The 127646-nt window shown below is 38.6% G+C and overlaps 1 protein-coding gene across 2 annotated transcripts; it reads left to right on the forward strand.

The window, feature by feature from the left end:
* The first annotated feature begins 27303 nt into the window (after nucleotides 1–27303).
* KIAA1958 (KIAA1958 ortholog) lies at nucleotides 27304–110837 on the forward strand. Of its 2 annotated transcripts, XM_060100893.1 has the most exons (4): nucleotides 27304–28474; nucleotides 66420–66503; nucleotides 97824–97996; nucleotides 108835–110837. In XM_060100893.1, the coding sequence occupies exons 1-4, from the start codon at nucleotides 27304–27306 to the stop codon at nucleotides 109639–109641; spliced, it is 2235 nt and encodes a 744-aa protein (XP_059956876.1). In that variant the 3' UTR covers nucleotides 109642–110837. The 2 variants fall into 2 exon arrangements, with proteins under 2 accessions (XP_059956876.1, XP_059956875.1); XM_060100892.1 differs by lacking the exon at nucleotides 66420–66503.
* Nucleotides 110838–127646: the final 16809 nt, after the last annotated feature.

Here is a 127646-nt window from a genome sequence, read left to right on the forward strand (position 1 = left end):
CTGGGTCTTGGTCCTCTGGTGAGCAAGGCCATGTCTAGGGGCATGTCTAGAGGAAGTCTTTAGGCAGCCTGTCTACTGATGGATGGGGCTGTGTCCCCACCCAGTTTGTTGTTTGGCCTGAGGCGTTCCAACACTGGAGTCTACAGGCTGTTGGGTGGGGCCAGTCTTGGTGCCAAAATGTCAGCCTCCAAGGGAGCTCACACAGATGAATGCTCCCCAGTGTATCTGCCACCAGTGTCTAAGTACCCAGGGTGGGCCACAGACGCCCCCCTAGGAGACCCTCTAAGACCAGCAGGTCGGTCTGGCCCAGGCTCCTATCAGATTACTGCTTTTGCCCTTGGTCCTTGTGCATGTGAGATTTTGTGTGCGCCCTTTAAGAATGAAGTCTCTAGTTCCCCCAATCCTGTGGAGCTCCTGCAGTCAAGCCCCACTGGCCTTCAGAGCCAGATGCTCTGGGGGCTCCTCTTCCTGGGTGCTGGACCCCCTGGGGTTGGGGGGCCTGACCGTGGGACTCAGAACTCTCACTCCTGCAGGAAAACCTCTGTAATATAATTACTCTCCAGTTTCTGGGTCGCCCACCAAGGGGGTATGAGATTTGATTATATCATGAGTCCGCCCCTCCTACCAGTGGTTTCGTCTTTATGTCTTTAGTTGTAGAGGATCTTTTCTGGTAGGTTTCAGTCTTTTTTTTTTTTGTCTGTGCCATGCAACTTGTGGGATCTTAGTTCCCCGACCAGTGATTGAACCCGTGCCTCCTGCAGTGGGAGCCCAGAGTCTTAACCACTGGACCGCCAGAGAAGTCCTGTTTTCAGTCTTTTCTAATGATGGTTCTGCAGATTGTGCTCATGAGAGGAGGTGAGCTTAGGGTCCTTCAGCTCCGCCATCTTGGCTGTTCTCCAGAATATTTTTTTTTTTGCAGTACGCGGGCCTCTCACTGTTGTGGCCTCTCCCGTTGCAGAGCACAGGCTCCGGACGCGCAGGCTCAGCAGCCATGGCTCACGAGTCCAGCTGCTCCGCGGCATGTGGGTTCTTCCCGGACCGGGGCACGAACCCGTGTCCCCTGCATCGGCAGGCGGACTCTCAACCACTGCGCCACCAGGGAAGCCCCAGAATATTTTTAATCATAAAAAAAGCATTAACTTTTGGGCACTAGTTCTGGAGGCTGGGAAGTCCAAGGTCAAGGCACTGGCAGATTCGAAGTCTGATGAGATCGCTCTTCCTCATTCATAGGCATCTTCTCATCGTGTCCTTGTATGGCAGAGCTAGGTAGCACATTTAGAACAGTTTGAATAATAATCATGAATAGACTATTTATTTGTAATTTTTGATGGCAGTCTCATCTCTTGTTCCAGTTTTAAGGTTTTATGTTTTTTGATAAATACTATTTATTAGGTTAAGGAAGTTTTCTTCTAACATTAAAATAGGTAAAACAGAGCAGTCAAATCAGAGAATTAAATGAAAAATAAATCTGATGAAAAACAATCCTAAAAAGTAGAACAGAAATGATTACTGAAGACAGAGAGTAATAATCCGCTGATGGGACTGCTAGAAGTTCTTACATTCAGGCAAAAAAAACCCTGTTAGCCCTGAATATGTTCCAAATCAATGTGTTAGAGTAGAAGAAAAGCAGAGAGATCTGAGAAATACTGGGACACCACTGGTACATGCCCAAATAGGTTTCACTGGGTAAATCCTAGGGCCAATGTACGCTTGGAGATAAAAGCCCTTCTAGAAGAAAGCATGCCAATTCACCAATAAAAACAAATACATTCTTAGCACTGTTTTAAGGGATGTTCATTTTGTCAAAGGTTAAAATTATTGGATAGGTTAGTTGCCTTGTGTATATACTCTTCTTGAATATATACAATGAATATAATTATATTCTTATGAATATATTCTTAACAACTCTATTGATATTCATTAAATTTTAAACTGAGCTCAAAATTTCACATTATGGTAAAGAGTACAGGCCATGAATATGAATATATGCTGATGAAAATATGAATATAGTCTTGGGGCTTCCCTGGTGGCACAGTGGTTGAGAATCCACCTGCCAATGCAAGGGGCACGGGTTCGAGTCCTGGTCTGGGAAGATCCCACATGCTGCAGAGCAGCTAAGCCCGTGCACCACAACTACTGAGCCTGCACTCTAGAGCCTGCAAGCCACAACTACTGAGCCCACATGCCCCAACTACTGAAGCCCGCACACCTAGAGCCTGTGCTCTGCAACAAGAAAAGCCACTGCAATGAGAAGCCTGAGCACCGCAGCAAAGAGTAGCCCCCGCTCGCCACAACTAGAGAAAGCCTGCACACAGCAACGAAGACCCAACACAGCCAAAAATAAAAATAAATAAATTTATTTAAAAAAATATGAATATAGTCTTAATGAGTATATTGATATTCATTAAATTTTAAACCAGGTTCAAAAATGCCCCAATATGGTCAAGAACATAGCTCATGAATATGAATATAAACTTATGAAAATGTTCATGAATATATTGGTATTCATTAATTTTAATGTGCATTAAAACATTTTCCCAATAGGGCAAAGAAGAATATATTCATGAGGAGGATATATTCATGAATATAATCATTATAAAGAATATATTCACATTTACTGAATATATTTGTGAAGAATATATTTATAGGAAAATTAAACCACTCTATAGCTCTTTGCTTTTTACAAATTAAATAGTTCTTAAAATACTGCTATGAAGCAAATACTAAAATTTCACTGGAATCTTCAAAGAATGAAAGTATGAACTTGGTACATTTAGTGAATTGATCTGTTTATGAATAGGCTTCTATTGAATAGTTTTTGACAAATTAATTTAGAGCCCTCTCTCTCAACATGAGATGAATCATTATTTATTACAACATGTACTCTGGGGAAACCAAGACAAGAAAGAGAGGATATTGAAAACAGCTTAGGCTATCTGAATTCTCAGAGTAGACTGATTAATGATACTAAAGAAATGATGGCACCTGTTAGAAGTAAATATGACTGCTATGCCAGGCAGTGGGTATAGCCAGACACTGTTGTTTCAAGTTCTCTTCATTCTCCTTGGGCTCACATTCATGAGACTGTGTAGTTTAGTAATAAAGAGTGGTATAGGGTTGGACTTCCTACGTTTGAAACCAAACTCCGTTCACGGCCCCTGCACCTTGAGTCCTTTTTAAAAATTAAGGTATAATTCATATATAGTAAGATGCACAAATACTACCATTAATATTCTTGTGCTTTTTGTGGGCACATAACTCATGCTCAAAGTCTTTTTTGATGAAAGGAGTATTAGTTATTGTATATTAAATACTAATCGATATTAAGCAACACATCTGTGTTTTGAGACAAATATACTGGTTAAAAGGAAGCTTTAGCAACAAAATACAAAATAATTAAATATGAATACAACTAAAAGGCCTGTCACCTAATATTTATTACTGGATTTTAGTTTAGATATGGAATGGAAAAGTTGGAATGGGGTCAGTTTAGAATGGGCTTTCCAGACCACTAAGGGATCTGGATCTTTTCTTCTTAGTCAAGTGCCAGATAACTAAATAATAGGTGCTTACCATACCTTCTCATTTGACATTCACAGCAACGTTAACAAGTGGGTGCCACTTATATTAGATTGCAAACACATCTAGGGTGTATCTGGGAGACACATCTCTTTCTTTTGCTATAGGATAATTTAACATCTTTTCAAACTTGGAGCTGATGATGCTCTAAAGTTTACTATTTTCTTTTGATGATTTGGTCGTATTTTGGGGCTGGGGAGTTTGATCCAGTTACCATCTGTAAAGCGATAGAGCTTAACTCAAATTGGAGGGAAACTGGGAAATCGCATGGCTTGCTTTGTGAGTTTCTTACTTCATCTTTGTATTTTGGTAGTTCAGAAAGGAATTCTGAGGCTTCACACAGTTTGCCTGAGATTTTATAAATCAAGCATTCTTCATGGCTTTTGTCCACCTTAAGCAGATTGAAGCTCTGGACAGCTTGAATATTGCTCATCCAGACGTGTCCTGTTAGTAACAACCCCAAATTTTCAACCCATTTATAAAAACCACACATTATAGGCACATCTTTTGGGGGGAAAAAGCCCAAATATTATTTAAATCCCTTTACATTCAATGGGTACTCAGAAATAACCATCTACTTCACATACATATCTGAGCAAAAAATTAACCATTAAATGTAAATAGATGCTGAGTGGGCCAGATCTTGTAACCACCTTGTTTATATTGATGTTCTGAATGTGATATTAAGTTTCAGAGGTTTGTATAAAGAATTCTATAAAATGCTTAACTCCTTCATTAACTTTACTGCTATACAGCAAGCTTCTTAAGGGCCATATTCATGTCTGATTTATGCTTACTATGGTATAATAGCATCTAGCACAATTTATTGTACATAGAAGATGCTTAATCTTTATATTTTTAAGGAATAAATATATGAAGTTTATCTGTCATGGAAATACTTATAATATTTATAAGAGATTTTAGCTGAACTATCAAGTCACTGGAACATAGATTTTCCTACAGTATTTACATTTCTCTATGATGTTTCTATTGCTGTCTTGCCCTTAATTAGGTAAAGGAGGTAGATGTGCACCCTTGTCGCTGTCTCTGTTGTTTTAATGAAGATGTCCTCTTTTCTTCTGTGTACCCAATCTTTGTGCACTAAAATTCTGCTTTTCACAGTTTCACAGTATATTAGGTTTGTTTCTTAGCCCTTTTCATGTCTGGGGTCTTCTTTACTATAAAATGGAGGAAAATGTCTAGCAACTTGAAAAGTTTTTAAATTTTTACATATTGTTAGGCTTGAAGTAAATGTCAGATCTGAGAGAGGATCCTGAGAGACCACTATTCAGCCCCTTTATTTTACTGATGAAGAACCCTAAGTTCTACTTCCTCACTGTAATGGACATACTGTTTTGTAATTGCTTGTTTAATTGTAGGCATTTCTAGCTAGACTTTAAACTCAGTGGGAGTAGGGATAACAGCTGTCTTATTTAATGCTGCATCTCTGGCACAGAGCACAGTGCTTGGAAGAGAATAGACGTTGAGTTATTGGTGTTGAATAAATAAATAAATGAATCAAGATTGGTGAAGGGACATGCAGCCCACAGGTGTTGAATCCCAGTTCAGCACACTAAAAGTTGGATGTTTGTAGTCTACTCTATCACTCCAGGGAGTTGAGGTTTGTGGAAATGATAGATTTCCTTAAGTCTGTGCCAAAATCTACAACTTATACATTTCCACACATTGGCTTTCAACATGCAGAGGACTGCTGTATGGAACAGCAGTTGATCAAAGAAATACTAGAGGATGTGTTGCCTCATTTTTGCTAGGGTGATATATAAACACATGCTTCATAATATATAAACTCATGAATGGTTTATGTGGAAGGGAGTGTAGTAAATATCATCTGTTTCAGTCCTCTGATTTCTCCTTCCCAGTAAGGTTCAGGCTCTTTTTTGGCCTTTGTAACTCTTCATGTCATTTCAATTTATTTTTCTTAACTTGTCCTGCTACTTTCCTTAATCTACTACATTCTCAAGCAAATGAAGATGTTTGCTGTTCTTTGTACACCCTGAACTTCCCACCTTCTTGCGTTTACTCAACATTGTTTCCTCCCTGTAGTTCCCACGTTCTGCATATCCTAATCCTATCCATTTAGTTAGTCCACAAGTATTTGCTGAGGCCTCATTATGTGCCTGGCATGGGGCTCAGAGCTGAGTGTAATGATTAATAAAACCATGCTCAAGGTGGACTAATGAAAGCTCCTCTATTAACACTCTAATAGAGGTGGACATTTAAGTGTGGTAACGTCAAGTCCCAGGGGGACAAATGAAGTGGCAACTACAGAGCCTTTGATGGGGAGGAGTTGAAGAAATGACTCTAAATCAGTGGTTCTCAAATGGAAGTGGGGTAGAAGAAAGCATTTGACAGTATCTGGAGACATTTTTGGTTGTCACAACTTGAGTCGGGGGGGCAGTTACTGGCTTCTAGTGGGTAGAGGCCAAGGATGCTGTAAAATATCCTATGCACAAAACAGTCCCCACAACAAAGAATTATCCTGCCCAAATGTCAGTATTGCCGAGGAGTGACAAGCCTTGTTCTAAATCAAGTTGCAAAGATTGAGTAGGATGATGTTCAGCTACCAACCCCGCCCCCCAAAAGACAGTATTTGTAAAGATCTGGAGTTAAGATACCATAGATTGGAGAACTAGAATGAATTAATATGGTTGGAGCTCAGGTTTTGAATGGGAAGGAATTAAGTTTGAGCAGTCAGCCTCACTGGTAGAGTCCAGATCCAGAGGCCTCAAAAAGCCATGTTTTGCAGTGTCTTCTCTTTGGCTCTTTGGAGCCTCTAACAGAGAGCGATTTTACTGTAGGCAAACCCTAAATACACACTAATGTCAATCCACTAACAGGTAAACAGTTTATATACTCTGGTGTTTTATAACTAGTAACAAATCTCAGTTTATCAGTAGATACCCATGATAAAGTACTGTGGCTGAGAACATCCATTCTAGCAAGTCTGAACTCTTGGTTACCCATCTACTAAGGATCATTGATGAAGCTATGTTATGGAGGTCCTTGTTAGCTGAGGATAACTGGCACTGAAAGGGCATTTAAAGTGAACCCACTTAAAGTAGGGATGAAAATTTTATAGTAGCTAGTGAGGGGACTTGACTGGAGCTTTGTATTGGGGGTCCTCAATACCACTCCCCAGGTTGATGACTTCCTAGAAGGACTCACAGTACTTAGAAAGCTGTTATACTCACAGTTACAGTTTATTACAGTGGAAGAATATAGATTAAAACCAGCTAAGGGAAAAAGCGGATGAGTGAAGTCCAGGAGAAACCATGCATAAGATTCTAGGTGTGCCTTCCCAGTGAAGTCACATGAAGACACAGTTAATTCTCCCAGCAAAACATGGCACATATTTGTCAACCAGGGAAGCTCCCTGAACCTTGGTGTCCAGGGTTTTTGTTGAGAGTCAGTCACATGAGCATGCAATGCTCATGTGACTGACCTTAGCTACTTAGTCTCCAGCCCCCATAGATCAGGCTGGTACAGTGTGGCCCTAAGTCTCAGGCATACAAAACAGTCTCATCAGGCAAAATATTCCATGAATTTAGGGGTCATCTCCCAGGAGCTTGTCAAGGATTAATTCTCCATTCATTGAATATTCAGGGTTTGAGCAACCCTAGCCTGCTGAATTAACCTTTTACTGCATCAGTGTTTTTTGTTTTTTTTTAAGGTTAAGGAAATTATATTTTATTCCTGCTTTATTACAAGGTTTTTTTAATTGTGGTAAAATATACATAACATAAAATTTACCATTTTAACCATTTTTAAGTGTATGGTTCAGTGTTACTGAGTATATTCACATTGCACATTGTTGTGCAATGCATCTCTAGAACATTCATCATCTGAAATTAAAATTTAAATGTACCTGTTAAACAGTTACTCTTCAGTCCAGTCTCTCCCAGCCCCAGGTTATCACTATTCAACTTTCTGTCTCTTTGAATTTGACTCTTGCAGGTAATGCTTTTTAAAAAATATTTTATTTATTTATTTATTTATTTATTTATTTATTTATTTATTTTTTTATTTTAGTTGCACCGGCTGTTAGTTGCAGCACATGGGATCTTTAGTTGCGGTGTGCAGGATCTTTAGTTACAGTGTGCGGACTTCTTAGTTGCGGCATGCATGTGGGATCTAGTTCACGGGCCAGGATCAAACCTGGGCCCCTTGCATTGGGAGCACAGTCTTACCCACTGGACCACCAGGGAAGTCCCCAAGGTAACTCTTATGGGTGGAATTATACACTATTTGTCCTTCTGTGGTTGACTTATTTCACTTAGCATAAAGTCTTCAAGGTTCATCCATGTTGTAGCATGTATTAGAATTTCATTCCTTTTTTAACACTGATACTGTATAGGCTTCAACTAAAAAAAATTATTAATAGTTTTTTAAAAATCTTGTATTTAACAAGATCTTTATAATCGAAGCTCTGTGCTAATCTTTAGAATGAACAAGAAGTGGCTTGAATGTTCATTTGGGGGGTATAGCTTTTCTGACAAAATTATATATGTAGAATACAGTGTCCTTCACCAATTTCATCTCACTTGAGCTAGGTCAGGAAAAGCAATGCTTTTGTAGGTGGAAATATCCCTTGGTTTCTTCAGTTTTCCGAAGAGAAGATTTTAATTCATTCTTTTTCGAAATATCTGTTGTATCATCTTTGAGAATTCCCCACATTTGCTGTCTGGTCTTAAGTATGCCAGACATTAATTTGTAAAAATGGCTTTGCATATGATTAAATCATTCTCCAGCATTTTTTCAGCAACTTGTTCAAATCCTGCATTTTTGGAAAAGTTTGTAGTTTCAGTTTACATTCATCCTGCTTATATATGGTCAGGTATTTGCAGCATCCAAAAATGAGAGAGTGACATAAAGAGGTTCCCAGAAGTAGACTCTAGTAGTTAGAGGGGGAGTTTGAATGGGGACTGGGCAGCTCATTAGTGAATTTTTGTGTATGACAGCTTTTGCTTCTCTTCACAGTCTCATGATTATAGGGTCATAGTTAATGTGTCTGGATAAAGAGGACTCCTGTACTTTGTGGGAGTAGTGACTGTTTGCTCAATAATTTGCTTGACAGTTTAGCTCACTAACCCATTCAGGGCCCAAAGTGAGTGAGTGCTCCTCACAGAAATCCCTGGAATGTGTTTCTTTAAGTTGTCAAGCTTTGAACTTTCAAAAGTTTAGCAGACTGACAGAGGCTTTTGCGTTTTGAGTTTTAAGCCTTTACAGTTCCCGTGTTTCTGATGCCTTGTCTGCTTACATTTTGTTCAAAGTAATCCATCCTTAGTGTTTACAGGCCTAACGTACGTGCAAGTATAAAAATAGATTGCCAATAAAAAAAAAAAAAGAAAAAAAAGAATACATTGCCAGCCTATGGGCACCAGGTCTGTGTCAGGCAGGGTCATCACAAGAAGCAATCACTCTTAGCTTGAGAAGTCTGTAAATCAGAAATCAATGGATTTTTTTCCCCCACGTCCTCATGAAACAGTGGTGCTTAATGTTCAAATATGTTATAATGTGGAGATGATTACCAAGAAAACATCAACATGGGTGAATTGGGGATTACTAATTTTAAAACAAGGAAAGTCCTCCCCCTTCCTTCTCCAGCACCTAGGGATTATGGAGAAATGGATGCAGCTGTGAAGTGAAAGGGAGGAGCTGTCATCCTTAATATTCCCAAATAACTCAGGAGCTCGAGTCAGCGTAGAGCTTGAGTCCCATTCTTTTGGAGCACTGCAGCACATCATCCCTTTCTGATGGGGCAAGGGGGTGGGGAGCACACTGAGGGTAGATACTGGGTTCAGGAACATCACCTGAGAGGTAGTATAGTGTCGTGGTTAGTAGCACTGACTTGGGCAGGCTACCTTGGTTTGAGTCCTGACTCCTTTATTTACTAGGTTTGAGACATTGGACAAGTTTCTTAAACTATCTGACTCAGTTTTCTCATTTGTACAATGGAGATAATATTAGTACCTCTTCATAAAGGCCAATGCATTAATATATCTGGTGTACTTAGAATGAAACCTGGCACATAATGAGTGCTATGTCAGCATGTGTTGTTATCGTTATCTTTATTGTTAACTTCAGTTCTCAGGGGAGCTTTCTCTGACATTTCTAAATAGGTTAAGTTTCTGCTTTATAAGATTTAATGGCATCATTTATCACAGTGATAATAATAAGTACCATTTACTAGGTTTATTTGTTTGATTATTGTATTAATGATACTTTCTACATAAGCTAGAGTAAGAACCATGTTTGTTTTTGCTCACATTGCTCACAAGACCTGATAAGTGTTCAAGAAATACTTATTGGGGGCTTCCCTGGTGGTGCAGTGGTTGGGAGTCCACCTGCCGATGCAGGGGACGTGGGTTCGTGCCCCGGTCCCAGAGGATCCCACATGCTGCGGAGCGTCTGGGCCCGTGTGCCATGGCCGCTGGGCCTGCGCATCCTGAGCCTGTGCTCCGCAACGGGAGAGGCCACAACAGTGAGAGGCCCGTGTACCACAAAAAAAAAAAAAAAAAAAGAAATACTTATTGAATAAGTATTTTTACAATTATAGAATAACTCAAAAAGATGTCATTTACATAAGATCAAAAAGATGTCATTGGGCTTCCCTGGTGGCGCAGTGGTTAAAGAATCCGCCTGCCAAAGCAGGGGACACGGGTTCGCTTCCTGGCCAGGGAAGATCCCACATGGCACGGAGCAACTAAGCCTGTGAACCACAACTACTGAGCCTGTGCTCTAGAGCCAGAGAGCCACAGTACTGAGCCCGCATGCCCCAGCTACTGAAGCCCGTGCATCTAGAGCCTGTGCTCCGCAGCAAGAGAAGCCATGACAATGAGAAGCCCGCGCACCACAACGAAGAGGAGCCCCTGCTTGCCACAACTAGAGAAAGCCCACGCGTGGCAACAAAGACCCAACACAGCCAAAAATAAAAACAAATAAATAAATTTATTATTTTTTAAAATATGTCATTTTACCTCTAAAGTTAGCAATTATTTAAAAAAACAATACTATCATACATAGGCAGAGAGGTAAGGAAATAGATGCTGTCATGTACTACAGTTGGGAGCCATCTGTGATAGACCCTATCTTGAAGGCAACTTGACCAAAAGAATTAAGTCTCTGCTTTTGGCTCTATGTCTAGGCATTTATCAGAATGACATAGAGGCATATTAAAAGGTTGATATAGAAAGATGTTCATTGTAGCACTTACATTGCATGGAATCAGAGTAAGCAAAATGTCTAAAAGTAAAGGCTTGGTTAATTATACTTTATCCATCATTAAAAAGTCATGTGGGCCTTCCCTGGTGGCGCAGTGGTTGAGAGTCCGCCTGCCGATGCAGGGGACACGAGTTCGTGCCCTGGTCCGGGAAGATCCCACATGCTGCGGAGCAGCTGGGCCCGTGAGCCATGGCTGCTGAGCCTGCGCATCCGGAGCCTGTGCTCCGCAACGGGAGAGGCCACAACAGTGAGAGGCCCGCGTACAGCAAAAAAAAAAAAAAAAAAAGTCATGTGTAGAACCGTGGTTCTCAAATGAAGATTCCTACATGATAGTCACTCAACACTGGATGCCTAAGCCCAACCTCTTGGTCAGTGAATCAGAATCAGAATCTTTAGAGTTAAGCTAAGAAACAGGCCCTGTTTTTTTCGAACAAGAACCTTAGGTGATTTCAGTGTACGGCTTGATTTGGGAATCACTGTTGCAGTGTTTCTCCAGTTGTGCATTGACTCGCAGTCAACTGAGCTAAAGGTTCTACTCATCTCTTAAAGCCAAGTGAAGTGTCATGTATTAAAATCTGTGGGAACCCTGGAAAACAAGAAAAGAGGACTTTGGTAGAACAACCAAAAACACAAAAATCTGGATGAAGGGAAGAAGATGGGATCAGACTGACTATTCAAAAAGCTAATTACTGCTGACCACCATGCACAAGCCAAGGAAAAATCTTCTCCCTGCCCCTACCCCCTGCAAAAATTAGTAGATGGATTTCCCCCAAAAGAACAGAAGATTCTTCCAAAAATTGGAGCAGCAAGGCCTGGTTTGGATGGGAGTCGGGGTTGCTGGTACTGTCTCCTGGGCACAGAGCATCTACCTTAGAGCTTACCTCCAGGCAGCATTTTGAAGGGATATTGAGAGTGAGTGAACTCATAGTTTTAGTCACCATAGATGTTCCTGAGATCCCAGGAGCAGAGGCCAGGCAAGTGAGAGAGTTAAGGAACAAACAGGCCTCAGGCATTGCAGCACACAGAATTGGTGGTCATGATGTTCACTCTCCGACTTCACTAGGTACCCCTTGGGTGCCTAGTGAAGTACAGAGTACGCCATGACCTCTCATATCTCCCTTGGTAAGCTAAACTGCCTGTCGGTTCCTGCCCCTATACTTCCAAGAGAGACCTAGCTGTTAGTTTTTCCCTACCATTTTTTTGTACCCAGAGCAACATCTGCTGCCTTCAAAGCCAGTAGCCCCCGGCTGAGTTTCTTGGAGTGGAGCGGGGCACGGTTTTACAAAGTTTACCACCTAATACTCACACTCACATATGCACATACTCTTATTTCATTCACAGGCCTGTAGTTTTACTCTTTGATTTTATTGTAAATTGGATATTATTCAACCTTCTTCACTTAAGACTTTAGTGAGCTAGGCAAAAGATTGTAGCAGGCTTTCTGGATCAGTTTTCAGTAGTGTATGATTACAATTAAAGATGATGCGTACTTGTTGAAGGAGGTGTAGCCAGTGAATATTCCACATGGGTTGTTGACAGCCCACCCTCCTTCTCTGAACTGCTTCTATGCTTCATGAAATCCTGTTTGCGAATGGGTAGGAGTAGCAACTGCTCTTGTCAGGTTGGGCAGGAGGTAGTGGGGCAGAGGAGACACAGTGCTAAAGTTTAGGTGACAGGTAGAACAGGTGGGTAGCATATTTCAAATTAAAGAATTCATGAGAACTCAGTTGAGTTCATTTAGTAGGTAATCATTCGTTATTTGTGCAATATTTATCAAATGCCTTCTGTGTGTCATGCTCGTTAAAGGTGTTGAAGACACAGTGCTGGTCAAGGTTTCTACTCTCCAATAGTCTGCATTCAGTGCTTAGGGAAGGATTACAGAGCAAGAAGATGCCTGGCTCACAACTCTTGAGCCCCTGGGCAGTGTATTTGTGTAAAGATCCTCAAATCCTAAAAAACATTTAGAAATCTAAATCTGGGATTTGGGCTTCAGCAGCTGGGAAAATGGTGATGCCATTTATTGGGGTATTAATTAGGAAAATATTGGGGAATATATATCTGCTAACCAGATTGACAGAGGTAGACGAAAACATAATCTAGTAAAACAGCACCATGAGAAGAATGCCAGAACCACTGATGAACTTAGTTTTAAAGGTGAAGAGAAGGTGAGGGGCTAGTGACAGAAACTGAGAAGTAGCAGTAGGAATGCAAGGTGGGTCAACAGTGAGAAATCTGTAAATGTAACTTATGATGTAAAAAAGAAAAAAGATCAAATGTATAGTTGAGTAAATACTTGATAAAATCCAACATTCTTTAATTAAGAAACATAGAAAACATTAAAAAAATAAATTTATTTATTTATTTTTGTTTGCATTGGGTCTTCGTTGCTGTGTGTGGGCTTCTCATTGTGGTGGCTTCTCTTGTTGCGGAGCACGGGCTGTAGGCACGCGGGCTCAGTAGTTGTGGCTCGCGGGCTCTAGAGCACAGGCTCAGTCATTGTGGCGCACGGGCTTAGTTGCTCCGCGGCATGTGGCATCCTCCTGGACCAGGGATCGAACCCGTGTCCCCTGCACTGGCAGGCAGACTCCAAACCACTGCACCACCAGGGAAGCCCAGAAAACATTTTTAACATAGTTAAGAAAATTTATTAGGAACAAATAGCTAATATCATACTTGATTCGTTAAACATTGGAAGCTTTGCCATAAAAATTAGGAATCAGAAAACAATTTTGAAAAATAAGGATAGCAAGGAGGGATTTACCTTCCCAAATATAAAAACATATTCAGCTACTGGAATTTTAAATGATGCAGTATTAATTGTAAAATAGGTAAATATGCAGTGAATCAGAATATGAACTATAGAAATATATGAAAAAGTAAGGAAATTTTTGTGCTTTTGCAAAGGGACCATAATACTCAACCAAAACCATATCAGTTTTTAAATTCCTTTGCATTTCTCAGGGAAATGGTCTCTTTCCTTCTTTGAGTATTTTCTCAAATGAATGCTATGACCTCAAATTGGAGGGTTTAGTCCTATTACCAATGCCCTGAAATTCAAGTCATCTTGATATCTGTTAAGCCCTTTTCAGAGTTTCTAAAATATTTAGCTTTGTGAACAAAAATAGATTACTCACATTCTCAATTCCTGTCACTGATTCACCATCTTATCTGGAACAATTATTACCACTTTCAGTACTCACCATCTTCATTCCTAAAAATGGAAGTCAGAATGGAGGGGCTATTAATATGATATATACAGTAGCTTCGAAATCTCATTCCCAGGAGTAAATATTTCACAATAATAAAAAAGACCTGTCCTCCCTTCCTGAGAACCAGCAAAGATATAAGAATTAATTTATGGGGCTTCCCTGGTGGCGCAGTGGTTGAGAGTCCGCCTGCCGATGCAGGGGACACGGGTTCGTGCCCCGGTCTGGGAGGATCCCACATGCCGCGGAGCGGCTGGGCCCGTGAGCCATGGCCGCTGGGCCTGCGCGTCCGGAGCCTGTGCTCCGCAACGTGAGAGGCCGCAACAGTGAGAGGCCCGCATACCGCAAAAAAAAAAAAAAAAAAAAAAAAAGAATTAATTTATGTATTATGTAGCTGTATCCCTGTATATCATGTAATTATATCCACACTTATTAACTAACTTATTACTACATTAAAAATGTTTATTTAAAGCTTATCCACTATGCATAAAGAAAATACATCTTTATCTGAATGTTTCATCTTTTATTACAAGCTTTAGAAGTGTAGCAGTAGTATAGACCAGAAGCTTTGTAAACCCTAGTATTTTAGAAACCAGTGGCCAGAGGTGAGGTCTTAGAATTGAACTAAGCCTGCAGGTTCCTCTACATAGAGATGTGAAGAACATATTGGAGTCAAAAGTGACTTGTAGGATATGGACTTCAGCAGGTGAGGAGATGGTAATGCCATTTATTGAAATATTAATTTGGATATTAATTGTCAGGGTATGTACCTGATAACCGATCTGTAGGGGTGGATGAGAGCATCACCTGGTAAGACAGTAATATGAGAAGAATTCTAGGACCACTGATAAATTACAGTTTTAAAAGTCAAAAAAAAGATGATGAACCCCAACAAAGGAAACTGAGAAAATAACAGGGCAGTGTCATGGAATCCAAGGAAAGATATAGAGTTTCGAGTAAGGCAGAGAGCAGCTCTGCAAGTCACTGAGAAGCCAAAAGAAGAGAACCGAGGAGTGTCAGATGAGGTTGTTGACATGGAGGTTATTGGTGACCTTGGTCAGAGCAGTTCCAGTGGACAGTGGAGTAGCATGTGTTTTCGCATGGTTCTCTGAAATATGGTGTCAGCCTGCCTTTAGCTCACTTAGCAAGGTGGGGCTGTATTTTCCGCATCTAGGACAGATTCTTCATTATTAGGCTCTGCAACTCCTTAAGTCCTGGAAAATTCCATCAGGAGAATGAGGCTGTGTGAATTTAAAGACAGCTAAATATGTTACCATCACTCACTTTGAGATAGAATTTCAGTTTTTCTATTTACTGTATACTTCTTTGAATGGGCTGTAAAGCATGAATCATCATATCAAATCATGTTTATTGACAGGAAAACCACTTTTAAAATGTGATTGAATAATACTGCTAGTCAACACATAGGGAATATTTTGAATGAATGGAATGCCATTGTAATTGTAATTAATTTTTTTCCCACGTTTATGCCTTTTTATTTTTATTTTTTGATGGAATAAAATGTGCTCAGCTTATCCTTTTCTATCTAATGCATTTTTAAACATCTTTATTGGTATATAATTGCTTTACAATGGTGTGTTAGTTTCTGCTTTATAACAAAGTGAATCAGCTATACAGATACATATATCCCCATATCTCCTCCCTCTTGCGTCTCCCTCCCTCCCTCCCTGTCCCACCCCTCTAGGTGGTCACAAAGCATCAAGCTGATCTCCCTGTGCTATGCGGCTGCTTCCCACTAGCTATCTGTTTTACATTTGGTAGTGTATATAATGTCCATGCCACTCTCTCACTTCGTCCCAGCTTACCCTTCCCCCTCCCCATGTCCTCAAGTCCATTCTCTACGTCTGCGTCTTTATTCCTGTCCTACTCATAGGTTCTTCATAACCACTTTTTTTTTTAGATCAGGCTATCGTTAATGTTGTTTTGTGTGTCCAGTTTTTATCCTCTATATTATGATTGTGCAAAAATGTTCATAGATGTTTTGCATCATTCCTTTTATCAATCTTTTGATACTGATCTATGTGTCTATCCAACTGTTTATTTGATACCTCCTTTTGGATGTTTGTGTTTTTTAAAATTAATTAATTTATTTATTTTTGGATGTATTGGGTGTTCGTTGCTGTGCATGGGCTTTCTCTAGTTGTGGCGAGCGGGAGCTACTCTTCGTTGTGATGTGTGGGCTTCTCATTGCGGTGGCTTCTCTTGTTGCAGAGCACAGGCTCTAGGCGCGTGGGCTTCAGTAGTTGTGGCACATGGGCTCAATACTTGTGGCTCGTGGGCTCTAGAGCGCAGGCTCAGTAGTTGTGGTGCACTGGCTTAGTTGCTTCATGGCATGTGGGATCTTCCCAGACCAGGGCTCGAACCCGTGTCCCCTGCATTGGCAGGCGGATTCTTAACCACTGTGCCACCAGAGAAGTCCTTTTGGATGTTTTAAAGGCACCTCAAAGTAACATGGCATAAACCAAACCCTTTCTCAGTGGCCAAGTCAGAATCTCTAAACTATTCCTTCCTCCCACCTCCCATGTCTAATCTTTCATCTTCTTCCTCTTAACTTGGTTTTCAAATCTATTGTCCTTTTAACACCCCTGCACTATCCAAGGCGGGTTACCAATATATCTTAGCTCAATTATTACATTCTGTCTCCTAACTGGATTCTTACTTCTGACTTAGATCTCTTCAAACTATTATCAGAATGATGATTTTTTACTTATACTTTACTTTATTTTTTACTTTTACTTTACTTTGCTTTCTTACTTAAAACCATAGAATACTTTATTATTATCTCTATAATAAAGCCCAAAGTTTTTTACACGGTCTACAAGATCTTCATGATCTGGCCCTTGCCTGCCTTTTCAGACACATCTTATGGGCCACACTCCTTATGGGCCCCTCCTTATGTTCTTCCATTCAGCCATACTGAACAACTTCCATTTTCTCAAACATAGCATGTTCTCTATTTTCTGGGCCTTCAAACGGGACAGTTTTCCTGCCTCTCACTAACTTCTATGTGTCCCTTGGTTCTCAGCTTACATAGAAGCTAGTGGGGTGAGAGGCAGCCAACTTTCCCTGACTCATCTCAGTCTAGGTGAGATGCCCCTGCCTCGTGTTCCTGTAACACCATGTTCTTTCTCTGTTGTAGCACTTACTATGTTTGATTGAAATTATTTCTTTTATTGTTTCTCTTTCCTCCTAGACTGTAAGCTCTGTGATGACACAGACTGTCTGCCTTTGTCACCCTTCTCTTTCCAGGATTCAGCCAGTGCTTCACAATGTTTAATACATGTTTGTTGAAAGTATGGATGACAGGTGACACTTTACATTTGACTCAGGGAACTAAGTTACATGAACCAGTGAATCTCTCTGAAGGCAAATATTTTATACTCTCACCCAGGAAACCTGATTAAAATGACTTTGAAAGTCTACTGAAATGATTTCCACTTTTCAAATTACCTTAAATGGTTTTGCAAAGTCATATAAGGCTTTATAGAAAGGCATACTTGTCTATAGGTTGGGAGGGTTTTATGTGTAAGTTGCATAGACTGTTCATGTTATTCCGTTAAAATCAGTGATTCCTGAGTCCATTGCTTTTTAAAGGAAATTGAACAAATCATCACTCCTAATCTATACATTTGCTCTTTCTCTTATGATATCTATCTTGATTGAGAACAAATCTATCCTGGCTTTCAAGATAGAAAGCTGGGATTTATTCTAGCCTCACTTTTCACCCTCATTCCTCAAAAGCAATTCATCACCAATTGCTGCCTGTTATCTTCTAACACATCTGCCCTCTCTTCCTCTCTTTTTTAATTCCTTAGGCCTCTGGTCTAGACTCTGGTCTAGACTCCTTTGCCCCTTGCCACCTTTTAATCTATCTGAAAAATGATCTTTATAAAATACGAGTTTGGCCCATGTCTGTTTTCTGATTTAGGCCCTTCACAAAGTAAACTCCCAAGCTCTTTGTATGCTACACAAAGACCATCGTGCTTTTGCTCCTGCATTATTCTTCAGTTTAATCTTTCTTCCATAGTTCCCGTCTTAAAGGTCACAAGCCGGTAATAACTGAACCCTTATAGTTGGCTAAAATCACCATACTGTTTCAAGTCGCTGTGCCTTTGTGTAGAATGCCTTCACCTCTTTCCGGAAGCAGATCCTACTTCCTTTGCATTCCTCACCCCAAAAGTAGAATTAATCATTATCCCCATATCTGAAACATTTACTTATATTGTATTATAGCTTATTAATTAATTGACTTACATAGTATACTATTAAACTTTAAACTGCTTGAAGTCAATAATGCCAGTTTTATTTCTCTTTTTTTTCCAGAATGCTTCACAGAATGTGTATTAGTTTCCTAGGGCTGCCTAGCAAAGTACCACAAACTGGGTGACTTAAAACAACAGAAATTTATTGTCCCACAGTTCTGGAGGCTAGAAGTCCTAAATTAAGATGTTGGCAGGACCATGTTCCTTTTGAAACCTGCAGGGAATCCTTCCTTCCTCTTACTAGCTTCTTTCTGGTGGTTTGCTGGCAATCTTTGGTGTTCCTTGGCTTGCAGCTGCATAATTCCAATCTCTGCCTTCATTGTCACATGGCTTTCTCCCTGTGTATCTGTCATCTTTTAAGGACACCAGTCGTGTTGGGTAAGGGGCCTACCCTACCTCTGTATGACCTCATCCAAACTTAACTGACTACATCTGCAATGACCCTATTTCCAAATAAGATAATTCTGAGGTAGTGGGACTTAGGACTAAAATATATCTTTTTGGAGGGATACAATTTACTCCATAACACAGTGTTTAGCATATAGCAGGTATTCAGTAGATTTTACTGAATTGAAATATAAATGAAATACATGTTATATATTCATGGTATGGAATTAAAATATTTTAGTGTGATTTTTTTAAATTATCAATACTATGGACAAAGTACCTTTAGAATTTGTCTGTTTCCAAAAATTACATAATAGTTACATGGTAGTTGTGACATTTGAAAATTAATAAATACACTGTCTTAAAGTAAAAGCAAATATTCTCTGAATTCTTTATTTGTAAGCCCATTTTTAATGTCTACTAATTTATATAATTTACATATAAATTTTTTTTGAAACAATAGATGTATTTTAAATTTTAGAAAGCACATTCTAGGCCTCAATAGCAATAAATACCCTTTCCATATCGTTTACTGTGTTTTTTTAAAGTAGTATCTCCTTTCTACACATTAATGTTGGAACTTTTTTCTTCAGACTTCTTTTTTGTTTTTGATAAAATCTCCGTTGTTTAAGTAGTTTTCCATATTTAACATACATAATAAATTGTATCCTTTAATGGGAATATGGAGAAAGTTTACATCATTCTCAATAAGAAAAAACAGAGTAACCTTATTTCTGTTTTTTTAAAATAACTGTTGCTTCCCATGTTCTGTTTTATTTTTGTTGTTGTTGTTGTTTCTAGGTTTTTAAATCACTGGTCTGTTAGTTGAGACATCATCAGTGCTTTTTAGACCATACCCAAGTTTCCTTTGCATTGAAAGTTACTCAGGGAACTCCTGAAAGAAGATAGCAATGTTGAGTGTGTTTAAGTTTAATGGATCCCTTCTCCATCCCTGCTGAAGCTAGTTATATTCCATCAGCAACTGATATGGTAAAATTTATCAGAATTTTTTATGGCTCGTGCTTTTTGCATCCTAAGGAACATTTGCCTACCCCAAGGTTACAAAGATATTCTCCTATGATTTCTTCTCAGAGTTTTCTAGTTTCAGATTTAGGTCTGTGATCCATTTTGAGTTAATTTTTATGTGTAGTGTAACTAAAGGTTGATTTTTTTTTTTTAATGGATATCCTATTGATCCAACACCGTCTGTCGGAAAGATTTTCCTTTCCTATTGAATTACCTTTACAGTTTTGTCAAAAATCAATTGACCAAATATGTGTGGGTCAGTTTTTGGATACTTCCTCTGTTCCGTTGATATATGTGTCTGTTCTTTTGTCAATACCGCACGAGCTTGATTACTGTAGCTGGAAATTATTGTAAATCTTGAAATCAGGTAGAGTAAGTCCTCCTACTTTATTCTTACTTTAGAATTTTGCTTTAGTTATTCTATACGTTCTTTATATTTCCATATAAACTTTAGAATCGACTTGTCAGTTTCTACTAAAAAAGCCTGCTAGAATTTTGATTGGAACTGCATTGAATATGTAGATCAATTTGGGAATAATACCAGCCTAACACTATGGTATATATCTCTGTTTATTTAGGTCATGTTTAATTTCTCTCAGCAGTGTTTTGTAGTTTTCAGTATAGAAGTCTTGGATTTGTTCCTAAGTATTTAATACATTTGGCACTACTATGAATATAAATTTTTAAACTTTAATTTTCTAATATTTTGTTGCTGGTATATGATTTTTAAAATATTAATCTTGTATACTATTACTTTGCTAAATTTGTTTATGAGTTCTAGCTATTGTTTTGTGAATTCTCTGGAATTTTTTACATAAACAACCATATCATCTACAAATAGACAAGTTTTACTTCTTCTGTTCTAATTTTTCTTCCTTTTCATTTATTGTATTATTTCAGTAGCTATGACATCTAGTACAATGTTGAATAAAAATGATGCAAGTGAGCATGTTCTTGTCTTATTCCTGATCTTGGGAGGAAACAATTCAGTCTTTTATATTAAGTACGATGTTGGCTGTAGACTTTTTGTAGATGTACTTTATCAGTTTGAGGAAGTTCCTACTATTATTAGTTTGCTAAGAGTTTTTATCATAAATAGATTTAAAATTTTGTCAAATACTTTGCATCTATTGAAATTGATCATATTCCCCCCCAGTGGATGGTTAATATGTTGAATTATATTGATTAGTTTTTAGTTTTTGTTTTTATTAATTTTTATTGGAGTATGATTAGTTTTTGAATAAACAGCCAACCTTGCATTCGTGGGATAAGTCTGCATCCCTGGGATTGGTCGTGATGTATTACCCATTTTATATATTGTTGGATTCAGCTTGCTAATGTTTTTAAAGGATTTTGCATCAAATTAGGAATATTGACCTATAATTTTCTTTATTGTAATATCTTTGTCTGGTTTTGGTATTAGGGGTTATGCTGGCCTCCTCAAACAAGTTGGGTAGTTCTTCCTCCTAGTTTTTGAAAATATTTACATAATTTTGGTATTATTTCTTCCTTGATGAGTGATAGAATTTACCAGTGAAATCTTTTTTTTGGAAAAGATTTTTTTATTATTAATTAATTTATTTATTTTTGGCTGTGTTGGGTCTTCGTTTCTGTGCGAGGGCTTTCTCTAGTTGCGGTGAGCAGGGGCCACTCTTCATCGCGGTGCACGGGCCTCTCACTATCGCGGCCTCTCTTGTTGCAGAGCACAGGCTCCAGATGCGCAGGCTCAGTAGTTGTGGCTCACGGGCCTTGTTGCTCCGCGGCATATGGGATCTTCCCGGACCAGGGTTCAAGCCCGTGTCCCCTGCATTGGCAGGCGGATTCTCAACCACTGCGCCACCAGGGAAGCCCAGAAAAGATTTTTTTTTTTAATTCAATTTATTTTATAGATAAATGGCTACTCAGATTTTCTGTTTCTTCTTGTGTCATTTTGTTATGCCTCAGTAATTGAGATTTAGTGGTATTAAAACAACAGCAACAGCAAATCCTTTAAAAGGTTCAGAACCTCATAAAGAGAGAGACTACAAGAACTGTGGGGCAAATTGTTGTAACTGAAGTCAGGTGAAAACCAACTAGATATTCATGGTGTTTGACTGGTAGCTCATTGTCAGGCTTTGGAAAAGCGACATAATTATTTTATACCTTTTTTTTTCTAAAAAAAATGTTTTTTTCAAACTTTTGAAAGAAAAGTATTTTCATGAACCTTCTTTATACCTAGTGCTGGCTTAAGTCATTTTCATCATAATGTTATTTAAATATGTTTATACATAAAATATATGCTTATACTTCTAATAAACCTGTAAATCAAAACTGGGCTTTCCTGATGGCACAGTGGTTGAGAGTTCGCCTGCTGATGCAGGGGACACGGGTTCATGCCCCGGTCTGGGAAGATCCCACATGCCGCGGAGCGGCTGGGCCCGTGAGCCATGGCTGCTGAGCCTGCACGTCCGGAGCCTGTGCTCCGCAATGTGAGCGTCCACAACAGTGAGAGCCCCGCATACCGAAAAGAAAAAAAAAACAACGGACATACAAATTCAACTAAAGTAAAACTACAAAACCATAAGTTCAAATTAACAACATTAATATGATAAGAGAACCAGACTTGAGACAATATCTTTCTACTATTGTAATGCTGGAGGCAGTATAGTATGTTAATTAACAGTGTGGGCTCTGGAGTTAAGACTGAAGTTCAAATTCTGGCTGTACCATTACTTTGTCCAAGTAAAATGAGGATAATAAGTTACCTAATTTATTAGGATTGTTGATATAATTAGGATTATTGATATGTCAAGTCCTAGAGTAGTACCTGGCAATCAGTAATTGTTCAGTGAATGTTAGATATAATAATAGTTTTATGTTGTTCTAAAACCTAATAATTAATGTTAGGTTTAATGGTAGAAAGTCTGATTCTATATTTAATGTTTCTGATTTTGACTTTAACAATATAAATACTAATGCATAGAATATCTGCTTGCCTAAGTTAACATACAGTGTGGTGATGGTAACTTTATAGCTTTGTTTGCTGATTTAGGATAATCAAATCTCATACTTAACCTACACTCTGCTAGGCAGGCCTCCTTGGGGTTCAATTTTTAATGACATATCCCATGATAATTCTGTAAATCTTAGTGTCTAATCCGATCATTGCCCATATAAAATATGGGAAAATCCTATCTGAAGTTATTTTTCTATTCTTGAAAATGTAGAAGAAACATTATTTTTCAGCATAGAGCTTATCATCAGACTGCTGAAGGAAATTAGTAGATCCTAGAAACTACAGTTGATTCTTGAACAACTCCAAGTTAATCCGTGTATGATTTATAGTAGGCCCTCTGTATCCAGGGTTCAACCACTGACTGTGTAGTAGTGTACTATTTACTATTTAGTACTGATATACTAAAAATATCAGTGTTTAACTACATCTGCGCAGTTCAAACCCATATTGTTCAAGGGTTAGCTGTATTTATTCTCAGTTTGAAAGTACCTTGATTGTCTTATGGTTGATTCTGTTTTGTATTAAACTTTGAATATATTGCAGTATATTGATAGCTATTCCTTGTCAGCTTAGACTCAGTCCATTTAAGTACCTTAAATATTAGCTAATTATGCTCTCATAGCTACCAGTTAACATTGGTTGCCTGGTTGAATTATATTAATAGTAATACTGGAAAAATATTTTCATTTTATGGTACTCAAGAAAAGTTTAAGAGCCTCTTCATGAGATTGCTAGTAAGTTTCATAATGTAATATAAGTGATTTATGATTACTACCTGTTGATTCTTAAAGGTTGATGATTATTATAGAATTAAGTGGATAAGCTTTTAACAAAATTTAAAGTTTTATCCGCTTTGCCTTTTATTTTAATTATAATTTTTTCTGGCTGTGGGTCTTCAGCAAAGTTACTATTTTACTACTGTATAGTAGCTTTTACCTGGACAATAAGTACTTTTGACTTCCTCAGGCTTATACAATTTTGTGTTTTGATTCTGCCACATTTTTTACAGTTTGAACTGTTACAATGACTTCATTCAAATATTGTGTCATAGTGTATATGATTTTTTCTGAGCACATATCATTTATTTCTTTTCTTGTTAGCCTACGACATTTAAAGAGGTATTTTGCTTCACCATTACATATGCCATTTTCATGATGTCAAATCATAATACTTTTCATTTGAAAATTATTAATGCAGAAAAGTAGTTTTGTATTTATATCTGCTAAAAAGAGAACAGCATGAACAAGTTTCCCAACAAATTGGAAGATGAAAACAATTATAAACATTATGCCATAAAATTATAGACCTCCCAAGATTTATTTGTGGAATCCAGTCTGAGAAACCTAGAGTATAGTGCAAAGAAAATGAAGGATTCTGCTCTAAGGTTTCAAAAACCAGAGGTGAATGTATTATTTTTTGTGTATCAGTTAGTAGTTGAGTTCAGCTGTGTGTAATCAAATACTTCAACAACAGTGGCTTAAGCAAGATCTGGAGTTTATCTTTCCCTTAAGTAACAAGGAGTCTTAGGCAAGTCAGAGCTGATGCAGTGGCTCCATGATGTCACTAAGCTCCTCTGACTATTCTCTCCCATCCTTAAGTCCTTATTTCATGCTCCTAAGATGGCCTCTGCAGGCCCAGCCATCATGTCCTTATTCCAGGCAGGAAGAAAGGGAAGGACAAAAGGGAAAAAGGCAAAAACTGGGACAAGTTTGTACTTCAAAGGGCTTTTGCAGAAGCCCCACCCAGTGACTTCCGTTTACATATTATTGGCCAGAACGGTGTCATGAGATTTCCCATTTCAAAGGAAGCTGGGAAATATGTTTTAGGTGAGCATATTGCTGCCCCAATAGATTGGGACTCTGTAATGAATAAGAGACAATGGATACTGGGTAGGCAAACAGCAATCTCTGCCATACCAACTAAACAGATATGTTAAGAAAGCTCAAAAAACAAACATCAGGGAATTCCTTGGTGGACCAGTGGTTAGGACTCTGTGCTTTCACTGCCGAGGGCTCAGGTTCGGTCGCTGGTTGGGGAACTAAGATCCCGCAAGCCGTGCGGCACAGACAACACACAAACAAACAAACAAACATCAACACACCCCCCCCAGTCTTTCTGTTTTTCTGCATTTCTACTTTAAAGTTATATGAAAGGAATATAAATGAAGTAAGTTCCTAAATTGCTAGAGTACGAAGGAAACAAAGATTATAGTCCTGTCATTTTAAGCTTAGAGATAATTAGTGGCTTGTCTGAGGCCACAGACAGGAGTTCCAGGACGAAAATTTGAAGTTCTTGACTCCCACACTAGTCCCTGTCCTTCTGATTTATTGTGCTGCTTCATAAAATCTGGTTGTTCATGTATTACTCTCCTACATACACAAGACAGCCGTGTTTTGGTTACATCACTGGGGAGAAAATCCTCTAATCCCTTGAATGATTACAATAAAAGGCATAGGAGGAAATTTCTTGTTTCTTATTTGAGGGTCTTATATATTTACTTTGTTAGTGTTGATGGTGCTGCCAGCATTTATAAATTCGTTCATTCACTCTTCATTCATTTATTCAGCACCAGCAATAGATTATAAGGTCTCAAGAGCAGGACCATATCTTATTAACTTCTGTATCCCTATGTAGGTCCTCATTGATGAATGAAACATTTTATCATAGTCCCTGTCCTCAGGTAATCCTCAGTCAAGTCTGGGAAATGGATAAGAATGTCAGTTGATAACAGTACAGCAAAGACCAAGTTTCTTGAGATAATGGAAGTACAGGAAGAAAATCTAAAATCTCTGAGACTGAAGGAGTGTCTAGAAAGACTTCAACAGGAGGTGGTCCCAAGGTCAGTCTTGAAGGGGTTTTCCAGGTGAAGAAAGAGGAAGGCTACATATCAAGCCAAAGAATGAGTTTTTAGAGGCCCAGTGGGGGTGAGAAACTGTTTAGAGAGGAGACAGGGGATATGGGAAAAGGCCATAGTAGTAGTAGAAAATGAGGTTCGGGAGGTTGACTATAGCCGTGGCCGTATCACAGAGGCCATATCACACATGTTACAAAACACGTTAAAGGATTTGAATTTACCAAACTCTACTGTTGGTGTGCCATGGAGGCAGGGCAGAGAATGGAGGCTCTTATGCGCCCTTTTGCATGGTCACGTGGCATTGCAGTTGGACCTTGGCACCTTAGTGCAGAGCCCACTTCCAGCGAGGTACCTTTTGTCACCCACAGCTGCAGATGACCAGGGAACACACATCAAGATCCTTGTTCCTCTAGAAGAATGGTACAGATGAACTGGTTTTCAGGGCAGAAATAGAGACACAGATGTAGAGAACAAATGTATGGACACCAAAGGGGGAAAGTGGTGGTGGGGGGTGGTGGTGGTGTGATGAACTGGGAGATTGGGATTGACATGTATACACCAATATGTATAAAATGGATAACTAATAACAACTGCTGTATAAAAATAAATAAATAAAATTCAAAAAAAAAAAAAGAAAGATTCTGTTCCTTCCTCCCTAGTTCTTCCCGGGATGTCCCTTTTGACAGAGCCTTATTAAACCTTTCTAATCACATGTGGACTCCACGTGCCTCTTTACTTTTTTTGCTCATCATGTTGTCCTCACTCTTACCCAGTCAAGGACCCATAACAAGTATTCCTTTTGACCTCTTCCCAATAAGGAATGATTCATTCCTCTGTGGTAGTTGATTATATACCAACTTGGGTGTATAGGAACCTCAGGTGGTAAAATACACCAGACGCATGTTTTTACCTCTAAATTGTGAGATAAAGGCAATGTCTCAGGAATTTCAGACAGCAAGGAGGTGGGAAGCCTGCTCCTAAGATTTGGTTAGGGTGCTGGCCCCCGGCCTACCCATCCTTGCTTCTGGTCTACAGCCTGCCTGTGCCCCTGACCCCAGCAGGGGCCTCTAGTGGCTCCCCTCCCAGACTGTTTTCCCATCTCTGTTAAAGACTTTTCTTCCCCACTTCCCAGATACAGCCCCTCATTCTCTTCTTGGACTCCCAGTAGTGCCATTTGTTTTCTGGTGCCCAGCAGAAAACCAGATTTCCCTTCTCTGACCTCCATCCTAGAATGGATCTAAGCCTTTGGTGGCCCTGCCTCTAGTAATGAAGTTTATGGTAGCAGAAGGTGAAGTTAGAAGTTCATCCTCCTGGTTAATACAAATAATACACGCATTTTATTATTACAGGGCTGACTGAACCTCTCTCTGTGTGACTTTGGAAGTAAAATGTAAAAAGCTCACCTCTTTTTTATTGCTTGTTTCTTTTTTTCTTTCTTTCACTTTTTTTTCTTATGTAGACATTATAACAATAGAGGAAATTAACAAAAATTTTCTCAAGTCCCACAGCCATAAACCATCGATTGTTTTTACTTTTTTTCCTGTATTCTCTTCCAGTCTCTGCCCATATGCAGTGATATTAACTGGATACAGTTTTGAAGTACATTTTTTTAATGCCACATGATCATAGTTTAAGGAAATTGAAGTGAATGAGATATGGGAATATCTTTGGTAATAATAGCTTCTTATTCTGATTATTTTCCTTTAGGAAAGACACTGCTGATCCTGTAACATGGAGGATTGCCTTCATACCTCATCTGAGAATCTATCCAAATTGGTCAGCTGGGCCCACAGCCATGGGACCATTTGCAGCCTCATTCCAAACCTGAAACATTTGCTTTCGGAAGGTTCCCATGGGAACCTGACAGCAATGTGGGGCTGTAGTGCGGGCCATGCTTATCACTGGCCACTGACAGCTACTTGCAGAGCTGGCTCCCAAGAAAGGGTCTGTTTCCAGGATAACAGAAGTTTTAACTCTGATAGTCCCAGTATAATTGGAGTGCCCTCTGAGACACAAACTAGCCCCGTTGAAAGGTACCCTGGGAGACCAGTGAAAGCAAAGCTAGACTGTAATCGGACCAGAGACTCTTGTGACTTCTCTTATTGCAGTGAGCCCTCTGAACTGGATGAAGCTGTTGAAGAGTATGAAGATGAAAACACTCTGTTTGACATGGTTTGTGAGTCTTCTGTTACAGATGAGGATAGTGACTTTGAACCCCAAACCCAAAGGCCTCAAAGCATTGCTCGAAAAAGGCCTGGAATAGTCCCATCTTCTCTTCATTCAAGCTCCCAAGCTCAGATGATTGATGAATGCAGCAGTGATGTGATCATTAAGAAAATCAAACAGGAGATTCCTGAAGATTATTATATTGTGGCGAATGCAGAGCTGACCGGAGGGGTAGATGGACCAGCCCTCTCGTTGACGCAGATGGCAAAACCTAAGCCTCAGACTCATGCTGGTCCCTCCTGTATAGGGTCTGCTAAGCTGATTCCCCATGTAACATCTGCCATCAGCACAGAGCTAGACCCACATGGTATGTCTGCATCCCCCTCTGTGATATCTAGACCAGTCGTCCAGAAGACTGGTAGGGTATCTTTGGCTTCACCAAACAGAGGACCCACTAGTGCCCATGGCACCAGCCAGCAGGTGGCCATACAGATGCCGGTGAGCACATCCCATCCTAACAAACAGATCAACATCCCTTTGTCTGCCCTGCAGCTGCCTGGTCAGGATGAGCAAGTTGCTTCTGAAGAGTTCCTGTCCCATCTGCCCAGCCAGGTCTCCTCCTGTGAGGTGGCCCTTTCTCCCTCAGTTAACACAGAGCCAGAAGTGAGCTCCAGTCAGCAGCAGCCCCCAGTTGCTCCGACCATAACCACTGAGGCCACGGCACAGTGCATACCAGGTATGGCACGTGAGGTGACAGAGTCCCTCATCCACATACATCAGAGAATTCTGCGCCGTCAGCACTCCTAAAACCACTAGCTCAATTTGCTAGAATTTGGGCCTTTATTATTCTCAGAAAGATAGAAATAATGAAATATTATACATCCAGGTGATAAAGTAAAGGAAATTCATCTGAAATAAGGCCACTTATCCAGTCGGTGTACCTCAGGGCTGAGAGGACAGCTGTAGGATTGTGCTGTTGATATTGCATGGCTGTATTTAAGGTTTGTATCTGATCTTAAGCTGAATTTTTATAAGTAAAGTTATTTTTGAAAGTTTTTTTTAATGCTCTTGGTTCTATTTTGAAGCCAAAACGTTGTTGGTTTAGGCATACGTTGAAAATAGACCTGATGTTTTTTTCAGTATTATTTATTTGAACCACTTTAGTACTTTATTCATTTTAGTTGGTGTGGCAGTTTAAAACAAGTTTTTTTAAAAAAGCAACAAATATATCTCGAAGAAGTATTTTATTTTTTCTCTCAAAATTTATAATAATCAGATAACTTGCATTTCTGGAATACATGGACCTAACTAGAATGGATTGAGAGGAGAAAGAAATAATTATATGAGGCCCCTATCTGTAATTCTAACATTCTAAATGTTCTGTAATTCTAACATTCAGTATTTATTTAATCTGGGCTATTATTAACCATCACTAGTATCTAATTTCAAAATATTTTCATCACCCCAGAAAGAAACCCCATACCCATTAGCAGTAATTCTTTTTTTCCTCCTCCCAGCCCCAGTCAACAACTAATCTACTTTCTGACTCTATGGATCTGCCTGTTGTGCACATTTCATATAAATAGACTCTTATTTTGTGGCCTTTTGTGATGGCCTTCTTGTACTTAGCATAATTTTTTTAAGGTTAATCTATGTGGTAGCATCTATCAGTGTTATTTTCCTTTCTATTTCATTGTATGGATAGACCACATTTTGTTGTTCCTTTAGAGCTGGTGGATACTTAGGTTGTTTCCATTTTTTGGCTGTGGTAAATAATGCTGCTAATATCATTTATATACAAGTTTTTGTGTGGACATATATTTTCATTTCACTTGGGCAGCTACCTAGAGGTGTAATCACTGGGTCATATGGTAACTCTATGTTTGAGGAACTGCCAAATGGTGTTTGTTCCAAAGCAGCTTCACCATTTTACAATCTCACCAACAATTTTAAAAGATTCCTATTTCACTGTATGCTTACCAACACTTGTTATTTTCCCTTGAAAAAATTATCCTGCTGGGTGTGTGAAGTAGTAACTTGTTGTAGTTTTGATTTGTATTACCCTAATGACTATATTTTTTTAATGTGCTTATTGGCCATTTGTATATCTTTCTTTTGAGAAAAATCCATTCAGATCCTTTGCCCATTTTCTAGTTATGTTGTCGTTTTATTGGTGAGTTATAAGAGTTCTTTATAGATTCTGGTTGTAAGTCTTCTATTAAATACGATTTGTAAATATTCTCTCCCATTCCCTGGGCTGTCTCTCCTTCTTCCTTCCTTCCTTTCTAGTTTTAATTCAATCACTTAATCACAACATGGTCTTTGGCCAATATTCACATCATTAGACACAATATTATCTTTATTAGGCTTGTGAAAGTCTTTGTAGTAAGACTCTAACTCTTGATACATATAGGATATAAGTAGTACCTTTTCACTTAAATAGTTGTGAATTTGGTTTATTTATTTGTCCCCCTCCCCCCCTTTTTTTTGTAAAATAGGAGACAGCCTGACAGAATTTCTACATTCTCACTTAATTTATATTTGAGGGTAGAATTCAGAAATGTATTTTACAAAGTGGTCCAGTATAGCAAAACCGCTTAGTAAAACTGTTGTTTGTATTGTATATCCTTCTAATAATTTACCCCTGCAAAAGCAAGTTGAAAGATTTCCTTGCATCTGCCTAGGGGATATTAGTCCGCTAGTATGTATATAGTAAATGAGACATTGAGGCTCAAACTAACTGTAATAGGAATTTCCTAAAGAATGATCCTGACGTTTTGATCCATTGTTCTGTGGAAGGATATTATATTGCTAAGATATTATTAGCTTTAGAGAAACACTATTTGGACTGGAAACATCAATGGACAAATAAAAATCTGATTGATACTTTTCTTTTATGAGAGATATATAAAGTTAACTTATAATTTACCTTTGTTCTGTAGAGCCCGAACTAGGCTCTGTGCTCTAAAAGTTTTATTTATTTATTTGCATATTTATTTATATTAGAATAAATTTATTTTAAACATAGGTTTTTTAAAAAAAATTAGAATCCAGCACATCCAAATGTATGTGAATGAATATGTACAAATGGACCTTAAGTACTTAATATGTAAAGCATACTTAGGACTAAGCAAAGAAGAAAGGTTCTGAAAGAACTAGCTAAAAGCAACATCAGGTACTTTTAAACTGGATGTTGTGCAACCTTAAGTCTTTATCAAATCATTGTAGAAATACTGCATATCTTTGAATAATATTTTTAAAATAAATAATTTGACAAATGACTAGTCAGACAGAAACAAAGAGAAATTGTTCCATTTTGTTTAGTTTTACTGATGTCATTTAAATTCTATTTCCTGGCAGTTCCCTGGCAGTCCAGTGGTTAGGACTTGGTGCTTTCACTGCCATGGCCCCAGGTTCAATCCCTGGTCAGGGACCTAAGATCTCGCAAGATGCGCAGTGTGGCCAAAAAAAATCTGTTTACCTATTGGAAAACTGTTCTTATTTCTGTTTAGAACTAAACTCACAAAGTTATAAAATGTTAACAATGTGTGGATAAAATTATTAATTTTCATGTCAGCCCTATTACAATGCTCAAATCTTAGCAAACAGTCATGAGTAAAGAGGACATACATTATTAGAAAAAATATTGACTATCTCGCAGTATTTTAGATTCCATTAATTTTGAGATTTTTATGTAAATTTGGAGCATTGGTCATAAATTTAAATTTTTATTGCATCATGAGTTGGGTTTCTATGTGTATATTTCTTAAATATACATACATACACACAGCTTCTTTTATGATTTTGTGCAAGAACCCCCCGTGTTTACTTGAAGTATAGTTGATTTACAATGTTGTGCTAATCTCTGCTGTACAGCAAAGTTATACACGTGTATACATTCTTTTTTTATATTGTTTTCCATCATGTTTTATCACAGGATATTGAATATAGTTCCCTGTGCTATGCATTAGGACCTTGTTGTTTATCCATTCTAAATGTAATAGTTTGCAGCTACCAAACTCCCAGTCCATCCCTTTTCCTCCCCCCTCCCCCTTGGTAACCACAAATCTGTTCTCTATGTCTGAGTCTGTTTCTGTTTTGTAGATAGGTTCATTTGTGCCATATTTTAGGTTCTACATATAAGTGATATCATATGGTATTTGTCTTTCTGACTTACTTCACTTAGTATGATAATTTCTAGTTGCATCCATGTTGCTGTGAATGGCATTTTTTTCGTTCTTTTTTATGGCTGAGTAGTATTCCATTGTATTTATGTACCACGTCTTCTTTATCCATTCATCTGTCGATGGACATTTAGGTTGTTTCCATGTTTCGGCTATTGTGAATAGTGCTGCTATGCATGTAGGGGTGCATGTATCTTTTTGAATTATAGTTTTGTCTGGATATATTACCAGAAGTGGGATTGCTAGGTCATATGGTCATTCTATTTTTAGTTTTCTGAGGAACCTCCATACTGTTTTCCATAGTGGCTGTACCAACTTACATTCCCACCAACAGTGTGGGAGAACCCCTTTTATTAGTCAGCTTTTTTTCCCAGAAGTCTTACTGTAGCAAGCAATCAACCTTTGCTTTTCACATTTGTAATATATGTGTTTTCTTTTGAAAATCTACATCTTTATCTTTTTCTAATAGATTCATATGTGTTCTTTATATATTAGAAATATTAACTCATAGTCTATCATATATATTGGAAATACGTATCCATGTATATTAGAAATACATTTTCCCACTTTACCATTAATTTTTTTATTAATTAATTTTTAATCATTATTTTTTGGCTTCATTGGATCTTTATTGCTGCGCACGGGCTTTTTCTCTAGTTGCAGCGAGCAGGGGCTACTGTTTGTTGCAGTGTGTGGGCTTCTCATTCGGTGGCTTCTCTTGTTGCAGAGCACGGGCTCTAGAGCGCAGGCTCAGTAGTTGCGGTGCACGGGCTTAGTTGCTCCGCGGCATATGGAATCTTCCCGGACCAGGGCTCGAACCTGTGTCCCCTGCGTTGGCAGGTGGATTCTTAACCACTGTGCAACCAGGGGAGTCCACCATTAATTTCTATATAATTTTGTTGATGGGATTTTTTGAGGTATGGATTTTCTTAATTTTTATGAAGGCTGCTCTTTCAACCTCTACCTACCTATCTATCTGTCTAGTTAGCTATCATCTTTTCTGCCTTTGGCATTTTGCTTAGGAATTCCTGTCTTGAATCAAATAAATATTTTCCTATATTGTCTTCTGTTTTGTTTTTTGGTTTTCTTTTCCTCTCCTCCCCTTCTGTCTCCTTTCTTTTTCTACCTTTAACTCTACAACCAGAATATATTTTAGGGCGGAACCTCACTTCATTATTTTTATAGGTAGTCAAATGTTCCAACATCACTTACTGAATAATTCCCATTGTACACTGAATTGATTTATGTATCACATTTTTGCTTATAACTGGGTCTATTTCTAGATTTTCAGTTCTAGGGTTTTTTTAATCTCTTTATCTTTTTTCTTCTAATTTTTACTAATTGATTATATTTTCTATAAAACAATGCATTCAGAGAAAAATGGATGTAGTCTAAAGCATTTAATAGAATACTTTTTGAAACCTACTCATGTAAAATTGAGTTCAGTGAGGTTTTAAAAATTAAGTTGCATATTACTTCTAGTTATTTGGTCTGTGTTGACACAAATAAACAATGGTTTCTCTTATCAGAAACAGAAGGTCTGAGTTAAAATAAATGTATAAAGACAATTAACTGCGTTATAGTCGAAGGACACATCTTCAAATGAGCTTTTTATCCAGGGTTCAAACAATGTCTATAGTTTCTCTCTTACCATGTCTCGTCTCAGCTTCCTCTGTATTAGCTTCACCTATAGATACTTGATCCCTGCTTGGTCCCCGAGGCGGTTGCCAAGTGTTGCTGGGATTCATGCCTAGCAGTGGACAGAGCCTGTGCCACTGCCTTCCCACTAACCCCCGAATTAGTCTTTGAAGCATCAAGCTCATACCCTGGGAACTGTATTGAGACCAGTCCTAAGTAGACCCCACAGCCGAGTGTTGGGGTCAGGTGGGAGTGTTCTTCCAGGGACATTCTGGATTCTAATCTTGAAAGAGGCAGCACACCAGAGACACCTACTACTATTTGTGGGGGGTGGGTCTTTGTTGCTGTTGTTTGTTTTTTTGAGCATTTAGTTTTCTTTGTGTGGGCAGATAGAGGAGTTGTTTATATGTGTCATTCAAAGACTAGGTATACTAGAACAGTGTTCTAATATAAGAGATAGAAATATGTATAAGTAAGCATATGCTTTTATGTCTGTATATATATGCATATGTATATATACATATACATGCATACATTATTTTATATATTTTCTTACCCTACAAGAAATATATGCCTCTTCTTTCAAGGTGGAACAAGAATAAATTTGCTTTCTTAGCCACACCCTTTCCTGTACCTTCCTGCAGGAAGACCTGCAACATAAATTCTGAAAGGTAAGAGAGGCAAAATTAAAATTCAGGCTCAGTTAATACCATCATTTCCCTCGTTTTCATAAAGGGGTGCTCATCTGAGGATTGATATGGCAGGCAGTGCTGGGCACTGAGATAGTAGAGCTTGAGCACTCAGAGTTTGGGATCAGACATGCCTAGGTTGATTCCCAGCCCTGCCTCCTATTGGCCTTGTGACCTTAGTTAAGTCAGTTTATTTCTCTTGAGACTCAGTTTCCTCATTTGAAAAGTAATAACATGTCTGTCTCACAGGATTGTTTGACGACCAAATGCAAAGTATAGGTGAAGCACTAAAGAGAGTACATGGGGCCTCCCTGGTGGCGCAGTGGTTGAGAGTCCACCTGCCGATGCAGGGGATACGGGTTCGTGCCCCGGTCCGGGAGGATCCCATATGCCGCGGAGCGGCTGGGCCTGTGAGCCATGGCCGCTGAGCCTGCGCATCCGGAGCCTGTGCTCCGCAACGGGAGAGGCCACAACAGTGAGAGGCCTGCGTACTAAAAAAAAAAAAAAAAAAAAAGAGAGAGAGTACATGACATGTGATAAACATTCAATAAATAATAGTTTCCACCATTATTAATATTTTCATTGTCATCATCATTGCTGCCATTATTAGACTGTGCTCAATACTCTTGAATAGTCAAGTATAATAGATTCTGATTTTATGCAGTAACATCTATTCATCTACTAAAATGGTCTATGGACCAGTCTCACCTGGGAACTTATTAGGAATGCAGATTCTCAGAATCAGACCCACAGAATCAGAATTTGCATTTTAACAAGATCTCCAGGTGATCTGTTTGCACACTGAAGCTTGAGAAGCAGGGGTTTAGGAAATGCAGGTTCCACATTAGAGGGCACATTGTTATTCCCTCTGGCCTCACTGTGACTTTGAACACTCTTCCCTCCTTTGTATATCTGCACTTCCTCATTGGAGAGGCCAGAAACTCGCTTTTCTTCCAAGTTTATACTTCAGTGAGGGCACAGTCTAGTGACCTGAAACTTTGCCAGTCAAATGCACTCACTCTAGACTCTAATCAGAAGTACCTAGGACTTCCCTGGAGATCCAGTGGTTGACTCCATGCTTCCAGTGCAGGGGGCATGAGTTCGATCCCTGGTAGGGGAACTAAGATCCCACATGCTGGGAGCTTCCGTGGTGACACAGTGGTTAGGAATCTGCCTGCCAATGCAGGGGACACGGGTTCAAGCCCTGGTCTGGGAAGATCCCACATGCCGCAGAGCAACTAAGCCCGTGTGCCACAACTACTGAGCCTGCACTCTAGAGCCTGCGTGCCACAACTTCTGAAGCCTGTGCGCCTGGAGCCTGTGCTCCGCAACAAGAGAAGCCACTGCAATGAGCAGCCTGTGCACCACAACAAAGATTAGCCCCTGCTCAGCACAACTAGAGAAAGCCCACGCATAGCCAAAAATAAATTTTAAAAAAAGAAAAAATAAAGATCTCACATGCTGTGTGTAGTGCAGCCAAAAAAAAAAAAAAAAAGAAGTACCTAGAAGAATCTGTTTTTGGTAAATACAGTCCAGTTTCTAGAGGCAGCAGGAGCAGTGTTCCACTGTTAGAATCCCAAGCTGGAGTTTGGTGGCTGATTTGTCTCCAACAGCGCAAATCTGTGGCGTGGTCACCTCTAAACCTGGTTTCCTGGTGTTGTGGGAAATTGTGTGGCCTTTATTAAATTCTTTTCTTGCCTAAACTAGCTAGACTGGGCTTTCATTGTTTTAAACAAAGAAGCTGGAGGAATATAACCTCTGAACCCAGGAAACATGTTCACCTCTCCTAGATGTGGCATGAAAAATAAAATAATTTTCTTTTTATCACTAGGTTTATATTTTTAGCTAAAATAAATATCACCTTGTTAAGTAACCACTAATACAATATGCCCTATAGTGTGTGCTATCTTGCTATACAAACTGTAAGCCACCCATAAGATGTTGAGGGATAGAGATAGCTTCTCCTCGCCCTAAACCTTCTCTCCCTTCCCAGTGGGGGTTTTTGCTGAAATATGTCCATTGTGGGGAGTTCCACTGAACTGGGAATGAGAAGGAGGTACTTAGTACCTTTGCACTCGGCTATGGGCTTTAAGAGCAGTTTTGGAAAAATGAGAGAAAACACAGTTGGAGCTTCTTAACACAATGTTGAGTATTTCTTAAAAGTTAATTTTGAATGATTAGTTTTCTCTTAGGTGTATTTTTTCTCATGTCAGTTCACATGATGCTACTATTCCCTGAAATGATCTATTTTATTTCTTTACTATTTCTCAGTTTGATCCCCTGAGACAGAGAGATTGACCTTCAAAATCACCAGGAGGTAGCCCAAATAAGGAGGATATTAGGAAATCTGCACATAGACATTTCATATTGTCTCATATATTTTATTTCTTTTCTTCCTTTTTACCCTCCATTTCTTTTTCTCTTTGCATAATTTCACCCTTGAGTTGACATCAGTAGTGGGTGGTAAAAATGTGGAAAGTTTGGTAAGATCTGGTAAAAGGGAGTGAGCTTCATTTCATTAGGCCTCTTAGAAGAAAGTAAATGGACTAGATGCTTACGTAATTTATTCGTGTACCCCTTCTCTTGTAATGCTGAGGGAGGCTTTAATGGAGCTACCAAGCACCCTTCTCTTCAGTCCCAATGCCTTGCGCATAGTATACATGCAGTCATCCTGTCAGTAAGTAGTCAATGTTGAGAATGTGTCCAGGGGGAAAGTTACGTACCTGCTCCCAGGAGTTTCCAGGACTCACTGCTTGATGTTAGCAACATCATCTAAAATCAATAACTTTGTTCCACTCAACACTCCACTCACCTAATTGCACAGGGAAGAAATCAGGTCCCTCTCTCCCATTATGATCTGGGACTGATACGATATGTCCATAGGAAGAGAGAGCAGGTCAAAACCTTGATGAAGCTATAGATCCCTAAGCGTGTTACTGAACACTGTGAACCCTTTCAGGTATTACTATCAGCACCCTTTCTAATAGGCTTTTGGAGGCACCTTCCACCCCTCTGCTGAGTATCACAGGTCTCAATTGTTTCTGTACTTGAAGATTACCAGCTGTTGACTGTCCTACTTGAGTGTCACAGGGTCTTCTCTCCCCTACCTAAGTGTCACAGAGCCCCTCCTCCCCAGGATCAAAGGGCAGTTCTCAGAGTGGTGGTTGGGGGGGATTGTCTTAGGTTTTATCATGTATAGTAGAACTCCCGTGATCAAAATGATTTTAAGGAACTGGAGATGGTAGTCTCCAGCCTCTGGCTGAGGGGAACTTCCCTCCTTCCTTCCTTCCTGTTTTGCAGTTCTCAGAAAAGACGAAGTTGTGGTTTTAAATCAGTTTTTAGGCTTGTTTTCTATACTGGGGAAGGAGTATGGGAGGGAGACATGAGATTAAGTACAGTCACTCTGTTATGAAAAGAAAAATAATTGGCTGTATCGTCATGTCTTTTCAAAGTATTTAGGTCTTCACCAACGTTTTACCAAGGCGGTAATGAAAACCCACTATACCTTATATAACATATAATTTATAACATTATTATATGTAACTTATTATAAAGCTGTAGTAATTAAAATGGAATAGTTTGGCAACAAAGATAGACACATAGAGCCATGGAACAGAATAGGGAGCCTAGAAACACTCCTGCACATATATGTGAACTGTATGTGAAATAGAGCCATCACAAATCAGTGGGAGAAGGATGGACCAGACAATGAATGATATTGCACAGTTGGTCATCCGTGTAGAACAAAATAAAATTAGATCCTTATGTCACATCAGACCTGAAAATAAAACTCATTTAAAGATCTAAATATGGAAATATAAAACTTAAAACTGCTTGAAGGAAATCTTGCAAAACGGCCTTGGTGTTGGGAACAGTTTTTTAAATGAGACACACAAAAAAGCACAAACCATAAAGGAAAAGATTGAAAATGCTGACAGCCTTTAAAATCTTACCTGAGACAGGGATATCATAAAGTTAAAAGACAAGCAGTAATCTATGAGATGATTTTAATGTGCATAACGAAAAATATTCATATACAGAATATGTAAAGAACTGCCACAAGTCAGTAGGGAACAGGTTGAATAATCCAGTAGAGAAATGAGCAAAGGAAATGAAGAGGCACTTCTAATAAGAGGAAACCCATATAGTTAATAAACATATGAAAAATGTTCAGCCTCACTGGTTATCAGGGGAATGTAAATTAAAACAACAATACGATACCATCAGAAAGGCAAAAATTATCAATTTTTACTCCAGACGTTGTTGAAAGTATGGGGAACATGCTGGTGGGAATATAAATTGGCACAACCACTTTGGAGAGCAACTTATAGTATCTAATAAAGTTAAAATGTGCATATCATATAACCTTGGCATTCAGTTTCTAGGCAGCTATCTAGAGAAATTTCCTCATATATAAAAGGAGAAATGTGGAGGGGTATACATTGCAACTTTCTTTGTGATAACAAGGAAAAAAATCAGTTAACAACCTCAGTGTCTGTCAGTAGATAAATTGTGATGTATTTTTCAATGGAATATATGCGTCAGGCAGATCTGCATTAATTAATGTAGATAAATCTTGAAAACGGAGTTGCTGAATAATATTTAGAGTACAATACCTAAAAAACAAACAGGCATTACTATGTACTGTATGTTACACTCTCACATACCACAGTAGTCAATTATGAAACATGGGCTGGACGGACCCATGATGCATCAGTACATGATAGTGGTTGCCTTTGGGAAAGAGGGGGGATGAGAATGGGTGCACAGGAAACTTGAATATCTGTGATATTTTATTTTTTTAGTTTAAAAAAAGTTTTTATTGGAGTATCATTGCTTTACAATGTTGTATTGTTTCTGCCGTACAGCAAAGTGAATCAGCTATATGTATACATATATCCCTTCTTTTTTTGGATTTCCTTCCCATTTAGGTCACCACAGAGCACTGAGTAGAGTTCCCTGTCTATACAGTAGGTTCTCATTAGTTATCTATTTTATGCATAGTAGTATATATCTGTCAGTCCCAATCTCCCAGTTTATCCCACTGACCCCTCCCCTCCTTGGTATCCACACGTGTGTCCTCTACATCTGTGTCTCTATTTCTACTTTGCAAATAAGTTCATCTGTACCATTTTTCTGTATTCCACATATAGGCAGTATTATACAGTATTTGTTTTTCTCTTTCTGACTTACTTCACTCTGTATGACAGTCTCTAGGTCCATCCATGTCTCTGTAAATGGCACAATTTAGTTCCTTTTTATGGCTGAGTCATATTCCATTGTATATATGTACCACATCTTCTTTATATGATATTTTTCTTTTAAAACCATGGAACAAATATGACATTATTAACATTTATTAAATCTGGCAGGAACATGAGTTCGTGTTACACAAGAGGCAATATAAGGACAGTGCTTAATTGTGACAATCTGGGCACACAGCTGCCGGGATGCAAATCCCAGCCCTGCCACTCATTTTCTGGGTGACTTTGGCAAGTCACTTAACTTCTCTGTGGCTTAGCTTTATCATCTGTAAAATGAAGAAAATAATGTATCTATTCTCTAGGGTTGATATAAGGATTAAAGTAATCCATACAGAGCCCTCTGGTTCATAGTAAGCATAATTTAGTATTCTGCATACTTTTCTGTGTGTTTCTAAATGTTATTACTTTTTAAACATAGATCATGAAGCATAAATAAAGTTGATTGTGGAATATTTATGAGATGAAGGCATATGACATTATTGTTTTTACTGAATATAGAGGGTTTTTTGGTAAGAGAGCAAACTTTACTACCATTATCTCCCAGTATACTTGTTTATGCACAAAGAATTTGAGAATTATTCTCACAGATTTCACCTTGGCTTTCCTCCTTATGATTATGATGTGATGTTGTCATGGGAGAATTTTTTTTTTAAGTTCTTCTGTTGGAATAAATAAAAACCACAAAAACAAAATGTCCTCTATTATCTATGGATATATAGCACTTTCATTTCCAGGATCAGCACTACTTGAGTTGCATGAAGAAGAGGTTGTTTCCTTCATTTTACTGACAGGAAATGAGTTACAAAGAAACTAGATGATTTGCTTGGAGTTCCAGGGGAAGAAGTGTGGTCTCCTGCTTGTTAACTAAGAGAGGAGGGGTTGGTGCTTTGCACGCTGGTCCCTACCTCTGCTTGTCTTGCTGTAGGAAAAGACTACACCACTAATTGCTTCCCCTTCCCTTTCTTTTATTTTTAGGTCATGACTATAACTTTTCCAAAGTTTAGGCTGCTAGAGTACATCCTAAAGTGATTATTTTTTTCTGAGAATCATTTTTAAAAAGACCTAGGGTTTAATAGAAGGATTCGCTTTATCAGAAACAGGAAACGTGTCTAAGTCTCTTTTTCTACTAAGCATCTGGACAAGTCACTTGCACTTCAGTTTATCAAACATTTATTTCAAGATCAACCATATGACAGGACTAGTGAAAATACAAAGATGAATGGCAAATTCCCTGACCCCAGTATATCATTGTGTAGAGAAGGCAGCAGACAAACCAACAACTCCAACTCCAAGTGCATAGAAGGAGGTATGTAAAATGCTGTGGAACATAAGAGGAGCAGTTGACTCAGCCTTTTGGGACACAGGAAAGAGTATTTCAAGTAGATGGAACAACATGAGCAAAGACATTAAATTAGGGCAGGAACGTATGCAGGGAAGCAAAGATTTGAGTGTGGTGTGAGCATAGATTTCAAAGCGGTTAGGAGAGTTGCTGCTGGAAAGATGGGCTGGAGTCACCTGTGAAAGGTTTTTCATGTGATGTCGCAAACTTAACGTGGGGAGCCGAGGGACACAGTTCATTATCTTAGAAGATCACACTGATAGCAGTGGGGAAGTAGAGACTGGGACTGAGAACTGTTTTATAGGCCATTAATTGCAGTAATCCAGATGGGAGATGGCAATAAATGCTCGAATGAGGCAACAATAAAGGCATTAGAGTGGAAGAAACAGAGTTAGATGATTTGGAAATTAGACTTGATGACTTCTGAGTGTTTGGCCTCTTGGGATCTCTGTTGCCACCCTCGTATTCTCTGTCCAAAGACACAGCACTGTTGTAGGTAATGCTGAAAGGTCTTCAGGACCCATATATCTATAATGTAGTCATAATTCTCTGCATATAGTATGAAACATCCGTTAAGAGTTCTGAAACATGCCGTGACCATTTATTCAACAAATATCCATTGGAAGCCTACCAAGTGCCAAGTTCAGGCTGGGTACTGCAGATAACCCAATGAACAAGGCAAAAAACATGGATCTTGCTCACATACAGCCTGCACTCTGAATGGGAGAGACACCTTAACTCTAGCCCTCTCAAAACATTCCGAATTTTTTTTAAAAAACTGTTTAAAATATTTCCTGAACGAAGATGCTGTTAAACTGTGAGTGGCTTTCTAAGACTAAATTGGTTGCCTTTAGATAACATATTTATGAACACTAGGATGATATATGGCTAAAAGTGGTTAAGTGAACAATTAAACCACTATGATAAATGAAAGGCAAGTCTTTCTTAGAGGGAAATTAAAAGTGCAGAGGCTACAGGTAACCCATTCCACAATATAATTTACTCAAGACACTTTCTACATATCTAAAAATAACATGAGCCTAGTTAAGTTAAAATTGTAATATTGCTTATTTTTGCAGACTAGTGATCTGTCTTTAAGAATTAAAAATATAATTGTTTACTAGTTTTCTGAAAGGCAAAAGTAGAAAATCAAGTTAATTGCTCTCTGTTGTACAAATGCATAATTTTCTGAGAAGTTAATTAGTTTTATCACCATTTTTTCCAGTGCTTGCACTTCCTAAGTGTCATTTGTCTTAATATTTTACAAGAAAATCTTCCTAGTTGATTTTTTATTTCTTTAAAATAGAAGCACTTTTTGTACTATACCATTGAAGTAAAAACTGTTTTTATATACTTAAAGTTCACATACATATAATTGAGACCTCCTGATATGCAGAATGCACCCAAATATAGCAGACGAGCAAATTGCTATGAACCTCAGAATATAATTCTCTTCAATGAATTTGGATTTGACTAAGACTGCTAGGAAGCTAGGCACCAGTTCAGAATTGAGGAGGCATTGACCTTGATTTTCTAGCCTTGGTATTCATTCCTTGTGATCTGAAGAGATGAAATAATGTACAACCCCTGGACAGACAAGTCAGTGTCAGAGTACCGCAGTCTTAGCTTCAGACATCATCCCTGTATCTGTTTTCCTCTGAGAAGCAGCAGATTCCTCCTGCTCCTCACAGATTGAGCTGCCTGACCATCTTGGGTCACAGCAGGGATGGGCAGTATGCAGGTGATCCACTGTAGTTTAGGCCCAGCAATACCTCTCTTTCAGTCTAGATCTCATTTATGTAACTAATGGCTTGTGTTCCCAAGGGTGTATTAGACCCAGAAGAAGTATTTATATAACATGGCAAAAATGATGAATTATGCTTCTGTGGCTACAAGGTGATTTAAGCTTTATTTTAGGTGAGAACAGTGATCAGTACAGTGATCAGAGAACAGTAAATCTGAGTTGATTGATGTATCTTAGGTGGTTTATTTTATTTATTTATATTTTTGCATGTTTTTTTTAGGTGGTTTATTGACTTCAGTTATGATACACATATCAGGCTGATTCTTCAGTACTGCCTTAAAACTATAGGATTGCTTTCTTAGAAAAAAAGCAATAATTTTATTGCCTTTTTCAATGTTCTTCATTTTTGTCAAAGTTATTCATGTACACAGCGATCCATAAAATTTGCTGAACAATAGCAGTCTCGCCTCAGCTCTCATCACCTCATAATCCCACTCTTCATAGGAAACTTCTTTTGAGCCTTTCTATTTTCAGTTCTTCCAAAATTTTAAACAAACTTTTTATACTTCTGTTTCTTGATTTTTTTCTTGATTTATCAACTTCAGAAAATATCTACAGACTCCTTGTTATAAATGATGATTTAATTCAGTTTCATTACCCTCCCATTATTTGATTGTTATGCCATTAAAACACGTTACCAATAGAAAAACTAAAGATAATGAAAGATGAAATAAATATGCTTTCTCAACCTAAGGGTGAAGATATTAGTGTCCTTATTCTACCTTCTTCTGTTCTCCCCTCCCTGCTTACCATCTTCTTAATTTCACAAGGTTGTCAATATTTTCATTCTCTTCTATGGCCATAATTAAGTCTTTTCTGCTTTATCCTTAGGTTGACTCTAAACGTTCAAAACCAATAACACCATTTATATTATTTTGACAGTGTAAATATTGTTCATAGCTATTAGTGTTCTAAGATTGAATTTCTTTTCATCCTGATGAATTTCACAACCTCTGGGACACTGAAAGGAGAATGTTCCTGAGGGTTGTTATGTGGATAAATGACTTAATCCATGTAAGGGGTTTAGAACAATGCCTGGTACAGAGAGTAAGTTCTCAATAAGTATGTCCCAGCATTATTATTATTATTATTATTATTACTACTACTACTGTATTTCATTGCATCTGAAATATCATTGATTGTAAGATGTACCATTATTTTATGTTCCACAAAGAAATAAAAAGCATGCTACCAATTAAACTATAATTCCCAGGAATTGTGAGACAAATTTCAGAGATGTTAAAATGTGAAGAAGTGCATCTCACAATCAATGAAATATGGTATTATTCTAGTTTGGAGGTTGTGTGTGTGTGTGTGTGTTCCTAAAATTTTTGATAACACTCTTTGACAAAAGAACAGTGTGCTCTTATCATATCTGTGTGGTCCCTCCAAGATTCCTATTTTGGACCTTTAGTCTTCCTACTACAGTTTGGACAAGTTGATTTAATGTAAGCCTAAGGTGACCATCCCACCCACTCTGAGTTTTCCCCTGGGTTGCAACCACTGTTCCCTAGATTTCATGTTTCCCTTTACTTTCTCCTTTTCTTTTCTGGAGTTCATAAAATAATTTCCCAAGAAGGGATAGGTGGGAGGTAAACTTTGAGTCTTTTTTTTTTTTTAATATTTATTTATTTATTTGGTTGCGCCGGGTCTTAGTTGTGTCTCACCAGCTCCTTAGTTTTGGCATGCGAACTCTTAGCTGCAGCACATGTGTGGGATCTAGTTCCCTGACCAGGGATCGAACCCGGGCCCCCTGCATTGGGAGCGCAGAGTCTTACCCACTGCGCCACCAGGGAAGTCCCAAACTTTGAGTCTTTAAATTGCTGAAAATTCCTTTCCTCTAACATGATTTTTTAAAGTTTTCCTTGGGACTTCACTTGTGGTGCAGTGGTTAAGAATCCGCCTGCCAGAACACTCTATGACATAAATCACAGCAAGATCCTTTTTGACCCACCTCCTAGAGAAATGGAAATAAAAACAAAAATTTTAAAATGGGACCTAATGAAACTTAAAAGCTTTTGCACAGCAATGGAAAACATAAACAAGACGAAAAGACAACCCCCAGAATGGAAGAAAATATTTGCAAATGAAGCAACTGACAAAGGATTAATCTCCAAAGTTTCCAAGCAGCTCATGCAGCTCAATATCAAAAAAAGCAAACAACCCCTGGGCTTCCCTGCTGGCGCAGTGGTTGAGAGTCCGCCTGCCGATGCAGAGGACACAGGCTCGTGCCCCGGTCTGGGAGAATCCCACATGCTGCGGCGTGGCTGGGCCCGTGAGCCATGGCCACTGAGCTTGCGCGTCCGGAGCCTGTGCTCCGCAACGGGAGAGGCCACAACAGTGAGAGGCCCGCGTACCGCAAAAAAAAAAAAAAACAAAAACCCAGTCCCAAAATGGGCAGAAGACCTAAATAGACATTTCTCCAAAGAAGATATACAGATTGCCAACAAACACATGAAAGGATGCTCAACATCACTAATCATTAGAGAAATGCAAATCAAAACTACAATGAGGTATCACCTCACACCAGTCAGAATGGCCATCATCAAAAAATCTACAAACAGTGAATGCTGGAGAGGGTGTGGAGAAAAGGGAACCCTCTTGCACTGTTGGTGGGAATGTGAAATGATACAGCCACTATGGGAACCGTATGGATGTTCCTTAAAAACCTAAAAATAGAACTACCATACGACCCAGCAATCCCACCACTGGGCATATACCCTGAGAAATCCATAATTCAAAAAGTCATGTACCACAGTGTCCATTGCAGCTCTATTTACAATAGCCAGGACGTGGAATCAACCTAAGTGTCCATCGACCAATGAATGGATAAAGAAGATGTGGCACATATATACAATGGAATATTACTCAGTCATAAAAAGAAACAAAATTGAGTTATTTGTAATGAGGTGGGTGGACCTAGAGTCTGTCGTACAGAGTGAAGTAAGTCCGAAAGAGAAAAATACTGTATGCTAACACATATATATATGGAATCTTAAAAAAAAAGAGTTCTGAAGAACCTAGGGGCAGGACAGGAATAAAGATGCAGACGTAGAGAATGGACTTGAGGACGCAGGGAGGGGGAAGGGTAAGCTGGGACGAAGTGAGAGAGTGGCATGGACATATATACACTACCAAATGTAAAATAGATAGCTAGTGGGAAGCAGCCACATAGCACAGAGAGATCAGCTCGGTGCTTTGTGACCACCTAGAGAGGTGGGATAGGGAGGGTGGGAGGGAGATGCAAGAGGGAGGAGATATGGGGATATATGTATATGTATAGCTGTTTCACTTTGTTATAAAGCAGAAACTAACACACCATTGTAAAGCAGTTATACTCCAATAAAGATGTTTTAAAAAAAAAAAGAATCCACCTGCCAATGCAGGGGACACAGGTTCAAGCCCTGGCCCAGGAAGATCCCACATGCCACAGAGCAGCTAAGCCCATGTGTCACAACTACTGAAACCCGAGCACCTAGAGCCTGTGCTCTGCAACAAGAGAGGCCACCACAATGAGAAGCCTGGGCACAGAAACGAAGAGTAGCCCCTGTTTGCTGCAACTAGGGAAAGCCCGTGTGCAGCAAGGAAGACCCAGTGCAGCCAATAATAAATAAATTAAAAAAAAAAAGTTTTCCTTTAGTACTTGTTCCTTTTATGAGGATTATAATTATAATAATCTATCAAATCTCTTTGAGAATTTTAATTAGGGGGTTTAAAAAAAATTATTTTGTCTTTGAATTATCTCTTCCTTCAGTTCTTATGTTTCTTTTTCTTCATCCTTCTCTTTAATGCTGCTACTTTTCTTCTGACACCTAGTCTAATTTTTTGTTCACATTTAAGAACACAGGACAAGAATCTGGTGTTGGTTTCTTCTGCAGTTGTGTAAATAAGTTTGCTTCCCCTAGGCCCTTTCCTGAGTGAAAAGTAGGTATTGCCAGGCAGGACTCTTTGTAGAGACGGCGGGTGGAGAATTGGTGGCTGGTCAGCAGGCCTCCAAAGACAAGTCTCAGATGCGAGCACCCACATTAGAGGCCTCAGCTCTCCCAACATGATGGGTTCAGTTTCCTTAGTGAAGTTTTGTCTGAGTATAGGGCCCTTTTAGCATCTCCAGTTGTGTGAACAGGAGCATTTCCTGCTGTATCCTTGGACCTGCAGGCCTGTTCCTGTGATGGGGCTGGAGCCAAGTACAGGACCCCTTCAGAATTTCCAGGGGTGCAAACGGGAGTGTCTCCTGCCAGGTCCCTGTGTCAGCCTGTTGGTGACTGTGGCTAGGATGGGCTAGAGCCCCGTTACAGGCCCTTTCAGAATCTCTAGTCTGAGTTTGGTGGACTTACCTCTGGGGCTCCACACCACAGCCAAGAGGAGCTGGAGACACTTAGGGCCCACAGCCTGAACCAAGGTGTGTATGCCTATTACTCGATGTATGGGTGGTCATGACTCCTCCTGGGTCCCTTGGCATATAGTGCTGGTGACAGAACCAAAGCCAGATGGGGCTGTAACTGAGTCCCTGGCGATATGGAACTGTTTCTGGATCTGTAGCCAGGACCATGATCAGCAAGTCAGTCACCTGGGCACAAGCCTGCCTTCTCAAAACAGCTGTCCTCAGTCTTGGGCTGTATCAGGGTTTTACAATCTCTGACCCAGTCCCAGAGCCCCCCACAAAAGCAGTTTTGTACATGGATGGATGCCAAATTATTTTGGGGGGTTGGGGTGGGGATGTCTTACTTGGCCACCTTGCTGATGTCACTCCCCTGAGAATTTTTTTTTTTTTAATAATTTAAGTATTACTTAATTTTTCACCCCTAACTCCATTCAGCAGGAAAAATAATCTTTATAATCCTAGAATGTGCTATTTCTGTGAATTTGACTTTAGGGCTTGGGTCAATAAATATAAGTACATATTCCTTAAAAATAATACCTGAAACTATATTTTATATAATATTTTTAGTCTCTAGAGTATATTAAGATTTATGTTACAGGTCACTAGCTTTTCAGCACCTTCATACTGTTATAATTACTGCTGCTAAATTATTATTTTATGTAATGGAAAACAGCTATCTCATTGTTAAGAAAAAAGCTTTATTTTCCTGGTTTGCCTGCACTTATAATGTGTAATAGAAAGCCAATCCATATAGAAAAATACTTTAATTTTTATTTTATAATGAGCTTTTCAAAAATATGTTTTGTTATTATCCACTGACACAATTAGGGAAATTAGCATCCTCCTATCCATTAGGTTATTACTTCTTGGATGGAATTTAATGAATATTAATAACCTAACTCAGAAAAGGAGGTAATTTATTAGAGTTTTGTGCATTTTTATTTTTGGGGTTATTTTTTTTCCTTTACTTATATGCCATACATCTTTTGTTTCAAGTTGATGAATAATTCCTTTGTAGTTTTTACTGTATTATGCATTTTCAGTAAAAGATGCCTTCACATTTTGATCCTTACTAATTAAGATATGCAATCCGGTAAATTGAATGTAAATTTAAAGGAAGAAATGGTTTCTAATCAAAAGTTTGTTGTAACTATTTCTATTGTGGTATAGCATTTCATCTCAAATTCATCAAATGTTTCCTCACGTATTGTGCTTAAGTTCTCACTTATTTATTTATTTATTTTTTCTTTTTGCGGTATGCGGGCCTCTCACTGTTGTGGCCTCTCCCGTTGCGGAGCACAGGCTCCGGATGCGCAGGCCCAGCGGCCATGGCTCACGGGCCCAGCCGCTCCGCGGCATATGGGATCCTCCCAGACCGGGGCACGAACCCGTATCCCCTGCATCGGCAGGCGGACTCTCAACCACTGCGCCACCAGGGAGGCCCAAGTTCTCACTTATTGAAGCCATAGAATTTTAGCAAACTCATGAAAAGTGCTTTTCAAATACTCAGTTCTGACATACTGACGAACTATTAACAAATGGTGATGACTGTTTTACTTCCAAGATGCTTTTCAGTAGGCAGGGTCATATGCTGTTAGCTCTCTGGTTACTGTATACAGAATAGCAATTATAATAGCCAATACTTACAGAATGCTTATTATCTCAATTACTTATGGTAACTCAGTTCTTACAACTCTATGAAGTTAAGACTGTAATGCACTCCATTTCTCAGATGAATAAACTAAGGCAAAGAAAGGTTGAACTTGCCCAAGGTGACACAATAAGAGGATGGGAGAGCTGGGATTCTCACCTAGGCAGTCTGGTTCCCAAGTTCATGCTCTTAACCACTAGGCTCACTGGCCATAGTGATGCTTCTCTTGCACATTTCAGCATCCATCCTCTTAGCACTTAAATGTCCTCTTTTAGGACCTGGACCAACTTTCCCCTGGTTTTCTTCATTTCTCCAAAACTTTGCCAGGACTTCTTTTGTTCATCCTTTTCTAGTCCCAGTCTCCATCTGCTTTTATTGTCTAATTGTCTCCACAACGAGGGAATGAAAATTAAAGTGTTAAACACATCTGTACAGATGTGTTTAGGCACATCTGTATATGCTTGAGGAAGCATATACAGATGTGCCTAAAACAGTGCCTGCCGTGTTGAGGTGCCAAATATATTTTTGTTGAATGTTGAAGCAAATATGCAAATACTAAAATTTCCAGAAAGAATATAAGAGGTAACTTTCATTTCCTCTGCTTTCTTTTAGGAAAACTCACTTAGGCTTCTGTATGGAGAACAGTTTGAAAGGGGGCAAGAGTGGATATAGGGAATTCTCAGTAGCTAAGAAAGGAATTCCTGTGTCACCAGTGGATAATAAATCCAATGCCAAACTCTTATTCGAGTCTTAAAATATATCATTTTAGATGATCAAAAGGAATATGTCAAAAATAGTAACTTATCGAGGCATAACTGTGTTAACAGTTTTCCTCTTAAACATAAGACAAAGCAATATTTCCAGAAAAAAATAAAATAAATCACAAGAGAAGTGTACAGTTAAGACAGAATGGATTAGTTCTTGGTTATTAAAGAGTAATATTTTTAATTAAAATTTTAAGTTGGAAAGATATATACCAAAATGTATCCAGTGGCTGTCTTTCAAGGATAAATTTATGGGCAGTTTTGCTCTCTTTGTATTTTTATTTTCTGGGGAAAATTTTTATATTAAGTGTGTTACTTTTATGATAAAATGCATAAAATGATTTTTATTTTATTAGGGGAAGTATACTTAAAATAATATTTTCCTCATTTGAATAGTTACCCATGTGAATAAAGGGCCATTAAACCATATGTTTTTTAAAGTTCAGATATTTCTAAATTAGAAGATGCTTATATATACAAAGCATATTTAAGGGTATGTAAACTCACTGAGGTGAAATGCGGTCCTGGCTGAATTCCTGAACTGTGCAAGGGCTAATTTTTACTTTTGAGAATAAGTTAAATTCATTAAAATTTTACTTAAGAGTCAGATTTTGAAAGACAATGAAAGAACATAAAGAGGTTGATGAAATAATGCCTGTTTAACAGTATTCTGTGCTATATACTAATGGAGTTGTCATAGAGTGAACTGAATAGGAGAGCCATGTGTGTAAAGCTGGGACTTTATGATTGAAACCGTGGAAAATGTAAATGTCACATCTATAATGAATCCATGTATCTTCTACGACTGCCCTAAGTCCAGAAAAGTAAGAATTCAAAAACAAGTCTTTTTGGAAATTGTGTATGATGTTTTGTATATTAAAGTCTGATAGCAGCTCACTGTATATTTTATGTATCACAGCAGCAGCAGATATTTCAGACACATCAGAAGGTACTCTTGATTCAGTGTCTCTGGCAGTATAATAAAAAACTGCACGAGAAATCTCTAGTCTCTAATAAGCAATGTATCAGTGAGTGCTGTCAGATTCTGTAGAAAATTCCACAACATGATTTATTACATTAATTACAGTCATGTGGGTTTCGTGCTGCTAAGCTTGAAAATGCAGCCACATTCTAAAGTTGATTTAAGAATATATTTTGGCCAAGACAAAAGTCTCCTTATTGTGATTAATCCAGTACAATATTTATTCTCTTGTTCTATTCTTTTCACCTTTGGATTGCTTAATTTCTTTTATGTGACTTGAAATTAAGTTTGAGATTTGAGAAGCTTCATCTGGTTTTTATTCACTCCTGTCATCTGATCTCCCTTTAGCGTCTTCTTAGTTGTCACTGAATGCCACATCTCCTCTATTTGTGAAGCCTGTTTGAATTTACTCCCTTCTAAGCAAATGTGGCTAGCATCGAGCTGTCCCTAGCTAACAGGGCTGCCCTCAAGGCTTATTAGGTCACACCTGGGATGCTGTGTCTCTTTTTGAGTGGAAGGAGCAATTGAGGAGATACCTTCATTTTCTTCATTTAGTCCAAAAGAGCAACATTCTTAGAGAATTCCATGATTATACCTTTGTTTATTACTGTACTGAATTCATACAGTCACATAATGTCTCTTCTTATAGTAACACACTAAGTGTGTCAAATCACAGGATTCTAGGTCATGGACTTCCCTGGTGGCACAGTGGTTAAGAATCCGCCTGCCAGTGCAGGGGACACAGGTTCAATCCCTGGTCTGGGAAGATCCCACATGCCGCGGAGCAACTAAGCCCCTGCACCACAGTAGCTGAGTCTGCGCTCTAGAGCCCGCGAGCCACAAATACTGAGCCCGCGTGCCACAACTACTGAAGCCCATGCTCCTAGAGCCCGTGCTCCGCAACAAGAGAAGCCACCGCAATGAGAAGCCCGCGCACCGCAACAAAGAGTAGTCCCCGCTCACCGCAACTAGAGAAAGCCCATGTGCAGCAACAAAGACCCAACGCAGTCAAAAATAAATAAATTAAATTAATTTATAAAAAATTAAAAAAGGATTCTAGGTCATGTGGAATGGAAGGTCTCCTGAGAGCTGTTTTAGTAAGAGGCGAAAGACTTACGTGTTCTGAAGAGAAACCAGAGTATCTGAGAGCTGTTTTAGATATAGATATTAACTCCAGTTGTTTCCATATGCCCATGGCAGGATATGTTCAGTTATGCACAAATGCCCAATATGGGTGGCCTTTATAGATCTATCTTGGAAGAATTAGTAAATATTTGTTGCAAATTAAAGCATCAGTAGAGGAGGACTCAGGTGAAGTAGGAAGACTTTGATTTAGTGGGTTGGAACACATTTCTCAGCAGCAATATTTATAAAGAGTTGAACTAGATGATTCATGTGTCCAACACTGAGCTAAGTGGTTTGCTTTCCTACCTTAATTCTCATAGAACTCTTAAGAAATGGGTACAATTATTATATTTATTTAACAATTGAAGAAACAGAGGCTTAAGTTTAAAAAGTTATACAGATTCACATAGATGGGATTTGAATGTAAGCATTCTTATTGGCAGAGCTGGAGCCATTAACCATTAACTACACTACCCACGTTAACTGCCCTGAAAGGGACCAGGCAAGGTTAGATTTTAAAAATGGTCTTTGGCAATTAGGGAAACAATGTTGAACTTAATAAATTCAGAGACATTATGAAAGAAAAAATCTGAATCCAGTGGGTTTCAGAGGGAAGTAATTCTTTGACTCATTCATTATTTTGTTGACTAACAATATTAGTTAGTCCAGTATGATTTTTGATAGTATTTTTCACTGAAACAGAAGCCACTTTTAAACATTTATTATTTATTCATGAAGCAACTGTTCTGCCTGGGACATAAAAACGTTCAGATCCGGAAATCTGCCATCCCAGCTCTGTGTCACCTGCTGTAACGGAGGCTTGGGCTGAGACTTATTTGAAAGAAGAGTCATTTTTTAGGCCTTCTAGGGGGAAGGAGAGATGAAGCTGTGTTTTTCAAAGCATGGCCTTAGACCAAAGCTATATTAGAACTACCCGAGAACTTGTTAAAAATGGAGACTCCTGCACCCTGTTGGCCATAAATTAATTCCTTGTTGCGAGGATCTGCAAGGTTAGTGCCTAGTCTTTACACAAGTGATATCTCACCTTACCTTCCAACAAACACAGCACCTTGGCCTGATTTAATTCATATATACAGAAAACAGTGAATATAGGTGAGGAAGAGGTTTTGCCTGCACTTTGTTTATTTAATAAATACTGGTATTTTTTGTGCCCTATTTTATTTCTAAACTTTTATCAAGGAGAGAATTCTCCAGAGGTTCTAGAGTCACATGACGTACAACCAGGAGAAATGAGCAGGTGACTAATGTTTATTTAAGTGATTCTACTTCAGTGAAAAATACTATCAAAAATCATACCGGACTAACTGGTACTATTGTGCTAAATTTTCATGCTCATGAATGTGTATTTAAGAAGTGTGCTTTACTTCCATTATTGGAGAAGATTAACTGAGCATAAAAATAATTTGCTGGTCAGACAGCTATAATAGCATACAAGTCTGGCTTCAATTAGTGATGTTAACAATCCCAGAAAATAGCCTGCGTTTTAAAGTTTTAGGAAAAAGCATTGAAATGTGCAACGATTTGAGTATTTAAAGGAGAAAGAAGACACTGACATTTTAATACTTTTTTTTTTTTTTTTTTTTTTTTTTTTTTTTGCGGTACACGGGCCTCTCACTGTTGTGGCCTCTCCCATTGCGGAGCACAGGCTCCGGGCGCACAGGCTCAGCGGCCATGGCTCACGGGCCCAGCTGTTCCGCGGCATGTGGCATTTTCCCGGACCAGGGCATGAACCGGTGTCCCCTGCATCGGCAGGCAGACTCTCAACCACTGCGCCACCAGGGAAGCCCTTTAATACATTTTATGGTAGTTATAAGGTAATCTGAATTTGTTTTCCACCTTTAAAGTAAATACACCTCACTATTTGTTGAAATAAATTTGCAGAGGTTAGGAGCTATTGCTATTTTTAAAAATGAAACATGAATGTTGGCAAATATGAGTTTTGTAACCCCTGACAAATAAAATTGAAGTAGGCCTATTCGTAAGATTACCAACCAGGGCATATTTTTTTTAATGCCAAGATCATTTTCCTTGAACATAGAGTCATAAGAAAATTTACATCCAATGAATATGTGTATAGAAGAAGTACCTAATAGCTGACACCATAATGTCAGGTTAATCTCTTTTTAAAGTGGAGGTCAGGGGACTTGCCCGCTGGTCCAGCGGTTAAGAATCCGCCTTCCAATGCAGGGGACGCGGGTTTGATCCCTGGTCAGGGAACTAAGATACCACATGCTGTGGGGCAACTAAGGCCACGCACTGCAACTACTGAGCCCAAGTGCTCTGGAGCCCATGCACCACAACTAGAGAAGCCCGCACGCCACAGCGAAAGATCACACATACCACAGCGAAGATCCCATGTGCCACAACTAAGACCCGAGGCAGCCAAATAAATTAATTTAAAAAAAAGAGAGAATCTGCCTTCCAACGCAGGGGATGCGGGTTTGATCCCTGGTCGGGGAACTAAGATCCCACATGCTGCGGGGCAACTAAGCCCGCGTGCTGCAACTACAGAGCCCTTGTGCCACAACTACAGAGTCTGTGCACTCTGAAGCCTGCACACCACAACTAGAGAGAAGCCCATGCACTGCAATGAAAGATCCCACGCGCCACAACTAGGACCCAACGCAGTCAAAAATAGTAAATAAATATTTAAAAAAATAAAGTGGAGGTCAGCATTGGAGGGAGGGAGCTGTCCCTTGATTTTATGGATATATTAATTCTGGTATGGACTTTTGTTAAAGTATTACTTGTTTTTTCCTTATCCTGATAGTTAAGATAAAGATATTGTCTTACAGCAGTTTGTGTGAGAGCTGATAGGTCCTTATTTCCTGAGAAATTAGCCCTGGGAAAAGCTTCCAGTGGCCTTATAAGTCATTTCATTATTATAGACATCCAGATCACCTGCCCTGACCACAGCTAACTCTGAAGAACCTTAATAAAGGATAAGGTGACTTTGAGATTCTGATTGTGAGACCCAAAATTTAATTTTGTGTCACTGATTTTTATTTTTAGTCCTTTCTCAATGCAGTCAGTATAGTTGGTCTAAAGTGGATTGTGTAGTTACACACACAGAGTTATCTCAGTAACTTTCCTTTCAGCTTTGTTGTTAATTCAGTCAACAAATGTTTACTGAATGTTACTACTTCTCAAGTGCTTTTTCAGACCCTGGGAATAAAGCAGCGAAGTCCTGGCTCTTAAAGAGCTCACAGCCCACTGGGTGGGCAGAGACAGATGCTAAACAAGTTATCAATTAAATATGTATTATGTCAGATGGTAATAGGAGTATGGAAGAAGAGAACAGTGTAAGGGGAGTAAAGAATGTCAGAGGTGGAGAAATGGGGTGTTGATTTATTTTTTTTTTAAGTACCTTCTTCAAATGTTTGGCATGTAGAGGTCCTTTGCACTTAGCATATTCAGTCTCCTCTTGTTGGTGTATATCTTTATAATTACTATATAAGACCCTCCATTTGTCCATCTCACTGGCCTGGCTTTATTCCCACTCTAACCCCCAGACCAGGATCGGTGTTTCACAGTCCTCATGAGCGCAAGCCTTCCCATACCTTTCCCTTTGCTCATGCAGTTTCTTCCTGGGATGCCCTACCCTCCTGTTCCACTTAACCAAACGGTACCCATCCTTTAATACCTAACCCAAGTCCCTTTTCCCCGAAACAGAGCTCTAACCCAGTTCAAACTCTTCTTTGACTTCTCTCTCTCTCTCATTTCTTTCTGAATTCCTATAGAACCTGGAGCCTGTGCCACAAATGTGGATTAAATTTTAATTCTAACTGCAGCCTCATAAATACATCTACTCACCAGATTTCTTTTGCTTTTTTTACTTTTCAAATTTAAAATATATTCTTATTTAATAAGCTCATGGACTTATTATTCATTGATTTATAAAGAGAATTTAAACATCATTTCTCTATCAAGTAGAAAGACAAAATACTCTTCTTAAATGAGTTAAAAAGAAGTTAAACATCAGGAAATGTTTCTTATTGCTTCAGATGTATTGCTTTAATAAAATCACAAAAGGGATGTGATAGCTAAGTTTATTTTTTGTTAAATTGAGTGCCACAGCAATAGAAGCAAATGGATCTAATTTAAATCTAACATAAATCTCCTCAAATTTAATGAGAACACAAGATACAGCACTAATTATGTGTTTTTCCATGCCATCTCCTAACAAGGGAGGAAATAATTGGATTAATGGGGCATGGAGACTATGTAAATAAGTACAGAAAAGCTGTCTGCATAAAAGCTTTACTCAGGCTCTCCTAAGATTCCCTGGGCTTGTGCTGAGGCTTTTCCTGGGGCCCTGCTCCAGGTCACAGATCTCTTGGAAGTCAGTAATCTAAAACTTTTCAATCTGTTGGCTACGTTTATCAAAGACCCGTTTCACTACACTAGGTTTATGGGATGGCTTCCCCTTTTGAGAAACTTCAAGTAAGTTTTAGTAATAAATATTATGGCTCTCGAGGATGGTACAGGAAGGAAATGTGACCACTTATTCAAAGAACTATGGTCACTCACATCTTCTGCATACAGAGTTTATCCAACCTCCCTACTTAAAACCAAAACCATACTAGTGATACAGTGACAGTCAGCACCACTAAAATAGTAGCCCAGCAGGCTATGGTGTGGGGAGAGGGAAGGTAGTACAAAGTGAAGGTCTGGGGAAAGGCAGACCTTTTTAGAATACATTTTTGAAAGCCATGCGTGTCCAGAAGTTCTCCCTCTTTATATCAAACTCAGATCACAGCGCGACATGTTCAGTCATTCAAAATATATGTGGAGGATTTATGGATTTAAAATTCTTTTAATAGTACATATTCAGACAGTCTTCATACTCAGTCTTCATTTGGTAGCTCTGCTGTGCGGAAACATATGCTGGGTACTCAGGATTCCCAAATGATAAATACATGAAAAAATAATGTAATTAATGGAGCATAGAGACTAAATAAGTATAGAAAAGTTGTCTGCTTTAAAACTTCATACATCTTCTAATACCTTTTCTTTTTTTTGTGGGGGAGGAGAGGAGGGGAGGTGGTGGTTGACTTGGATATTCTCTTGCTCCCTCTGGCTCTGACCTTCTGCTTCCATCAAGAAGGTTCAGATTATGGATCATTTCATTGTCTGGGAATGTTTTCCACCCGATCATCCAGATGTGAACTCAGCCCTATTTATATAAAGCAGAGTTTATTGAAGATTTTCTTAGCATGGTAGGAGGTAGGTTTATATCATAACAGAGCAATGCAAATCTGACCATGTAGTTTTCTGAACAACTAGTTTTCTTAGGACAAAATACAAAGTCATTAATAATGACTTACAGACAAGGCCCGGCGAGATCCAGCCTGTGAGTTTTCAGACCTCTCATTGTACCAGTCTCCTTTCAATCACTTCACTCTGGGCACACTGACATTCTTTCAGAATGGAAACTCAGTTTCCATTGTAGGAACTTCTCATGTGGTGTTCCTTCTTCTCTTCCTCCTATACTTTGTATGACTGGCTTCTTATTTTCAGGTCTTTAAGTGGGTCACTTATTCTTTCTCACAGTACCCTGTTACTTTTCTTCATAGCATTTGTCGTTTTGTCATGGTAAATTCCACAAAAGCACTCATCCTTTAAACCCAGTTTTTACTTAATTCCTAACATGTTTTAGTTACTCATTAAGTGCACATGAAATGAGGTGGCCCAGCAGGACTTGATGGATTAGCTGTAGAAGGGGGGAGAGCAGGTGTCAAGGATGGTGCTCAGGTTTCAGCTTGGGCAAGTAGGTAGGTGGTGGAGGCACTGACTGGGTGAAAGAGCAAGTTTGTGGAGACAGAGCTAAGTTACGTTTTAGGTCTGGGCACATACAGTGATTAGACTGTTAGGTGTATTAGGTTCACGAGAACCATAGGAAACATGATTCTAATGCCTACTCATTCACCATCTTTAAAACTTCGCTTCCAATTGTTAAATATCTGATCTGCTTAGAAAAAAAAATTGTACTTGCATATTTTGGGCTGCTACCTTGTCTTCTCCGTTCAGTTTTCTAGACTTTTGGGATTTTACCCACATTCAACTTTTAAAATTTGTTATTAATCACAACTTCCTTGATATAATAAAACCATTTAGCTCATCTCAGTGCATTTTCTTCATTAATGACAGTGACTCATTCAGTTTGTCTGCTAAACCATATACATACTTCTCTTAAGAAAATTGAAAGTGATCTTTATCATTTTTGTTTGTGTTGAAAACAATTTTTTTTTTTTTTTTTTTGCGGTATGCGGGCCTCTCACTGTTGTGGCCTCCCCCGTTGCGGAGCACAGGCTCCGGACGCGCAGGCTCCGGACGCGCAGGCTCAGCGGCCATGGCTCACGGGCCCAGCCGCTCCGCGGCATATGGGATCCTCCCAGACCGGGGCACGAACCCGTATCCCCTGCATCGGCAGGCGGACTCTCAACCACTTGCGCCACCAGGGAGGCCCTGAAAACAATTTTTGTTGCTATTTAGAATCCAAGTTCTATTTCTTACCACGTACATTCAAACAAAATTTAATGAAGTTTGACTGCTGAGTTTTTGATGAATGCCCAAATCTTCAGGAATATAACCCTTCTTCATAGAGTAGATTTCATGGATCAGAAAGCATTCAGTGAACATTTATGGAATCTCTATTAAGTGCATGGCACCAAGTTAGGGACTGGAAATTGCAGCAATCTCATTCAAATGCAAAGAGCTGGATCATAATTCTGACTTCTCTTTGAAATCGCTTCAAGACAAGAAAGAGAAACAGAAACAAACATTTTCTCAAATAAACTAAAAGTCTTCTGCTAGAACCACAGTATATAAAGAAAGGTTGCCAAACATAGCGATGAAACAGGGATTTGGATATGATACCAAGAGAACTGTGACTGTAGCTCTCAGATGAAGGTATGAGACCTCAGTTTTCTACTGCTGAGTGGCAAAATTAACAATCACTTTTGAAGAACTGGAATGGGGAGCTTGGGTTGGTGGTCAGAGCTTCCCTGGACCCTATTTGATAGCAGAGAGTAGCAGAGGAAGCAAGACTGCATAGAGGACCACATACACACTTGCCATCTTTATGGGAAGTCATCTGCCACTGCAACAAGGCAGTGGAGAAATGCTTGAATTTATGACTTGAAAGGACACACTATGTACCAGAAAAAAGATGGGTGCACAGTGATCAACACTGAAATATAGCCTAGTAAAGTTGTAGCCATTCACAGATAAAGAAATAATCATTCAGCTACCCAGCTCCCACCCGCAAAGTGCAATCAAGAGACCCCGAAGGGAGAAAGATTATGCTGACCATTGACTTCTCTACAACCACAATCACCACTGTTATTTATTGATAACAGCTAGGTGGCTATCTAGGAAAAAATATAAGTTAGTACCTACCTTAAACCAAAATTAATTCAGATGATCAAATATTTTAAATATTAAAGGGACTTCCCTGGTGGTCCAGTGGTTAAGACTCCGAGCTTCCACCACAGGGAGCACAGGTTCAATCCCTGGTGGGGGAACTAAGATCCCACATGCCACATGGCGTGGCCAAAATAAATAAATAAAATAAAAATGAAATTAAGAATGCTTTGAAGAAAACAAAAGAGAATTGTATTATGGTTTCACAGTGGGGAAAATATGTCTAACACAAAATGTAGGAAATATTTTTTTTTTTTTTTTTTTTTTTTTTTGCGGTATGCAGGCCTCTCACTGTTGTGGCCTCCCCCGTTGCGGAGCACAGGCTCCGGACGCGCAGGCTCCGGACGCGCAGGCTCAGCGGCCATGGCTCACGGGCCCAGCCGCTCCGCGGCATATGGGATCCTCCCAGACCGGGGCACAAACCCGTATCCCCTGCATCGGCAGGCGGACTCTCAACCACTTGCGCCACCAGGGAGGCCCGGAAATATTTTTAAAAACAGATAAATTCAATCCCATAAATGTAACAAAGTCACAAATACAAAAGGCAAACTAAAAAAAAAAAATACACATATACACATCTTTATATACATTACACAGGGCTAAGTATAATAATAATAAGAAAAAGAAGGCTAAATATATCTAGAGCTCCTATAAATAAATATTTTTTAAAATGGACAAAGTACAGAAGCAATCCACAGAAAGAAAATGAGAAAATACAGGGGGCTAATAAGTATTTGAAAAATGTTAAATGTCATTTATCATAAAAGAAATGAAAAATTTAAAACCACAATGTATATTTTACAAATTAAATAAGCAAAGATTAAGAAGTTTGATAATACCTTATATCTCGGAAGATATGATTAAACCAGCACTCTCATACCTTATCACAGAAGTTAATTTGGCACAGCAGATGTACAGGGGAACAGCAATATAGCGGTTCTACTTTTGGAAATTCATTCTGTATATATACTTGCTCATGTGTAGGAAATGTCATGTATACGAGGATACCCAGTGCAGCATTGTTTATAATAGGAATAGGATGGAAATAATGCAGATATCCATCAACAGGGAATCAGATAAATATAGTGTATCCATATAAAATACTTTATTTACAGCTGTTAGAAAGATTGAGGCAACTGTGTGTGTAATGATATAGAGCTATCTTTAATACATTGTTAATGGTAAAAAGCAAAGTGCGGAATAGGATGCATAGTTGCAGAATAGGATGCATAGTATATTCCTCCACCCTTTTTGAAAGGAGAGGAATAACTGTGTGTGCATAGAAAATCCCAAAATTATACCCAATAAATTGGTAACATTGGTTCCCATGTAGAGGGAAATATGGTGACAAGGAGATGGGATGAGAGGGTGACTTACTTTTACTTTCTACCCATTTGTAGCTTTTAGATACTGTACCATATGCTGTATTGCTTTTATTAAAATCAAAAGGATCAAGGTCCATGTAAAAAAATACTCTTAATTTCTATCTTAGAACATATAGATGGATGTTCTAGTAGATGGCAGATCAAAATGTAAAGACTGAAACAGTAAAGCTTTTGGAAGAAATAGATTTCTCATGATCTTGGAATAAGCAGAATTTCTTAAACAGGATGCAAAAAAGCATGAGTCATAAAGGGAAAAAATTGATAATTGGACTATATTAGGATTAAGAACTCTTGTTCTTTAAAAGACACTATTAAGAAAGTGAAAGTGCAAGCCACAGACTCAGAGAAGATATTTGTAATACATTTATCTGACAAAGACTCAAACGCAGGATATGTTAAAACCTCCTGCAAACAGTAAAGGGCAGGGACTTCACTTCGCTGGTGGTCCAGTGGGTAAGACTCCGTGCTCCCAGTGCAGGGGGCCTGGGTTTGACCTCTGGTCAGGGAACTAGATCCCACATGCCACAACTAAGACCCGGCACAGCCAAAATAAATAATAAAATAAAAATTAAAAAAACCGTTAAAGGCAGACAGTCCAGTAGAAAATAACTTTAACAGGCACTTTACAAAAGCAAATATCTGAGTGGCCAATAAACCTATGAAGAGCTGTTCAGCTTCATCAGTCATCAGAGAAATGAAAATTTAAAAGTTCAGTGCAGTAGCATTACACACCCAACAGAATAGCTAGAATAAAAAAGACTAACATTACTTAGTGTTGCTGAAGATATGGAGCAATCTGAGCTCTCACACTCATGGAGAAAGCAAGTTGGTACAACCACTTTGGAAACTTGTTTAGTATTTATTAAAGCAGGACATGTGATTTCCTATGACCTAGCAGTTCTTTTTTTTTTTTTTTTCTTTTTGCGGTATGCGGGCCTCTCACTGTTGTGGCCTCTCCCGTTGCGGAGCACAGGCTCCGGACGCGCAGGCCCAGCGGCCATGGCTCACGGGCCCAGCCGCTCCGCGGCATATGGGATCCTCCCAGACCGGGGCACGAACCCGTATCCCCTGCATCGGCAGGCGGACTCTTAACCACTGCGCCACCAGGGAGGCCCCGACCTAGCAGTTCTAATTCTAAGTATACACCCAAAAAAAATGCATCCATGTGACTTACCAAAAGACACCTACTAGAGTGTTCATAACAATTTTATTGGAAATAGCCCTAAACTGAAAACTACCCAAATGTTCAATAGAGTGGAAGAATAAATTGTGATATATTCACACAATGGAATGTTACACAGTAAAGAAGATAAATTATCTACAACTACATAACAGTACGGATGAAACTTCCAAACATAATGTTGAGCAAAAGAAGCCAGACACAAAAGAGTTCATCCTCTAAGATTTCATTCATATAAGTTATAATAATAGGCCAGACAAACGTATGCTATTTCAAGTCAGGATAGCTGTTATTCTTTGTGGGAGTGAGCAACTGGAAGAAGGGGACATGAGGAAGGTTTCGGAGGTGCTAGTGATACTCTTTTTCTTATGTTATGTTGTGTTGTGTTTTTAGCTAGCTGCGCCAGGTCTTAGTTGTGGCACGTGAGACCTTCCTTGCGGCGTGCGGGATCGTTTCGTTGCGGCATGCAGGCTCGTTTCGTTGCGGCATGCAGGCTTTTAGTTGCGTCATGCGGGATCTAGTTCCCTGACCAGGGATCAAACCCGGGCCCCCTGCATTGGGAGTGCTGAGTCTTAACCGCTGGACCACCAGGGAAGTCCCTGATACTCTTTTTCTTGATCTAGGCACGGGACTCAATTTGTGAAAGATAATTGCATGCACTTAATGACTGGTCTGCTTTCTTGTATGCATGTTATACCTAACAAAAAGTTTTTAAAAGGAAGTGGATCAGAAAAATTTCTAAAACTAGAGATAAATGCAAGATAATTAAAACCGTTCTATATTTTATTATCAGTCTTCCCCGGTTTTATTTGATTTTGTCATTAGCCAAAAAACGTATTACTATTACTTGACTTTAAAGCCATTTACTTCCCCCTATTCATGCAAAATGAATGAGGGTTTCTCTACCCTTCCAAACTCCTCTTGTGGTGAATTCCAGGCTGTTAGGAAAGGATATGATAATGTGACACTCTACTTTTTTTTTTTTTTTTTTCTTTTTGCGGTATGTGGGCCTCTCACTGTTGTGGCCTCTCCCGTTGCGGAGCACAGGCTCCGGACGCGCAGGCCCAGCGGCCATGGCTCACGGGCCCAGCCGCTCCGCGGCATATGGGATCCTCCCAGACCGGGGCACGAACCTGTATCCCCTGCATCGGCAGGCGGACTCCCAACCACTTGCGCCACCAGGGAGGCCCTGACACTCTACTTTTATCTTCCTACAGATGGAATGGCTCTACAGTTATATACCCAGTTCTGATGTTGGGCAGTAGAGGGGTTCCACACCACCAAGAAATTCTCCTGTACCAGCTGGGTGTCCTGTAATTCAGTTCACTTCTGACACTATCTACCTAGAGGTAGCATCAGATTCCACAGGTTAAGGGCTCAGTCCTATAAGACTGACCCATCATAAATAGAAGATTACAGAGACCCCCGTCCTTGGCAGGGATTAATTTGCTAGTGCAGCACACAGAACTCAGAGAAACATTTTACTTACTGGATTACCAACTTATTATAAAAGAACATAACTCAGGAATAGCCACATGAGAGAGATGCTTAAGGCAAGGTGTACCACTCTGCACATGTTCACCAGCCGGGAAGCTCTCTGAACCCTGTCCTTTTGGGGTTTCATGGAGCCTTCATTACATAAACACAGTTGATTAAATCATTGGTGTTTGAACCCAATCTCCAGCCTCTCTCCCCTCCCCAAAGGTGGAGAAGTGGGGTAGGACTGAAAGTTCCACTCCAGAAATCTGCTTGCCTCCACTGACAACCAGCCCTTACCCGTAGGTGCTTTCCAAAAGTTACCTCATGAACATTAACAAAAGACACATTGATCACCCTCATCACAGAAAATTCTAAGGCTTTTATGAGCTCTGTGCCAAGAACCCGGACGAAGACCATATATATATATATATATATATATATATATATATATATATATATATATATATATATATATATATATAGTTATAGTTATAGTTATAAATCACCATATCACAGATTCTTAACTAAGATTGAGACCAAATAGGAGAAAAAGGCTTGGAAATGAGGCTGGGCTGAGGATGTTGAAGTAGTGCTGTGGTGTTGGTCAACTGTGTGTTAGCAGGGTGCTAATAATGTGGATCTGTTTCAGTCAGTTTATTTTTGTAAAAAGGTAGAAAATATTGAATATTTTATAAAATGATGAGGATTGACTGTAACTAGAATCAGTGTTTCATATGATTTGATAATAGTTGTTAGGCATCTTGTGAACAAAAGCATGCTAAATATGAAAAAATTAAATAAAATTTTAAGCTTCTACTTTATCTGGAACATTTTGGCAGTCCTGCAGAATATTCCAGTTCCAATTGAAAGAATCAACTTCACTAACCTAAAAGCCTTTCAAAAATCCTGAATTCAGTACACCTTAATTCAAGCCAAATACCCTGTTTGCAATGACAAATTTCACCTATATCAGAATGTGTATAAGACAGAGAAGGACAACAATGTGGACAATATTTGGATTTAATCATCGATTTATAACTTATAAATTTTGTTTGGCTCCTCAAAGTCTTTAATGCCCCAGAGTATGTAACACAGTAGGTTTGGAATGGAAAACTCGGTCTTCATCTCAGAAAACTAAATTTTAGGAAAGATTCCATGTGAAAGTTGAAGAACTGGAAATTTTTTCCCTACAGTTGTCTTTGAATGTTTATTTCTTAGAAAGTCTTTGTTTAAAGTTTGAAGACTGTTGTGATAGATATTTGAACAAGTAGCCACAATAAACAGATGTGCTGACCCCTTTGGCTTTGCATGTAAACAGTCACGGAAGCTAGCATGGTAAAAGGTTACATGTGGCTTCACCTTTCTAATGGAAAGATATACATCTTTATTGTTCAACTGGAAGAAGATAGCATAGCCAAATGTTAAGTCTAATGAAGGATAAAATATACTGTTATGTATTTGAATTTTGGAAATATGATCTCAAAAAATGTGCCTATAAAAATATCTAATTAGCTAGTTTAGTGATTTTTAGTTCATTTCATTTTATCAAGTTATGAGAACTTTGGCAATTATACCTTACAACTGTCATTTTAAAATAATATGGACATTCATAAATGTGTATAGTAATACAAAAAGTAGTGTTTGTGAATAAAATTCAGTTTATTCAAAATTTTATTTTTCTTATTGTATGTGGTTATTTCAAAGACTTCCCACTGAGCAGCCTTAAAAATTAATCTAAAGTTTTCCTAAATAAGATAATTGGGATAAACAAAATAATTTTATATTATACTTTAGAATCAGAAATTACATTTTTATGTTGTTTTTAATTAACCTTAGTGTTGGCCTCTCAACATCAAATAGGATAGCCTGCTTTTTCTATTGTGTAATTTCATATTTAGAATTTCTCTTTTGAGTTCCACCCAGACCATGTCTGACGTAATTGTGGTCATTTTTGACAAAATGATTTTATTGTTAATGTTAACATCCCAAATTTAAATTACATGTTACTGAGAGAAAATCATTGAAATGATATCACTGAATTTAATCATTGTAAAGAAAAAAATCTAGTAAAACAGAGTAGGGCTTCCTTCATAAGCCATAAGCACTAGATCTTTTTTCTCAAAGTGTGTTCTCTTGAACCTCATCCTGAGCATAGAGGAATCTGATTTTGATTGAGCATCCTGAGAGATTCTGAAGCTCACTAAAATGTGAGAACCACTACTCCAGAGCAACACTACTTAATCATGGGTGATCCATAATGGAAAGAGGCACCTCCAGTCTTTGGTGGCAAAATATAAATAATAAATTAATAAAGTAAAACTATCCAAGAGACATACCCCTTCCTTACATCTTGATTATAATAGCCTTACTCAAATTTCATTGTCCTGTCTTTATAGCTGGGAAGTTTTATCCTCATTACTTTCCCAAAACACCAAATTTTTTTGTGTTGAAATATAGTTGATGTACAATATTATATTAGTTTCAAGCGTATTACATAATTATTTGACATTTGCATACATTATGAAATGATCACCACAATAAATCTAGTAACCATCTGTCCCTATACAAAGTTATTACAGTATTAATGACCATATTCCTTAAGCTGTGTATTACATCCCTGTGACTTATTTATATAATTGGAAGTTTGTACCTCTTAATCCCCTTCACCTATTTTGCCCCACCTTCCCACCCCTTTCCTGTCTGGCAGCCACCCATTTGTTCTCTGTATCTATGAGTCTGTTTTCATTTTGCAAAACACAAAATATTTTTATCACTTATTGTAAACTGCCCTGCAATTACATATAGAATATTTATAAACCACGTTTACCTGAATTGTTGTAGAATGTGTCTCGTTAACTGCTGTAAATGATCTATTTAGTAATTTTTAAATATAGATCTCTAGAGATAATGCTAAATAACAGATTCAAATATTTTTGTTTAATTCAATAAAATGGAACCAGTACAACCTCTGGTTTCACAAATGAAGTGATTTAAAATAAATATGTTGCTCTGATGGGGCCCTCGCACACTGCATTAGGGTAAATAGCACAGTTATGTCTTTTTTCCTAAAACGAAGGCTGCCTCTAATCCCACTCTTTCCACAAATCTTCGTGCACTAAACTATGTGCCAATGACATGAGAAGCTCATTTTGATTGTAGTGGGCCGTCTCTTGTCTAGTACATCATTTGTGAAACTGAAGTTGGCTATTATAATGCAACAGGTATGTAAATAACATTTATTAGTGATCTCTAAAATTGATTCCTTCTTTCTCTTTTTCATTATAAAAGAAAACTTTATTTCAGAGTAGAAAGTGCATTGTCTGAACTCATCAACACCCTCTTTATCCCTCCCCTCCCCAATTTGTTGCAGACCAGGATGAAAGAGCAGCTGAGCTCAGCAGAGAGCAGAATGAGAAAACCATCCGGAGCACGCAGACCGCGCTCCGCAATTTCCGGGAGTTCCTCATCTCCAAGTATCCTTCTGAAACAAGAGAGATTTATGTCATCCCTTGCAAAGAGTTGGATGCCTACCTGGCCTCTTTCTTTGTGGATGCCAGGCAGAAGGATGGATCCGAGTATGAACCCAACAGCTTGGCCAATTACCAGTGTGGACTTGAACGGTACCTAAAAGAACACCGGTATGGCTACAGTATCACCAGGGATAAGGAATTCAAGCGCTCCCAAGAGGCCCTGAAACAGAAGCAAATTGAACTCCGCTGCAAAGGAAAAGGAAATAAGCCACACAAGTCCATGAAGCTCACCTTTGCTGATGAGCTCATTCTGCGGAAAAGGGGACTGCTAAGCCGCTATAACCCTGAGGGTCTGCTCAACCTCGTCTGGCTCAACAACACAAAAGCTTTTGGGCACTGTACGGGCTTCCACGGGTCTACCTTAAAGTGGGGTGATATTCGGCTCCGGGTAACAGAAACGGGGCTGGAGTACTTGGAGTGGATGGGTCAAGACACTGGTGACCTAAATGCCAAAACCAAGAGGGGGGGGACAGACTCCCGTGTGTATGCCACCCAGCATGCTCCACAGACCTGCCCCGTCCAAGACTATAAGGAGTATGCCCAGCGGCGGCCTCCTGCTATGCGCTATGAGGATGCCCCTTTCTACCTGTCCATTAAGCCGGTCGTGAACTTGGCGGCTCTGCATTGGTACAACTGCCAGGCCCTCGGCAAGAACAAGCTGGCCAAGATGGTGAAGACCATGTGCGAGAAGGGGAACATCCCTGGCAGGAAAACCAACTTCAGTGTGTATCAGAGCTGCAGCACCTTGTCCGAGGCCCAGAGCAACCAGCTGGTGCTTATCTGTAACAATCTGAGCCAGCAGGCCGCCCAGTCAGTGGCCGGGCACTCCAACAGCGGCAATTTCATCGTCTCTGCCTCCTATGACTCTTCCTCAGACACTGCTTGACCAGGTGGCTTGAGCAAGACCCCAGTCTGGTTATTGAGTCCAGAGAAACTGTGATTAAACACTCGTTCCCTTTCCTCGGCCCTCAGTGTTAACTTTATAAGAATATAAATATATAATATATTTTTCTTTTTACAAATAAGCCAATGGAGATAGTTTAGTATTACTAACGTAGTATTCATAGGCTTAAAACAAATGTACTCGTGGTGATTAAATATAATTACTGTTATAGACTTTACAAAACCATAGTGGTTCTCAGGCAACACAAAGTAGAGGAAGAATTCCGTTTTTTTAAAAAATTATCAAAAAGGAAACTGAAAGTCAGCCTAGACACTTGTGTCCTCGACTCCTGCTTTTCCTTCCCACCCCACCTCTCATTTTTAGTCTACTTAATAAATGGCATTATTTTTTTAATTTTTAAAATTCTACATTAATCAGGAGGAGACAACACTAACTTTACTGCTTACACAAAACTGTCAGATCCAGAATAAGCAAGTGTTGGTATAAGCCAGAAAAATTATTTACATACTCTTTTTGTTTTTAAGCATAATTAGATTTTAGTTTCTGTGCCTCATTTTTTGCAATTTATGAAAATCTAGGTGTTTAGCTAACTTCTTTTGGGGGCAGAGGAGGGTAGAAGGAGGGGATAAAGGTGCCATTCTTTTTGGAAGCTATATAATTTAAAAATAATATGCGAAGTCCAATATTATGGCAAAAGAGACTGTTACTAGCTCATTTTTACTGTTGTGCTTGAACCTGGATAGAATTGTTTTGTTGTTTTCTAAGAAATCAATGTAAATGAAGTTTGATTATCAGATTTACAAGAAATTTAAAACTACCAAAGCTTTGAAAATGTTCCCAAGCATTAGATTGTATGTCAAACATAAAGAGAAAGTAGAGAATGGAAAAGTCTTACTAAAAATCTAGAAGCACTAGTCAAGACAACAAAAACCTCATATTCTTCAAAGCTCAAATCCCCTGAATTATTTATTTATAAGCATTGAACTTCAGTCTGTTTTCCCTAGGGAATTACTTGACTGTAGTTGAGATCAAAGGAATATTGACACTCATCTTAGGTAACAACATTTTGTTACCAAATTTAGCTGAATTCAAAGAATTCTTTGAAAATGTGCAGTTTCTTCTACAGTAAATACAAATGCATTTATGTGTGATAATCTTGCAATTATAATAATTATAATTTTGGTTAAACAACTCCCTGTGGTGGTTTTTCCAAGGTCTTTATTTTCAAGCCTATGGTGAATTATCAGTTGAGATACTTCAATAATAAAATAATTTAGATGAGCTAGGTTCCTATCTTGTATAATCATTAACACATTAAAAAAAATCCAAATCTTAATCACTTTGTTGGATCTGGGCGTTCTATTGGGAAGTATTTGTTCTTCAAAGCATCCTCGTAATTCACATTAGCTAGGAAGGTAGGTGGTATTTTATGTTTTAATTTATTGTACGACCAGGACAAATTTCATTTTGATTTGCTTTGCTAAATCATCATGTTAGCTGAGCTTTCCCATGGCTAGGCAGCTCTTCCCAACACTAAGTCATAAACACATAAAGACCTATTACTCTAAGCTGTGACCTTTCCTTTGGCTCAGGAGTGGGAAGTCTGCCGTGGCCTTTGTGTTATGCAATCTACTTCATTTCATAACTTTCCTTCCATAAAGAGGCATCCAGAAACAAGAAGAAAGAGCAGAAGATACTTTGCTTTTATTTTTTTGTATTAATAATGATGGTAGCCACCATTTTTGAGCCAGTCTGGGTGCCAGCACTGTGTGTGCTAAGTGACTTACATGCACCACTTATATAAGTAATACTAATTTATGAAAATTAGAAAATCCAGATAAGCATAAAGAAAACAAAATATGTACTCATAAGTCTGCCAGCCAAAAATAACCACTGTTAATATTTTAGTAAATATTTCTTCAGACATTTCAATACATACATATTTATTTCTGTATACATGATCTTTAATCCTTTCAACAACTTTGAAAAGGAGGTTAATTATCTCCATTTTATGTTGAGATCAAGATGTAGCAGGTTATAGCTAAGGAGATGGTACTGTCTGTCATCTGACTCCAGAGTTTTTTCTACTTACCTTTCTGAGTTCCAACCCGTAATTGGTTTCCAGTGATTTGAGCTGGAGATGAGGACACGGTGTCTTCCCATCTCTCAAGTCTGTCTGATTAAAAGGAAGGCTGAGTGATCTTTCATGAAGGCACACAGTGTCCCCTCGTCCCCCCTCTTCTGGTCATTTTGAACCACAGAGCCTCATTCTTCCAATTATCTTAACAAAACCTTCCTCTTCTCCTTACCCTGTAATGGGCTCAGAAGTGCACATGACAGCCTACTGTGAAAGAACTCTGTTTTAAAAATAAGTTGTTTTTTTTTTTAACATAGGTTACCTCTCATTTAAAAAAAAAGATTTCTGTAAAACATTTAAACTGTGATTGTGCATTTTGTTTTTGCATTGACATACTTTTAAAAACTCTTGATTTGTTTTTGACAGCAAAGGAAGTTTGTCATGGGGAAGAAGGTTAGTCAGTATGCACTGAGAAAGCAGAACTAGGAAATTTTGAATTCCTGTTTGTGTATATTGAGGTACTAAACTGAAAATCTCTCTTATTTAAATAAGAGATGAAACTATAGCAGTTTCATTTAGAAGAACGCAGATTGAGAATGTGAATTATTTTTTATTTATTTATATTTTGCTTTGATAACTCAAACCAAATAGGAACGTTGTGACATTTAAATTTAGAAAACTTTTCTGAAGAATGGCTTGGTAGAATTTTAGCTGAATTATTGTAACTCTTTGGGATAATTAAATTATGAAAAATTATCGGCAGCTACCTCTAAATTTTGTGTTTTTGTACAAACGATACTGAGGATATACTACTGCCAGATACCATATTTATTATTTGCTATTTTAACTTTAAAAAAAATTACATCCATACTGCGGCAGTGGTTGATGCCAAAATCGTGTATGTGCTTTAGCAAAAATTCAACAGTCCAGCAGGTGTTCACTATAACTGAACATGCTGCCTTTCCAGTCAATCCTGTGGTTCATACAAAAACAATAAAACTGTATTTGCAGTTTACGCTTTAAGGTCAGTGTAATGTCATGTAAGAAATTCCACAGTGCCCCTCACATGACTCTGGAAGTTTTGCACTGTCTACAACAAAAATGCCAAACCCATCTGTCAGCATTTGGATGACATAGCTGCATAATTGTTTTTCTTCTATATTCATGGGAGTGACTGGCTATTGAAAATCATAGATGGTAGCAGTTTAAAAAAAAAAAACATAATACTTGAAAAGGTGAGAGAGAGTCAGGATGTTTATCCAACAGAGCTTATTCTTAAGAGTCCATCTGTTATCATGGTTAGTAGGTGTGGTCTGAATATGATTTATAATATATCAGGTACTTAAAATATTTTTATTATAGTTACTTTTCTCTGTGTTAAATTTTCCCCATGTTAAATCACTTCCTGATCTACAAAAGAATAGTCTGAAAGTTTTCTAGTATAGATCAGGTCTCTGGTTTTTCAACTAGATCATGGTTAGCTGATACTTTCATTGAATTAATTTGTCTAAGTCATATGGCTTAGGTTCTAGATGCCATGAAATCAGATGACTTCACTGAGATGAAAATTTATAGTTCTATCAACAAATATTTGAGCACCTAGTGTCTAGACACTAAGAGGGGTACAAAGATATATAAAATAGTTCCTGCTTTCAAAACGTTTGTAAAAGATACTGTAAAAAAGTTTGGTTTCATTTTTGAGAGCCCAGCAAAAAACTCTGCCAATACTATTTTGCATAGTTTCTCAAATTTTGTACTCACACAGTTTGTCCATTATTTAGCCATTGAATATATTGGTTTTTTTTTTTTTTTTTTTGCGGTATGCGGGCCTCTCACTGTTGTGGCCTCCCCCGTTGCGGAGCACAGGCTCCGGACGCGCAGGCTCCGGACGCGCAGGCTCAGCGGCCATGGCTCACGGGCCCAGCCGCTCCGCGGCATATGGGATCCTCCCAGACCGGGGCACGAACCCGTATCCCCTGCATCGGCAGGCGGACTCTCAACCACTTGCGCCACCAGGGAGGCCCTGAATATATTGGTTTGCTGTAGAATACATAATAATGCTTTGAGTGTTTTGTGGAGGATCTTTTAGAGCCTGTTTTAAAGTCAGTAATAAGGTAAAGCCATTTCTGCACCATCCGTGTGTTCACATAGATGCACACATGCATAAGAATGTGCAGACTGTCATCAATGAGTGTCACTTATTAAGTACTTACAATGTACCATGGTACTGAGTGCTTTTGTAAGTTGTTTCACTTAATTCTTACAAAAGTCCTGTGAGGGTAAATATCATTATTTCTTTTATAAATGAGGAAATCCAGAGAAGTCAAATGGGTTGCCCACATTACTTAATACATAAGGGTATCAGGATCTGAAACTATATCCAGCTACCATTAAGCACTAACCTTTTCTGCTGTAGCTGCCTGTTCACAAAGTGATTTACTGTGCTTCTTTAGATTCTCTGAAGTGATAAATTATAAGTGGAATCCCTGATGTAATAAAATCATCAATATTCTTTCAACTCTGAATTGACTGAGAGCAGTGCCATCACCTGGCATGTTTGTTAGCATAAAATTATATAGGCCCCCTAACTGTGGTTATTTTGAGATGGAACATTCAGCAAAGTTTGCTTCCCCTTCGCCATGAGTAGAGAGCAAAAGTTTGTGTCATTCTTTAAAGAACTCTTAATTTTGTCATGGAGGTGAATGTGTATATGGACAAATAATTATATATATATAATATATATATTATATATGTTATATATAATATATATAGTATATATTATACATATATATATATTTTGGGGGGGGGGCTGTGCTGAACAGCACGTGGGATCTTAGTTCCCCAACCAGGGATCGAACCTGCACCCCCTGCATTGGAAGCATGAAGTCTTAACCACTGGACCAGCAGGGAAGTCCCTAATTATATTTTTTAAACAAATGATTGTCCTTTGTTTTTACCCCATATAAACCAAAAATCCTATTTCAAAAGAGTTCTTTATAATTCAGACAGAGAAGGGGGAGGTTCTAGGCAGAGGAAATACCTCTCTCAAGCCCAGAAGCTGATATAGTCATCCACCAGATATGAATATTGATTGCCAATCTGCCAGGGAGTTTGGTCTTCTCTACAAATTGGTGCCAGCAAATTAACTATTTAATAGAGGATTTTGTTATTATTTTGTTTTTTAATCAGTCAAGATTGTTTTTAACAGGAAGCTTTTGGGGGAAAATACTATCTTTATGATTCTCAGTATTAAAGATCAACTAAAGCCATTCAGATTTTTTCTAGTTTGACTATCTCCACAGTTTTAGATATTAAAGACAAACAGTTCTGATTTCAGTCAGCCTTCTTCTGATTGGTTTTCTTTATCTACAGGAAAAGAGCACTTTGATCTTTATTCCTCTAGCCAAAACAAAGCTGTAATACTTAACATCTATAAATAAATACTCTCTACCATGTGATAAAGGAAATATATTTCTAAGCCTAGGGGAAAAAATCAAGGGGAGTGTATGATAATTTATTAAGGTATTTTTTAAAAGGTTCATTCATGAAAAACTAGTTATAAATACTAAGGAATTAACAAGTTCTGTATCAATCAGTTTAAAAGATTTTTCTCAAACAGAACTCCTTTATACAAGATATATCTCCACAAATCTACCATATGATATAATATAGATAGTTACTTATTAAGAAATACATCATTGGCAAGGGCATCCTCAATTGTTTTTTGTTGTTTTTCCCTTAATGCATGGTATTCGAATAATTGCTTCTCCTCCCCATTGGATCCGGCCAAGATGATATGAATACATAGTTTTTCATAAGGCAAAGTGATGAAGATAGGATGATTTTAAGAGATCCTTGCCATAGAACATAACTGGGGTAAAGAAATGTACTGCATATATCATCCTTTGGTGGTTGGTGTATTTCTACTGATACAAAAACAGAAAAGAGAGGATGATATTGATAAACTGCCAACAACTCTGATTTTACTTTTTTAAAGCAGAGGAAAGATAAACAAAATTTCTCATACTCCATCCTGTTTGTAAGTTGACTAATTGGGCCTGCCAAAGCTGAAGAAAAGACCTAATTTGGTACTGAAGATTGCATTATTTTTTAAAAGAAAACATTTTAATACATTTAAATTGAGTTTTTATGTAAACCATGCCTTTGTTGAATTAGACTCAGTTTTAATTAGGTCAGAGTACTAATTTGATCAGAATATTAATTAAGTCAAAGTATTAAAGTAACCATCATCTTTGTTGAGTGAATTATAATCATAGAGGCTGGACCTGGAAAAGACCTAAGATCATTTAGCCCAGTGATTTTTCAGTGCTGTGAAGAATAGGAGTCATCATGTCTTCTTGGGGGGAGGGGGCAAGGAGGCCAAAGAGATGGATGGAGATCGTAAAGGGAACACGTCCTGAAACACAGATCCCCTGGGAATTCTCATGTTCCCTATGCCCCTACCTTCCTACTTTTAGACTCACTAGACTGAATGACCTACTACCTCTATTACACATCCTTCATGTGTGCCAGGCTGGAAAATAAGATTCAAAACATCTAATCTAATCCATCCCTCTTCTTTTATGGAAGAGAGAATCAGTCCCAGAGAGATTAGATGAATGCCCAGGTGCACACACTTTGTTAGAATCAGAGCCAGAACTAGGATCCAGGCACCTTGACTTCCAGTGCATAGGTAGGGTTTAGGGAGGAAAAACAACCCCACCTTCCCACTGAGTAAGAAGGGGTATCCTTGTTTTGAAATTTTTAATAGTGTTTTAAGCTCTCAATCAAGTTTCTATTAAGGACTAGATTCAAGCTGCCAGTTTCCAAATAGGCTATTTTGCACGTGAACTTTTTTTCATTGTGTAATGTTACACCTTAATTTTTAGCAACTTCTCCTTTTGAGATTTGATGGGATAATCTCTAACTGTAATCACCTTTTATTTTAAGGAACAGCTCTCAGCCTACTCCATTTATATTATTTTCATTTCTGGAGGGGAAACAAACTACAGTTTTCAAGTATATGAATTCCAGTTATAGATTATGAACTGAAAAGTAACTTTTTATTTAAAGTGGTATTCTTTTGAATACCCAGCTACATAGCATCTATATTATTGGTTTTGAATGCAGTCTACTATACCCTTTTTTAGTCTATGGAAAGTATAAAAAATCATCTTGAAGGTTTGGAACATTTTCAATCAAAAGGATTAAATTTCTGTCAACGTAATTAGGATGTTTCTGAAGTGAATTTACTTAGAGATAGGAAGGGGAAAGAAAATGAGAACTAATGAAAGAAACCTGCAGCAGGAAGACATAGAAATACAAACTATTTGTAAATTCTTATATTACCCAGCTTACTCTTCTAAAAAGGAATTCAAACAAGTATTTTTTAAATCTCACAAATTTTTATTTTATAAATTATGTTTACCAGATCATAGTTGAAGAAAAAAGATGAAATTCTAGGATGTTAAAAAAAAAGGTACAGTGGAATTATTTGTCTTTTGAATTCAGTGTTGAACTTCACTAGACTTCTAATGTTCTTTGTATTACACTGGAATTAGGAATTTTTACCATCATACACTCATTTCAAAGAGCTTTGAAAATGTTTTGGCATAGTTTATTTATTTGTGATAAGTAGAATTAGGAAGAATCAGCAATATAGAATCCTAACAGTAATTGTGCATACTGTATTTAAGTGATTTTTATGCCTGTTTACTTTCTGTGATTCTTAAATTTTATAAATCAAATACCTTAACATACTTCCACTAGAAATTAATTTATAATTGATTATTTATACTGGATAAAGTAGCAGGTTCATCTTAGTATTAATCCACTCAGATTAACTGACCTTTTATATCTACAATTCATTATATTACAACTTTTTAAATAGCATTTATAACAAAAGAACTTTTGCTTTATAAAGTATTTGTTACAAAAAAAACACCATCTTGCCAAAAACCATTACAATTTCTATGCATTGTGTATATTCAGTGATGTCATTGTTGAGATTTTGCATGTTTTAGGTGCTCTTTCATATGTGTGTTTGTGGTATTTATGTGGAATTGTTAACCATTGCTGCTATCACTTATTGTAGTTAAACTGAAAAACTGTGCTAAGAGGCTGTGCCGGTCAACATTTGTGTGACTTGTGAAAGTATGTACTTAACTGTTTAATATTTTGAACCAGCACTTAGTGGCCTCTACAGAAGGAAATGTTATAGTTGTCAAGTGATGCCAACTTCAAAATCTTGCTTCATATGTATAATTCCAGGTCAGCTTTCCTTCTGCACTTTCCCCAACTCTTTGAAAGGGAAACATTTGCAAAAAGAGAAAGCAAGAATTCTGAACTTTCCTAGTATTCCCCACCTTAAATCTTTTTTTTCCCCTGATACTTGAGAAATTCAATAGAATGACAATGTAGCAGCATAATTTCCCTTGATCTAGATATTTTAGGTTGAACAATGTAATAACAGAAGACTATGAGGCGCATACATTATCTTTTTTGGTCATCATGGCGTATTGTTTGAATCGCATTTAATAAGAATATTTAGCATTTTTATTTATGAGGCCATGGAAACCTCAGAGTTCCCAAATATTAACTTTTATATTCAGCATTTGCATGGACTTACTTAACATATTTGGTTGCCTTATGACCATCAGAAATTTTTCATGCCTACTTGTCTTTAGTTTGCTTCCTGGTATTTCCAGCTTGCCTCAGCAATTCCAAGCAAACTCTGACATTAGAGAGAACATTATTTCAATGGATTAATTCTACTATACTTTGTTAAATGGGGGAAATATCATTATACTTTATTTATACATGTATACTCAGAATGGAAGGGAAATATCATAAAATGTTAAGAAAAGCAGGTTCTTCCTTTCAACATTCCAAAACTCACTTAATGCAGGGTTTCATTCTGACTGTTCAGTGAGTTTATAATTATAAGATTCTTTTAATAAAGGGACAGTCTCCTTAGTTACATAGAGGCTTTCTGTGTGACTCTCAGATATATGGTGGCAGCCAATGCTGTATTTGGAAACATTGCTTCTGAAATTGCTGATTTAATTCTAAGAATATTAAAATGAATTCAAGGCCCCTGCCACATCTTTTGCTCACGGGAAAAGAAGGCATATTTTAACTGTGAGCGTTTTCTCCAGAATATGCTTTAAACATTTGTCCCTCAATGGAGGTGACAAAGCAATAAAAGGAAATTCAATTATGTATGTTCTAAAGAAGTTCCGCCCTTGTCCAGTGGCTTCCAGAGTGACAGTAAAATATTTCTTGGTTCCTGCATTGGGAGTTTTCAGGCAAGATCTTTGTACTTACAATTCCTTTTATATTTTGAACACCAAAGATTATGGCGTGATATGTCCTGATATGATGATTAACAGTTTCTATTAGATAGTAATGGACACATTTATTTGAATCCTGCTCTTGGGTTTATTTACCCTGTTTGGGTCTTTTGTACTTTTTGTATGTCTGTCCTGAGGCCTTTATGCCTAGGGCAATTTTTTAATCAAATAATACATATATATTTATTAGGTTTCTAATTTATAGAGTTTGTTTCCACCATGACTTTAACCTTTTTTTCACTGCTGAAATTAGACATAGATTTGCCAGATTAGCCTCATAGTTTGTACATTTTCGTTGTAATCCGAAAATGTAACTTGTAACCCCATAGGCCTGAAAAATGGTAGATAATGACTAGAAGCATCTTGGACTCAACACAATCACATTTAGAGACTCATTTATCTGTTAAAATAAAGAACTTTGGTGATTTCATAGAATGAATGCTGTATACAACTTAAGTTCTTCCCTTCCATCTTTCTTATAAGAATGATTTTAAAATTCCTTTTATTCTACCACTTAGAAGTTAATTGGGAATAAAAAGGTAGATTTACCAATTTGGTCAGTATAATTTAACACTAGGCATCTGTTTAGAAATATAACCACCACAATCGACACTTAGAAAAATTTTATGAAAAAATATGGTACTGTTCTTTGAAGATGGATTTACTTTCCCCCCTTTTGCTAGTCAATTTGATAAATTTTCTGGCCACGTAGCTTTTAACGGATTTATATGAAAAAAACATATGTGTGCTTGCTCACTTTTAAAATTCTCTTTTTAAGCTGCTACAATTATAATGTATGAAAGAAAGAAGAGAAAGGTGAATTGAAATTAAGGGAAATTTCTGTTAATATTTAAAATGTGTGACTGTGATACTCTTGGTTAATTAATCTTCTGCCAGTTGATATTTGTAATAATATGATAGAACTTTTTTGTTATTAAGAATATACTATAGGTTTCGTTTTTATTTCGCTGCTCACTGATCTTTTACACCAAGATGTTTTCATCTTTATCAGCTCACTGTTTTTGCTTCATATTTGTCTGTGTACCTGTGCTCTAAATAAAATTCTAGTTTTATGTCCCAGTGGCTTATTCTGTTGTATGATAATGTTTGCCTCTAATGTAGTGTGATTTTTCTATTGTTTCCAGTATTTGTTGGTACAGCCTAAAACTTATAGAAATAAGAAAAACAATCCAATAAAATCAGCTAATGAGTATCAGTGATGTCTCTACAATGAGAGCGTGCTTTAATCACAGTATTTTGTCTGTATTTGGGTATGACCAGTCTTTATTCATTTAATAAATGGTTCTGCAAAGCTGGCTGATTTTTGTAGCTACAACAGTTTAAAAGACAAACCATGTTTAAAAAAAAAATTGTCCTGGTCACAGTGCATTAGCCTCAGGATATACGTCAGTGCCTACTGAGTAAAGCATCCCATGTCAGGTGTTTTCTAACCACTGAGGAGGGGGAAATCATGGAAGGAGAAGCATTTCTACATGTGAGTGCTCAGACACATCTCATAGGTAGGGGAGACACTTTCGGAAGGCATTTATAGCTAATTAATCATATGCTTCCTGGAGCCCCAGGCCTAAAAATCCTGTTAGTGGAGCAGAAGGCTCCACTGCAAACTCTGTCTTTCTGTCCATCTGTGGAGCTCTGTCAGCCATTTGTGTAAAGTCATACCAAGCTAAGTAGATGTCAGTTTCCAGACTTCCTCATTTTTAGGAAAATCTTTTCGGTCAGATAAATTCTCCATGTGATATTTGTTGCATTTAACACATTTGACAGTGCTCTTTGAGCAGAATAGGAATAGTTGTTCAAAATGATTATAACTATTAACTTCAGACATCCTTGTTGTGTCATTAAAGTTACTTAATAAAGAAAAGTACATTAAAACCCCAGAAAATATAACGTTCTCTCTCACAGTCAATTATTTTGCAAAAATGCAAATAAATTTCTTTCATGTCTGTGAATAGTCTCCCAAAGTATTTATCCATAGAAAGCTGAATATTCCAAATAGAAATAATTACTGTATTTTTGTATTATAATACTTTAAATTGTATTAAAACTACTTTATAAATGGTTATAACTTAGTTTGTATTTCTAGTACTTTAGAAACAAGGAGCTCATCTTCAAATGTGTTTACAAGTTATACATTTAAAATGTAACAAATTTTATTTTTCCAGTAGGGGAAAAATATTAGAATTCAAGTTGAGGAATATTCACCCTACAAGTCAGAAAATGTTTTCTTTTTTTTAAAGTTTTATTTATTTTTTATTTATTAACGATAATCTTTTCTAAGAAGACTTTAAGTGACTAAAAATGACTAATACATATTAAATACTTAACATTGGCGATATATCATCTGAAAAGATGTGTTTAAAAAAAAACATTGAATTTGGTGGCAGACATTTTCAGACTGAGCTGTTTTTCTTTTTTTTAATAAATTTATTTATTTATTTATTTTTGGCTGTGTTGGGTCTTCGTTGCTGTGCACGGGCTTTTTCTAGTTGCGGCCAGTGGGGGTCTACTCTTCCTTGCGGTGCACCGGCTTCTCATTGCGGTGGCTTCTCTTGTGGAGCACGGGATCTAGGAGCGCGGGATTCCTTTCCTCTTCTTTCTCTCTCTTTCTGTCATATTTGCTAGAAGTTTGTCAAATTTATAGGTCTTTTCAAAGATTACATATTTTCATTTTTTATCCCAATTTATATCTTTTCCAGTTCATTAATTTGTTTTATTTTTATTGATTCACTCTACTATTTCTGAATTTGATTTACTTTCTCCAGTCTTTTGTGTTGAATAATGTTCCCCTTTTTTAATGAGGATTTTTAATATATTTTATTTGTTTATTTTTGGCTGCATTGGGTCTTTGTTGCTGTGCACAGGCTTTCTCTAGTTGTGGCGAGCGGGGGCTACTCTTCACTGAGGTGCGCGGGCTTCTCATCGCGGTGGCTTCTTTTGTTGCAGAGCACAGGCTCTAGGCACACGGGCTTCAGTAGTTGTGGCACACGGGCTCAGCAGTTGTGGCACACAGGCTTAGTTGCTCCGCAGCATGTGGGATCTTCCCAGACCAGAGATCAAACCCGTGTTCCCTGCATTGGCAGGTGGATTCTTAACCACAGCACCACCAGGGAAGTCCCAGAACTATTGTTTTTTTAAAAAGCATTTTCTTTATTAAAATTTATAATGTTTTCAAAATGTTAAGGCAATAAATAAATATTCATTGTGAATAATTTGGCAAATACTAATAATAGGAAATAAAAATCACAGGAATCTTGCTACACATAAATAACAACTTTTAATGTTTTTGTGTTTTATTTTGGAATTTTTTATGCATAAATGTACTTCAAAAATTATAGTCAAACTGTATTTACTGTTTTTTACATTTTTAAAAGATATTTAGCCTTTGAAAATGTTATTATTATATGGTTACATGGTTTTTCATTGCACAGTTGTACCAAAATCTATTTTACAATTCTTTTGTTGGTTTGGGTTTGTTTCAAGTTTTTCACTTTTATAAATTTGCCTTAGAGAACACCCTTGAGCATACATTTTTGTACATATCTCTGGTTAAATCCTTAGGATAAATTTCTAAAAGAGGAATTCCTGGGTCAAAAAAAAAGAACATTTAATTTATTTTTCCTACATATACATTTCCAAAGTCCTAGTGATTTTTAAAATTTGCAAGAATAATACATTAATATTGTAAAACTTAAAAATCCCAGAGAAGTCCTTATTAACCAGTGTGATGTGTATTTTTGCAAATTTTTTTCTATACTAGTGCAAGTTCCCCCATATCTTAGGACAGTCTTTAGATATGGACCTTTTTGTATTTTTGCCAATCTAACAAATGAATTACATCCTTTTTTGATTATAATGTCTGATTACTATTGCTTTTTGTTATTTGTATTTCTTTGAATATTGCCTGTCGTATTCTGGGCCTGTCTTTTCCAGTTGATTTGGAGAACCTTTTCATATGGACTTCGTCACTTTGTTATAGGTATTTTCTCCAGGACTATTTATTGTCTTTTAAAATTTATTCAGTGCAGAACTTTTGAATGTTTATGTCTGATTTGTTAATCTATTTTTTACACCTCTGGGTTGTGTCATACTGAGAAAAGCTTTCCTTATTCCCCAAATCATGAAAATTGTCGTCTATATGGAAACAGCTTTTTGAAAATAGATACGTTTGCAAATGTGTTATTTGCTTGTTGTATGAAATAGGAATCTAGATTTGCTTTGTTTTTTGGGGTTTTTTTATTTTTTAACATCTTTATTGGAGTACAATTGCTTTACAATGATGTGTTAGTTTCTGCTTTATAACGAAGTGAATCAGCTATACGTATACATACACCCCCATATCTCCTCCTGCTTGTGTCTCCCTCCCACCCTCCCTCCCTACCCCACCCTTCTGGGTGGACACTGAGCTGATCTCCCTGTGCTATGTGGCTGCTTCCCACTAGCTATCTATTTTACATTATTTGCTTTGTTTTTGTTTTTCCAACTCAATATCTTATTCTCTTAAAGCATTTAGTGAAGAGTCCATGTTTTCCACAGCAATTTTAATTGGAACCTTTATTATACAGTTGGCCTTCTGTACCTGTGGGTTTCACATTGGCAGATTCAGCCAACCTCGGATCAAAAAACAAAAAAATCCCAGAAACTTCCAACTTGAATTTTCTGCCAGGCAACTACTTACATAGCACTTACATTGTATTGGATATTACAAGTAACCTAGGGATGATTTAAAGTATACAAGAGTGTATGCATAGGTTATATGCAAATACTACGCCATTTTATATGGGACTTGAGCATCCTTGGATTTTGGTATTTGTGGGAGTCAGGGTGGGGCAGGTCCTGGGTGACTGTATATTCAGTTTGCATATTTACACAGACCTTTTCTGGACTATTCAGTAGCATTAATCTATTTGTCTATTTTTTTACCAGAACTTAACACTTTAAATTATTGCAGTGTTATAGTACATGTTTTTATCTTTCAGGGCAGGGCCTGCCAGTTATTATTTTCAAAATTGCCTTCCTTTTTTAATGCATTTACTCTCCTAGATAAATTTTAGAATCAACCTGACAAATAACAACAAAGAGGGAGATTTTAATTAGAGTTACATTGAATTAAAGATTACTTGAAGAAGTTAAAAATCTTTATATTATTGAGCCTTCCCATACAGGTACATGGTATAACTCTTCATTTATTAAGTGTGTATATACAGGTACACCTCATTTTATTGCAGTCCACTTTATTGAGCTTTGCAGATATTGCATTTCTTTACAAATTGAAGGTTTGTGACAACCCTATGTCAAGCAAGTGTATCGGCACCATTTCTCCAACAGCATTTGCTCACTTCATGTCTTTGTGTCATGTTTTTGGTAATTCTGGCAGTATTTCAAATGTTTTCATTATTATAGTGATTATGGTGATCTGTGGTTAGTGATCTTTGATGTCACTATTGCCAAAAGGTTACAGCTCGCTGAAGGCTCAGACTTCGGTTGACATTTTTTAGCAACAAAGTACATTTAAATTAAGGTTCGTACATTTGTTCTTTTAGACATAATGCTATTGCACACTTAATAGACTACAGTGTAGTGTAAACATAACTTTTATATTCACTTTGGGAAACCAAAACAATTGTGTACCTTTATTGCGATATTTGCTTTATTGTGGAAACAATCTGCAATATGTCTGAGATATGCCTGTACATTTTTAATTTTAAGGATTTGGGGTAAAGTTTTCCTATTGAATTATAAGACAGAAAAGTGCACAAATCATTAGTGTACAACTTGATAAATTTTTATGAAGCAAACATATTGCTGTAACCACCCAGAGGAAGACAGAGCACTACCAGAACCCCAGAAGTTTCCCTCATGTAGCCTCCTCCCCTTGTTATCACCCTAAGGTAACCACTATATTACTTCACCATAGAGTCATTTTCATCTGTTCTTGAATTATATAAATGGACCATTTCAATGTACTCTTGTGTCTGGCTTCTTTTCCTTAACATTGTGTTTGTGAGATTCATCCATGTTTATACATATGATTTGTTCCAGTAGTCCATCCCTCCTTTATTACGTAATAACTCATTGTATAAATATTTTACAGTTTCATATGCATTCTACTATTTATGGACATAGGGTTATTTCCAGTTTGGGGCTATTTATTTATTTATTTAATATTTATTTATTTATTTATTTGGTTGCACCAGGTCTTAGTTGAGGCTTGCCAGCTCCTTAGTTGTGGCACGTGGGTTCCTTAGTTGTGACATGTGGGCTCCTTAGTTGCGGCAGGCAGGCTCCTTGGTTGCAGCTCATGGACTCCTTAGTTGCAGCTCGCCAGCTCCTTAGTTGTGGCATGCGAACTCTTGGTTGCGGCATGCCTGTGAGATCTAGTTCCCTGACCAGGGATCGAACCCAGGCCCCCTGCATTGGGAGCATGGAGTCTTAACCACTGCACCACCAGGGAAGTCCCTATTTATTATTAATTATGCTTTTGTGAACACTCATATATACAGGCCATTTAGTACACACGTACACATTTCTGTGTGGTATATACTTAGGTGTAGGATTGCTGGATCATAGAATATGTGTTTGTTCAACTTGAGTAGATGCTGCCAGTTGGTTTCCAAAGTGTCCAAATCGACACTCCTACCAGCTGAGTAATAGTGTTCCTGTTGTTCCACACCCTCATCAACACTAGATATTTGCATATTTTGTTTTGTATTTTAGACATGTTGATGAGTGTATTTTAATTTATATTTCCTGAAATGTAAATGATATTTCTTATTTTATGCTGTGCCCATTCAAGTTTGTCCTTTTTTTTTTTTTTTTTTTTTTTTTTTTTTTTGCGGTATGCGCGCCTCTCACTGTTGTGGCCTCCCCCGTTGCGGAGCACAGGCTCCGGACGCGCAGGCTCAGCGGCCATGGCTCACGGGCCCAGCCGCTCCGCGGCATATGGGATCCTCCCAGACCGGGGCACGAACCCGTATCCCCTGCATCGGCAGGCGGACTCTCAACCACTTGCGCCACCAGGGAGGCCCAAGTTTGTCCATCTTTAATTGGACTATCTGCCTTCTATTTGATTTGTCAATTATATGCACTTCAAAAATTTTCTCCCACTGTATGACTTGCCTTTTCACTCTCCTTACGGTACATTTTGATAAATGTCTTTTTAATCTTACTGAAATCCAATTTATCAAATTTTCACTTTCGAGGTAATAATATTGATGTTCTGTTTAAAAGTATATAGCTACCCCAAGGTAATAAAAAAAATGGCCTCCTGTGTTTTCTTCTAGAAGCTTTATTGTTTTACCATTTACATTTAGGTGATACATTTGGAATTGCTTTTTTTGTTTAGGTGTGAGGTAGGCATTCAATTTGCTCATACTGTGTTTCGGATTTTGGGTCTGTGTTTATGAGCTGTGCTGGCTTGTAATTTTATTGGGTTACTCTTGTCATATGTTTATAGAAAAGTTATGCTGCCCTATAGAAGACATTGGATAGTGTTCCCTCTTTTTCTATTCTCTAGCAGAAGTTTTAGGTTTGGCATTATAGTTGATCCTTGAACAACACAGGTTTGAACTGCACAGACTCTTCTTTTTTTCTTAATAGTTTGTTAATTTTGTTAGTCTTTCAAATCCATCTCTTGGTGTTACTTTTTTTAAAAAATAAGTTTATTTATTTACTTATTTTTGGCTGTGTTGGGTCTTCATTGCTGCACACAGGCCCTCCCCAGCTGTAGCGAGCGGGGGCCACTCCCCATTGCGGTGTGCGGGCCTCTCACTGCGGTGGCTTCTCCTGTTGCGGAGCACAGGCTCTAGGCGCGCAGGCTTCAGTAGTTGTGGCACACGAGCTCAGTAGTTGTGGCTTGCGGGCTCTAGAGCACAGGCTCAGTAGTTGTGGCGCACGGGCTTAGTTGCTTCATGGCACGTGGGATCTTCCCGGACCAGGGCTTGAACCCGTGTCCCCTGCATTGGTAGGCGGACTCCTAACCACTGCACCACCAGGGAAGCCAGTGTTACTTTTTTTTATTGTAAGTTTATTTCCTATTTCATTGATTTCTGTTCTTATGTGGACTGCTTCCTTCTTTTTATCTTTGGGGTTATATTTGTTTTTCTTTTTATAATCTCCTGGTATAGTTGATATTCAATCTTTCTTCTGAATTTAATGCTATCATTTTCTCTGTAGGCACTGCAATAACCACATCCCACAACTTTGACACATTATATCATCATTATCATTCATTTTGAAGTATTTTCTAATTCCCTTTGATTTTTAAAAATTCTACTGATATTCTGAATGACTTAATCTTTTGAAGTGTTGAGACTTGCTTTATGTCCTAGCATTTCTATTTTCGTAAAAGGGTTATGTGAAATCTTGACATTTGCTACAACGTAGATGGATCTAGAGGGTATTATGCTAAGTGAAATAAGTCAGAAAAGGACAAATACCGTGTGATCTCACTTCCATGTGGAATCTAAAAAAACAAAACAAACCAGCAAACAAAGAACAAAAACAGACTCATAGATACAGAAAGCAAATGGGTAGTTTCCAGAGAGGAGGAGGATAGAGGCTGGAGCGAAATAGGTGAAGGAGGTTAAGAGGTACAAACCCCAGTTATAAAACAAAGAAGCCACAGGGGTGTAATGTACAGCATAAAGAATATAGTCAGTAATGTGGTAATAACTTTGTGATCATTTCATAATGTATGCAATTGTCAAATCACTATGTAGTACACTTGAAGCTAACATAATATTATACATCAACTATATTTCAATTTTTAAAAAAGTATCATGTACCTTTGAAAAGAATGTGTATTCTGCCATTGTTATGTTGTTCTTTGTATATCAGTTACATCCAGTTTGTTGCTTGCATCATTCATATCTTCTATATCTGTACAATTTTTTGTCTGCTTGTTCTGTCAGTTATGAAAAATGATGTATTAATACCTTAGTTGTAGTTTTGCCTATTTCTTTTTTAAATTCTTTCAACTTTTGCTTTTTATATTTTGAGGCTGTATTGTTAAGTCCATACAAATTTAGGATTGTTGTATCTCTCTGTTGAATTTTAAAACATCTCTTTTTATTTCTGGTAATGAATGCTTCTTGCCTTAAAGTCTGTTTTGTCTGATACTGTATAGCTATACCAGCGTTCCTTTCTTTATTGTTCACATGGTATACCTTTTTTTTTATCCTTTTGCTTTCAACTTTTATACCCTAATAATTCCTATGTGTAAAGAACATATATAGCTGAGTTTTGTTTCTTATGCAGACTGACAACATTTTTTAAATTGAAGTATAGTTGACATTCAATATTATATTAACATGAGGTGTACAAGATAGTAATTCAACATTTGTATACATTGCAAAATGATCACCACAGTCATCTGTCATCATACAAAGTTAATACAATATTATTGACTATATTCCCCATGCTGTACTTTATTTTTTTATATAAATTTATTCATTTATTTATGTATTTTTGGCTGCGTCGGACCTTCGTTGCTGCACATGGGCTTTCTCTAGTTGTGGCGAGCGAGGGCTACTCTTCATTGTGGTGCACAGGCTTCTCAGTGCAGTGGCTTCTCTTGTTGCAGAGCCCAGGCTCTAGGCATGCGGGCTTCAGTAGTTGTGGCATGAGGGCTCAGTAGTTGTGGCTCATGGGCTCTAGAGCGCAGGCTCAGTAGTGGTAGTGCACGGGCTTAGTTGCTCTGCAACATGTGGGATCTTCCCTGACCATGTCTCGAACCCGTGTCCCCTGCATTGGCAGGCAGATTCTTAACCACTGTGCCACCAGGGAAGTCCCCAGAAGTTTGTACTTCTTGATCCCCTTCACCCATTTCACGACCCCCCTACCTCCCTCCCCTCTGGCAACCACCAGTCTGTTCTGTGTATCTGTGAGTCTGGGTTTTGGTCTTGTTTGTTTGTTTTGCTTTTTAGGTTCCACATATAAGTGAGATCATACAGTATTTGTTTTTCACAGGCTTTTTTCACTTAGCATAATACCCTCAAGGTCCATCTATGTTGTCATAAATGGCAACATTACCTTTTTTTTTTTTTTTTTTTTTTTTTTTGCGGTACGTGGGCCTCTCACTGTTGTGGCCTCTCCCGTTGCAGAGCACAGGCTCCAGATGCACAGGCTCAGCGGTCATGGCTCACGGGCCCAGCCGCTCCACGGCATGTGGGATCTTCCCGGACCGGGGCACGAACCCGTGTCCCCTGCATCAGCAGGCGGATTCTCAACCACTGCACCACCAGGGTAGCCCACCTTTTTTTTTTTTTAAATGGCTGAGTAGTATTACACACACACACACACACACACACACACACACACACACACACACACACACCTTCTTTATCCATTCATCCATCAATGGACACTTAGGTTATTTCCATATCTTGGTTATTGTAAATAGTGCTGCAATGAACATAGGGTTGTATATATTTTTTCAAATTAGTGTTTTTGTTTTCTTCGACTAGATTGAATTTCTGCTAACAGTAGAATTGCTAGATCATACTGTAGATCTATTTTTAATTTTTTGAGGAAATTTCATATTCTTTTCCACAGTAGCTGCACCAATTTTCATTCCCACCAACAGTGCACAATGGTTCCCTTTTCTCCACATCTTCACCAACAGTTGTTATTTCTTGTCTTTTTGATAAGAGCCATTCTGACAGGTGTGAGGTGATATCTCGTTGTGGTTTTGATTTGCATTTCCCTGATGATTAGTGTTACTGAGCATCTTTTCATGTGCCTGTTGGCCATATGTATGTCTTCTTTACATCATGCTTTCTTTCTTGGTTTTTTATTTTGTTTGTTAACTTGTCCCAAGTTTTGCTTGATAGATTGCAGATGTTGGATTTTTGTTTTTGTTTAACTCTTTTTCTGCTGATACTCCTTTATTTACTCTTACGTGAAAATCCTATATCCATTCTAATAGTTGTTTCTTTCATGTTTTGTTTTTAACAGATTTAAACATATATTTTTAATATAAAAAATTAATTAACATTGGTAATCTCTCTCTTCTTTTTTCCTCTTTGCTTTTTATCCTTTCCAAAGAGGATGAGATCTTAATCATATTTTTTCTATCTTTCCTCTCCCCTTTTCTCTTATTTTATTGAAATTATGGGGAGTTTTAGTTCAAGATTTTGTTCCATCACACCCCATCTCTTTTCACAGTCTTTTCTTAACTATTGTGTTGAGCTCAGTTGCTACATTACTCAGTGTTAGAAGTAATTTTTTGCTTCTTACTATACCTTGTACCCAGTATCTTTCCCTTTCTTTGATTCATTTTTCATTTTGTTTGCAAATATCCATGACTAACTTTTTTTTGTTAAAAAAAAGGGTGCTTGGATGCTACTTCTTTCATGACTGAAAATATCTTTCTTTTGCCTTGAATGATACTTTAGCTAGGTAATAGAATTCTTCACTTATGGTCCTTTTCCCTCACAGCTCTGAGGAGACTGAGTCATTGTTTTTTAGTATCACAGATGAAAAATCTAATTCTTGTTATTCTGCTGATGGCTTTTTTCCCCCTGCCAGAAAGATTATAGAACTTTCTTTTTGTTCTTAGATTTTGGAAATTTCACCAAGATATGTTTATATATGTGTCTTTTCAGTGTGTTTCTTTGACAGTTGATGAACCTTAACACCCTAAAGATTAAAATCTTTCTTTGATTAACAGAACTTTTCATATATTATATCTTTGATTATTTTATCCTATCCTCTTATAACCTTTTCTCTTGAATTCTTATAAGATGGATTTTGTTTCTCCATAGTCTGTCTTCCATGCTTCTTAACTTCACTCTCATAATTATCAGTTTTTTTATTACTTTGCCTGCCCTTCAGGGAAAATTCCTTCCTAATCACTAATTTGTCCTTTAGCCATGTTCATTCTCATACTCAGCTCTTCTCAGAATTTTTAAAATATGCTTTTTCAATCATTTAAAATTTCCAGGATCTTCCTTGTTCTACAATGAAAACTGTTCTTGTTTTAAGGATGCATTATCCTCTCAAATCTATGTATCTATCTTTTAAATTCTTTCTTTGGTTTTCTGAATTAAGTCTGTTTTCAGGGGGAGGATAGGGGATGTGAAATTAGTTGCTCTGCTTGTGTAACGTGGTAACTTCCATGCTTTTAGTTTTCCCCAGTTGCCAAGTGATGCCTGTTTGTATGTTCACATTTTAAAATGAAAGTCTAGATTTATCATTATTGATAGCTTATAGGGATTTCCTTAGACATTATTCAAGGTTCCTGTTTGAACCTGGGCAGAGCTCACTTTTGCAGGTAATAGTTAAGCACAGGGTTCTGCAGGTGGACTTCACCCAGCTGTAATGAGTGGACAAAGAAGAGCCCATGAATAAGCTCCCCTGCAGGGTATATGAACGGAAAACAGGCTGGGAAGCCAGGAACTCTCTCAGATGTAGACACAGGGAAGATGCTACCTGATTGATGGTGTACATTTGGGGATTTCTTGTTTTTTGTAGCTGCTTTCCTTTTTTCCCTCTCTGTCCAGTGGGGCTGCCCAGAGTTACCTGAGGCAATGCCCATTTTCTCTCTGACCTTGAGGGTAGCCTTCCACATCAGATTCCCTCACTTTACACACTGTCCTGTAAATGATGTAAGTGGCAGCTACGTATAGAGAGCAGGATGATCATTCAGATCTGGCTGTCCTTAGGTTACACTACCATGACCCCATAGTCCCCTCCCACTCCCATGGCCTGCTCTTCCTAACTTTCAGCTCAGAGTTTGCCTGTTTTCTAGTGGGGAAAAAAATTCAAATCCTTCTTTAGTAGTTCCTTCTTTTCCCTGTATTCAGTTATAAGTTCTTACTTTTGTTTGTTTCTCCATCAATATACTCTCCTAAAAATGTCCTCAGCACTGTAACACTAGAGCTTCTACTCATTTCATTTTCACAAATTTCTTTCCCATTATGTAAGTATACAATCATTCTTTCCCTGTTTCTGTATATACCAGGATGTTGGTTTCCATTTTCAGTGTACCGTCTCTGTCCTGTGATAAAAAAATAAATTAGTTAAGGTCGTTTAATTATTTAATGTAATAATTAAACTTAGTCATCCTATCTTGCAGTGTGACTCTTTTCTACTCCTCTGCATATTAAAGTAATGGGGGGGAATTCCCTGGTGGTTCAGTGGTTAGGACTCCTGCTTTCACTGCCGAGGGCCCAGGTTCCATCCCTGCTCAGGGAACTAAGTTGCCACAAGTCCTGCAGCAGCCAAAAAAATAAAAAATAAAATGATGGGGACTAGGCTGTGTTGCAAATAAATCATTTTGTTGTTGTTTTTAAAAAGCTATAGTGAAACTATAGTGGTTGTTTAACTAAATCAGACTTATGAAGGTTAATCTGAGTAAATTTGGGAGGCAAAGATATTTTTTAGAAGCACAAGTGGCTACTATCTAAATTGTATTCCTTACTAAGCATTTTATCCCTGTAGTACCTGATTCCTTTGCTGTAGTGACCAGGGCATAGAGTCAGCAGGACCCAGGTGCAAACCCTGGCTTTATTACTTGCCAACTCCATGACTTGGGACAGCACAGTGCCTGGTACAGAGAGAGTACCTCAGTAAATATTGGATGAGTGATGTATGAAGTTACTAAATGTTTGAGGTTCAGTTTCCTTACCTGTAAAATAGGTATAAGGTTGCTTAGAGACTACAGATAATTTACATGACTCTTGGCATATAGTAAGCATTCTGTTAGTGCTAGAGGCAATGATAGTAAATTTTATACTAGAATCCTTTCATTAATATCAAGCAAGTCCCAGCAATAATGTGAGTTATGTCAACTTAGGAGGGTGGTAAGAGGAATATGCCTGCATGACTCAGTTGCTTTGGAAAGCATTTCTAGCACTGTTTACTGCTCTCTTGCTATAAGCATTTATTAAAGCAGATTGTGTGTTCAGCAGTTCAAAGCAGACTTAAAGGGTGAAGACACAGTCTTAAGGAGCATATAAACCAGTTGAAGAGATCTTCTGGGCACAATTAGATTATTAGTTCCAAGGAATAATAAAGCAAATGTGGGGCTCATAGTGAAGGAGAGAATAAGGGAGTTGGGTTTGTATGGGGAAAGATCACATAGATGTGAGTTTGCAATTGGAGTTGGAATTGAAAAAAGATACTGTTTGATTGGCACAAAGACCATGGAGGGATTTCTCAGGCTAGGTGTAGGGAAGGTGTGATGTGGGTGTCCTGGGCATAGGCAGAGGCTAGGGAACAACAAGAGGCTGGTGGTTTGGCGTTCCTCAGTGGGAGCAGAGAAAGATGAGGTGAGTTAGACGAAACCACTTTGTAGATCACCTTGGTAATGCCTTAACTCATTCTGCTATTTCTCAGCCTTTCTGTGCCTGGTTTGAATACAGAAACATTCCAGAGAGGGTCAGAGCCATTAGATAAAATACAAGTTGGCATTGTTTTCACTGTGACGTGGTTTACCTTGATTTTTTTTTCTATCCAAAGACAACAATTTCAACAGTTTAAGCCCAGTGTTAGTGGATTACAGAGTATGAAGTGCGGCCAGCTAATGGCTGTGGATTTACTCTGATGACTAGTATTTAAAGCAGACACATTGAGGAAGACCAGTCTTTTTTTTTTTTTTTTTTCTTTTTGCGGTACGCGGGCCTCTCACTGTCGTGGCCTCTCCCGTTGCGGAGCACAGGCTCCGGACGCGCAGGCCCAGCGGCCACGGCTCACAGGCCCAGCCGCTCCGCGGCATATGGGATCCTCCCAGACCGGGGCACGAACCCGTATCCCCTGCATCGGCAGGCGGACTCTCAACCACTGCGCCACCAGGGAGGCCCTACCAGTCTTCATCTGAAGTAATTTGACAATTGCATTTTTTTTCTTTTTGTAGCCCAGACCTCCTAAATATCAAGGAGGTGGAGGTAGGAGGGGGGAGGAGGGAGGGTTGCAAGGGAGCAGCATGGCATGAACCCTACTCCTAGGAGGGAGAGACCCTTTTTATTAATTTTTGAATTTTATTTTATCTATTTTTTTATACAGCAGGTCCTTATTAGTCATCAATTTGATACACATCAGTGTATACATGTCAATCCCAATCTCCCAATTCATCACGCACACCCCACACCCCGCACCGCTTTCCCCCTTTGGTGTCCATACATTTGTTCTCTACATCTGTGTCTCAATTTCTGCCCTGCAAACCAGTTCATCTGTGCCATTTTTCTAGGTTCCACATATATGCGTTAACATACAATATTTGTTTTTCTCTTTCTGACTTACTTCACTCTGTATGACAGTCTCTGGATCCATCCACGTCTCAACAAATGACCCAATTACATTCCTTTTTATGGCTGAGTAATATTCCATTGTATATATGTACCACATCTTCTTTATCCATTCGTCTGTCGATGGGCATTTAGGTTGCTTCCATGACCTGGCTATTGTAAATAGTGCTGCGATGAACATTGGGGTGTGTGTGTCTTTTTGAATTATGGTTTTCTCTGAGTATATGCCCAGTAGTGGGATTGCTAGATCATATGGTAATTCAATTTTTAGTTTTTTAAGGAACCTCCATACTGTTCTCCATAGTGGCTGTATCAATTTACATTCCCACCAGCAGTGCAAGAGGGTTCCCTTTTCTCCACACCCTCTCCAGCATTTGTTGTTTGTAGATTTTCTGATGATGCCCATTCTAACTGGTGTGAGGTGATACCTCATTGTAGTTTTTTTTTTTTTTTTTGCGGTACGCGGGCCTCTCACTGTTGTGGCCTCTCCCGTTGTGGAGCACAGGCTCCGGGCGCGCAGGCTCAGCGGCCATGCTCACAGGCCCAGCCGCTCCGTGGCATGTGGGATCCTCCCGGACCGGGGCGTGAACCCGTATCCCCTGCATCGGCAGGTGGACTCTCAACCACCACGCCACCAGGGAAGCCCCTCATTGTAGTTTTGATTTGCATTTCTCTAATAATTAGTGATGTTGAGCAGCTTTTCATGTGTTTGTTGGCAATCTGTATGTCTTCTTTGGAGAAATGTCTATTTAGGTCTTCTGCCCATTTTTTGGATTGGGTTGTTTGTTTTTTTAATATTGAGCTGCATGAGCTGTTTATATATTTTGGAGATTAATCCTTTGTCCGTTGATTCGTTTGCAAATATTTTCTCCCATTAGGAGGGTTGTCTTTTCGCCTTGCTTTTGTTTTTCTTTGTTGTGCAAAAGCTTTGAAGTTTCATTAGGTCCCATTTGTTTATTTTTGTTTTTATTTCCATTACTCTAGGAGGTGGATCAAAAAAGATCTTGCTGTGATTTATGTCAAAGAGTGTTCTTCCTATGTTTTCCTCTAAGAGTTTTATAGTGTCCAGTCTTACATTTAGGTCTCTAATCCATTTTGAGTTTATTTTTGTGTATGGTGTTAGGGAGTGTTCTAATTTCATTCTTTTACATGTAGCTGTCCAGTTTTCCCAGCACCACTTATTGAAGAGACCGTCTTTTCTCCATTGCATATCCTTGCCTCCTTTGTCATAGATGAGTTGACCATAGGTGCGTGGGTTTATCTCTGGGCTTTCTATCTTGTTCCATTGATCTATGTTTCTGTTTTTGTGCCAGTACCATATTGTCTTGATTACTGTGCTTTGTAGTATAGTCTGAAGTCCAGGAGCCTGATTCCTCCAGCTCTGTTTTTCTTTCTCAAGACTGCTTTGTCTATTTGGGGTCTTTTGTGTCTCCAAACAAATTTTAAGATTTTTTCTTCTAGTTCCGTAAAAAATGCCATTGGTAATTTGATAGGGGTTGCATTGAATCTGTAGATTGCTTTGGGTAGTATAGTCATTTTCACAATATTGATTCTTCCAATCCAAGAACATGGTATATCTCTCCATCTGTTGGTATCATCTTTAATTTCTTTCATCAGTGTCTTATAGTTTTCTGCATACAGGTCTTTTGTCTCCCTAGGTAGGTTTATTCCTAGGTATTTTATTCTTTTTGTTGCAATGGTAAATGGGAGTGTTTCCTTAATTTCTCTTTCAGATTTCTCATCCTTAGTGTATAGGAATGCAAGAGATTTCTATGCATTAATTTTGTATCCTGCTACTCTACCAAATTCATTGATTAGCTCTAGTAGTTTCTGGTGGTATCTTTAGGATTCTCTATGTATAGTATCATGTCATCTGCAAACAGTGACAGTTTTACTTCCTCTTTTCCAATTTGGATTCCTTTTATTTCTTTTTCTTCTCTGATTGCCATGGCTAGGACTTCCAAAACTATGTTGAATAATAGTGGTGAGAGTGGACATCCCTCTCTTGTTCCTGATCTTAGAGGAAATGCTTTCAGTTTTTCACCATTGAGAATGATGTTTGCTGTGGGTTTGTCATATATGGCCTTTATTATGTTGAGGTAGGTTCCCTCTATGCCCACTTTCTGGAGAGTTTTTATCATAAATTGGTGTTGAATTTTGTCAAAAGCTTTTTCTACATCTATTGAGATGATCATATGGTTTTTATTCTTCAATTCGTTAATATGGTTTTTCACATTGATTGATTTATGTATATTGAAGAATCCTTGCATCCCTGGGATAAATCCCACTTGATCATGGTGTATGATCCTTTTAATGTGTTGTTTGATTCTGTTTGCTAGTATTTTGTTGTGGATTTTTGCATCTATATTCATCAGTGATATTGGTCTGTAATTTTCTTTTTTTGTAGTATCTTTGTCTGGTTTTGGTATCAGGGTGATGGTGGCCTCGTAGAATGAGTTTGGGAGTGTTCCTTCCTCCACAACTTTTTGGAAGAGTTTGAGATGGGTGGGTGTTAGCTCTTCTCTAAATGTTTGATAGAATTCATCTGTGAAGCCATCTGGTCCTGGACTTTTGTTTGTTGGAAGATTTTTCATCACAGTTTCAATTTCATTACTGGTGATTGGTGTGTTCATATTTTCTATTTCTTCCTGGTTCAGTCTTGGAAGGTTATACCTTTCTAAGAATTTGTCCATTTCTTCCAGGTTGTCCATTTTATTGGCATACAGTTGCTTGTAGTAGTCTCTTAGGCTGCTTTGTATTTCTGCAGTGTCTGTTGTAACCTCTCCTTTTTCATTTCTAATTTTATTGATTTGAGTCCTCTCCCTCTTGTTCTTGAAGAGTCTGGCTAATGGTTTATCAATTTTGTTTATCTTCTCAAAGAAACAGCTTTTAGTTTTATGATCCTTGCTCTTGTTTTCTTTGTTTCTATTTCATTTATTTCTGCTCTGATCTTTAGGATTTCTTTCCTTCTGCTAACTTTAGGTTTTGTTTGTTCTTCTTTCTCTAGTTCCTTAAGGTGTAAGGTTAGATTATTTATTTGAGATTTTTCTTGTTTCTTGAGGTAGGCTTGTATAGCTATAAACTTCCCTCTCAGAACTGCTTTTGCTGCATCCCATAGGTTTTGGATCATCATGTTTTCATTGTCATTTGTCTCTGTGTATTTTTTGATTTCCTCTTTGATTTCTTCAGTGATCTCTTGGCTATTTAGTAATGTATTGTTTAGCCTCCATGTGTTTGTGTTTTTTACATTTTCTTCCCTGTAATTCATTTCTAATCTCATAGCGTTGTGGTCAGAAAAGATGCTTGATATGATTTCAATTTTCTTAAATTTACTGAGGCTTGATTTGTGACCCAAGATGTGATCTATCCTGGAGAATGTTCCGTGTGCACTTGAGAAGAAAGTGTGATCTGGTGTTTCTGGATGGAATGTCCTATAAATATCAATTAAATCTATCTGGTCTATTGTGTCATTTAAAGCTTCCGTTTCCTTATTTATTTTCATTTTGGATGATCTGTCCATTGGTGTAAGTGAGGTGTTAAAGTCCCCCACTATTATTGTGTCACTGTCAATTTCCTCTTTTATAGTTGTTAGCAGTTGCCTTATGTATTGAGGTGCTCCTATGTTGGGTGTGTATATATTTCTAATTGTTATATCTTCTTCTTGGATTGATCCCTTGATCATTATGTTGTGTCCTTCCTTGTCTCTTGTAACATTCTTTATTTTAAAGTCTATTTTATCCGATATGAGTATTGCTACTCTAGCTTTCTTTTGATTTCCATTTGCATGGAATATCTTTTTCCATCCCCTCACTTTCAGTCTGTATGTGTCCCTAGGTCTGAAGTGGGTCTCTTGTAGACAGCATATATATGGGTCTTGTTTTTGTATCTATTCAGCAAGCCTGTGTCTTTTGGTTGGAGAATTTAATCCATTCACATTTAAGGTAACTATCGATATGTATGTTCCTATGACCATTTTCTTAATTGTTTTGGGTTTGTTTTTGTAGGTCCTTTTCTTCTCTTGTGTTTCCCACTTAGAGAAGTTCCTTTAGCATTTGTTGTAGAGCTGGTTTGGTGGTGCTGAATTCTCTTAGCTTTTGCTTGTCTGTAAAGCTTTTGATTTCTCCATTGAATCTGAATGAGATCCTTGCAGGGTAGAGTATTCCCTTTCATCACTTTAAGTATATCATGCCACTCTCTTCTGGCTTGTAGAGTTTCTGCTGAGAAATCAGCTGTTAACCTTATGGGAGTTCCCTTTATGTTATTTGTCATTTTTCCCTTGCTGCTTTAATTTTTCTTTGTCTTTATTTTTTGCCAGTTTGATTACTATGTGTCTCGGCGTGTTTCTCCTTGGGTTTATCCTGTATGGGACTCGCTGAGCTTCCTGGACTTGGGTGGCTATTTCCTTTCCCATGTTAGGGAAGTTTTCGACTGTAATCTCTTCAAGTATTTTCTCGGGTCCTTTCTCTCTCTCTTCTCCTTCTGGGACCCCTATAATGCGAATATTGTTGCGTTGAATGTTGTCTCAGAGGTCTCTTAGGCTGTCTTCATTTCTTTTCATTCTTTTTTCTTTATTCTGTTCCGCAGCAGTGAATTCCACCATTCTGTCTTCCAGGTCACTCCTCCATTCTTCTGCCTCAGTTATTCTGCTTTTGACTCATTCTAGTGTAGTCTTCATTTCAGTTATTGTATTGTTCATCTCTGTTTGTTTGTTCTTTAATCCTTCTAGGTCTTTGTTAAACATTTCTTGCATCTTCTCGATCTTTGCCTCCATTCTTTTTCCGAGGTCCTGGATCATCTTCACTATCATTATTCTGAATTCTTTTTCTGGAAGGTTGCCTATCTCCACTTCATTTAGTTGTTTTTCTGGGGTTTTATCTTGTTCCTTCATCTGGTACATAGCCCTCTGCCTTTTCATCTTGTCTATCTTTCTGTGAATGTGGTTTTTGATCCACAGGCTGCAGTGACAATTGAAGTTTAAAATCTGTTCGCTCTCCTCTGAGACAATGTGAGCCTCTCTGGAGCATCCCCCTCTTTCCCTAATACTCTACTTGATGTTCCATTCTGACTCTAAGCTAGCTGATGGGTTGTGGAGTCAGGGTTGAAATCTCTCTCTCTTTATCAATTTGTGAAAAGAAATAAAGAAATATGCTAATACCATTTAATTTAGTGCTGTCCAGGATGACAAATAAGATATTTGAGACTATATGTTGCAGAGAAGTAACAGCTCTTCATGTGCTAAGGAAAAGGGAAAGGATGTGTAACTTGTCTTCCTTTCTTTCTATCCTTTTGTCATTGTTGTTAACATAAATGCTATTTTTTTACAGTGAAAATTTTAGATAGAACATTCTTTGTTTTTCTGCATTCATTTTTCCCCTTCTATTATTGTAATGCCTGCATTAGTATATCAGTTAATACATATGGCAAAATTTTTGGGATTAAATGCAAGGTTACTACATCGATTTCATGCTATAAACATTGTTCCCTACTGTATTTATTCTAATTTATGTATACTTGATAGAAATTTCATTTTTTAACGTGTTGTATCTCTTAGGAGTTTTCTACTATTTAATGTGATCCGAAGATACAATTCTCTGAGGAAGGTAATGGCAAATTATTTTAATGCCTTTTATTGTCTTTGTTTCTAGCGTATTCTACTAAGCTCAACAAATTTCCTGTATTTAATATTAATGATGACTTGAATGATCTGTGTACCAGTGCAGTAAGCCCAAATACAACCAAAGCAACACGGTATGCCCTGAATGTGTGGCGATATTGGTGTATGACCAATGGGCTCAAAGATCACACAGACATCACCAAGGTAAGAAACCCTTAAGTTTACTTCTTCTTTTTTTTTTTTTTTTTTTTTGCGGTATGCGGGCCTCTCACTGTTGTGGCCTCCCCCGTTGCGGAGCACAGGCTCCGGACGCGCAGGCTCTGGACGCGCAGGCTCAGCGGCCATGGCTCACGGGCCCAGCCGCTCCGCGGCATATGGGATCCTCCCAGACCGGGGCACGAACCCGTATCCCCTGCATCGGCAGGCGGACTCTCAACCACTTGCGCCACCAGGGAGGCCCAAGTTTACTTCTTCTTTTGGTCAACTTCACTGAGCTTCCATGTGTCAGGCACTGTGCTAAGTATTGTGGGGAACACAGAACAGGTACTTTCTGCCTGAGGAAACTTTGAAAGACCATAAAATAGAAAAATATCCACAGTACAAAACAGAATTGAATACGTGTTCTCGGAATTTATAGATCAGAAATGCCAAAAAATTCAGATGGATAAATTAATTTCAGTTTGTTGAGACTAGCAAAGGAATTGATATTTAAACTGTATTTTGAGGGAGAGGTAGGGTTTCAACAGAATTGAAGACAAGGGTCTTCTAGGCTGAGTCATGTAAGAAAGAGTAAAAATTAAAGGGATAGACCCACTTGCCTGCAGCAGAGGCTTCATATATGGGAGTAGTGGACTATAAAACTGGATTTTGACAACCCTTAAATGGCAAGCTGAAATCTTGTGAATATTGGGAAACCATTGAAGTTTTGTTTTGTTTTTGTGTTTGTTTGTAAGGAGAGACTTTATTTGAAGGATTATTGGGGGGGTGCTGCAGCAGAGAAGGGACTGTTATAATAGAAACACTCTGACCATAAGATCTGCAAATATCTTAAGGGTTAGGTGAAAGGGAAACACTGAATTTTTTTGAACAGGGAGAAACATAAGAAACATAATATTATAGAGCAATTAATTGGAGGTGATGAGCAAAAATGTATTAATATTCTTGGTCCTCAATTTCCCCAGTTGTAAAATGAACCCTTAGAATCTCTTCCAACTTGAAATGTTGGAGGGTTGTGAATAGAACGGAAAATTCTTGGACATGTAGAGTCAGAACAGAAAGATGTATTTTGATTTGGATATGTTGAGTTTTGATAATAGAGATGTCTACCAGATGGATATGTCGAATAAGCATTTGGGAAGGTGGGACTTAAAACATGGGGGAAATGTTAAAGCTGGAAGTATAGGTTCAAAGATACTGCAAATAGAAGTCATAACTGAAGCGCAAGGGCAGGTGACATCTCCAAGTTTGGGTGATGTGTTTAGGGCACCAACAAGAGATGGAATAGGAAATCCAGATTTCTACTTCAGGCAGCATGGTGCCCTAGATACTGTGAGGGGCCTTTCTTTCTTGCAGAAAGAAAGGGAGCCATCCACAGGATCAAAACAGGAGCCGTGTGAGCAGTAAGCACGTATGAAAGGCAGGGCTCTTTCTCAGGGCTTATGTTGATAACATCATTAAGAAGGGAAGAGGCAGGGAGCTAAACTGAAGAATCCGTGATTGAGGAGCAGACTCTGCAAGTGTCTAAAGAAGTTCTTGGTCAGTAGCATACCCTGGCTCCTTGCAGAGTCATATGCTAATAATCTTTGAAGGGAAACATCCAAAATATAGGTGCTCAGATTTTTCACAGATTAAGACCAACTAAATGTGTGCTCATTAAAAAAAAAAAATCACTATCCACTTAAGGAAATACATCACCATGAATGAGAATGAATAGAAACAACAAAGAACAGATTTAGACACCAGGGACTTTAGATAGTAGATTATAGGTTAAGGATGTATGAAATGTTTGTTGAAACAATGAAAAGAATTATAAAAATGAAAAAGCAACAACATACTAATCAAAATGATCCAGCAGATTAGAAAATAAATTGAAATTTCCACTTGTGGCCATAAAGGAATAGAAGGGTCCAGAATTACTCTCCTGCTGTAACAGCTAGAAAACTGGGCATAATATATGAAATAACTCTTCCTACAGAACAGGCAGCACAGGACTTGATCCCTAAGATGCGTGCTTGACCACCTCTCAGACTTTCTGCCTGGAGACATTTTTTTTTTTTTTTTTTTTTGTGGTACGCGGGCCTCTCACTCTTGTGGCCTCTCCGGTTGCGGAGCACAGGCTCCGGACGCGCAGGCTCAGCGGCCATGGCTCACAGGCCTAGCCACTCTGCGGCATGTGGGATCCTCCCGGACCGGGGCACGAACCCATGTCCCCTGCATCGGCAGGCGGACTCTCAACCACTGCGCCAGCAGGGAAGCCCTGGAGACAATTTTTAAACTGCATTGAAGGGAGGGGAACCCAAACTGAGCCTGGCAATCTTGCTGAGTTGAGGGGAGACAGAAATCAGAGCTCAGGGCGGCTGAGGACATGAGAACAACTAGAAAGAAGTTACAACATTCATTGAAAAGATAAGACAAATCCAGAATTTAATAATGTAAAATTCACAATTTCTAGCATACAGTCAACAGTTACTATACATAGGAAGAAGTGGGAACATATAACCCATGCCCAGGAGAAAAATCAGTTAAGTCTTTCACTTCCAACCAATTTGGAGGAGATTTACTCTCCTGCCAGAAACAACCAAAAAACAGACAAATGATATAACTAATGTTTTGCAAGGTATTATATAATACACAAAGAAGAGCAGTGATCTCTAAGAGATGGGAAACAAGTTGAGCCTTACATGTGCCCCAGCTTGCTGCCTTGAAAGAGTCTACAGGGCTGTGGTGCAGGGAGGGAGCATGCAGGCAGAGCCCAGCAGATTTGCTGAGTTGAGGAAATGGAACTGAGTCCAGAGAGACCCAGGTGGCTAGAATTGTCATAACAGAATATTCGAAAGTAGAGAGCTACACAGAAAGAGAACGTGAGAGATCTGAAGCTATTCTGTCTCAAATATTCAGCTGAGTACTGATCAACATCTGCATGTGAGGAAACTACTCAAGGCTGGGCAAAAAAAAAAAAAAAAAAAAAAAAGATGCCTGAAAGAATCAGAGGTAATAGTACCTGGAGCTCACACAGAACTGGAAACAGTACCTCTTCCCACCAGTCAGACAGGAAAAACCTCAGGATTCGTGGGGTAGAGACTTTAGAAAGGTCTTGCATCAAATGTGGAGAATAATTAGCCACAGACTGAGCTTTGCTCTAACCCTACCCAACAAATCTGAAAAGCAAGACCCAGCTACATGAAAAGGTGCTAGATATCACTAATCGTCAGGGAAATGCAAATCAAAACCGCAGTGAGCTATCACCTCACATCTGTTAGGATGACTATTATCAAAAGACAAGAGTTAACTAGTGTTGGTAAGGATGTGGAGAAAAGGGAACTGTTGTGCACTACTGGTGCAAATGTAAAGTGGTGCAGCCACTATAGAAAAAGAGTATGGAGGTTCCTCAAAACATTAAAAATAGAACTATCATGCGATCCTTTATCTAAAGGAAACGAAAACACTAATTCAAAAGGAAATATACACCCCTGTGTTCATTGCAGCATTATTTACAATAGCCAAGACATAGAAGCAACCTAAGTATCCATAGATGGATGAATGGATAAAGAATATGTGGTGTATAGATACAATGGAATATTATTCAGCCATAAAAAGGAAGAAAATCTTGCTATTTGCAACAACATGGATGGACCTTGAGGGCATTATACTAAATGAAATAAGTCAGACAGAGTAAGACAATTACCATATGATCTCACTTATATGTGGAACCTAAAAGAACAAAAAACCTCCTAGCTACAAAGAACAGATTGGTGGTCACTAGAGGCTGGGAATGAGCAGTGTTGAAAATGGGTGAAGGTGGTCAAAAGGCCTGGGGATGTAATGTGCAGCATGATGAGTATAGTTAATAACACGGTACTGTATATTTGAAAGTTGCTAAGAGAGTAGATCTTAAAAGCTCTTGTTACAAGAAAAAAAATTTTTAACTATGTATGGTGATGGGTGTTGACTAGATTTATTGTGGTAATCATTTTGCAATATATACAAATATCAAAATATTATGTTATACACCTGAAACTGATATAGTGTCATATGGTAATTATATCTCAATTTTTTTAAATTAAGAAAAAGCAAGACCCAAAAGGGTCAAACAGTTTTCAAGTAACTTAACTATGTCCCAGAACAAACCTTAAGAATATTTATAGGAATATAAGAACATCCAGAACCCAAGAAGTAAAATTCACAATCTCTGGCAACTAAACAAAAATTTTCAGTCTTGCAAAGGAGCAAGAAAATATCAATATATCACTTAAAGAATGAATCAATCAAAACCAACCCAGAACTGACACAGAGTTTAGAATTAGCAGACAAGGGCATTAAACCATTATTATGACGAAAATAAACACATGAAAAGATGATCATTAGACCACAGGGAAATGCAAGACAAAATCACATGAGATTCTACTTCACATTCAGTAGAAAGACTAGGATAAAAAAAAGAAAAACAGATAATAACAAGTGTTGATGAGGATGTGGAGAAATTGGAACCCTCCTACATTTCTGGTGGGAATGCAAAATGATGCAACTGCTTTGGAAAGTCTGGGAGTTCCCCAAAAGTTAAACATAAGGTTACTCTCACCCAGCAATTCCATTCATAGGCATATACTCAAGAAAATTTAAGACATATATCTATACAAAAACCTGTACACAAATATTTGTTGTAGTATTATTCATCATAGCCAAAATGTACAAACAACCCAAATGTCCATCAGCAGATGAATGAATAAACAAAATGTGGCATATCCATACAATGGAATATTATTTGTCAATGAAAAGAAATGAAGTACTGATACATGCTTACAGCATGGCTGAACCTTGAAAGTGTTATACTAAGTAAAATAAGTCAGACACAAAAGAGCAAATATGTATGATTCCATTTATGTAAGGTACCTAGAATAGGCAGGTTCATAGAGACAGAAAGTATAATAGAGGTTACCAGGGGCTGGCAGGGGGAAGAAATGTAGAGTTATTGTATAATGAGTACAGTTTCTGTTTGGAATGACAAAAAAGTTCTGGAAATGAGTAGTGATGATGGTTGCACAACATTGTGAATGTACTTAATGACACTGGATGGTACACTTATAAATGGTTAAGATGGTAGATTTTATATTATGTATATTTTACCACAATAAAAAAGCAAATAAATCTATTAAAATGTAACAATTTCACCTTTATTAATAATAATTTAAAAATTCATCTATTCTCATAGACCCTCATCACCATGTCTTCAACCCCTAACCTTAACCTTTTCTAGGTCAGAGGATCTTGTCTTCCAGACTTTGTGAAGTCACTATGAAGACAGTTGTCCATTACTGGGAAACTTTACATTTCCCTGCGGGAATCCATAAAAAGAGCCCCATTTCCCCATAACCTTCATGGCATAGGTAACATATACATCTCAGGTAGTAAAAATGTCTCGATTGTCCAGTTGGGTGTGCCTTATCATCACTTCTCGTTTCACCTGTGTTGTTTGGAGGAATAATGGATGAGGAAGAAGATATATTTCAATCCTCTGTCTCACATGGGCCACTTAAATATTTTTAATGATTAAATTCTTAAGAAAGAGGCCAGTCTCTTAGAGCATTAGCCAGTATTTTTGTTAAAAGAAGGAATTGTGGCATCAAAGTCCATAGTCTTAATCTCACTTTTGGTCTCAGTGCAAGGTATTTTTAGTGTAAGTGTGTCTTTTTTTGTTTGTTTGTTTTTTGTGGTACGCAGGCCTCTCACTGCTGTGGCCTCTCCCGTCGTGGAGCACAGGCTCCGGACGCGCAGGCTCAGCGGCCATGGCTCACGGGCCCAGCCACTCCGCGGCTTGTGGGATCTTCCCGGACCGGGGCACGAACCCGTGTCCCTTGCATCGGCAGGCGGACTCTCAACCACTGCGCCACCAGGGAGGCCCCTAAGTGTGTCTTTAAAGCTAGATGTAGCTAGCAGCAAACAAGCTAGGTTACAGCTGTTTATCATGGTTTGGCAGCTGGTAAACCTCAAATTTAGTTATTTTTTCAAGGAGGAAAGAAAAGAGTCAAATCAGACTTCAAAATGTGATCTAAATTAGCAGAGTGTACCCTGCCAGTCTCACACTCTAATCACTCTGTGATCTACTATGTGTGTTCCACATGGTATTTTTTCTTCATAAGTGTGACCTAATCCTCACTGATACATCTCCCTCAAAGTTGCTATCTCATTGATTTACATATTCCTTAGCCTCACTCAGAAAATAGAGCATCTTGAAGTTCAATACCTGTCTTTCTCAATAAAGTGAAATTTAGTAACTGCAAAAATGAAGTCATTTTTGTTGTCAGCAGTGGTTACTTCAAGATTCATTTTTTTTTCCTATTAGAGTACTTGTAGTTCACAAGCATTTTCTCCACTTTCTTCATCCGCTAGTCAAGATTATCACAAAGGGGAGTTTGAGGCATTCCCCAAAGTAACTCTTGGTTTTACTTGTCTAATCCTTTCAGTTGCCAAGGATTACTACATAGTTCCAGAACTTTGGGATTTGCCAGGCAAGTCAGTCTTCTTATACTGCTCTTTCCCACCTGGAGTCATCCGCCCCATGACAACCTCTTACTTCTCTTTGGTCATTTTCACATCAAGAAAACCCAGTTAGGGGACTTCCCTGGTGGTCCAGCGGTTAAGACTCTGCGCTCCCAATGCAGGGGGCCCAGCTTCGATCCCTGGTCAGGGAACTAGCCCCCATGCATGCTACAACTAAATATCCTGTGTGCTACAACTAAGACCCGGTGCAGCCAATTAAAAAAAAAAAAAAAAGCCCGCCCAATTTGTAATCCATGGTGAATTTGACCTTCAGAGTGGCTCATGAAGGAAAATACTTTCCTGCAATGTCTTCATAACAATTTAAGACCTCGAGGAATAATTATCAACCAAAACTCAATCTGAGAAAACTAAGGAGGCAGGCAACATGGGCCAGAATGAACAGTTTCTTGTGTACAAAGAATATAAATTTTGTGACTTGACATTTCTTCAGGAATTGCTTTTGCTGTGATTTTTCTTTGAAACTTGTGGTATAATCAAGAGAAATGTTCTGCACCCTAAGTCAGCTTGGTTCTCCTGACTCCAGGGTTAATTCATTGCTTTAACCCATGTTTATCAGTTCATTGGGTATCTATGATACATTTCAGGCCTTCTGGTAGGGTCTTCAGCATGAAGAACCAGTCATGTATGAGATGTAATTCTTGCATTCAGGAAGCTTTCAGTCCACTTTGAGAGACAGACATATAAATAGATAAAAGGCTGTGCAATATGAAGAGGGCCATAATAAAATTTAAATTAAGTGCCTTGGGATTCCAGGTGAGAGAGTAACTTTGCTTAGGGAAGCTGGAGAAGCCTTTTATATAGACAGCAGAATTTGAGCTAGATCTGAAACAAGGAATAGAGGTTTTCCAAATAGAGAAGGTTAGAAGAAAAAACATTCTAGGCAGAGGAAATAGCATATGCAAAGACTTGGAAGCATGAAAGAGCCCTGTGGTTTCTACGAATGGCACAAAGTTCAGTGAAGCTGGAAAACAGAGCATAAAGAGAACAAAAGATTAAGCTAGAGAAATAGGGTGTGTATCAGTTATCTGTTGCTGCATAACAAACCACCCCAAAACTTAGTGGCTTAACAGAACATTCATTTTATTTGCTCATGATATGGGGTTTTCTCAGCTAGAAGTGGTTCTTCTACTGGTCTCACTTGGGATACTCATGTGGGTACAGTCATCTGTGTATGAGTTGGGAGGCAGCTTGTCTCTGAGTCACACGTTCCTGAGGTCTAACTGGGCTTCCTTACGTGGCAACATCATGTACTACGACAATGGGGGCAAACCTGTTAAGAACCTGTAAGATGAAAGCAGAACCCCTTGAGACCTAGGTTTGGAATTCACACATTGTTATTTCTACCACATTCTATTGGCCAAATTAATTCATGGCCAGCCACGATTCCAAGGGTGGGAAAATAGATTCTACTTCCTGATGGGAGGAGCAGCAGAGTCACATTGCAAAGGGGCGTAAGAACAGGGAGGGGAGAGATGGTTGTGGCTGTCTTTGCAAACAATCTACCATAGGGTGGAAGCAGATTGTAAAGGATTGCATACAAGGTAAACAGTTTGGAATTTATCTGAAGGGCAAAAGGAAGCTATCAGAGGTTAGTTGTTTTGTTTTGTTTTGTTTTGTTTTTAAACACTAAGGTAGTACGATTTTCTGCTCAGCATCCCTTATTTAAGGAACCATTCTTCTCCTACAATCCCCATGGTTACTGCAGAAGCCATTATGTTAGTACAGTGGCCCACCTTTTGGTCGGTTGTTTGGATCAGGAGTGGGCCAATCAGAATCCTTCCTTCAGACTTTTTTTCTACTGAAAATGAGAGTTGGACTCTTGCCAGTACCTGAAGCTGTAAGATATAACCCTTGGGGAGTGCTAAGTGGCTACATAAAGAAAGCAGCTCTGCACAGAGAAGCAGAGGTGAGAGGTGGAGCCCTGATGGCCTTGAAATCCACTATTTCTGATATCCCTCTTTGCCAAGGCTGTTTCAAGTTTGGTCTCTCTCTTGCAACCACTCAAGTCCCAGCTAATACAAAGAGAAGTTAACACCTGCAAGTAGGGAGTTGCAAGTGACAGCATAAAAACCTGAAACCAGATGAGTTTTGGGTGTCATGGTTATTGAGAAGTTATTTTAACTGGTTTTTACTGGTATGTAAGAAAACTTTTGCTTTTTATATTTTGTATGCAGCTACCCTATTCTTTCTGATGGCTTTTCGACTGAATCTCTTGGAGTTTCCTAGACCAACAATTAGATTATCAGAAAACAATTATGTTTTGTCTTTTTCCTTTCCTATATGCATATATACATACATACGTGTGTGTGTGTGTGTGTGTGTGTGTAATTTCTTTTTCTTGTCTTACTTGGCTGGCCAGAATCTTCAGAGCATTGTTGTATAATAGCAGTGATATTCATCATTCTCATACTATTCCTGACTTCATAAAAAAGATTATAATGTTTTCATCTTGGTGTAATTTTTTTTAACATCTTTATTGGAGTATAATTGCTTTACAATGGTGTGTTAGTTTCTACTTTATAACAAAGTGAATCAGTTATACATATACATATATCCCCATATCTCCTCCCTCTTGCGTCTTTGGTATAATATCTATCAGATTTGGATTAGAAAAAAAATGAAGAACGCTTATTTTTCCTGTGTTCCAAAACTGTTTACATATAAAAGAAAAGCTGAATCAACTCCATAACGCCATCTCTTTATGAGTGACATACATCTTTGACAGTCATTTCATTCTCTTCTCTTGCTTGGGGCTCTTCAGATCTCTTACCTCTTATTGAACCAACTTTGGTAATTTATATTTTGCTAGAAAATTGTTCAGGTTATTTATATTTTCAAATTAATATGCATAGTTTATGATATTCTTTCATATTCTTTATTCATTTTCTATAGTTATAATCTTTCTCTTTCCTAATATTGTTTATATGTATATTTCCTTTCCTCTTCTTCCTCTCTCTTTCTGTCATATTTGCTAGAAGTTTGTCAATTTTATAGGTCTTTTCAAAGATTACATATTTTCATTTTTTATCTATACCAATTTATATCTTTTCCAGTTCATTAATTTGTTTTATTTTTATTGATTCACTCTATTTTTGAACTTGATTTACTTTTTCTAGTCTTTTGTGTTGAATAGTGTTCGCTTATTTTTAATAAAGTTTCTAACAAAAGCAATTAAGACTGTGGTGTTATTGGAGTATATTTGGCAACACCTCATACATTTTGATATGTAATGTTTTCAGTCTGCCTCATTTTTAATCTATAATTCAGTTTTTATTTTCCTCTTTGACCCAAGGGCTATTAGAAGAATGAATGTTACCTGTACAGTTTCTACTTTTAAAACATCTCTTACTGAGACTATCTTTTGTCCTAGAATGTGTATTCAACCTAAACTGACTATGAGCAAGGTCTGGTTTTATCTTTATGGCTCCCTCTTGAAAGTAAAGCTTTCTTACCCACCAACCTTCCTTCTCCTGCCATGCCTAAATAAGGAGTACTCTCTAATTGTCAGTATAATCATTAAGTCTTTCATATCTTTTGAACAAATACTAACATTGAAACCCTATCGATCATTAAGTCAGAAATATTTCCAGACTTATTCAGATAAATTCAAGTGAAAAATCAAGGGGCATTAACTTGCTGTGCAAAATGGACATGTGAGTCATCTTTCCCTACAGCACCAAGTACATGCAGAGATCAGGGAAATTAATGTCGGAATGATTCAGTTTGATAAGTTTAGTTCAGGAATTCTTCAAAGAGGATGGCTGAATTTTATTGAAGGGGAGGGAAGGAAATGATTTGCTAGAAAAGAGACGAAAGGGCCTTCCAGAGAGGAACGGTGAAAGTTACAAGGCCAATAATAAAAATGATTACATATATATATATATATGTATATATGTAATCATTTATATATATATATATACACACACACATATATATGTTGTGTGTGTGTTCATTACTATTTACAAACCCTTTCACATCCACTACTTTATTTAAGCATTACAATAATTCTTTGAGAAGGTATGATTATCATCTCCCATCCTGTTTGCTTAGAACACTGAGGTTTAAAGGGACTAAGTGGAGCCCAGTGTGGAACCTAGATCTTCCAGCATGAAATTCACTGTTTTTTCTACTATATCATGCTAAGAAGGCAGCCCTCTAGAGGGCTATCCAAAATACAGCCCCTAGTGAGGATCAGGAGAAGGAAGGAGGGGTCTGGCTACTTGGGTGTCCGCAAATGTGTAACCTCAATGTTTGTCTCATTTGAGATCCCTGCAGTGAAGCTGAACGAGCTGCTCGAGAACTTTTATGTCACCGTTAAGAAGAGCGACGGCTCAGACTTCCTGGCCACGTCGCTCCACGCCATCCGCCGAGGCCTGGACCGCATCCTGAAGAACGCGGGCGTGGGCTTCTCCATCACCAGCAGCACCTTCAGCTCCTCCACCAAGAAGCTCAAGGAGAAGCTGTGGGTGCTGAGTAAGGCAGGGATGTCAGGTGCCCGTTCTCGCAACATCGTCTACTTCTCCCTCTCTGATGAGGAGGAGATGTGGCAGGCAGGGTGTCTGGGGGATGACAGCCCCATCACCCTTCTGTCCACCGTGGTCAAGTACAACAGCCAATACCTGAATATGCGGACGCTGCAGGAGCATGCTGATCTGATGTATGGGGACATCGAGCTGCTCAAAGACCCACAGAACCAGCCCTATTTTGCCCGGACAGACAGCGTCAAGCGGGAGAGTCGGAGTGGTTCCACTCGAGTGTGCCACGGGAAGATCTACCATGAGCATTCCCGGGGACGCAGGCAGTGCCCTTACTGCCTCCTCTACAAGTACATGTACATCCACCGACCACCCACCCAGATGGAGGCCAAGTCCCCTTTCTACCTTACCGCCAGGAAGGAGGCCGCCGACGTGGGCAGCGTGTGGTACGAGGAACAGAGGATGGGACTGAGGTCTCTTCGGGGAATCGTCCCGAACTTAGCCAAGAAGGTCAAGCTGGAAAACTGTGAGAACTTCACCTTCGTCTCATTTACTCAGGTCTCCAGGAGGCTTGGCTCCCACAGCTGCTGCCAGTGAGTCTCCCCTGGGTCCCGGCCACCACCCAACACACCCTGGCAGGCAGGCGCTCCCCCAGCAGCCAAGGCCAGAGCTCTGAGGTGGCAGGGATGACCGTGACTTCATGGTCAGGCTGGTCCCTGTCAGTGGGACTTCCTATTTCTTTGACTTTGTTTTTTTAACTGAAAGTAGATGAATATTTAGGATGCTTTACCCAGATGTGTGTCACCTTTGTTAAATTATAGAGTCTAATGCACTGTATAAATTACTACATACACAAGAGTGAGGAAGTTCATTTTTTCTAGTGCCTTTTTAGCACAGATTTTCTCAAAAAAAATAAAAGGGAGGGGGGAAGAAAACTGTTTAAGTAGTCATTAAAAAAAAATCCCAGTAGCCTAGTAGCTTTAGAATGTTATAAACACTTTGTGGATTTACACTCACAGTGAGGAACTAGGAAGGGAGAGGCAAACATGTTCACTGTTTCCAGGAGAAACATGGCACCTGGCACTCCTCCTTATGTTTTGTTGTTGGATAACTTGGTCCTGCAGAGCAAGCAGCCTTGCTTGATGGAAGGCCATGAAGCTACGCTCAATCATGCTGATAGGAAGGTGGGGGGACTGCTCTCAACCCTGGGAGGAACTTGACCTCTGCATCAGTGGAGACAGTTTTATGAGAAAAGATTAATGCACCAAACGGTGCTTGTGAGAACAAGGTTTCCAATGAACTAGATGGTTTGTACCATGAGGGAATTTCCAGTAGTAGAGAAAGTGTCTTGGAAAAGCGGTCTGCGATCAAAATGTGAAAAACCTCCTGAAGCAGAAGTGCCTACGTTTTCTTTCTCAGCGTCATGTGAAAGCTGTTTTCGTTTGAACATTTTTTAGAGGTTTTTTTTTTCATCTGTTCCTTGTGTCATACGGTTTTTCTTTCAGCATATAGCACTGGACTGTAAAACAACTGAAAGTAATTTTCAGGCGTAACCAGGAAAATCCAACATAACAAGCTGCAAAGAAAACAAATTCCAAAATGTGTTTATTAAAGAGTTTTGAAATAGCCACAAGAGATCTCATCATTTTAGGTTGGCACCAATGCCTGGGACACGAGGATGTAGGCAACCTACCAGGTAAGCAAACCTAGCAACAAGGACAGAGTTGAAAAATCAGACCATGATGATAGGTTATCAGTGCAGCTTGAAATCATTTCACTCAGGTGAGATTAAACCTGACCACTTGTCATTCAAACATTAACAGAGTGTTAATAACAATGTTATTATAACATTCTGTTATTATAACAGAATGTTATAATAACTGCTCTGAATATGTGAAAAAGGAGCCCAAAGAGGACTAATTAATAATAATAATAATTTCTAGGGAATCTTTATTTTGTATTTGAGGAAAGACTGCTACAACTTCATACCATTTTGTTCCTGTGTATGTTTTCCAATCCACAATTGAAAGTCTAGTATACATTCATTTTGTAGGAGTCCTAAAATCAGCCCTATTTCTTTTTCAAAACATTACTTTAGTATTTAATTGTTTTGAAAAATCATTCACTGGTCATTGAAATATATACTACTTCCTTTACCAGAGAAGACTCAACCAATGCTGCCTTAAGGTTTAATGCTGTTCCCTTTTTAGTTCCTGCACATTTATTTCGTTTACTAGTTGATCTTTCCTGAATATAGATTAACTTTGGTATGTCTCCATCTGTATATAAATAACAGGTAATACTTAATAAGCAGTGTTATGACTTGATATTGCACACTGTTCTGTTGTAGTTTCCTATAGGGATTTTAAGGTTTTGATTAAAAGAGACACAAAACACGAGGTTCAGTTTCCTTTAGTGGGTGAACACCCAAAGGAAATTTTGTTTGAGGAAAGCACATGGTTGTTTTTCTTGACAGTACTGCACTTAAACAGAAATATAACCTATGTGAACTATTGGGCAGGGCCTGCAGCTTAATTAATAAAACCTCCATTTTTATTTTAAATAGATTCAAGAAGAAATTGTCATTAGATATCACTGGGATCTTTTCAGATTTTAACATTTCCAAAAGTAGCAGTAACTGATCCAGAGGCTGTAATCTTTCTGTTGTTGATAGTGGCTTTTTATCAGCTGAATAACAATCTCTGTCTCAGGTTTGTTGCTTATCACCTATTTGATGGACTTTCAACCCTCAGAGTTCTGAAGTGAATGATTATAATCAAAGTCAGGAGGTAGAATCTCCAGTGATACCTGATGGAAGGGAAGAATCGTATCTCAGCATCCTAAATGCCACCCACTGTATAGGTACTTTGTCTATTATATATTTGTGTGTAGATGTGTATGTGCACACACACTTTAAGTTTATATGTGATAACACCTAGTAAACCTGCTAATATGGTAAAGCACCTGTCCATCTATATGGCTGTGTCCATGCTCAGAGGATCTGAAGGGGGGCAGAGTAGCTAGTTCTTGTTGGGCTTCAGAGCTAAGGCAGTTGTTCTGTCTTTTCGGCCAGCTGTAAACCATACCCTCTGGGGACTGCAGGGTTTTCTACTCTTGGCCTAAGCCAGGAGAAAGGAGATTCCCAAGAGAAGAGATGGGGAGGTTAAGAGTGTTTTCTCCACTTACCTTTAGTGTTTTTTGTATTCAAAAGTGGGAATGAATACCGGGAACTTGCACATTCACCGAGGCTCAAGTGGCCATGGCTCTGCCTCAGGGATGGTGGTGCTGTAGGTGTTATGGGGCGACCCAGGGAGTCCTTTGGGTGAGCTCTTGCCCCCAGCACCTTCTGCACCTGCTCTAAAGGAAGCCCCACTCGCCTGGTACCTCCTCCCCAGAATTTAGCCAGTCTCCCCTTGGAAGTTTATTCCAGCAGAGATGATGAGGGCATCAGCTTGAAGGGTATGATTCAATGAAATGTAAAGGCTTTAGCACAGCACCAGGCACATAGTATTATTTATGCAATAAATCTTAGTTATTTTAGTTACAACCTTTGGTAAGAGTAATAATATTATTCACCTAATCTGCACTATACCACTTATTCCTTCCATTATGGAGATTCTCTCTCCTTTAAACTGTTAAACTTGAAGAGGAAAGCAAACCTGATAATGTGGTCACATTTATACCCATAAATTCTACCTCCAGCACCTCCAAGCCCTGATACCTCAGATATAAGCAAAAACAATTAAAGCATAGAGAAGCCCTGAGAGGCGTTATGAGAAAGTTTTTCCATGGTTTAGTGTGTTTGCAAAGGGAAGTATTAAGGGGAAACCTAACCAAAGTTGTGAAAGAAATGGTCTCCTCGGTCATGTGGCATTTCCCAGCTTTCCTTGGTTTATATGCTGTATTAATCTGCCCTGACTGATAAATGTTTATAGAAATGTGAAACTCTGTTAACTTGATTTTTATTTTAATTCAACCTCATTAAAAGCATCGCGCTATACCCACCCCATCAGCATGTTCATAGACAGCTGTGGAGAAGATCTAGACAAAATAATCCTCCTGTAGAAGCGGAAGCCTCTGGCTATGGAAGGAAGATTACCAGGCTGGCAGCGCCTTCTCTACTCACTTGGTAAATGCCGGTCTCACTTTCCTCAGCTGTGAAAGGAGATCATGGGAAAAGATCATCTCCAAAGTGAATAATGTTACATTTCTGCAATTCCTCAAGGCCATGTAGTTAGGAAGTGGCAAAACTAGGAGGCAAAATTCCTAATTTCTCAAGATCATATACTGAACCTCCTAAGTGAGTGCTTCTCGCTATATTGGAACGCTTGCTTTAGGAATAACAATTTTCTTGAAACTTTAAGTTTGACAGCTCCTTAAATTATTTTGCTATCTCTATAGGCAGCAGAATGTTATTTTTCTCAGGTTAGGCTAACACTAACCACATTGTTACCACTTAAATAAACAAATATTTATGTTTAAATATTACTCTTATCAAACAAGCATCACTCTGTGGCTTTTGTTGAAATCTGGATTGCTAACAGTGGGTTCTTGAGCTAGTAACCAGTTAACTTTAGGCAGCAAGGAATGCAAACGATGAAGATCTCAAAGAAGAGTTACCTCATTTTCTCTACAGGCGCTCCAATTTAGTCTAAGTTAAGACCCATACATACTGAGAAACTGTTAACAAACAGCCCTGGACCGAAGAATGCATTAAAAGTTTCAAATTCACGTATATCTTTAAATGCTTTTACTTTTGGGGTGAATTTTTAATGCTCTGTTTTAAGAGAAAAACATTCAGTTGTTCAGGCAAAGTTCTTAGGTAAAAATCTTTGTTGTGTTTTTCCATATAAATTATCACCTAAGCAAAAAACAGGAGTGGAGGGAGAGATTGGTGATGACCTAGAGCTGAACTCCCTTTCTGAGAGAAGAGGAGGCTGTGGGGAATGAAAAACTAGCTTATCTCTGGAAATTCCTATGTGTTCTGTATCCATGTATCCTGACATCATAGGGTTTCCCAAAACTCCTTTGAGGGAGGCTGCCCATCCTTCTGGCAAAGTTTACCTATTTTGATGATGATTTTGAGTACTTCTAGTTCATTATAGTCCAAGAAATCCAGAGAGGTTCCCTATGTTTTAATTGTTGATCAGAATCAGATTTTTATGCTCAATTAAAGTGCTTTATTGTTTATCTAATGCAGTTCATATGGAAATTAATAATTTCAGGAAATACTTATTAAGACCAAAAAAAATCACTGGATTATATGTAGATGCATATTGCTTCCATTACTATTAAAAGCAATTAGATAGAACCCTCTCCCCCACTGAGAATGGGCTCCTAAATATTTTATGGTCAGTATAACTGATTTAATTAATTTACATTTAACTAGTTATTTTTACTGATTTGTTCAAATAAGTTTCTGGAAGATTCAGATTTGACTAACACTAACTGTGGTAAGTGCTTTCGCACAGCTTCCTCGTATTCTTATTTAATTCTTACAACAGCTCTGCAAGGTAGGTCTAATTATTCCCATTTTACTTATTGAGAAACCAAGGCTCAGAGAAGTTAAGTAAATTTCCCAAAGTCTCACAGAGCTAGTAAGTTGGAGAACTTAAGTTTGAACCCAGGTCTTCTGACTCCAATACAGTGCTCAATGCATTAAACTAAACTGCCTTCTTTAGGCCCAAAGAGGTCCATTTATCACAGAGCTTTTAAAAAATTAAACAGTTTCTATTTGTTTGGGAAATATTTCATTTCTCAAACCATACTGTGTCATACCTTATATGTACTCTCTTACTAATTCAGTAGTTCCTGGAAAGCCTGGTGGTTTTTTATGAATAAGTATAACATTTTCTGCCTACTGAGAACCTTCTGTGTTTATCCAGTAAATAACTCGTATTATCTATTGTCTACCTTAAAGGGCAGATGATCATGCCAGTTTATTCTAATAAAAGTCAAGTCGTTTACAAACTGCACCTGTTTTGAATTGGTATCACTGCTTAAAATGTAAAGGACTTCCTAGCCTACATCACAATTACATGCTCAGGGTTTTTGCTTTCACTTTTTAATTTTGATGTCAGAGGATTTTTATAATCTTTAGGCTAAAGCAACCTCATAGCAAAGTATACTTATTTAGTCATTTGTTTTCTATTCTTTCCTTTATCAGGGCATGGGGATTTTTTTGTTTTGAGGCTTAAAAAATAAGAGGTTATAGGTAACTCTGAGGCAACCTAATCAAAATCCCCCATTTTACCAATAAGAAAATCAAAGCCCAGAGATATTAAAGGGCCCATCCAAGGTCAGCAAGACAATAAATAGTAGATTCAGGATTAGAAAATTAATCCAGAATCTTTCCTCCATACCATAACTGGAAGATTTGGATTTTAAAAAATTAATTAATGGAGCTGTCTGGCAGAAGGCCCCATTGAGTTCCTGCCTTCCAAGAAAAACACTCATACAGACCCAGAAGAAGGCCACCTCTCAATTCTCGAATCTAGAAGGAATCGATACAATTTACAAGGCATTTGGAAGTGGAGCGAGACAAAACCTTTCAGGTTGTAGCTCGCTGTTTTCTTTCGCTTTGCTTCATGAAACAGGTTCTGTGAAATAGAAAATCTGAAAGATATTTAATACTTGTTCTCATTAACCATGTCAGTCTCCTTACTCAGAGCTCTGGTGCCAGAAAAATAACTGGCTTATCCTTTCTCTTAACGAGATGCCACACTATAAAGTGAAAAGTTTCTCTATCCCACCCTCTCTCCCATCTCCCCACCCACCTCCTCTTCATTCAGTCCAGCTCCAAGTTCTAGGGCTAAAATGTGAGCAGCAAGCAGAGAGTATCTATTGGAGGCATAGTGCATTCTAAGAAAAATGCCCTTTAGGTGAGGACAAAAACAATAAATAAGCAAGTAGCAGAAAATGCAAATATTGTGATTTTTTCATGTATGGTGTTGGATCAGAGATCCAGAAAACCAGACAATAGAAAGGAAAAGGATGCTACTTCAATAGAAAAGTGTTAAACTAGAAACTGGACTTGGAAATATGCACATCTTCTTACCCTCAACCTGTGCATCCAAAAAAGGGATTTGACAAACACTCAAGTGGACAGATAGCATAATGAAAGGCAAATACTGGGTTTGAGGAGAAAGGACCACATTTAAGGATGAGTATAGAGAAAACAAATGCGGCATTAAAAAAAAAATGTGACTGAATGAGGAAAATGAACAACTTCCAGAACAGTTGAAAGTAGTCTACTGCAAGAAACAAGAAAATTTTAGGATTCTCTTTGTCATAATTGAAGGAACAGAAGAATTGCTTCTATGCAGCAATAGTATGTTATCTTAAAATGGGAATGGATTAAGAGAAAAGGGCAACGGAATAAAATGAAAAAGAAGATAAACTAGAAAGGATTTCAAGGAAGCTAAAATCACAATAGCAGATTAAAATCCACATTGGAAGTAGAAAAGAACAATACAGATGCTTATAAAAAACTCAGTGTGGGACTTCCCTGGGGGTCCAGTGGTTAAGACTCCACACTTCCACTTCAGAGGGCATGGGTTCGATTCCTGGTCAGGGAAGTAATCCCGCATGCTGTGGGGTGTGGCCAAAAAAAAAAAAAAAAACAGTAATAAGTTGCCTATCAGAAAACAAAAGAACATTCTGGCTCCAGACTTCTACTCTATAGCACCAAGTGCCAGGAAACGATAGGGAATTCTGAGGGGAAAAGTTGTGACTTTGGTATTTGATACACATTTTATGTGTAAAGATATGGAAAATATATTTAGTTATGACAAGCATTGAAATAAACCTATCTATGTACTATTCTTAAAAAGATAAATTATACTGCAACCTACAAAGCTTGGTTAAATTCTTTTGTTGTTGAATATCATAATTTCAAGGGCCTGTGGGGTATCAGATCATTACCCACTGGAAGAAAGATGTATGCTTTTAAATAGATAATATGGCCAGAAGCCACAATATCCCAAAATGCCCAAAGTCCTCACTTAAAATGGGCTGAACTAATACAAGAAAATGTACCTAAAAACAATTGCCACCTCACAGCATTGTTTATTTTTATTACTGAAGTGATGCATGATCATTATAGTAAAAATAGAAAATTCAGATACTTTTTTCTACAAATAAAATTTAAATTGCTGTTTTCCCCACTACCATTTAAAACACTATCCTGAAAGAGTCCCTTGCTTCCAAGTGAGAAAAGGCAAGGGGTCCCCACGTTCGTCCTGGTGTCTGATAGCCTAGACCAGAGCTTGTGGAGGCCATCCTGTGTGCTTCTCCACTCTTCCCAAACTCGGAACTAACAACAGGTGCAAAATTAGAAGGTTACAGAAGATAAAATCTGTGTTTTAACAAGAGATCAGGAGAAATGAAACTTGTTTTAGAATACAAATGCCAGAAAAGTTCAGTTTCAACAGCAGGAAGCTGGCTGGGGGCAGTGAAGTGCTTTCCTTAGCTATACTTGAAGTTTTATGGAACTGTGTTTAAATTCAGATAGTAAGGGAATAAAAGCAGTAAAAACAAACAAACAAAAACAAAAAAACCCCACTAAATTACTTCCTTCCAGGGTCTACAGTTATCAGTGTTAGAACTAAAGCTGGGTTGCTTTCTTTTGGTTTTCATTTGCTTGCACTGAACAGACTTGAAAACACACAGGAACACTGGGTGTCACTGGCCTTGCTCAGTTCCTTCCTGGTCATATAAAGGTTTTGTCTGTGCCCCAAGTGGTCACGACAATTTAAACTGGAAATTAAAATTTCAACAACACCAGCATGTTTGCTTTAAATTTAGAAATGGAAAAGTGAATGGGTTGCTTTGCGTTTGCTTCGTTTTTCCTTCTGAAGCATAGCAAACCTCTTGTAGATGGTAGGAGCCTCTTCTGGATAAGCTCCAATTATAACCTTTCCCAGGGTCTCCTCTTGCTTGGCTGTGACTAACAAAAGTCTGTTCACTTTAACTACTTAGACAAGATACAAGTTGCTTTTATTGAATTTTAAAATATTTTCTATATAGCCGTATGTTCCAAAAGATAGCAATAAAACTGTGTCCTGATGTTTTCACTGTTCTGGATTTTTTTTTTTAATGTAGAAGAGGCATCCATAATTTCTTAACACTGGAAACATCATTCTGAAGGACAGGAAATGGTCAGTAACTTGAATTATTTTATTGTACCATTTTCAACTTTTTCTTTCTTCCTCCAGTGATGCCTGCACATGTACACACATGTATGTGCACGTGGGATCACCCAAGTGGGAAAGCACGTATGGCATCAATTTTCTGTCATAGAGCGTCAGGGTTTCTTGTTCATTTAGTCCAGCCCTCTAGTTAATGGTCCAGTAGAGCCTTAACAATTTGCAAGGTTCTGGGGGTTTTTTTGTTTTGTTTTTTTTAAGTTGTTGGTGTGTTGTTTGGTTTGGTTTATGTACATGCAGCTTGCCTGTTTAACCCAGATTTTTGAAAATAAAGAAAATGTTAATGTATATTTTATGTCTGTTTTATTAAAATAACTGAGTAATTTTAAGTTAATCAGCAGTATGTATGGTTTCTGAATTTTTTTATTTTAGCATCACATTCCTGGAAGTATGTTGTCCTTTGTATTTTGCAAAACGTAGGGACATTTTGAGCAGTTCTGTGCCTGTATTCTCTGCCTCTGAGATAATGCTTCTGGTGAAATCAGTTCTGACTGACTCTCCCTCTGGTTCTCTGATGCAGATTTCTTCACTTGGCAGGTTGAGGGCCCATTTGGAAAGCTCTCATGGTGATTGTATATTGACCATTGTATACATGCCTCTAATGTTTTTCTGCTCTTTAAATTAGTATTTATGGCTTTTGGAGAGTGCATTTAATCCTAAAACCTTTTAAAGTTGAAGTTTACTGTTCTATATATACAACAGCTAAAATCATTCCTAGGAAACAAGTTTCTGAAAAATACTTAAGAATGAGTGTAATGGTGGTAATGGTGAAAAGATGAGAGGTTTCATTCACAATTATTGACCCTAAAGCAAATTTAATCTCTTCTCATTGTTTTGCTTAGAGCAATGATTTTTAAAATCTTAGACTCCTGAACCAGTTAAAAAATTTGATGAGAGCTGTAGGTCATTTTCTCAAGAAGATGCATATTTGCATGCAACATTACATATATAAACCCAAGTTTAAAAACTCCTGCACTAGATTTTTAAAAAACGAGTTGTCTTTTTGAGATCTATGCTAAAATATTTAAGAATCTTCTTCAAAATAATCCAGAGGGGTAGAGAAGGTGGAGGTGTAGATGGTATATAAATTATTAAAGCAGAGCAATGGGTACATGAGAATTCATTATACTCTTCTCTCTTTTTTTGTAGATATTTGAAATTTTCTATAAGGCAGACTTTAAAATAAACACACAAAAAGCTCTTGTACTAGAGACTCCACAACCCTCCTTACCAGTCTTATAGAATCACAGAATCTTCAAGCTGAAAGGAAGGACCTGAGGAGAGGAGAGAGTAATGATGCTGACAAATACAAGTAAGACCCTCTAGATAATACCCAAGGAACATTTTCAGGCAGGAATGGTGAGTTGTAACAGTAATGGCAAGAACCAGTGAAATTTGAATTGTTAACATGGCCTTGTTTGCATCTACTAGATAGCAACACATTTTGTCTCTCCCTTTAATACAGAGAGTAGATCTGTGGAAATATGGTTGATCCCAGCAGCCTTAGTTATAACATACAGATTGAGATGTGATCCATCATGCTGAAAGTACCCAAGATGGGCACACTGAGCCAGGGCCCCAAAAGGCCTGGGGTAGCACATGGCCTTCTAGGCCTGAGGACAAATACTCCTCATGGCATTGCTCTGGAAACTACGTGCTACCGAAACCTTGAAAGAATGAGAGAACCTGCAGGCAAGGACCAGCAAGGATGTATTACACAGGGTAGACAGAGCTAGAGGCTCAATGGCCTGGTGCCTGCCCACTCTCCCTTAGGTGTCAAGACATTCTTTCCCAGTGCCTGAGGGCGTCTCTCAGGAACAATACCTTTTGGCTTGTTTCAGTCTGTTGCATCTCCTTTTTCTTGCCCTCTCCCAGATTAGGACGTGGAGCCCCAGAAGGTGTGCAGCCCATCCTCCTTCCCCAGTACATTTCCTTTTCTGTTTCTTCTTTTGGTTTCCCTGTTTGATTTCTTCCTCTGCTTAGGATCATTTTCACTACCATTTTTGCTGGTAAGACACCAGGGACAGACATGAAGGACATTAAGCAAGATATATTTCAGCAATAAACAAGCTTCTTGTATTACTCATGGGATCCCAAAGAAATAAGGATGAGAAATCAAAATTCCTGCCGGAGTATTTACAATGTACTCAGCTGTTGAAATGTTCAAAATGCAGTCATGGAAGTAATTTAGCACGTTTCTAATACACTTAAGTATGTTGATAATGTGTAAGAGTTTGGTCATTTAAAGAACCCAGTGAATCTCTCAAGACGTTATTAAAGAATCTAACGCCCACCAATAGCAAATAACATTTTTGACAGATAACAGTTAATACGATTTTTGTGGTTTGTTGTTGTCTGTCCCTAGGATAATGGCCCAAAATTGAAAGGATGCAATTGGACCTCCCCATAGGCAGGGAACAGCATTATCTGGGTGTTTCCTTTTGTCCTGTAGTCTCAGGACATGTGCAGACTATGTACAGTTCACTATCATGCATTTCTCCTCAAAGTAACAGTGCAGCCAGGGCACTGTTTCCCAAGTGTCAGTCATTCGTGTCCCTCCTTAACAATTTTGTGATAGCTGAGTCCACTTGTTCTATTATTTATTTGCTATTTTCTTGAAATTGATCCTTTTCTTTTACTTGAGTAAGCCAGAAATAAATCCTTTTTTTAAAAAAAGCAGGATTCCTGGAGTCAAACCCCTCAGGTTCAAATTCCAGTTCTGCCTCTTACTAGTTCTGTGACCTTGGGCAAGTTATTTGACCTCTCTGTGCCTCAATTTCTTCATCTTTAAAAAGGGGATAACAATAATATCCAGCTTGTAGGATTGTGGTGAGGATTAAGTAAGAATATTAATACATATACAGCACTTAGAACAATGGCCAGTACCTAGTAACTGTCAAAAACTAATAACTGTTAGCTATGGTTAGTTATATTACTACATAAATGCTGGATTACTTGCAGTACATAGAGATAACAATACATAACTACTAAAGTTAAAAGTGTTTGCCCACATGTACCCCAAGAATCCTCTCTAGCATTACCAGTGGTGCAGCCACCCCCTGTGGGAAACAGCTTGGCCAGCCTCTTCTGTCTGAAGTTACCTTCTCCTTGGCTTCCATGAGGACTTAAGGTGTCACTGTCTCTTGATTTTTTCGCTGCGTCTCTAGATTCTCAGGCGCCTCATCCCTTGACTCTGTCATTTATACTGATTCAATTTTATACACTTTGTCAGGGCGATTTCATCCCCTCCCATGGCCTGAGCGTAAGCAGACCTACATTATCGAAACCTTTTTCAACCGGGGCTCTTTGTCTGGACCGCAGAATGCAGAATGCAACCCGAGTGCCTGTTTTCTCAGTTCTCCTAAGGAGAACTAGTGCCATTCTAGATCAGGGGAGAGACGCTCATTCCTTCCAGACGGTGGAGGCCTTAGGGCAGCAGTGCTTACTTCTCTAGTGGAGCCGCAGCTGAGAAAGGCTCCTCGACCCAGGTCCCACCCGTATTTCTTCCTAAGGTAGTGGCGCTTGTATCCACCGTGTTGCCCAAGCCAGAAACCTGACATTTTCTATGGCCTCCGTCCTCCCTCTCCCCCCATTCCTCTCTCATCCTCCATTGTGTTTCCATCATTGGATAATTCTACCCGCCTTAATAACCCTTGAATCTCTCCCCTTCCCATTCTGCTCGCTGCCACCAGCGTGGTCAGCCCATACCACTTGCCCCAGGATCACTTAAAAGCAACCCGAGAGGTCTTCTTGCCTCTACTAGTCTGTCCTCCACTGCTTCCTGGGAAAATCCTCACTAAATGCACACCTTATTCTATCATTACCCCATCCATGGCTCTCCAAAGCCCTTCTGCTAAAGCTCCATGCCCTCCACATGGAGGCTGGCTCGTGCTCTTACCCCACTCCTGTGTCTCTGCGCCGGGCCTGCTCCTCCCCTCTGCCCAGGATGCCCTCTCCTTCCACCCGCTCCTCTGCCATCACCCCTTTCTTTTGTGAAAGTCTTACTCAACCTTCAGTTCTTGCCCAGCACGCTGGACATGCGAGCTCCTCCTCTAAGGAGCAGCCAGTCCTCTTGGATTCTGCAGCCTCGGGAGTTAGCAACGTTGAACAGGACCAGGATCCGGTCACTGTCACCCTGCAGGGCAACTCCCATCCCCAAGGAGCCAGGTGTGTTCAAAGGGGGCAGCTCAGCATTTGCCCCAAGAAGTGGCTAACCCGGGACACCAGGACAGAGGGCTGGCTGTGCTTTAGCTTGTGGCTGCTCAGAGCCTGTCTTTTCACTGTTGGATGTTTTCCTAAGAGAACTTGAATTAATAGCTCGGTAATGAATAATGAGGGGCTGGCACACACTCCTGTTTTCTTAACAGAATTATGGCTGCCAGCCTCACTGTATTTGCTACAATATTACAAGGCTCTGGAATCTCCTGGGAGACTCCCAACAGTCATAACATCTGTGGCATGGAGAAGATTTCCAAAAGACTGCACTGGAGAAGCACCCAAAGAGGTACAGCTAAATTCCTTCCGACCAAAGAGTTTTAACCTGGCACCTGTGGCTGCGTTTCAGGGAGTCTAGGAACCCCTAAGATTATAGGCGTAGGTTTTTTTGTGTGTATGTCTATGTGTACATTCACTTGGGGAGAGGGTCCATGCTGAGGACCAAGATGCCAGTTTTCCCTTTAGATGGTCAGACTTATTTCATTTGTTTATTAAAATGTTTGGACACTTGTTGTAATGTTCCAGGCACTATCCTAAGTACTGGGGGTATATATCAGTGAAACCCCACACACACACACACACAAAAGTATTTGCACTTACAGCCCTTATATTCTAGTGGGAGAAGGCAGACAATAAACAAAGTAAGAAAGTCAGTTACATTCTATGTTAGAGGGTGCCAAGTGTCCAGAGAAAAATTAAGCAAGGTTGCTGATAAAGGGAGATGAAATTTTGAATACAGTGGTCCAAGAAGGCATCATTTAAAAGATGACATTTAAGTAAAGACTTGAGACTGTTGAGAGAGCAAAGCTACATGGGTAAAGCGGGGAAGACCGTGCCAGGCAGAGGGAAAAGCGGGGGGAGGTCCCTCGCTCTTCGAAGTTGCTTTCACCTGACATTGAGGCAGACAGCAGGGGCTAAGAAAACATCATCACCTTCCGGTAGAGTGGAAAGGCTGGGCATCTCAGGTCAAACTACTTTATGTCTGATGGACCAGACTGGTTTGTCTGACCAAAGCTGCAAAGAATAAGAATATCACTCGGGACCAGGGACTGACATTCATTATCATTCAGACCTGTTAGTTCTAGCACGAGGTGGAAGCACATATACTTTTGGCTCAAATTCCAATTGTCATTTTGGTCACTGGCCGTTTTCAGTAGATCAACAGCCTCTCAGTAGAAAAGCTTAATAACTCTAAGAGGGAAAGAGAAAAGAGTACATTAAGATTCAAGGGGGGAAAAACGTTGCCTGTTTTCAGCTAAATTCTCTTTGTTCCAACAGAGACTCATTTGACAATATTTTGTATAGTTGTAATCCATTGTAAAGATTTTGGCTTTTATTCTTAGTGAGATGGAAACTCATTAGAGAAAAGACATGATCTTAACTTATATTAAAAAATTATTATGGTAAAATGTACGTAAAATTTACCATTTTAACCATTTTTAAATGTTACAATTCAGTGGCATTAAGTACATTCACATTGTTGTGCAACCATCACAACTGTTCATTTCCAGAACTTTTTCATCATCCCATAGTGTAACTCAGTACCCATTAAATAATAACTCATTTCCCCCTTCTCCCAGCCCCTGAGTAAAACCACCATTCTACTTTCTGTTTCTATGAATTTGACTACTCTAGGCACCTCATATAAGTGGAATATTTGTCCTTCTGTGTCTGGCTTATTTCACTTAGCATAATGGCTTCAGGGTTCATCTGTATTGTAGCATGTATCAGAATTTCATTCCTTTTTAAGGCTGAATAATATTCTGTTGTATGTATATACCATAGTTTATCTATTTGCCCGATGATGGATATTTAAGTTGTTTCCACCTTCTGGCTTTTGTGAATGATTCTGCTGTGAACATGGGTGCAGACATATCTGTTTGAGTCCCTGCTTTCAGTTCTTCTGGGTTTATGCCCAGAAGCAGAATTACTGGATCAAAGGATAGCTCTATGTTTAATTTTTTGAGGAACCAACATACTGTTTTCCACAGCAGCTGCACCATTTTACATTCCCACCAACAGTTTACGAGGGTTCCAATTTCTCCACATTCTCACCAACATTTGTTTTTGGGTTTTTTTGGTTTGTTTGGGTTTTTTTGACAGCAGCCATTTTTGTGGTTTTTTATTTGCATTTCCCTAATGATTAGTGATGCTGAGCATCTTTTCAGATGCCTTACTTACATTTTTTAAATATCACTCTGGCTGTTGTGTTGAAATTCTCAACTGTGGGGTGAGATGCAGGACGGGACAGATGTGGAAGGAGGAAAGCCAGTTAGAAGTCTGTTGCAGAAGTCTAGGTATGTGATGATGGTGGCTTGGAACAAGATGTTAGAAGTGGAAGTAGTAAGAATTCATGGGATTCTGGATATACTTTGAGGCTAGAGCTGCTAAGATTGAAAGAGGAGTGTGAGAAAGGAGTCCAGAATAACTCCTATAATTATTGCTGTGCAAATAGCCATTTACTGAGTCGGGGAATGCCAGGGGAAGAGTATGCTGGGAAGGTGAGGCGTTAAGAGTCCAAGTCTGGACATGTTGAGTTTGGTTGACCTATTAGACTTCCAAGTGGAGATGTCAGTTTGACAGTGGATATGGGAGTTTGGAGATCAAGGGTATTTCAGTTATCTTTTGCTGCATAATAAATAAACTACCCCAAAAGTTAGGAGTTTAAAACAGCAACAATTTATCATTTATCATCCTGTGGGTTGACTGACTGGCTCAGCTGTGCAGTTCTGCTCTATGTGGCATCAGCTGGGATCACTCACTTGGCTGCATTCAGTAGTGGGCTACGTGGGAAGGTCCAAGGTATCTTCATTCACATATCTGGCACCTCAGGGAGTCAGACTTCTTACGTGGCGACTGGTTTCTCCAGAAAGGACGAGATCAGAAGTTGTCAGGCTTCATAAAGGATCAGTCCAAAATGACATAGCACCTCTTCTGCCGTATTCTATTTGTCAAAACATGTCACAGGGCCAGCACACACGAGCGGAGGGAACACAGACTCCACCTTTTGATGAGACGAGTGGCATGTGCCTAGAGGGCTTGGATGGCAGCCATCTCTGGAGACTAACCAACACAAAGAGAGCTCAGGGTTGGGGACTTAAGTTTGAAAGTAATCAGAAGATTGTACTTAAGCCATACTACTGGATGAAGATTACCCAGGGAATGACTGTAGATAGAAAGGAGATGGAAAGGCTGATCTCTAGGGTATTCCAACATTTTGCATTTGGAAGGAGGAGAAGCCAGTAAATGAGACTGAGAAGAAACAACCAATAAGGTAGGAGGAAAACCAGGAGAGTGCAGGGCTGCTGAAGACAGGTGCAGAGAGCATTTCAAGAAAGAGGGAGTGAAGGGGGGACTTCCCTGGCAGTCCAGTGGTTAGGACTGTGCGCTTTCACTGCAGGGGTCACAGGTTAGATCCCACATGCTGCTCGGCGTGGCCAAAAAAAAAAAAAAAAAAAAAGAAAGAAAAGAAAGAGGGAGTGATTCGTTGTGGAAAATGCTGAGAGTTCCCAAGCAAGACAAGGGATGAAGATTGACAACTGGATTTGGCCACGTGGAGACGACTGGTGGTTTTACAAGAATAATTTCAGTGAATTTGTGGAGACACAAGCTTGATTAGGGTGAGTTCCAGAGACAATATGCATACAGAAATTAAAGGCAGTTGGCATAGACAACTCTTTTCAGGAGTTACACAGGGAAGCAGAGAAATGGGACAGTAAATAATAGGATGTAGATCAATGGAAGACAAATGAAGAAACCAGCTTTCAAAAGAATGAACCATTCATCCATTACAGCAAGTAAGGCAGAGTATCATATGGTCACAAATGCAGGTAGTGTGATTAGATATCGCTAGTGGGAGGTGCTGTAGAAAAGCAAATGCTGTCTAGCGGTGAAGGGATGGTTAGTCCAGCCTTGGACAAAATGTAAGATCATCAGACTATCTTTAAGTAGGTGCACATTTATAGGCAAAAAGCATGATTCTGTGGAGAAAGCTAGGAATGCAAAGAAATAACTGACAATGTGGAACCTGAGAGCATGTGGCTGCAGGAGGGGATGCAGAACTTGGGGCAGAAGAGGACTATCTGACTCCAGCTTCAGAGAATGACCTGAGTCTGGTGACTCAAGAATGGGGAAGGCAGTCTTTAGAGCCCAGGATGTCAAGGACCTGAGAGACTAGGGTATTAGTTCACACGACAGTGGCTGCCAATACCTCCAGGACAGCACCAGGGGTAACGCAGGGGAGAGGACTGTGAAGTAGTAGTTGAGTCCTTAAAGAAGGGGAGGGAGCACCCAGGCAGAGTACTGGGCAACGGCGATGCTGGTGTTTTTAAGGGGGGAGGGGGCATGCATTTTTAAGAAGTGAAATTTGAAAGGAAATGAATATTCTGGAGTGGCAATGGTGAGTGAGCCAGACACTAGCTGAACCTGCAGCCATGATGTAATCCCTGATCTGCCTCCTCCTGAGAGGCACCGGAGACCTGTAGACCTCGAGAGGAAGCCAGGGACTAGAAAGTTCGAACGTATGTATAGATGTATTTTGGTGATTGAACCAAAGGAATTCCAGATATCACAGCAGGGCATCATCAGGAAAGGACGTCATGGGAGGGTTGGGGGCCGCAGGTGCAGGGCAGGAGGCTGAACCGCGAGGGAGGGAAGAGCGGGCAGTTCACTCTGGTGGCAACCAAGAGCAAAAGGCAGGCGGTGGAGGTGGCACCCGAGGCGAGATGGGAGTTTTGAGTTCTGCTCTCCCACCTCCTAGCTGTGTGGCTAAGAGATCACTTAGCAAGTTAGTACATCTTGTGTTTAGATGGCAAGTGACAGAAAACCTACTTTAATCTGGTTTAAACAATAATGAGGGTTTACTACCCCCATACATACCCCTCCATAGAGGAAGGGTGGCACTTTAGGAATTGACTCAGCTGTGCAATGATGTCCTCAAGGACCCAGCTTCTTTATGTTTCTCTGTTGCACCTTTTATCGTGGTGGCTTCATCCTAAGGCTGTTCCACTTCATGGTCACATGATGGCTGCCAACAACACTCAGGAAAAAAAAATATATAATTTCCTTTTACACATCTAGAAAGACTCCCTTTTGGTAGCGGTCTCAGGAAGGTGAGAATATTATCTTTTCCATACGTGCAGCAAACCTCTCCTGCAGTCTCATTTGGGTTGAATCTGGGTA

The sequence above is a fragment of the Mesoplodon densirostris genome, chromosome 6, assembly GCF_025265405.1.
Source record: "Mesoplodon densirostris isolate mMesDen1 chromosome 6, mMesDen1 primary haplotype, whole genome shotgun sequence".
In the NCBI taxonomy this organism is placed as follows: domain Eukaryota; kingdom Metazoa; phylum Chordata; class Mammalia; order Artiodactyla; family Ziphiidae; genus Mesoplodon; species Mesoplodon densirostris.

Bases quoted from the DNA above. Each gene is read 5' to 3' on its own strand.
- KIAA1958 (XM_060100893.1), top strand. From the start codon at position 27,304: ATGGAGGATTGCCTTCATACCTCATCTGAGAATCTATCCAAATTGGTC. The intron at 28,475-66,419 runs GTATGGCACGTG...AATTTGTTGCAG, and splicing joins CACGGCACAGTGCATACCAG to ACCAGGATGAAAGAGCAGCT. The intron at 66,504-97,823 runs GGGAGTTCCTCA...CTTTGTTTCTAG, and splicing joins GACCGCGCTCCGCAATTTCC to CGTATTCTACTAAGCTCAAC.